The sequence below is a fragment of the Plecotus auritus genome (assembly GCF_963455305.1).
Source record: "Plecotus auritus genome assembly, chromosome: X".
NCBI lineage: Eukaryota > Metazoa > Chordata > Mammalia > Chiroptera > Vespertilionidae > Plecotus > Plecotus auritus.
Genome location: NC_137784.1, coordinates 135,801,510 through 135,945,688, shown reverse-complemented (window position 1 = coordinate 135,945,688; position 144,179 = coordinate 135,801,510). Strand labels below are relative to the sequence as shown.

General features: G+C 43.2%; 1 protein-coding gene and 2 pseudogenes across 10 annotated transcripts; 2 read left to right on the top strand and 1 right to left on the bottom strand.

Annotated features, from left to right (window-relative positions):
- Positions 1–17,030: 17,030 nt before the first annotated feature.
- LOC308240333 (large ribosomal subunit protein uL6-like) lies at positions 17,031–19,752 on the top strand (annotated as a pseudogene). Its single transcript has 2 exons — positions 17,031–17,047; positions 19,137–19,752. The product of its transcript is annotated as a large ribosomal subunit protein uL6-like (transcript).
- Positions 19,753–35,728: 15,976 nt separating this feature from the next.
- LOC308239989 (nascent polypeptide-associated complex subunit alpha-like) lies at positions 35,729–36,629 on the top strand (annotated as a pseudogene). The gene is made up of 2 exons: positions 35,729–36,240; positions 36,507–36,629. The product of its transcript is annotated as a nascent polypeptide-associated complex subunit alpha-like (transcript).
- A 19,968-nt stretch (positions 36,630–56,597) lies between these two features.
- On the bottom strand, positions 56,598–121,594 carry HUWE1 (HECT, UBA and WWE domain containing E3 ubiquitin protein ligase 1). Of its 8 annotated transcripts, none has more exons than XM_080653383.1 (59): positions 121,350–121,594; positions 119,367–119,500; positions 118,527–118,621; positions 115,907–116,098; positions 112,973–113,189; positions 112,506–112,628; positions 111,678–111,915; positions 111,077–111,307; positions 108,667–108,789; positions 108,074–108,169; positions 107,208–107,477; positions 105,803–105,955; positions 104,156–104,283; positions 103,900–103,981; positions 103,073–103,249; positions 102,433–102,592; positions 101,234–101,592; positions 98,666–98,861; positions 97,309–97,476; positions 95,698–95,843; positions 95,219–95,282; positions 93,841–94,055; positions 88,906–89,117; positions 88,327–88,509; positions 84,681–84,853; positions 84,185–84,333; positions 83,368–83,443; positions 82,438–82,536; positions 81,735–81,868; positions 81,380–81,548; positions 79,740–79,968; positions 78,914–79,092; positions 78,384–78,473; positions 78,064–78,218; positions 76,250–76,295; positions 74,516–74,803; positions 73,348–73,639; positions 73,054–73,184; positions 72,344–72,558; positions 71,968–72,256; positions 71,728–71,830; positions 70,537–71,080; positions 69,494–70,097; positions 68,639–68,754; positions 68,371–68,527; positions 67,102–67,234; positions 66,650–66,852; positions 65,934–66,061; positions 64,365–64,461; positions 63,145–63,294; positions 62,481–62,726; positions 62,116–62,233; positions 61,496–61,636; positions 60,278–60,565; positions 60,066–60,171; positions 59,359–59,476; positions 58,868–59,049; positions 58,390–58,580; positions 56,598–57,816 (listed from the first exon to the last, which is right to left on the bottom strand). In XM_080653383.1, the coding sequence occupies exons 1-59, from the start codon at positions 121,380–121,382 to the stop codon at positions 57,714–57,716; spliced, it is 10,437 nt and encodes a 3,478-aa protein (XP_080509509.1). In that variant the 5' UTR covers positions 121,383–121,594; the 3' UTR covers positions 56,598–57,713. The 8 variants fall into 8 exon arrangements, with proteins under 8 accessions (XP_080509509.1, XP_080509512.1, XP_080509511.1 ...); XM_080653386.1 differs by having other exon boundaries at positions 65,979–66,061; XM_080653385.1 differs by having other exon boundaries at positions 73,348–73,603.
- Positions 121,595–144,179: the final 22,585 nt, after the last annotated feature.

Sequence of the window (144,179 nt, the reverse complement as noted above, 5' to 3'; positions counted from 1 at the left end):
CATGCTAGTTGAGTGTCTACCATTTGAATTAATAGGGCTGACATCTGAATGAGCCTGAGTGAGCCAGCCTAAGGTTATGATGACTTTAGCATGGCCCAAATCAATGGCATTGTTCAGCCTCTGTGTAATCAGAACTTTCTAGTTGCGCTTGACATGGTCGATTACTTCCTCCTCCTAGAAACCCCCTTGTCTTCCATGATACCTCACTTTCCCGGTTCCTCCTACTTCTCTGACTCTTCTTTCTAGGTCTCCTCCCTGGGTTCCTTTTCTTCTGCCCCCTCACTGAGGAGCTCAGTAATCTCCTGGCTTCAATACTGCCTCTCTGCTGAAGATTTCTCCATCTCTACCTCCAGCTCACCTCTCCATTAACTTCAGGATGAGACAGCCAATCATTTGCTAGCCCCTCACACCAGCTGGCTCTTCGGCACCTCCAACACACATCTTAAGTTAAATTCAATCATTTCGCCATAAACTTGCTCTATCTCGGTAGTAATACTACCTTAACAGACACCAAAGCCAGACCCTGGGGCTAAAGCCTTTTTCACTCCATCTAATCAACTGTCAAATCCTGTTCATTTAAGTCCTACATACTCCTTGAATCTGGCACTTCTTCTTTCCTATCTTTGTATTATCAACACCCCAAATCTCTTGTATTAGTGCACCTGGTCAAATCCCACTGCTGTCCCTCTTAAAAGGATCTCCCAAGAAGTCAGTAGAAGTCTCTTCCTAAAACTCAAATGTTATTATGTTACCCTCCTTGCTATAAACCCTTTCAGTGGTCTCCCCTCACTTTAATCCACAGCTGCTGACTTCCTGACTTCAGCCTGTATAACACTCTACTCTCCAGCGACAATGCACGGTAGTGCTGCCTGATGATTTTTAAATTAAATTTTAATTTCAGATAAACAACAAATAATTGTGAGTATCAGTATCTCCCATGCAATATTTGGGACACACTATTATGAAAATTGTTATTAATTAAAATTCTTGGTTGTTTATTTAAATTCATATCTAAGTGGTCATCCTGTGTTTTTTAAAATATATTTTTATTGATTTTAAGAGAGAGAGAAAGAGGGAGAAGAGGGGGAGAGAGAAACATCAATTGGCTGCTTCCTGCTCTCCCCCTGGGGATGGAGCCAGAAACCCAGGCATGTGCCCTGACAGGTAATCCAACAGACAACCTCTCTGTGCATGGGACAATGCTCAGCCAACTGAGCCACCCGGCCAGGTGGCAACCCCACCCCACAGACTTTCCTTAGGACTATGAGATGCCCCCCCACACACACAACACACACACACACACACACACTCCCACAGCTCTATATGTCCACCTTTGAACCAATACTTACCTCTGAGAGATCAGGGGTCTGTTCTGATCTCTGTATCCACGGTAGGCATACAGGGCCCTGGGCAGAACAGATGGCAGTGTCTGCTGAGTGAATGAATGCATATGTGTGACATCGCACTAATCCTGAATCATTCGGTGGAATCAGTCAGTATTGTGATTAGTGTAGTGTCAGCCTTCACAGCCTTGGGAGAATTACCTCAAGGTTTACACATTCACCCAGCAGGAAAGCTAGAAAGCTGGGAGCAGTCTGCAGGCTTAGTGAAGCCATTATAGGGCCAGTTGGGGGTGTTTGTTTGTTTTTGGAGGGAGGGGGAGGATGGTATCCTGACAATATGGAGGTGGAGGAAGGGAAAGAGGCCCGGAGCCAGGGAGGCTGTGGGGGAGGAAGAGATGGGGATGTGGGCAGCCCAAGGAAGGCAGCAAGCAGGTAGGAATGAAGGCGAGGGACCAGAGCTGGCACAGAGCGAGGAGTGACAGCAGCCGCAGGGAGGGGACGGGAGCGGGAGGAGGGAGGCTCAGGCACTACGGACAGAACCATTCTTCTCCCTCGGGGACACGGGTCCTTAGCCCTTCTGAGGCTCCCTGCTCTCCAGCCCTGGGATTAGACTAGTTTCTCTAACCACTCCCTCGGCCCCCAGATCCGGAGGACTAGGGAGAGATTCTGAGAATCCTTCACCTCCCCGCCCACCCGGGTCGAATTAGGAAAGACTTGGAACAGAATAAATTGGGGGGGGGGGAGGGTATGAGTCAGCCTCCGTGGGGCGGCAGCTGCTAGTGAACCCCCTGCGAGTGCGATCGGGCAGCACCTAGAAGTGGGGGCCAGCGGAGTGGGGGTGGGGGGCCCCTTCCGGGTGCTAGACTTTAGAGGCAGTGTCTGGAATAAATCTTGAGCACGCACCCTCTGAAGGAGAGGCTGTGGGACCTGGCTCACGTCGTATCGGTCCCCCAGCCTCCGTTTTCTCCGCCTCCAAATGGGAATGCTACTTGCTTTGTGGGAGTGTGTTCTGGGCGCCATGAAAGGCGGTGCGTCGTAGTGCTGTGCCCTCCACCCTAGGCCACTTGCGCCATGTGAGACTGTCCCAATGGCGGGGGTGGGAGGCCCTGATCTGTCATCGCTAGGAGCTCAAAGGTGGCTCTGCTCCTCAAAGGGCTTGATGGGACACAAAGCGTCTGGCGAAAGGTCTGGGGCAGGAGACAGGTTTCTCTTTTATTTCTGCCACTCCCAGGTGGGGAAGAAAAGGCACCCAGTCTGAAACCAAGGACGGGATGGCAAACCGTGTACAGGCTGCGCCCCCTCTAAGCAAAGGCACCTGAGGTTCACTCTGCTTGTCATTCACTCGTTCATTGTATTAGAGGAACTGCCAGCGGAAACGGAAGGACTCACGCTAAGACTCTGGTATGGGGCTGTCCTGTAGACCTGAGTGTGGGAAGACCAGACCCAGGGACAGAAAAGGGGTGACGGGGGGGTGGGGGAGGGGCGGGTTCTGCCCGCATTGCCGGGATGCATAGACTCAGCTTGGCGCCACCACCCACTCACTGCATTTTCCCAGCTGGAAACAGTGAATGGCATCTGCGCATGCGCCCTCCGCCCCCACCGGGCCTTGGGGCTGGGTTGGCCTGTCCTTGGTGAAAATGCTGTCTGCGCATGCGTGACCGGCTCACTTCTTGTTCCCAGGGAGGTTGGAAAGTCCCGGGGAGAGCTGGCGGTGCCATCCGGTCTGACCCTTAGGGGATGACTATAAGGGGATGTCGACAAAGCCGTGTGTGACAGCGATTGGTCACAGTGACAGCGACTGGTCGCAGAAGGAGGAGGAGGAGAAGTGCCGCTGCCAGGGGAGGTTTAGGTGGGTGGGCGCAGAGTCCTCAGAAGTAGACGGGAGCTGTGGTTGCTCCTTTCAACTGGATCACAGTGTGCGGTCCTTTGGGGAAACTGAAAACCGGAAGACAGAAGGGAGTGGGTGTGTTAGACCCAGAGGAAACCCCTCTCAATCCCGTCCTCACATCTCCATGTCCTAGAAGGGACTCAGTATGAGGTCCAGTCACCCTGGCCCGGTAGCTCAGTTGGTCAGAGCGTCGTCCCTATACCCCAAGGTTGTGGGTTTGATCTCTGGTCAGGGCACATATAAGAATCAACCAATGAAGGCATAAATAAATGAAACAACAAATTGATCTCTCTCTCTAAAAAAAAAAAAAAAAAAAAAGTCAATAAAAAAAGAATAATTTTTAAAAATATGAGGTCCAGCCCTGACCGGTTTGGCTCAGTGGATAGAGCGTCGGCCTGCGGACTGAAGGGTCCCAGGTTCGATTCCGGTCAGGGGCATGTTCCTGGGTTGCGGGCACTTCCCCAGTAGGAGGTGTGCAGGAGGCAACTGATCCATGTTTCTCTCTCATCGATGTTTCTAACTCTATCCCTCTCCCTTCCTCTCTGTAAAAAATCAATAAAATATATTTTTAAAAAAATAAAAATATGAGGTCCAGTCGCCCCCCAGATCATCCCCCCAAAGGGAGGCTAGGCTTGGACAGTAACCACCCCACACCCCACCCCAAGTCTTCCAGCCAGTTAGTTCTAGGAGCCCACCCCACACTCTGGGGGACTCTGAGTCAAAAAGGGGGTCCTGTGGGGTGGGGCTGGGTGGGGGTGAAATACCTGCTGTGGAGCTGCCCCTGTAGCCTGGAAGAACCTCTGCTTCCCTCACGGTGTGGAAGGAAGACCCCACGTGGGCCTGGCAAGTGCTGTGAAGAGTGACTTCAGACCACCTATCAGGGAAGCGAAGCCTGAAGGAGATTGGAAGCCGCCTAGAGTGAGATGGGGTTAAAACTCTGACCGCAAACAGCAATAAAAATGGCAACATGGATGGGCCTAGAGCAGGGCTGGGCAAACTTTTTGACTCGAGGGCCACAATGGGTTCTTAAACTGGACCAGAGGGCCGGAACAAAGCATGGATGGAGTGTTTGTGTGAACTAATATAAATTCAAAGTAAAGGAGCAGAGGGGAGAGCAAGAGAACCAGATAGAACAGCCGGATCCGGCCCGCAGGCCGTAGTTTGCCCATGGCTGGCCTAGAGGGTATTATACTAAGTGAAATAAGTTAGACAGAGATAGACATGCTATCACCTACATGTGGAACCTAAAAAACGAAACAAACAAAAGAATAGACTTACAGAAACAAAGAACAACCTGGTTGCCCTATGGGTGGGTGTGGGAGGATGGGTGAAAAAGGTGAAGGGAAATAAGAGGTATAGATTTTCAGCTATAAAATAAGTCACAGCCCTAACTGGTTTGGCTCAGTGGATAGAGCGTCGGCCTGCGGATTGAAGGGTCCCAGGTTCGATTCCAGTCAAGGGCATGTACCTTGGTTGCGGGCACATCCCCAGTAGGAGGTGTGCAGGAGGCAGCTGATCGATGTTTCTCTCTCATCGATGTTTCTAACTCTCTATTCCTCTCCCTTCCTCTCTGTAAAAAATCAATAAAATATATTATAAAATAAGTCACAGAATGCGATGCACAGACAATATACTCATTAATACTGTAATTACTTTGCATGGTGACAGATGGTTACTAGACTTAGTGTGGGGATTACATAGTAAGGTATATAAATGCTGAATCACTGTGTTGTACACCTTAAACCAGCCGTGGGCAAACTACGGCCCACGGGCCAGATCCGGCTGTTCTATCTGGTTCTCTTGCTCTCCCCTCCGCTCCTTTACTTTGAATTTATATTAGTTCACACAAACACTCCATCCATGCTTTTGTTCCGGCCCTCCGGTCTAGTTTAAGAACCCATTGTGGCCCTCGAGTCAAAAAGTTTGCCCACCCCTGCCTTAAACTAATATATTATTGTATGCCAGCTGCAGGGGTGATGTTATAGAGACTTCAGGGATCTTAAAGCCTAATGCTTCTGAGGAATGAGGATCCTGAGGCCCAATCATGCTATTTACACTGATGTCAGGCTCTGTTGTGAGGATATTTACTGTATTAATCCTCATCACAACCCTATGATTACAATCATCCTTGGTTTACAAATGAAAAAATTGAGCACTGAAAAGTTATTTTTAACTCTTTTTTAAAATTGATTGCTTTTAGAGAGAGAGGAAGGGAGGTGGGAAGAAGAGAGAGAGAAAAACATTGATTTGGTTTTTAAAAAATACATTTTATTGATTTTTTTACAGAGAGGAAGGGAGAGGGATAGAGTTAGAAACATCGATGAGAGAGAAACATCAATCAGTTGCCTCCTGCACACCCCCTACTGGGGATGTGCCTGCAACCAAGGCACATGCCCTTGACCGGAATCGAACCCGGGACCTTTCAGTCCGCAGGCCGACGCTCTATCCACTGAGCCAAACTGGTCAGGGCGAAAAACATTGATTTGTTGTTCTACTTATTTATGCATTCATTGGTTGATTCTTATATGTGCCATGACTGGATGGAGATCGAACTTTCGACCTTGGCACATCTGAACGGCGCTCTAACCAACTGAGCTATCCAGCCAGGGTGAGTACTGAAAAGTTAAGCCACTTTCCAAAGTTAAGGAGCAAAGCGAAACTTCAAACTCAGAGATTCTGGCTCCAGAGGCCACACTCTTATGAGCACAAACTCTGCTGCTCTGGGCTAGAGACCAGATAAGAGAGACCCAGTAAAAGGTCAAGATTGGAATTCATTTCCTGAGCACCTATTGTGTTTCTCTCACACTGTTTTCATCTTCCCCCAACAACCCTGAGGGGAAGGAATTTCTGGATGAAGGAACTGAGACAGAAAGGTTCCATACCTTGCCCAAGCTCACACAGACAGTAAAGTAGTTGGACTATGTTGATGAAACAACTTGACTCAGGTAACTAACTAGTTAACCAAGACAAATCATGAGACTAAAATCTAGGTCTCCTATCTCCCAATCTTGGGGCCTTTTTTTTTTTTTTTTTTTTTTTTTTTTTTAGTATGTGCATTTAAAAAATATATATCTTTTTATTGATTTCAGAGAGGAAGAAGGAGGAGAGATGAAACGTCAATGATGAGAGAGAATCATTGATTGGCTGCCTCCTGCATATTTCCTACTAGGGATCAAGCCCAAAACCCATGTGCCTTGGCTACGGAACCGAACCCTGACATCCTGGTTCATAGGTCAATGCTCAACCACTGAGCCTTACCAACCAGGCAAGACAGATTTTATTCAGTCACTACTGACAGTAGGGGAAAAGCAGAACCCCATTCCCATTTGTGCAGGGGGGACTGGGCATTTGAAGGAGGGAGAGGAGCAAGCAGGGGCTCCGTGGTGTCAGGGAAGTGAAAAACTACAACGGGTTGCTCAGTGTAGGTGCAGTTAGGCCGGCTGTGTCTGCTAGCTGTCCATTATGGAAGTTAGGAGTCTATCCTCCCACCGAGACTGGGAGACAGAGGCTCTAGGCTTCCTGATGATTGCAGTTCAAGGGAATGGCCCTTGAGAGAGATGCCCTGGAGCTGTGGGAGGTACATCTACAACTCAAAGGGATAGGGCAGTGGTCGGCAAACTCATTAGTCAACAGAGCCAAATATCAACAGTACAACGATTGAAATTTATTTTGAGAGCCGAAAACCGACTTCTGCGCATGGGCCATGAAGTTTCAATCGCACTGTACGTGCGCGCCCGCACGTGGTATTTTGTGGAAGAGCCACACTCAAGGGGCCAAAGAGCAGCCTCAGTTTGCAGACCACTGGGATAGGGGAAGAATTTACAGTTATAGGTCCCTTTTAGTAAACACTAAGCAAGGGAGGTCAGGGAACTATGTCAGGTGTCAGCTAGAACAAAAGGTAAATTCTTTTTTTTAAGATATGTTTTTATTGATTTCAGAGAGGAAGGGAGAGGGAGAGAGAGTTAGAAACATCAATGATGAGAGAGAATCATTGATCGGCTGCCTCCTGCACGCCCCCTACTGGGGATTGAGCCCACAACCTGGGCATGTGCCCTTGACCAGAATCAAACCTGGGACCCTTCAGTCCACAGGCCAATGCTCTGTCCACTGAGTAAAACTGGCTAGGGCCAAAAGGTAAATTCTTTTGACAGCCCTGAGCTTTTCCAGGTGGGAACTGGGTCATCCCATAGACTGTGATGATATTGAAGACCTGGAGATCTGGACAAGGAATTGACTCTATTGGTGAACTGAGAACTTGAACATACAAAGGTCTAGGAAGGAAAGGAGTACAGAGGGAAGAGCAAGGAGGAGATCCGAGGCAGGACTGGGTTTGTCTTCTGCTAGGGCAGGAGTGAAGGCCAGTGTTGTGGAAAACAGCTAACAGGGAAAACAGTGAATGAGAGCGGGGCTAGGATAATAGAAGTCTGAGGTCTTGGAGACAGACAGGGGCCAAATCACAAATCCCAGCAGGACCTCCCCATACACAAGGTTGTGCAAGTGTTCATTGTATAGGACACGTTGTGCTGATGCAGTGAGAACGGGGATCTAAAAGTCAGCCTCAAGCAGCCGTGCTGTGCATCCGGCTGCGGGCTCTGTGAGCCAGGAGAAGGGGGTGCCTTTTTCTATCAAACATAGCTAGCTGCACTGTGAGCCAGAGGGGCTGCCTCTGCCCAGAAGAGCACCTTTGTTTAAATAGAATGAAGGTGCTAGACGGGCAAGCTGTGGCTTATGTGCCAGGTGCTGAGGTAGTGGTTGCCAGGGTAGCAGATCAGTTGAGATTATTGAAAAACCTGAGCAGCTGTCTTTAAAAAGAGCACCATGAACAATGAATGTATGTCCTTCTTACAGGGACCAGAGCGGTGATATGGTGGGCGTATTCAACCCCTTCATGGAGAAACTGCAGCTGAAAACTGAACAAGCTATGATATGTCTGCTACTCACTGGTAGTTCAGTGATTTCATCCAGATGAATGAACCCCTCTTCCTCCTCCTGCATCCCCTTTCCTTGCCCCCTTCAGGCTCTTCCTGGGCCTCTCACCTGTGACTTTTGTTTCCTTGAACAGAACTCTAAATACACACACACACACACACACACACACACTGAGTGGCCAGATTATTATGATCTCTGAACGCATAATAATCTGGCCACTCAGTGTGTATGTGTGTGTGTGTGTGTGTGTGTGTGTGTGTGTGTGTGTATCCTATATAATAAAAGCCTAATATGCTAAATGTCTGACCATTCATTCGACTGTTTGACCAGTCACTATGACACGCACTGACCACCAGGGGGCAGACGCTCCCACTGGTAGGTTAGCTTGCTGCTGGGGTTCATCCGATGGGAACTGGGTGAGACGGGCCAGACACGCCCTGGAGCCCTCCCGCGGTCCCTCCTCAGCTGGCCAACCTCCTGTGGTCCCTCCCCAGCCAGCTGGCCCCCGATTGGGACTGGGTGAGACGGGTCGGACACGCCCTGGACGAATCTGTGCACCAGGTGGTTTCAGCCCGATTCCCGCAGGCCAGGCTGAGGGACTCCACCAGTGCACAAATCTGTGCACCAGGCCTCTAGTGTGTATATATATATATATATATATATATATATATATATATATATATATATATATATATATTTGTTGTTGATTTCAGGGAGGAAGGGAAAGGGAGAGAGAAACATCAATGATGAGAGAGAATCATTGATCTCCTGCCTCCTGCACACCTCCTACTGGGGATCAAGCCTGCAACCCACACATTTGCCCTGACTGGGAATCAAACCCTGAGCCCATGGTTCATAGATCGAGGCTCAACCACTGAGGCATGGTGGCCGGGCTTGAACTGAACTCTTAATGAGCATTCATAACTCGGAGCAGTGCATACAAAAATGTCCTCAGTGACCCCTAGCTGGTTTCGCTCAGTGGATAGGGCATAGGCCTGCAGACTGAAGGGTCCCGGGTTTGATTCTGGTCAAGTTGCAGGCTTGATCCCCAGTGGGGGCGTGCATACAGCAGCCAATTGATGATTCTCTCTCATCATTGATGTTTCTATCTCTCCCTCTCCCTTCCTCACTGAAATCAATTATATATATATATATATATATATATATATATATATATATATATATATACTAGAGGCCTGGTGCATGAAATTCGTGCATGCGGGGGGGGGGTGTCCCTCAGCCCGGCCTGCACCCTCTCCAATCTGGGACCTCTCGATGGATGTCCTACTGCTGGTTTATAGGAATTGGGCCTAAACCGGCAGTCAGATATCCCTCTCGCAATCCGGGACTGCTGGCTCCAGCCGCTCACCTGCTTGCCTACCTGATTGCCCCTAACCACTCTGTCTGCCGGCCTGCTGCCTCCAACTGCCCCCCGCCACCCGCCTGCTCGCCCCCAAATGCCCCCCCACCAGCCTGCTCACCCCCAACTGCCCCACCTGCTGGCCTGCTCATCCCTACCTTCCCTCCCCACTGGCCTGCTCGCTCCCACCTTCCCTCCCCACTGGCCTGCTTGCCCCCAACTGCCCCCCTGCTGTCCTGATCACCTCCAGCTGACCCCCACTGACAGGGTGAGGGGCTGATGGCTGTTTGCAGGCTGGCCAAGCCCCCCAGTGGAGACCCTCACCCCATGGGAGTGTGGCCAGCCTGGGTGAGGAGCTGAGGGCTGTTTTCAGGCTGGCCACGCCCCCCGGTGATCCAGGCTCCCAGCCCCTCCTTTTTTTCTTTTCTTTCTTTTTTTTCCCAGCACCTCCTTGAGCGGAGGCCAGGGCCGGCTGGAAGCAGGAATCTGGGATTTATTTATCTTCTATAATTGAAACTTTGTAGCCTTGAGCGGAGGCCAGGGCCGGCCAGGGCGGGTGGGAAGCTTGGTTTTCTCCATTGCCGGGGGCAACCCAAGCCTCCTGCTCGCTCCAGCTCTGTAGCCATTGCCATCTTTGTTGGGCTAATTTGCATACTCACTCCTGATTGGCTGTGGGTGTAGCAGGAGTGATGCTCAATTTGCATGTTTCTCTTTTATTAGTGTAGGTATTTTAAAATGCCCTCAGTAATGTCTCCAAGTTTTTAAAATATGTTTTTATTGATTTCAGAGAGGAAAGGAGAGGGATAGAGAGATAGAAACACCGATGAGAGAGGTACATTGACTGGCTGCCTCCTACTACTGCCTCCTGCATGCCCCACATTGGGGATGGAGCCTGCAACCTGGGCATGTGCCCTGACCAGGAATTGAACTGTGACCTCCTGGTTCAATCCACTGAGCACACCAGCTGGCCAGACAATTTTTTTTTAACTTATCGAGTTATTGACTTATGCATCTCTATCTTATGAAATGGATTTGAAGCAACTGTCAATTGCAAGATCTATCATTTCCTGCCACTATACCAGCATGGACAATAGAACTAAGCTAGGGCAAGATGATAAGAATCCCTTTTATACATTTTGCTTTAAATTTTTTAATATTGTAGCTTTATGCTGTATATAGTTATGTTATTATCTTCTTTTCAAGTGTGCAGAAAAGTAGAGGATACTGTAAAACACACCCAGTTTAATAAAATCTTCACATTTTTTTGTCAGATTTGAGTTTTTAAAAGAAAGCAGAGCCCTGGCTAGATAGCTCAGTTGGTTATAGTGCTGTCCTAATACACCAAGATTGCAGATTGGATCCCCGGTCAGGGCACATACAAGAATCAATCAATGAATGCATAAATAAGTGGAACAACAAATCAATATTTCTCTCTCTCTCTCTCTCAAAATCAGTAAGTAAAAAATTATTTAAAAAGAAAACAAAGCAGAAACTATACAGTTGAATACCCCTTGGCACCAATCCCCTTTCCTCCCGCCGTTACCACTGTCCTGAACTTGGAGTTTACCATGTCCATGCATGTTTTGTTCTTCAACTTTATATGCATGTATCCATCAATTTCATAGTATTTTGTCAACATGATATAGTCTCGTTTTGCACAACTGGCCTGGGTTGCAGTCTCACCCCTAGTAGGGGGCGTGCAGGAGGCAGCCAATGAATGTTTCTTTCTTATCGATGTTTCTCTCTCTCTCCCCCTTTCCCTTCCCCCTCTCCCTTCTTCTCTCTTTAAATATCAATAAAAATACAATTTTAAAAATGCAGTTTAAAAAAGAAAGAAAAAAAGACAACTGTGAGCAACTGGAGAGCAGGCAAGTGGGAGGGAGTGGAGTTGAGGGTAGGAAGGAATGATAGACAAGTGAGGACAAAATAAAAGTGCGGAGTCTGAGGAGGGAGCTGTATGGCTTTAAATCTACTAGTGACTCTCAACCGGAACTTCACAAAACATTGATGCCTGGGACCCACCTCCAGAGACTCTAATGTATTGTCCTGCTGGGCAGCCTGGGCAGCAGGATGTTGAAAAGCTTTCCAGCGGATTTTGGATGCAAACCATTGAGTAAGCAAAGCAATTTGTCAGGCAGTGAATTGGTTGAGGGGGTGGTACTCAAAGGCTGTTTTGTTAACATTAATAAGATCTTAGACCTCAAAGCCTGGCTTGATAATGCAATGTAAATAAGGTACTGAGATCTTAGCCTCAGATTCTATGGACAGAAATGGGCTAAAATGAGAGGTGATAATCTGCTTTCCTCAGTGCTGTTCATACTAATCTTAAACTATGTGTTCACTTATGGGGCTTTTACTTGAAGGGGAGAGCAGCAATTTTCACCAGGGCTACCAGTAACCACCACAGGGTAATAGAATTCAGCACTAAGTACTTCCTTTATGCAAGGTCTGTGCTGCATAAAGTAAGAGAAAATGGCAAAATCACAATCCTTGCCCTGAAGCTTACACAAAGGGCAACCCAGACACATTATACAACAATAAACACATTGTTCTGAGTGCTAGAGATAAGTCCAAAGCACAGGGAACAGAGGGCAGACAACACCTAACTCTGCCCCAGGAGTCTCTGCCCAGGGCCTCAGAGTGGGCTTCATAGGAGTAAAAGGACAAGTAGGGGTTGCCTAAGGACATCCTTGAGGCTGGGGGTTAGGACAAGCATGCACAAAGGCTCAGGTGTAAATGCACCTGCAGAAGGGCAAATAGTTTGGCACAGGAAATAAATATGTGGTGGGGGAGAAGCAGGTGATGAGGCTGGGGGCTGGGCTTCCCCTGCAGTAAGCTCAAGCAATCATCAAAGGGAGGAGTGTGCAGAGGACAGAGAGGTCCTAATGGAGGAGAGGGCATCTAACTTAGGGCTTGGACGATAAGTAGAAATTTATCAGGCCGGGATGTGGGATGGATGGGGGTGGGGAGAGGAGGGGGAACAGTGTGAGTAAAGGAGTGGAGGCAGGATGAGCCTGACGTGTCAGGTACAATGAAGGAACCAGCAATCTGGTAGAAATGATCAAAACCATCTGGGGCGCTTTTTGAAAATATCACTGCCTGGGCCCCACTTTCCCTCCTCCAGTAAGGATTCTGATTGATATGGTCTGGGGGTGGGCCCCAGGCCTTAGTATTTTATTTTTTCAGTATTTTTAATACATTTTTATTGATTTTTAGAGAGAGGAAGGGAGAGGGATAGAGAGAAACATTGATGAGAGAGGAACATCATCAATTGGCTGCCTCTTGCACACCCCCGCCCCCCCCCCCCCCGCTGAGGATCGAGCCAGCAACCTGGGCATGTGCCCTGACTGGGAATCGAGCCTGCGACCTCTTGGTTCCTGGGTCAACTCTCAACCGCTGAGCCACACCTGCCAGGCTATTTTTCAGTATTTTTTAAAACTCTCCCAGATGACCCTAATATACACCTGGGCTTGAGAGCCATAGCTATAGGGGAGCTGGTTAGGACACTGGTGGAAAGGTAGACTAGAGCCAGATAACAGTGATGATAAATTGGCTAACATATACTGAATTTTAACTATGTGCCAGACATTTTTATTAATCTATTTAATCCTCACCACCCTGTGAGGATAGATACTATTATCCTTATGTGGCAGAGGAGTAAACAGTAATTTGACCAAAGTCCTATATCAAAGTAAGTGGCAGGCAGTCTGGCTTCCAAGCATATCCTAGAAAGACTTGTATTCCAAGCCAAAGAGCTTGGGTTTGCTTCTGTGCCCATCTTAATTAATTTAGTGTGTATCTGTCCAGAATTTCTTTATGTATATATAAGCAAATATGAATATGTATTCCCCTGTTTCTTACATAAAAGGTAGCATACTCGATACACTGTTCTGTATCTTGCTTTATTTTTAGTTAATCCTCACTGGAGAAGATTTTTTTCAATTAATTTTTAGAGAGAGTGGAAAGGAGAGAGGGAGAGGGACAGGGAGAGAGAGAGAGAGAGAGAGAGAGAGAGAGAAACATCAATATGAGACACATGGATTGGTTGCCTCCCACACGTGCCCCACCCAGGGCTGGGAATCAAACCTGCAATCCAGATATGTGACCTTGACTGGAAATCAAACCCACCAACTATTCGGTGCATGGGCTGATGTTCTAACCACTGAGTGCACTGGCCAGGGCTGTGTCTGGCTTTATTAACAAAACTAGAGGCCCGATGCACAAAATATGTGCAAGAGTAGGCCTTCCTTCCCCCGGCTGCCAGCACCAGCTTCCTTCTCCCTGGCACCTGGGACCTGGGCTTCCCTCACAGCTCCGGCTTCGTCCGGAAGGAAGGACGTCCAATCTAATTAGCATATTACACTTTTGTTATTATAGATATTCTGGAAATCTTTGCAAATCAGTACATAGAACCCAGCCAGTATGGCTCATGGTTGAGAGTCGATCTATGAACGAGGAGGTCATGGTTCAGTTTTGGTCAGGGCACATACCAGGGTTGTGGGCTCGATCCCCATTAAGGGGCGTGCAAGAAGCAGCCAATCAATAATTCTCTTTCATCACTGATGTTTCTATCTCTCCCTCTCCCTCTCTGAAATCAATAAAAATTTATTTTAAAAAAATCAGTACATAGAGAACTTCCTCTTCTGTTATTTAGTGATATACTACTTAATTTTCCAGCATTTCTAGATCTTCCAGTTTTTATATTGTTACTTATGATATCATGTATTTCCACTGTGATCAGAGGATGAATTTATTTTTTCTTTATTTTATGTTTTTTCTTTTATTATATTTTTATTGATTTCAAAGAGGAAGGGAGAGGGAGAGAGAGATAGAAACATCAATGAGAGAGAATCATTGATTGGCTGCCTCCTGCACACCCCCTACTGGGGATCAAACCCGCAACCCAGGTATGTGCCCTTGATCGGAATTGAGCCTGGGACCCTTCAGTCCACAAGCTGATGCTCTATCTACTGAGCCAAACTGGCTAGGGCTCTTTCTTTTTGGGGGGGGGCGGGGGGGAGGATGAATTTCAATCCTTTGAAGTTCATTAAGCTTACTCTATAGGTATCGATATCGTTAATTTTTGGTAAATGTTCTATATGCATTTCAAAAAAGTTTATTCTGTTGTCATTGGCTGTGGTGTCCTGTATATGTCAATCATTGATTGTTCATATGTTTTATATCCTTCCAGACTCATGGAGTGGGAAGAAAATGCTTGGGTCTAAGTTCTTAAATAAACTGTTAACCAATCCATCTTTGTTTTTGGATGCACACTTCCTTCCAGAGGTACCTGGTATTGTTAATTTTGAAGTATTTTGGGGATTCCACTTTCAATATGTTTTGTACTGGTCTCAGCCTATCAGTAACCAGTGTTGTGTCTGGACTGGCCCTTGTGTTTCTTACTGTGATTGGAAGACACCCTTCAGCAATAACCATCAGGAAAGTTTGACAAGGTATGGGTTTATTACTTACTAGCCCGGAAATTACACAGCACCAACTGGGGCCGCAGAGGGAGAGGAGGAGGGGGAGAGGGAGAACGGGTCTGTGGTTCTGTTTTGTTTTTTATTTTTTAATATATTGATTTTTTAAGGAAGGGAGAGGGATAGAGAGTTAGAAACATCGATCAGCTGCCTCCTGCACATTCCTTACTGGGTATGTGCCCGCAACCAAGGTACATGCCCTTGACCGGAATTGAACCCAGGACGCTTGAGTCAGCAGGCCAACGCTCTATCCACTGAGCCAAACCAGTTAGGGCATGGGGTTCTGTTTTTATTGGGATCAAGGATAGGGGCCTAGGGTTTGGCTGGCTCATTCTTTGTTAGTGAATTTAAAACTAAGAGTGGGAATCTAAAATGCAGTAAGAGAAAACAAACACGTAGCCCAAATGGTCAGTTGAATTCATTCCAGTCAATCAGAAAAATATTTGCCCTAACCAGTTTGGCTCAGTGGATAGAGAATCGGCCTGTGGACTGAAGGGTCCCAGGTTCGATTCCGGTCAAGGGCACATGCCTGGGTTGCGGGCTTGGTGCCCAGTAGGGGACATGCAGGAGGCAGCCAATCAGTGATTCCCTGTCATTATTGATGCTTCTATCTCTCTCTTCCTCTCCTTTCCTCTCTGAAATCAACAAAAATATATTAAAAAAAGAAAAATATTTTTTTATTGAATCTATTGGGATTACATTGGTTAATAAAAATATACACATTTGCCCTAGCCGGTTTGGCTCAGTGGATAGAGCATCAGCCTGTGGACTGAAGGGTCCCAGGTTCAATTCTAGTCAAGGGCACATGCCCAGGTTGAGGGCTTGATCCCATTGTAGGGCATGCAGGAGGCAGCCGATCAATGATTCTCTCTCATCATTGATGTTTCTACTGATATCTCTTTCTCCCTCTCCCTTCCTCTCTGAAATCAATAAAAACATATTAAAAATATACACATTTCAGGTATACAATTCTACAACACATCATCTGTATACTGTATTGTGTGTTTACCACACCAAGTCAGGTCTCCTTCCATCACCATTTATCCCCCCCCCTTTACCTTCTTTTATTATCCCCCATGGAATTTTAAAACTTCTATATGGTTGGGATTTTAAAAAAAAATATTAGTTTCTTGTAGCTGCTGTAGTAAATTACCATAAACATGGTGGCTTAAAACAATGAAAATTTATGCTCTCTCTCCAAAAAAGAGAGAAATCAACTAAGATCTCTAAAACAAAGGAGCCTAAGTAGGGGGAAGCACCTGGCTTTTATCTAGTCTAATGGCTGGGAATGTGTTTATTGGAAGTGGGTGCCTCTTTGAATTGGATGTCTCAGGCAATCAAAGCTTAAGTCGGCACTTGCATTACAAAAAGAGAACAAAAAACAAATGTTAGGGCTTACACTGTGCAATAGTTTGCTTACTTTCATCCTCCCAACTGCTAGTATGTTATTTAGTTTTCTATGGTCTGCTTTATCCATTACTACTCATCCACATTTCAGAATTTTCCTCTCCAATTCTTTTTGTCCTTATGGATTGATGTCTTTTTGTAGGCATACTTTAAAGAATTACTTAATTTTTGAGTGGGTAATATGCATATACTTCAAAAATGAAAAGGTGTGCAGTGGAAAACTTCCTGCTATCACTGACTGTCTACCCAGTGTCCACCATCCCCACACATTAACCATTTATTATTCATTTATCACATAATACAGAGTTTTCATATACTCTCTCATTGATAATGATTTTTAAAGATATATTTTTTATTGATTTTAGAAAGAGGAAGGGAGAGGGAGAGATAGAAACATCTAAGGGAGAGTAGGGGTCATGTAGGAGGCAGCCGATCAATGATTCTCTGTCATCGTTGATATTTCTATCTCTCTCTCCCTTCCTCTCTCTGACATCAGTAAAAAACATATTTAATAGATCAATCAATCAATCAATCAATCAATAGTAGGAGTTGAGACCTGTCAGCATGCCTTTATTCAGTTGGACAAACTAATAACTGGATCGTTTGGATTTGCATCTTCCATAATGGTGCTGAGAGAAAGGTGAAGTGGTGGGTTTTCCCTTGGTGTCTTCTGGAGGACTTAAAATATGGAACCTAAGGCCATGGATCTAAAACAGGTCAGTAGTTGATAAAGAATGACAGGACTTGATTTAACATTTGAGTCCTAGTAGACACTGAAGGTACAAATATGTATGGTGTCTGAGGTTCAGACAGAGTTTGAAATTTACTAGATCCAAACCTAACAGCTGTGTGACTTAGGCTTAGTCTAATTTTCTTATCTTTAAAATTTAGGTAAAGGCACTTACTTGAAGATCATGTGGATTTAGTAGAATGGAAAGCATTTATTAAACAACAAAAGAAAATTGCTGTGGGAGTAGAGCTTTAATATTCTCACCACCACAACAACAAAATGGAGCTTATGTGAGGTGGATGATATGCTAACTAAACTTACTGTGGTAAACATTTCTCAATATCTATGTGTATTTTAAAAAATCACCACATTCTACACCTTACACTTACGCAATGTCATATATCAATTATATCTCATAAAACTGAAAAGAATGTCTCAAGGAAAACCTACTTACCCACGCCCCACTGGAGAATTAGATTTTCTTCTTCCATTCCCTTCGCCTTCTCCTTTCCTTCTCCTCCCCCCCCCTTTTTTTTTCATTGAGGTGAAATTCACAAAACATAAAATCAACTATTATAAAGTGAGCAATTCAGTGGCAATGAGTATATTTACAATGTTGTGCAACCACCACCTCTGTCTAGTTTCAAAATGTTTTCATCACCCCAAAAGGAAACCCTGTACCCATTAAGCACTTGTCCACACTCTCCATCCCTCAACCCCTGGCAACCACTGATCTGTGTTCTGTCTCTATGCGTTTACCTATTGTGAAATCAAACAGTGTGTGAGCTTTTTTTTGTCTGGCTTCTTTCACATAGCATAATGTTTTCAAGATTCATCTGCATTGCAGTATGCATTATGTACTTCCTACTTTTTAAAAAATATATTTTATTGCTTTTTTACAGACAGGAAGGGAGAGGGATAGAGAGTTAGAAACATCGATGAGAGAGAAACATCGATCAGCTGTCTCCTGCACACTCCCTACTGGGGATGTGCCCGCAACCAAGGTACATGCCCTTCATCGGAATCGAACCTGGGACCCTTGAGTCTGCAGGCCGACGCTCTATCCACTGAGCCAAACCGGTTAGGGCAGCTTCCTACTTTTTTATGACTGAATGATAAATATTCTATTGTATGTATATACCATGTTTTGTTTATCCATTCATCTGGTGATGGACGTATGGGCTATTTCCACCTTTTGGCTGTTGTAAATAGTGATGCGTGTACAGGAATTTGTTGAGTACCAGTTTTCAGTTGTTTGGGGGAATCTACCTAGGAATGGAATTGCTGGGCCAGTTGATAATTCTATGTTTACCTTTTTGAGGAACCGCCAAACTTTCCACAGCAGCTGAAATCATTTTACATTTCCATCAGCAGTATGAGGGTTTCGATTTCTCCATATTCTTGCCAACATTTATTATTTTTTAAAAATTTTATTATAGCCATCCTAGTGAGGATGGCATCTCATTGTGGTTTTCATTTGCATTTCTCTAATGACAAATGATGTTGTGTATCTTTTCATGTGCTTCCAAGACATTTGTATGTCTTCTTTGGAGAAATGTCGAAGTCCTCTGCCCATTAAAAAAATTTAATTGTTTTTTAATATCTTTTAAAAATATATATTTTTATTAATTTCAGAGAGGAAAGGAGAAGGAGAGAGAAAGAGAGAGTAACATCAATGACGAGAGAGAATCATTGATCTGCTGTCTCCTGCACGTCCTCCACATGTGCCCTGACCGGGAATCGAACCGTGACCTCTTGGTTCGTAGGTAGATGCTCAGTCATGGAGCCACACCAGCCGGGCTGTTTTTCATTTTGTTGTTGAAGCATGAGTTCTATTATATTCTGGATACTAGATCCTTATCAGATATAAGATTTGCAATTCTTTCTCCTATTCTGTAAGTTGTCTTTTCACTTTGATGCACAAAAGTTTTACATTTTGATGAAATCCAATTTATCTGTTTTTTTCTTTTGTTGACTGTACTTTTGGTGTCATACTTAGGAATTCACTGTCACTCTTTGCCACACTTACTGTGAGGATAAAGACCCTTCTCAGCAATCAAACTGTCAACATCCCAGAAAATGTCGACATCTCTCTGAAGGGACGCACAGTTATTGTGAAGGGCCCCAGAGGCACCCTATGGAGGGGCTTCAATCACATCATTATGGAACTCAGTCTCCTTGGAAAGAAAAAGAAGAGGCTCTGAGTTGACAGACGGTGGGGATATAGAAAGGAACTGGCCACCGTTTTCACTATCTGCAGTCATGTACCGAACATGATTAAGGGTTTTGCACTGAGCTTCCGTTACAAGATGAGGTCTGTGTACACTCACTTCCCCATAAATGTTGTTATTCAGGAGAATGGTTCTCTTGTTGGAAACAGAAATTTTGTGGGTGAAAAATACATCCACAGGGTTCAGATGAGGTCAGGCGTTGTTTGTTCAGTATCTCAAGCCCAGAAAGATTAGTTGATTCTTGAAGGAAACAACATTGAACTTGTATCAAATTCAGCTGCTTTGATTCAGTGAGCCACCACAGTTAAAAACAAGGATATCAGAAAAATTTTGGTTGGTATCTATGTTTCTGAAAAAGGCACAGTTCAGCAGGCTGATGAATAAGATCTAAGCTGTCCAGCTATAGAAACTGCAAGATGCCAAATGATTCCTCAGACTTATTTGCAATATTATATTTATTGAATTCATTGGGGTGACACTGGTTAACAGGTTCCAGGTGCACAATTGTACAATCCATCATTTGTACAATGTACTGTGTGTTCACTACTCTAAGTCAAGTTTCTGTCCATCACCATTTATCTCCCCTATACCCTCTCCCACCTCCCTCTACTCCCTTCCCCTGGCAATCACCACACTACTGTCCCTGTCCATAAGTTTTTTCTCTTTATTTTCTTTTTTTTGTTTTTGGTGATATTTTAAAGATGCACCCTAGCTGGTTTGGCTCAGTGGATAGAGCGTCAGCCTGTGGACTGAAAGGTCCCAGGTTTGATTCCAGTCAGGGCACATGCCCAGGTTGCGGGCTCGATCCCCAGTATGGGGATGGGCAGGAGACAGCCAATCCATGATTCTCTCTCATCATTGATGTTTCTCTCTCTCCCTCTCCCTTCCTCTCTGAAATCAATAAAAATATATTAAAAAATAAAGATGCAAAAAAAGCCATGTATTGATTTGGAGGGGGGAAAAAAGAATCCATTGTCAAGGTCACAAAGATTTACTGGAGCCTCTTCTTGGGGTGGCCTCAGCTCATGGCTCTTGGTATCTTGGAAAAGCTCCACTTTGAGATGAACATTGTTACCGCTCATCTTCACTTTTTGGCCCCATCTTCATCCCAGCCCCAAGTCCTAATGGAAAGAAGGCCACACCACTGTCCAGGATCCTTCCCTGTGGGCCCAATTGCCAAGTGACCAAGTCAACCCATGCCTATGAATTCTCCCCTCCTCCCAGCCAACATTTTGTATTGCCACCAATCATGTTGCTACCCCTGGCTATAGAAGAGCAGCAGTGAATTAACTTGGTTGAAGGTGTTTGGTACCTATCACTCAGTACTAGAGTGAAATTAAAATTATCTCCAAATCTTCAAGAATTCAAAACATTGATCTTTCAGCAAATTAGGTTTCATCAGTTGGGTTATAGTTGAGAGGATGGTTTGGTGAATTGGCCATTTAGTCTACTGGATTTTTTTCAAGAAAGTGCTATCTTTTGATAATAAAGAAGAAATAAGAATATAGATGCAGATCTGGTTATTTTTGCCAAAAGAAAGACAGGAAGGATAAACCATAGATGAATGCAATTGTTCACCCCAGGGAGAGGTTGGACATCTGAGAACTCTGAAAGCAGCTAGAATTCACAGGAAAGGGCAGAGTACTACAGAGGATAGAGCTGCACAGAGAAAGTATTCCCTTCAAGTCTTCAAGCAGTAGGGATCAGCACATATATGTAAGAAAACTGCCTGAGGCCAGGAAAGACCACTGAAAAGGATCAGAAGGAACAATACACAGAGGCAGGAAAAGTTCATCCCCAACACCTGCCTGAGTGGAAAAATCTATTAACACATGAGGCACTGAATAAGGATCACAGAAGGGTATTGCTTCAGTACCAAATTAGCTCTAGACCAGTGGTTCTCAACCTTTCTAATGCCGCGACCCTTTAATACAGTTCCTCATGCGGTGGTGACCCCCAACCATAAAATTATTTTCGTTGCTACTTCATAACTGTAATTTTGCTACTGTTAATGAATTGTAATGTAAATAAATATCTGTGTTTTCCGATGGTCTTAGGCTCTACAGCAGCAGTTCTCAACCTGTGGACCACTAGCAGGGTCGCCTAAGACCATCAGAAAACACAGATATTTACATTACGATTCACAACAGTAGCAAAATTACAGTTATGAGGTAGCAACGAAAATGATTTTATGGTTGGGGGGTCACCACCACATGAGGAACTGTATTAAAGGGTCGCGGCATTAGAAAGGTTGAGAACCACTGCTCTAGACTATCAGTCAAATTAGCCCTGGACTAAAGGTTATTCAGGCCTGCCCTAAAAAAATTAACTGTGTCCCAGAACAAAGCCTCCCACCCCAATTTTTTTAAAAAAATATTTTTATTGATTTCAGAGAGAGGAAGGGAGAGATAGAAACATCAATGATGAGAGAAAATCATCAATCTCCCACACCCCCTAACGGGGATCGAGCCCATAACCCAGGCAGGTGCCCTGACCAGGAATTGAACCAGCTACCTCCTGGTGCATGGGACGATGCTCAACCAACTGATCCACACTGGCCAAGCACCCCAATTTTTTAAGTACAAAAATATTCAGCTCTCAACGAGGTAAAATTTACAATGTCTGGCATGCAATAAAATATTATCAGGTATGAAAAGAAGCAGGAGACTATGACCCACATGGAGAAAAATAATCCATAGAAAATGACTCAGATGATCAATCCAATAGACAAAGAACTTCAAAACAGCTTTATAGATCTAACCCTTATGTTCAAGAAGGTGGAGGAAAGCATGAGCATGACTGAAATATGGCACCCAAGGAAGACTCTACTCTGCCCCCACCCCACCCTCTGCTCCTGAACTCAGAGCTGAGATCCAGTCCTTGTTCAAGAAATTATGGTCGTGACTCACTGAATGGTGGAACTGGCTGGAAATCTGCTTCCTGGAACCTGCCAGAAATCCACCATCTAGGGTGCCAAAGAAAGTTGTTTATGGGAAGGTGAGTCATCAGAGGCACTCTGCTACAAAACTATATGTGAGGGAGGGTGTCAGGGGGAAGTTGCTGGCCACTGCGTGCTGCTGGCTGCCTTGCACAACAAAAACTGGAAAATGGAGAAGCTGTGAGTGCTTCACTGTCTGATGGGAGATTCCAGGGAGAAGCTGCTGGCCACTGGGTGCTGGTAGTCACCTTGCACTGCAGAAGCCAGGCACTGGAGAACCTATGGTGCTTCAGGACGCTGGTGCTGGAGAAAGCTGTATATGCGGCAGCAACCTGCTGAGTGGGCCCACCAGAAGCAGGAAGCAAAACCATTTTCCTCCTTGCAATGTCTTTCCAGTGCCCTCTACTGGCAAACCTTCAGTACCAGCTGGTAAAGGAAAAACATTTAACCGGACCAGAGCCATTTTCACAGAACAGGCATAAAGGATGAATTTGAAGCCAAGAGACAAAAATCAATAAGTGGCACAGTCCACCCCTTTGATTACTCAGCTTCCGTATGCACCCTTCCACACGTATTTGAATTCTTCTACAACAAAAAAAATCCTACAAGATATATCTAACAAGACATAACTATCCTTCTCACAAGAGAGGAAGTTTTACTCTTTCCCCCAAATTATATCTCAAGAGTCATTATATTCATTGCTGTTTATATTAATTATTCCTCAAATTTAGTCACAGTCCCACTAATATTCTAGCATCTAAAGATGAAATTATAAAATTAATTTCCAACAAGTATTCATATATAAAATTAAAATGGGAAAGAGACAGAAAAGAAAATGACTAGCATATACAAATAAATATAGAAATATAACAAGCAAGAAGAAAATAAGCAAAGCTACAATAGTAATAATTGATCACAAGGCTGTAATTGCCATCACTGGCTTCCTTCTTCCACTATCCATTCTGTATTTTCCCTGCCTTCCTTCAGAACCTCAGATGCTCTCTTTACCTGAGGGAGTCACCCAAACCTTAATTCCTGAAGAGTTTGAGTCCTCAATCATCCTGCCTGTTTTCAGTTGCTATAGTTCTCCATTAACTTTTACTGTTGGGCATGGAAGTACTAAGAGGCATCTAAGATACTCCTCTGGGTTGCAGACATAACCCTCCTTGCCTCCACAGTGTAGTAGCAACTGATTTCCCCTTAGTAATGAAGATCAATTGCTCTAGCTAGTAAATTAACTCTCCTCTCTCTTCCTTCCCCCCTCTCTCTCTCTCTCTCTCTCTCTCTCTCTCTCTCTCTCTCTCTCTCTCTCTCTCTCTCTCTCTCTCCCTGTATTTTCTCTGGAAGGAGCCCAAAATATCCAAAATTTCTCCCTTTCCAATTCAATGGAACCATTGTTGTGCTCCCTGGTTGAGGCCTCACCCACTGGCTAAGAGGACTTATTAGAATTTAAGGCACAGTGTCCCTAGCTTCATTAGGATCTCCCCCCCCCACCCACACACACACACTCCAATGTTCAGGATCCTATTCCTTCCCCATAAATGCAAGGCTCGAAGCGTAACTTGCTTTGTAATTAAGGCAGTAGTGCTGAGATTTTGGGTTTGATTTTTCAGTAATCTCAGGCCTTCAGCTACAGGAGATAAGGCTCTCCTTCAGGACACACCTAGAAGCTTTTGAGTCATTTATGGTGCTTGAGCTGGGGATGCCAATCCCTGAGCTCATCTTTCGTTGTACCACTTTGTCCAGAGACATTAGGAGCAACCAGCCAATCTCATTATTCCTGTTTTCAAAAAATATTTGAAAGTATCATACACACAGTCACCCAGCTCCTTGCTTCTTATAAGTTGATTATGTATCCAATATATATTTTGAGTGTTTCCATGTTCTATGTCATTAGCATCTTTAAATTTAATCAGATTAGAGAGCCAATTCCAGAAACTTCAGAACCAGTTCAGAAAATTCATTATTTTTAAAAACTTTAATATATGTTGATTTCAGAGAAAAAGGGAGAGAGACAGAAAGACAGAAACATCAATGATGAGAGAGAATCATGGATTGGCTGCCTCCTGCATGCCCCACACTGGGGATTGAGCCTACAACCTGGGCATGTGCCCTGAATGGGAATCAAACCAGTGACCTCCTGGTTCATAGGTTGATGCTCAACCACTGAGCCACATTGGCCAGGCAGAAAACTCATTCTTAACATTCTATTCCTCCACTGCCAGTACCAAAATCTGTATTAGAGTTTTCCAGAGAAACAGAACCTAAAGGGCATCCTATCTAATAAAAGAGTAATATGCAAATTAATCCTCACTCCGCTACACCCACAAGCCACGCCCACCAGCCAATCAGGAGCGAATATGCAAATAAACCCAACCAAGATGGCTACGGCCACAGAGAGCAGGAGGGAGGCTTGGGTTTCCCCGGCGATGGAGGAAGCCAAGCTTTCTGCCTGCCCTTGCTGGCCTAGGCCTCCACTCAAGGCTACAAAGTTTCAATGATAGAAGATACATAAATCCAAACAGAAATGGCGGCAGCCACGGAGCTGGAAAGAGCAGGAGGCTAGGGTTGCCCCCGGTGATGGAGGAAGCCAAGCTTTCTGCACACCCTGGCCGGCCCAGGCCTCCGCTTAAGGCTACAAAGTTTCAATTATAGAAGATACATAAATCCCCCCCAAAATGGCTGCAGCCACGGAGCAAGCAGAAGGCTTGGCTCCGTTCCAGGCTACAAAGTTTCAATTGTAGAAGATAAATAAACCCCAGATACCAGGGCCTCCGCTTGGGTCGCCAGGGGGCGTGGCCGGCCTGCAAACCACTACAGGCCCCTTGCCCAGGCCGCCCCACACCCCAAGGGAACCCCCACCCTGATCCGGGACACCCTTCAGGGCAAACCAGCTGGCCCCCACCCATGCACCAGACCTCTATCCTATCTAATAAAAGAGTAATATGCAGATTGACCATCACTCCAACACACAAGATGGCTGCCCCCATGTGGACAAAGATCCTGCCCCCATGTGGACACAAGATGGCCACCACAAGATGGCCAGCAGGGGAGGGTAGTTGGGAGGGACCAGGCCTTAAAGGGAGGGCAGTTGTGGGCGATCAGGCCAGCAGGGGAGGGCAGTTGGGAGGGACCAGGCCTGCAAGGGAAGGCAGTTGGGGGCGATCAAGCCTGCAGGGGAGGGCAGTTAGGGGTGACCAAGCCGGCAGGGGAGAGCAGTTGGGGGCGACCAGGCCTGCAGGGAAAGGCAGTTAGGAGGGACCCAGGCCTGCAGGGGAGGGAAGTTAGGGGTGACCAGGCCTGCAAGGGAGGGCAGTTAGGAGGGACCCAGGCCTGCAGGGGAGGGCAGTTAGGGGTGACCAGGCCTGCAGAGGAGGGCAGTTAGGGGTGACCAGGCTGGCAGGGGAGCAGTTAGGCATCAATCAGGCTGGCAGGGGAGTGGTTAGGGGGTGATCAGGCTGGCAGGCAGAAGCGGTTAGGGGCAATCAGGAAGGTATGCAGGCGAGCAGTTGGAAGCCAGCAGTCCTGGATTGTGAGAGGGATGTCCGACTGTCTGTTTAGGCTGATCCCACTGGGATCGGGCCTAAACAGGCAGTCGGACATCCCTCGAGGGGTCCCAGATTGGAGAGGGTGAAGGCTTTGCTGAGGGACACACACACCCCCGTGCACGAATTTCGTGCACCGGGCCTCTAGTATTTATATATTAAGAGATTTATTACAAGGAACCGGTTCATGTAATTTGGAGGGTGAGAAGTCCTAAGATCTGCAGTCAGTAAGCTGGATACTCAGGAGACCTGATGGTGTAACTCCGATCCAAGTCTGAGTCCAAGTACAAAGGCTGGAGAAGACTGATGTCCCAGATCAAGGACAGTCAGGCAGAGAGAGACTGAAGTCTCTGTTGCTTAGTCTTTTTGTTTTATTCAGACCTTCAATGGATTGGATTAGTCCCTCACTTTGGGAGATACCTACTTTCCTCAGTCTACCAATTCAAATGTTAATCTCATCCAGAAACACTTTCACAGGCACGCTCTAAATAGTGTTGAACCAAATATCTGGGCTCTCCATGGCTGAGTCAAGTTGACAAAAACAAAAATTAACCATCATGCCTGGCCAGCATGGCTCAGTGGTTGAGCACTGACCTATGAACCAGGAGGTCACAGTTCAATTCCCGGTCAGGGCACATGCCCGGGTTGCAGGCTCTATCCCCAGTGTGAAGTGTGCAGGAGGCACCCGATCGATGATTCTCTGGCATCATTGATGTTTCTATCTCTCTCTTCCTCTCCCTTCCTCTCTGGAACCAATAAAAAATCCCATATAATAAAAGGCTAATATGCAAATTGATCGAACGGCAGAATGACAGGTCACTATGACACACACTGATCACCAGGGGGCAGACGCTCAATGCAGGAGCTGCCCCCTGGTGGTCAGTGCACTCTCACAGGGGGAGTGCTGCTAGAAGCCCTGAGTAGGCTCATGGCTGGCAAGCATGGCCGCAGTGGTGGGAGCCTCTCCCGCCTCCGTGGCAGCACTAAGGATGTCCAACTGCCATCAGTTAGACATCCCCTGAGGGCTCACGGACTGCAAGAGGGCGCAGGACAGGCTGAGGCACACCACCCCCCGCCACCGAGTGCATAAATTTTGTGCACCAGGATATATATATATATATATATATATATATATATATATATATGTGTATATGTGTGTGTGTGTATATATATACATATATATGTGTGTGTATATGTGTATGTGTGTGTATATATATATATATATTTTTTTTTTAAATTAACCATCACAGGCACTTAGATTCAAAAAAAGCAGAGCTCAACGTTGTCAAGATGGGGAACAAACATTCCACGAGTGGGTTATTAGGTGTAATAGTGAGAAGAGCCACTCCTACTTCTACCCCTTAATTTCAGGACCCATTTATACTGGCTATGGGGGAGACAGAACCATATATTGGTCTCTGATTCAAAGTGTATACTACATCCTATAAAACAAAACCCCATTCTTTCAGGGTGCTGTTTCACAACTAGCATCATAACAGAGTCTAAAAAGCCATTCCACCTTTCAATTAGGCCAGCTGCTCCCAGATGATGTGGCCTGTGGTAAGACCAGTTAATTCCATAGGCATGGACCTATCACTACACTTCCTTTGCTGTGAAATCAGTTTCCGGATCAGATGCAATGCTGTGTAGAAGAGTCCACAGATGGTGGTGCTGGCAGAAACACTATAGGCAGGGAAGGGAAAACCATATCCAGAAAATGTGTCTGTTCCTGTGAAGATGAATCTCTGTTCCCCTCCATGATGAAAGAAGTCGATATAAGCAAACTGTCACTAGTGGCTGACTGGCTGGCCCCCAGAGCAAATGGTGCCATGTTGAGGACTCAGTTTGGTCTCTGCTGATGGCAGATTGGGTAGTCTGCATTAGCATGAACCATGCCATCCTCAGTAAGGGGAAGTTCAAGTTGTTGAGCCCAGGCACTATATGCCTTCCAGTAGGCATTCACACGGGGCACAAATATCTTCACTGTCTGTGTCCATTCAGAGGTCCATCCACTTCTCTCTTCCCCAGACTTCCTTGTCACTAATATTCCAGTCCTGTTACTTCCAAGTCCCCCTAACCACACACACACACACACACACACACACACACACACACACACACACATATATATATATAATCTCCATATTTCTGTCCATCTCTCAGTCTAGACACAGTGGACAACAAAATATGCTGTTCTTGCCCTAACTGGTTTGGCTCAGTGGATAGAGCATCAGCCTACGGACTCAAGGGTCCCAGGTTTGATTCCAGTCAAGGCCATGTACCTTGGTTGTGGGCACATACCCAGTGGGGAGTGTGCAGGAATCAGCTGATCGATGTTTCTCTCTCATCGATGTTTCTAACTCTCTGTCCCTCTCCCTTCCTCTCTGTAAAAAATCAATAAAATATATTTAAAAACAATATGCTGTTCCATGTTTTGCTCACTGGACGGGATTTTCCTTCACCATTATCACTCAGGGTCACCCCTGAGTAGAGCTGTAATGTGCATCTGTCCACTTTGGGATGGTACCAGCATATCATTCAGACCCATATATAAGACAAGCTTGACTTTTTTCCTCCTTGGTCAACTTCTTGTAAGGAATACCCCAGTACACCATAGACTTGGATTGAAGGAGAGGAGGCAATAGAATAGGAGTTGGTGTCAAAAGAGTCTGAGTCACCTGCTCATCCAACTTGCTGTATATTCTGGAATTGCCTAACTTGGTCCCTTCTATACCACTTTTATTTGATAATAGATTGCTGCTATGCATGTCTAATTTTATGGCTATGTGGGTCAGACATGACACCCATTCATGATGGAAATTAAGGCTGTATGGTTATTATGTATCTCACTAGAGGCCCATCATGAATTTCATGCACTGGAGGGGGGGGGGTCCCTCAGCCCGGCCTGTGCCCTTTTACAGCCTGGGACCCCTCACTCCTTACCGCCTGCCTGCTCACTGCTCCTTACTGCTCAGCTCACTGCTCCTTAGCACTGCCACGGAGGCAGGAGAGGCTCCCGCCACTGTCGCTGTGCTTGCCAGCTGTGAGCCCGGCTTCTGGCTGAGCGGCGCTCCCCCTGTGGGAGCGCACTGACCTCCAGGGGGCAGCTCCTGCGTTGAGCGTACTGACCTCCAGGGGGCAGCTCCTGATGGTCAGTGCGCATCATAGCGACTGGTTGTTCTGCCATTTGATTGATTTGCATATTAGGGTTTTATTATGTATCTCATGGTTAGATGTTTGGTCTCTGCTAAGGCCCAGTATTAAGCCAGAAGCTGTTTCTCAAAAGAAAAACAGTATTGGTATTTGCCGGAGGCAGGAGGTGTGGGTGGACGACAGGGGTGAAGGTACAAACTTTCAGTTATAAAATAAAGAAGTTATGGGGATATAATGTACAGCACGGTGACTGTAGTTAACAATACTGTATTGTATGAAAGTTAAGAGAGTAAGTCTTAAAACATTCTTGTCACAAGAAAAATATTTGGTAACTATGTATGGTGATTAACTATACTTATTGTGGTGATCATTTTGAAGCATGTACAAGTATGGAATCATTGTGTTGTTGTTTTTTAAATATATATTTTTATTGATTTCAGAGAGGAAGAGATAGGGAAAGAGCTAGAAACATCCATGATGAGAGAGAATCATTGATTGGCTGCCTCCTGCATGCCCCCTACAGGGGATCGAGCCCACAACCCGGGTATGTGCCCTTGACCAGAATCAAACCCAGAACCTTTCAGTCCGCAGGCCAATGATCTATCCACTGAGCCAAACCAGCTAGGGCTTGTACATGTGTTTTGTTCTGTTCTCAGCCTAGCAATAACCAATGTTGTGGCTGGATTGGCCTTTGTGGTTCTTATTAAGATTGCAAGATGACCTTCAACAATAACCATCAGGGATCCAGGTTCATTACTTACTAGACCTGGAAATGACTCAGCATGTCTGGGGCCACACAGAGATGTCGAAGAGAGAGAGAGGTGAGGAGGGAAGGAGGAAGGAGGAAGGAGGAAGGGGGAAGGGGGGGGGAGAGAGAGAGAGAGAGAGAGAGAGAGAGAGAGAGAGAGAGAGAGAGAGAGAGAGAGAGAGAGAGAGAGAATGAGAATGGTTCTAGGGTACTCCTTATATTGGGAGCCAGGGTTTCACGGGCTCACTCTTTTATTTTGGTGTTAATCCTCACCCCAGGATATTTTCCCACTTACTTTTAGAGAGAGTGGAAGGGAGGCAGAGAGACACACAGAGAGAAAAAATGATGTGAGAGAGACACATCAATTGGTTGCCTCCCACCCGCATGCACCCAAGGTCCATGCCCTTGACTGGGAATCAAACCAGGGACTCTTCAGTTTATGGAGCTGATGCTCTATTCACTGAGCAAAACCAGCCAGGCCACGGGCTCATTCTTTTATTGGTGAATTTAAAACAAACAAACAAACAAACAAACAAACAAAACAGTAAGAGAAAACAAGCAAGTAGCCTAAATGTTCAGTTATTGAAATCAACCAGGATCTCTAAAACGGAGGAGCCTGTGGGGAGGGGGAAGGCACCTGGCTCTTTAGTCCTGAGGCTGGCTCTGTGTTTATTTGAGACAGCTGCCTTTGAAATGAATGCACCTTTGAAATGGATGCCTCAGCAGTCAAAGCTTAAGTCAGGCACTTGCATTACAAAGGAGAAAAAAACCCAACTGTCAGGGCCCACACTACAATCTGCTACTAATATAATATTGTATGTCAGTTATACCTCAAAACATTTTTTAAAAAATGAGAGTAGTTATCTGCAAAAGAGCATACAGATTTGCTCTAAAATCCCAGAGGCTGACAATGTGATTGCCTCATTTGCGCTTGCCAGAATCTTCTTACAGCATTCTTATATGCCACAGATACTTGGTGTATCGTTGGATCTTCTGGGATGTAAGGTCCAAGTTCAAGAGCAGTTTGTACTGCAGGCTGAACTGCAAAGCATGTGGGCAACTAAATGGAAACCTTTTGGGCAACTCTGTAGATGGGTTCAGAGTTTTGGGGCTTGAATGTTACTTCCAAAATCCAAAGAAGCCTACCAAGGTGTCTTAGTCTGTTTGGGCTGCTATAACAAAATACCACAGCCTGGCCGGCACGTCCCAGTGATTGAGCATTGACCTATGAACCAGGAGGTCACGGTTCAATTCCGGGTTGCAGGCTGCTCAATCCCCAATAGTGGACATGCAGGAGGCAGCTGATCAATGATTCTCTCTCATTGATATTCTCTCTCTCTCTCTCTCTCTCTCTCTCTCTCTCTCTCTCTCTCATTTCTAAAATCAATTTCACATATATATATATATATATATATATATATATATATATATATATATTACAAACTGGGCGGCTTATAAACAACATTTCTCACAGTTCTGGAAGCTGGAAGTCCAAGATCACACCGCTGGCAGATTTAGCATCTAGTGAGGGCCCACTTCCTAATTTGTTCCATCATATGTGGAAGGATTTAGGGAGGTCTGTGGGTCTTTTTCATAAAAGCACCAATCCCATTTATGAGAGTTCATGACCAAAGCACATTCTAAACCGCCTTCTTATACCTTTACATTGGGTGGGGCACACTCAGTCTATAGCTTTCCACCCCTGCCCCACCCCATTCATGTCCTTCCAAAATACAAAATATATTCATTCCATCCCAACAGCCCCAAGTCAACTCAAGTCTAAAGTTCAAAATCTCATCTAAATCAGGTATGGGTGAGACTCAGGTACCATTCATCCTGAGGCAAATTGTTCTTTAGCTATGAACCTGTGAAACCCAGAGAGTTATGTGCTTTCAAGGTACAATGTTGGGAAGACATAGGGTAGGCATTCCAATTCCAAACGGAAGAAATAGGAGAGGAGGAAGGAGTGACAGGTCCTGAGGAAGTCCAAAACCCAAGGGGCAAATTCCATTAGAATTTAAGGCTTCAGAATAAACCTCTTTGCTGGGTGCTCTGCCCATCAGACCCATTGGGGCAGAGGTCCTGCCTTTTGGACACTAGGACAATGCACACTGGGGTGATGGGCCTGCCCTGCAGCTTTGCTGGACAAAGGTTGAGCCCCAAAACTTTAAGTGGCTCTGTGGTTGAGGTTCTGAGCCTGCTGGCAGGCCTTTCCTTTGAAATGTAAGTGGAGGCACTATCCCCTCGGCTCTGCAGGGCCCTTGGGAACTGCACCAGGGGAGCTGAGGAGCAGGATGCTGGAGTGTGGGAGTGAAACCCACCATGTGAGGTGTGCCGGCAGCCCCTCCTTTGAAACCGCTCTGACCCAGGGCTCTTGCACTTGGCCCGTGATTAGAGAGGCAGCCCTGATGATCTCTGAATTGCGTTCAGGGTCCTTCCCCTAACTCCATGGTCGGCAAACTGCGGCTCGCGAGCCACATGCGGCTCTTTGGCCCCTTGAGTGTGGCTCTTCCACAAAATACCACAGCCTGGGCGAGTCTATTTTGAAGAAGTGGCGTTAGAAGAAGTTTAAGTTTAAAAAATTTGGCTCTCAAAAGAAATTTCAATCGTTGTACTGTTGATATTTGGCTCAGTTTGCCGACCACTGCCCTAACTCATACCTGGCCTACAAAGAAGAGCAACCACAGAGGATGCAGGTACTCTTCACTAAAGGATTTATCAGTGTTTTGGTGAAGGAAATATATATATATATATATATATATATATATATATATATATATATATATATACACACTGAGTGGCCAGATTATTATGATATCTGGCTACTCAGTGTGTGTGTGTGTGTGTGTGTGTGTGTGTCTGTGTGTGTGTATTAGAGGCCTGGTGCACATAATAATCTGGCCACTCAGTGTGTGTGTGTGTGTGTGTGTGTGTGTGTGTGTGTGTGTATTAGAGGCCCGGTGCATGAATTCGTGCATGGGTGGGGTCCAGCCAGCCTGGTCAGGGGGAGGGGACATGGGCGGTTGGCCGGCCTGCCTGCTGGTTGAACTCCTGGTCGAGGGGACAATTTGTATATTAGCCTTTTAATATATAGGATATACACGGAGTGGCCAGATTATTATACATTCAGAGATCATCATAATCTGGCCACTCAGTGTGTGTGTGTGTGTGTATATATATATATATATATATATATATATATATATATATATATTGATTTCAGAGAGGAAGGGAGAGAGAGAGATAGAGCTAGAAACATCAATGATGAGAGAGAATCATTGATCAGCTGCCTACTGCACACCCCCTACTGGGGATTGGGCCCACAATCCAGGCATGTGCCCGGACTGGGAATCAAACCATGATCTCCTAGTTCATAGGTCAACACTCAACCACTGAGCACACCAGCTGGGTAAAGGGATTGCCTTTTGAGCCTTTTTGTGGCACTTTATTGAGGGCTGTGTGCAGGTCATATATGATAAATCCTGTCAATGCTACTATCACCCTAAGCCTTTGGCTTCCCTCCTCCATAACATGCCAGGCACCTCTAGCATCTCACCCTCATTAACTGTAGGTCACAGTTGAGCCCCACTTTCAGCCAGCCAACCTGGTAAGCCCTTAGAGCCACCATCAGCTGCATGTACTGACACATTAAATCCAGAATCTCTAGTAAGTGAACCCATATCAATGAATTCTGCCCAGTCTAGTGTTACATTCTGCCCTCCTTATCTAACATCCTTAGAATCTGCTTCTGTTCCCTGGGTTTCTGCCAATATATACCAGCAAGGTCTTACAATTCTTTTAAAAAATGATTCCAGCCCTGGCTGGTGTTTCTCAGTGGTTAGAGCGTTGGCTTGCACACCAATAGATCACGGGTTCAATTCCTTATCAAGGGTATATAGCTAGGTTTCAGGTTCAATGCCCTGTCCTGGTAGGGGGTGCATGTGGGAGGCAATCAATGGGTGTGTCTCTCACATTGATTTTTTTCTCTCTCTCCCTCCCTCCCTTTCTCCCTTCCACTTTCTCTAAAAACCAATGGGAGAAATATCCTCAAAAGAGAGAGAGAGAGAGAGAGATAGATAAAGAGAGAGAGAGAGAAAGAGAGAGAGAGAGAAAGAGAGAGAGAGAGATTAATGTGAGAGTGGAACATCAATAGGCTGCCTCCTGCATGCCCCCTACAAGGGATTGAACAAGCAACCCCTCAGTGCACAGGATGACAACCAACCAACTGAGCCACACTGGCCGGAGCTTACAATTCTTTCGGAATATAAGCTATTTCCTCCTTGGTTATTGTGTGCCTTTGCATGCTGAGCTTGGACCTCAGTTGTTGCTCTATCGGCAATAGGGGGTGGTTGTGGTGGGTCTTGAGGAGAAGAGGCATCCCCTTTCAAGGCATCTGGACCATGTGAGTTTATCACAGGGTTTTCACGGAGAAAAAGGCTAGTCTCAGATACTAAAGGGCTAGCTACTTAGTAAGGAAGGCTCAGAGAGACTTGGTAGTTGAAGATTGTCCGTTTCATCTGGAACCAAACAGTTGTCCCCATTCCAAGTGTTGGGATCCCATTCTTTATCAGTCAGTGTCAAGACTGTGACTTCAACTGTCATTGCAATTCAACAACCTACTTAATTAAATGTTGTGTTTGATTTTCAGCAATATTAGCCCTGCAGCTACAACAAAGAACAGCCTCTCTTATGCACCACGAAAGCTCTCTGGTTCTTAGACTGTGACTGAACTGCTCAAATGCATTAAAAGATATCAATCCCACATCCCAGTCCTTATAGTCACGATTACTGCCATAATGGTCAAGTGCAGCAGCCATTTAAGGCATCTAAGGCATATGTTTCAGTTAGCACTTCATCACAATCAATGGTAAGTTGATTAATTGCGATGCCACTGCTCGCCATCGATTATTAGCCATCCATTTTCCATTGGCAAGCACTGTGCTGAAGCCTGAAGGAGGTGTGAATGAACCAATCCCACAGTTGCATCTCTGCAGGTCTATTTCCTGGGATCACTCCTGATAACAATGCTGTCAGTCTGTGTCCTGTCTGAAGAGAGGAATGACACAGTAATTTGAACAGGAAACGTTAATACAAGGAATTACCTATAACTGGGGATTAGAATGATGAGGAATTGGCTAGTAAGATGTAAAGAGAACTCTAAAGAACATAGGAATAACAGAATTAAGATGTAGTCACTATCCCTAGGCTCAGATACAATGCCCCTGGAGCTGAGATCCAGATTTTGTTGGAGAGGCATGACTGTAGCTCACTGGATGACAGAGTATTATGGTGTGGTACTGATGCAACCTGTTGGAAATCTATCTTCTGGAACTTGCCAGAAATCTGCCTGCTGGGGTGGGGGGAGCTGTTCACAGAGAGCTGCTGGCTTCCATGCTCTGCAGGAGCCAGGCTCTGGGGAAGCTGCAAGTGCTGCAGTATCCAGAGGCCCTGTGCTTGCTGCCAAGCTGCCTAGGGGTGAGTACTGGTGCGAGGGGAGAGCTGCTCGTCACTGGGTGCTGCTGGCTGCTGTGTCCTGCAAGAACCCAGGAATGGAAGAGTCTGATGCCAGAAAAAGTCATGCAGAAGGAGACTGCCAAGCAAACACAGGAATCAGGAAGGAAACCTCTTTTCCTCTTGCAATATCTCTTCAGCACTCTCTCCTGAGAAAGCTTCAATGCCAGCTGGCAAAGGAAAAAATACCTCAAATATGTTCCATGATCACAGAACAGGCAGAAAGGATGAACTTTAAGTTGAGAGGCAATAAATTGATAACCAGCACACCAAAGGTCAAAAGGGAAATCATAAGGAAAATTTGAAAGTATTTTGAATGGAATTCAAATGAAAACAAATGTATCAAAATGTATGGAATGCAGCAAAAGCAGTGCTTCCAAAGACATTTATAACATTAAATGCTTATATTAGGCTCCCAATTACTCTCTTTCTGCTGCCATCTTGGTTCTGCGTTGCCCACACAGAATGCTGGGTGAAGCCACAGAAACCGTCTCTGTCACAGAATGAGCTGCCACAGCCCCAGGCTGAGACAGGATCTGAAACAGAACCTGACAGTGATGGATCAGCACCAGAGCTCAAAGAACAAGATTCCACCCAGGCAAGCATACAAGCTCAGCTAGCAGCAGCAGCTGAAATCAATGAAGAACCAGCCGGTAAACCAAAACAGAACTGAAGTGAAAAGAAGGCACAGAAGGCTATGTCCAAACTGAGTCTTTGATAGGTTATAGAGGTTACTAGGGTCACTATGACATCTAAGAATGTCCTCTTCGTCATCACAAAGCCAAATATCTACAGGACTCCAGCTTCAGCTACCTATAGAGGTTTGGGGGAAGCCAAGATTGAGGATTTATCTCAGCAAGCACAGCTAGCAGCTTCTGAGAAATTCAAAGTTCAAGGTGAAGCTGTCTCAAACATTTAAGAAAACACACACACTCCAACTGTACAAGAGGAGAGTGAAGAAGAGGCTGATGAAACAGGCGTAGCCCTGGCTAGTTTGGCTCAGTGGATAGAGCGTCAGCCTGCGGACTGGGGGGTCCCGGGTTTGATTCTGGTCAGGGGCACATGCCCAGGTTTTGGGCTTGATCCCCAGTGTGGGGTGTGCAGGAGGCAGCTGCTTGAGCCCCAGTATGGGGCTTGCAGGAGGCAGCCGTTCAATGGTTCTCTCTTATCATTGATGTTTCCGTCTCTCTCTTCCTCTCCCTTCCTCTTTGAAATCAATAAAAAAAGAAAAGAAAAGAAATAGGCGTGGAAGTTAAGAACACAGAACTGATCATGCCAAGCAAATGTGTGGAGAGCAAAGGCAGTCTCAGCCCTGAAGAGCAACAGGAATGATATTATACATGCTATTATGGAATTAACAATGTAACCATTCAAAAAAGAGGACTTTTTTTTTTTTTTTTTTTTTTTTTTTTGGTATTTCAAAAGAGTAACTGCAGCTTGGCTTGAAATTTGGACTGTTTCTATCATTAATAAAGCTATGGCTTCCGAAAAGAAGAATTGTCTCAGATCAATGACCTCATATTCCACCTTAAGAAACTATGATAAAAAGTGGAAATTAAACCCAAAGTAAGCAGAAGAAAGGAAATAATAAAGATAAAAGTAGAAATTACCAAAATACAAAGGAAAAACTATAGAGAAAAATTTTTAAAAACCGATAGTGGGCTCTTTGGGAAGATCAATAAAGTTAATGAAACGCTAGCCAAATTGATAAGGGAAAAAAGAGAGATGACCCAAATGACTGATGTCAAGAATGAGATATAGGACAACACTACAGATCCTACAGAAATTAATATAATAATAAGGGGATGTTATAAAGAGCTTTATGGTAATAAATTTGACAATTTAGGTAAAATAGACACATTCCTTAAAAGATACAAGCTAACAAGTTCACTCCAGAAAAAAACACACGCCACCAACCTGAATAGTCATGTCTTTAAAGAAATTTATTTCATAGTTAAAAACTTTCCCACAAAGAAAACCTTATGTCCAGATGGCTTTACTAGTGAATTTGATCAAACAGTTGTGGAAGAAATAATAGCAATTGTATGCAAACTCTTCCAAGAGAAAGAGAGGAATGTATTAAATTTGTATTGCTGCATAGCAAACTACAAACAATATCCTAAATCAATATTCATTTATTATATCAGTTTCTATAGGTCAAAAGTTCAGCACAAAATGACTGGGTTCTCTGCTCAGGTTATAACAAGGCTGAAATCTAGGTGTTGTCTAGAGGCTTTGGGGAAAATATGCTTCTAAGTTCATTCTTGTTATTGGCAAAATTCAGTTCCTTGCCGTTAGAGGAGGAGTTTCCACTTACTTGCTGGTTATCAGCTGGGGCTGATCTCATCTCCTAGAAGCCAACCACATTCTTTGCCACGTGGCCTCCCTCTGTCTACAAGCCAACAACAGTGTGTCACACATTTCCTATCCTTCTGATTTTGGACCTTAATTACATCTGCAAAATCCCTTTACAGCAGCAAGTCGATTCATGTTTCATTAAATAACTACAAGAAGGTATGTGAACACCAGGAGCTTTGAACCTTGGGAGCCATCTCAGAATTCTGCCTGACAAGGAGGGAACACATCCCATTATATTCTATGCATTCAGCATTATCCAGATCCTGATATCAAAACCAGACAAAGAACTCCCAACAAGTTACTTTGTGGCTACCAGCAAACTGATTGTGAAACGTATAATGGAGAGGCAGAAGATCCAGAATAGCCAACACAGTGTTGAAGGAGAGGAACAGAGTTGGAGGACTGATGCTACCCAACTTCAAGACTTACTATAAAGCTACAGTAATTATGACAGTGTGGTGTTGGCAAAAGAATAGTCAACTAGATTAATGGAACAGAAAAGAGAGAGCCCCAAAGTAGACCCATCCTATATAATAAAAGAGTAATATGCAAATTAACCATCACTTCGCTATACCCACAAGCCACACCCACAAACCAATCAGGAGCGAATATGCAAATAAACCCAACCAAGATGGCTACGGCCACAGAGAGCAGGAGGGAGGCTTGGGTTTCCCTGGCGATGGAGGAAGCCAAGCTTTCCGCCTGCCCTTGCCGGCCTAGGCCTCCACTCAAGGCTACAAAGTTTCAATGACAGAAGATACATAAACCCAAATAGAAATGGCGGCAGCCATGGAGCTGGAGAGAGCAGGAGGCTAGGGTTGCCCCCGGCGATGGAGGAAGCCAAGCTTTCCACACACCCTGGCCGGCCCAGGCCTCCGCTTAAGGCTACAAAGTTTCAATTATAGAAGATACATAAATCCCAACAGAAATGGCTGCCACCACAGAGCAAGCAGAAGACTTGGCTCCACTCCAGGCTACAAAGTTTCAATTGTTGAAGATAAATAAACCCCAGATACCAGGGCCTCCACTTGGGTCGCCAGGGGGTGTGGCCAGCCTGCAAACCACCACATGCCCCTCGCCCAGGCCGCCTCACACCCCATTGGAACCCCCACCCTGATCTGGGACACCCTTCAGGGCAAACCAGCTGGCCCCCACCCATGCACCAGGCCTCTATCCTATCTAATAAAAGAGTAATATGCAGATTGACCATCACTCCAACACACAAGATGGCTTCCCCCATGTGGTCAAAGATCCTGCCCCCATGTGGACACAAGATGGCCACCACAAGATGGCCAGCAAGGGAGGGCAGTTGGGAGGGACCAGGCCTGCAAGGGAGGGCAGTTGGGAGGGACCAGGCCTGCAAGGGAGGGCAGTTGTGGGCGATCAGACCAGCAGGGGAGGGCAGTTAGGGGTGACCCAGGCCTGCAGGGGAGAGCAGTTGGGGGAAACCAGGCCTGCAGGGGAGGGCATTTAGGGGTGACCAGGCCTGCAGGGGAGGGCAGTTAGGGGCAAACAGGCTGGCAGCGGAGCAGTTAGGCATCAATCAGGCTGGCAGGGGAGTGGTTAGGGGGTGATCAGGCTGGCAGGCAGAAGCGGTTAGGGGCAATTAGGAAGGCAGGCAGGCGAGCAGTTGGGAGCCAGCGGTCCTGGATTGTGAGAGGGATGTCCGACTGCCCATTTAGGCCCAATCCCACTGGGATCGGGCCTAAACGGGCAGTCGGACATCCCTCGAGGGGTCCCAGATTGGAGAGGGTGCAGGCTGGGCTGAGGGACACCCCCCTCCCCCTGTGCACAAATTTCGTGCACCGGGCCTCTAGTATAAATATATTCAACTTATTTTGAAAAAGGTACAAAAGTAATAAAGTGGAACAAAGTCTTTTTGGCAGGTGCTGACACCTATCAGTTGTCTGTTATCAAAACAACAAAAGAAAATTGTTGCAAGGATGTGGAGAAATTAGAACTCTTGCACACAGCTGATGGGAATGCAAACTGGTGCTACCACTATTAAAAACCATAAGGAGGTTCCTAAAATAATTTAAACTGGAACTGTCTCTTGACCTAACAATCCCACTTCTGGGTATATATCCTAAGAATCCCAAAACACCAATCAGAAAGAATGTATGCACCCCTATGTTCATAGCAGCACCATTTACAATAGCTAAGATCTGGAAACAGCCTAAGTGCCCATCAGCAGATGAGTGGATAACATAGCTGTGGTACATCTATACCATGGAATGCTATGCAGCTATAAAAAAGGAGCTCTTACCCTTTGCGACAGCAAGGAGGGACCTGGAGATTATTATGCTAAGTGAAATAAGCTAGTCAGACAAAGACAACTATCACATGATCTCGATCAACCAAAGGACTTGTATGCATGCATATAAGCATATCCAATAGACACAGACACTGGGGGGGTGAGGGCAGGAGCGGGGTGTGGGGGGGTCAATGGGGAGATAAGGACATGTATGCAATACCTTAATCAATAAAGAAAAATAAAGATTTTCAACTTGCACTTAGTAAAAAAAATATCACATGATCTCACTCATATGTGGAATCTAATGAACAAAATAAAGTGATGAACAAAATAGAACCAGAGGCATGGATACATGGAATAGGTTGACAGCTATAAAGTGGAGAGGGTTTGGGGGGCTGAATGAAAGAAGATAAATAGATTAAGCAAACACACACACACATATATTTGTAACACAGACAACAGTGTGGTGATAGGCAGAGTGGAAGGGAGGTGGGGGCTGGGTGAAGGTGGGCAAAAGGGGGAAATGGGGACAGAAATAGACTCGGCTTTGGGCGATGGGCACATGATGCAGTGTGTAGATGTTTTGTCTAGTTGTACACTTGAAACCTGTATGGTTTTGTGAACCAATGTTACCCCCAATAAATTCAATAAAAAATTAACTCAGAATGGATTATAGGCCCAAATGTGAAATGAAAAACTATAAAACTTAAAAGATACCAAAGGAGAAAATCTAGGTGACCTTGTGTTTGGCAATGACTCTTTTAGTATATACATTTAAAATATGCTTTTTTTTCTTTTTTAAAAAAATATATTTTATTGATTTTTTTACAGAGAGGAAGGCAGAAGGATAGAGAGTTAGAAGCATCGATGAGAGAGAAACATCGATCAGCTGCCTCCTGCACACCTCCCACTGGGGATGTGCCCGCAACCAAGGTACATGCCCTTGACCGGAATCGAACCTGGGACCCTTCAGTCCGCAGGTCGATGCTCTATCCACTGAGCCAAACCGGTCAGGGCTAAAATATGCTTTTTAAAATTGATTTTAGGGAGAGAGGAAGGGATCAATGAAAGAGAGACATCACATTGATTGGCTGCCTCCTGCACGCTCCCTACTGGGGTCAAGTCCACAACCCGGGCATGTGCCCTGACCAGGAACGAAACCAGCGACCTCTTGGTGTATGGGATGACACTCAATCCACTGAGCCACACCGGCTGGCTGGCAATGACTTTTTATATGCAACACCAAAGGCACAATCCGTGAAAGAAAGAATTGATAAACTGGACTTCATTAAAATAAAAAAATTCTGGTCTGTGAAAGACACTGCTAGGAGAATGAAAAGACCAGCCATAAACTGGGAGAAAATATTTGCAAAAGACATATCTGAAAAGGACTGATATCCAAAATATACTAAGAATACTTAAAACTTAATAGTAGAAAAAAAAACAAACCCCAATTAAAAATGAGCCAAAAATCTTAGGCACCTCACCAAAGAAGATAAACAGATGGCAAATAAGCATATGAAAGGATGCTCCACATCCTGTGTCCTAGTGAATTGCAAATGAAAATAAGATACCTTACACAGCCATCAGAACAGCCCCAGTCTAGAACACTGACACTGCTCCCTAAGATGTGTGACAAAGGAAGTCTCATTCATTGCTGGTGGGAATGCAAAATGGTGCAACCACTTTGGAAGACTGGCAGCTTCTTAGAAAATGACACATACTCTTAACATACCATCCAGCAATTGTGCTCCTTGGTATTTACCCAAAGAAATTTGAAAACTATGCCCACACAAAAATCTGCTCATGGATGTTTGTAGCAGCTTTATTCATAATTGTGCAAACTTGGAAGCAACCAAGATGTCCTTCAGTGGCAAATGGATAAATAAACTGTAGTACATCCAATCTAATATCAATCAGTGCTTAATAGAAATGAGCCATCAAGCCATGAAAATACACGGAGGAACTTAAAATGCATACTACTAAGTAAAAGAAGCTGACCTGGACAGGTTATATATTGTATTGTTCCAACTCTATGACATTCTCAAAAAGGCAAATTGATAGAGACAGTAAAAAGATCAGTGGTTTCTAGGGATTAGGGGGAGGGGGATATAGGCAGAGCACAGAGGATTTTTAGGGCAGTGAAACTATACTGTGTAATACTGTAGTAGATGCATGTCATTATACATTTGTCCAAACCTATAGAATTTACTACTCATAGAGTGAACTCTAATGTAAATTATGCACTTGGGTGATCATAATGTCTCAATGTAGGTTCATCAACTGTAACAAATGTACCACTCTGGTACAGGATGTTGAAGATGGAGGAGGCTATGCATGTGGAGGCAGGAGGCATAAGGGAAATTGCTGTACCTTCTGCTCAATTTTGTTATGAACCTAAAACTGCCTTAACAAAAAAGTCTATTTTAAAAACAAAGATATTACAAGAAAACTACAGATCAACTATCCCTCATAAACATATACTAGTGACCTGGTGCACAGATTCGTGCACATTGAAAGGAAATTAATTAGAAGGTGGCCGGTGGGGCAAGACTGGTCAAGATGGATCAGACATGCGCTGGAGCCAACCTCCCGTGGTCCCTCCCTGGCGTCTGTGGAGTGAGTGGGGTCCCTCTGGCAGGTGGGGTCCCTTGGCCTGGCCTGTGGGGATCAGGCCAAAACCAGCTCTCCAACATCCCCCGAGGGGTCCTGGAGTGTGAGAGGGCACTCTGCAAAGTTGCTGTCATACAGGGTGTGGAACGCAAACACAAGTGTGCAGTAAGCCAGATTCGGGGTGACAGTGCCCCAGCAACAATATAACCCATGGCTGAAGGTGGAATCACACGGCCCTGCGAGGAATCAGGCTCCCTCCTCTCTGGGTTCAGGGTGCATCACCTGAGAACCAGAGAACCACTGCTGCCAAGTCACTGCAGCTTGGCAGCTCCTGCATTGAGTGTCTGCCCCCTGGTGGTCAGTGCATGTCATAGCGACCAGTTGGATGGTGGGATACTTAGCATATTAGCCTTTTATATATATACTACAGGCCCGGTGCACAAAATTCGTGCATGGGGGAGGTGGGTGTCCCTCAGCCCAGCCAGCACCCTCTCACAATCCAGGACTGCTGGCTCCCAACTGCTCGCCTGGCTGCCTTCCTGATTGCCCTTAACTGCTTCTGCCTGCCAGCCTGATCACCCCCTAACCCAGGGGTGGGCAAACTTTTTGACTCGAGGGCCACAATGGGTTCTTAAACTGGACCGGAGGGCCGGAACAAAAGCATGGATGGAGTGTTTGTGTGAACTAATATAAATTCAAAGTAAAGGAGCGGAGGGGAGAGCAAGAGAACCCTCCGCTCTTTCGGCTCCGCGGGCCGGATAGAACAGCCGAACGGGCCGGATCCGGCCCACGGGCCATAGTTTGCCCACGGCTGCCCTAACCACTCCCCTGCCAGCCTGATTGATGCCTAACTGCTACCCTGCCAGCCTGTTTTTTCCTAACTGCCCTCCCCTGCAGGCCTGGTCCCCCCCAACTGCTCTCCCCTGCTGGCCTGATCGCCCACAACTGCCCTCCCTTAGAGACCTGGTCCCTCCCAACTGCCCTCCCCTGCTGGCCATCTTGTGGTGGCCATCTTGTGTCCACATGGGGGCAGGATCTTTGACCACATGGGGGCAGCCATCTTGTGTGTTGGAGTGATGGTCAATCTGCATATTACTCTTTTATTAGATAGGATAGAGGCCTGGTGCATGGGTGGGGGCCAGCTGGTTTGCCCTGAAGGGTGTCCTGGATCAGGGTGGGGGTTCCCTTGGGGCGTGGGGCAGCCTGGGTGAGGGGCCTGTGGTGGTTTGCAGGCCGGCCACGCCCCCCAGTGACCCAAGTGGAGGCCCTGGTATCTGGGGTTTATTTATCTTCTACAATTGAAACTTTGTAGCCTGGAGTGGAGCCAAACCTTCTGCTTGCTCCGTGGCGGCAGCCATTTTTGGGGGGGATTTATGTATCTTCTATAATTGAAACTTTGTAGCCTTAAGCGGAGGCCTGGGCTGGCCAGGGCTGCAGAAGCTTGGCTTCCTCCATCGCTGCCGGCAACCCTAGCCTCCTGCTCTTTCCAGCTCTGTGGCTGCTGCCATTTCTGTTTGGGTTTATGTATCTTCTATCATTGAAACTTTGTAGCCTTGAGTGGAGGCCTAGGCCGGCAAGGGCAGGCAGAAAGCTTGGCTTCCTCCATTGCCGGGAAAACCCAAGCCTCCCTCCTGCTCTCTGTGGCCGTAGCCATCTTGGTTGGGTTTATTTGCATATTCACTCCCGATTGGCTGGTGGGCGTGGCTGGTGGGCGTGGCTTGTGGGTGTAGCAGAGTGATGGTTAATTTGCATATTACTCTTTTATTAGATAGGATTAGAGGCCTGGTGCACGAAATTCGTGCATGGGGGGAGGGGTGTCCCTCAGCCCAGCCTGCACCCTCTCCAATATGGGACCCCTTGAGGGATGTCCGATCGCCCATTTAGGCCCGATCCTACTGGGATCGGGCCTAAACGGGCGATCGGACATCCCTCTCACAATTTAGGACTGCTGGCTCCCAACTGCCCTCCCCTGCAGACTTGGTCTCCCCCAACTGCCCTCCTCTGCTGGCCCGGTCACCCCCAACTGCCCTCCTCTGCTGGCCTGGTCACCGCTAACTTCCCACAACTGCCCTCCCCTGCAGGCCATCTTGTGGCAGCCATCTTGTGTCCACATGGGGGCAGCCATCTTTGACCACTGGGGGTGGCCATCTTGTGTCTTGGAGTGATGGTCAATCTGCATATTACTCTTTTGTTAGATAGGACTAGAGGCCTGGTGCACAACATTCATTCACTGGAGGGGGAGGGGTCCCTCAGCCTTGCCTGCACCCTCTCGCAGTCCGGGACCCCTCAGGGGATGTCCACCTGCTGGCTTAGGCCCGCTCCCCATCTGCTCGCTCTTTACCACCTGCCTGCTCACTCCTTACTGCCTGTCTGCTCCCTCCTTACCGCTTGGCTTGCCACTCCTTAGTGCTGCCACAGAGGTGGGAGAGGCTCCTGCTACCACTGCACTCACCAGCCGTGAGCCCAGCTTCTGGCTGAGTGGCGCTCCTGCTGTGGGAGTGCACTGACCACCAGGGGGCAGCTCCTGTGTTGAGCGTCTGGTCGTTCTGGTTGTTCTGGCCATTCCACCATAATGGTCACTGGGCTTTTATATATAGAGATAGATGAGGGTTTTTAAAAAATATATCTTATTGATTCTTTTTTTTAAATATATATTTTATTGATATTTTACAGAGAGGAAGGGAGAGGGATAGAGAGCTAGAAACATGGATGAGAGAGAAACATCGATCAGCTGCCTCCTGCACACCTCCCACTGGGGATGTGCCAGCAACCAAGGTACATGCCCTTGACCGGAATCGAACCCGGGACCCTTCAGTCCGCAGGCTGACGCTCTATCCACTGAGCCAAACTGGTCAGGGCTATAGATGAGTTTTTAACAAAATTTGAGCAAATCAAATCCAATACAATATATAAAAAGGGTAATACATTATGACCAAATGGGGTTTAATCCCAGGAATATGTGGTTGGTTTAACATTTGAAAACCAATCATTGTAATTCACCATCTTATCAAACTAAGAAAGTAAAACCATATGATCATCTAAATTGATGCCAGTAAAGCATTTGAAAAAATCCAACATCCATTTCTGATTAAAGAAAAGGAAACAAAAAATAATCTCTTAGAAAATTAAAAAATTTGGGGCTTCCTCAACCTGATAAAGGGAACCTACATAAAACTATAGTTTATTTCATTCTTTTTTTTAAATAAATCTTTATTGTTCAGATTATTACAGGTGTTCCTCTTTTTTTCCCCCATAGCTCCCCTCCACCTGATTCCCCACCCCACCCCATGCCCTTAGCCCCCGCCACTGTCTTCATCCATAGGTGTAAGCTTTTTGTCCAATCTCTTCCCGCACCCCTCAGAGAATTGTCAGTCCACTCCCTTTCTATGTCCCTGATTCTATTATATTCACCAGTCCATTCTGTTCATCAGATTTTTTATTCACTTGATTTTTAGATTCACTTGTTGGTAGGTATGTATTTGATGTCATTTTGTTGTTCATAATTTTTATCTTTACCTTTTTCTTCTTCTTTCTCTTCTTAAAGAACACCCTTCAGCATTTCATGTAATCCTGGTTTGGTGGTGATGAACTCCTTTAGCTTTTTCTTGTCTGTGAAGCTCTTTATCTGACCTTCAACTCTGAATGATAGCTTTGCTGGGTAGAGTAATCTTGGTTGTAGGTTCTTGCTATTCATCACTTTGAATATTTCTTGCCACTCCCTTCTGGCCTGCATAGTTTCTGCCGAGAAATCAGCTGACAGTCGTATGGGTGCTCCCTTGTAGGTAACTAACCGTTTTTCTCTTGCTGCTTTCAAGATTCTCTCTTTGTCTTTTGCCCTTGGCATTTTAATTATGATGTGTCTTGGTGTGGTCCTCTTTGGATTCCTCTTGTATGGGGTTCTGTGTGCTTCCTGAACTTGTAAGTCTATTTCTTTCACCAGGTGGGGGAAGTTTTCTGTCATTATTTCTTCTAATAGGTTTTCAATATTTTGCTCTCTCTCTTCTTCTGGCACCCCCAAAATTCGGATGTTGGTACGCTTAAATTTGTCCCAGAGGCTCCTTACACTATCTTCATATTTTTGGATTCTTTTTTCTTTTTGTTTTTCTGGTTGGGTGTTTTTTGTTTCCTCGTGTTTCAAATCTTTGGTTTGATTCTTGGGGTCCTTTGATCTACAGTTGAGTTTCTGTATATTCTTTATTTTAGACAGTGTATGCTTAATTTCTGACTGGTCCTTTTCCATTTTTTTGGCATTCTCATTAAGATCCTTAAAGGTCTCACTAAGTTCCTCAGAGGTTTTTAGAAGATTCTTGAGTAACCTTATAAATGTGGTTCTGAACTCTATGTCGTCCATTAGTTTGCTTTCCTCCATTTCTGTCATTCGTGACATGTTTCTTTGTCTCCGCATTTTGCTGCTTCCCTGTGTTGATGGAGTGGCTTTGTGTGGTAGGTGACCTATAGGGGCCAGTAGCTCAGCCTCCCCAATCACCTGAGGTGGACGCCTTTGGTACACCCCTTTGTGGGCTGAGTGCAAAGTCTTGGTGTAGTTAAGCCTTGATTGCTGTTGGTACACTGGGAGGAATTGACCTCCAGGCCAATTGGCTGTGAGGACCCGCTGTGTCTATAATGGAAGAGCTGCTGCACTGGAGACACGCTTATGGTGTAGGACTTGTTTCAGTGGGGCTTTGGTGCTCACTGAGTCTGCCTCTTGAATGTGTCACTTATGGATGTGAGGAGTTGAAATCTGGTGTCTCACACTGACCACTAGGTACACTAGCTTCTGGATCTCCAATGGGGTGCAGGTCAGCTACTGTCTGAGACCACCCAGCAGGAGCTACAGCGAGAACTACAGTTTTCTCCTCTTTGCTTGGGGTTTGGAGGTTTTGGAGCTGTCTGACCCGGGCTGCAAGTTTGCTAGGTTAAGCTGCGATAGGGCAGGCCATTCATATGCTAAAGCCGCTGCTTGGAGCTTGGGTGGGTTCATAGATTGTGCAGGGCGGAGTCTCAGGGCGTGACCAGGCTAGGGTGTGGCAAACAGCGATGGCTGCCAGTAAGCTGGCTCTGCGTCTCCGACCGTGTCCCCGCGTCCTCAGCTTTTCAGCGCTTGTGCACCCCTCAATGCTGTTTGCTCTTTCCTTCTAGTTGTAGAACTTCCACTCAGCCAGCATTCCCGTGGTTCAGGGTGATAGACGTTTTGTCTTTTAGTTGTAGTTTTGAAATTGTTGTGCGAGGCAGCAGTTTAGGTGTTTACCTACGCCGCCATCTTGGCTATTTCATTCTTAAAGGTAAAATTGTGTTTTTACCCTAAGATCAGGAAAAAGTCAAGGGTATTTACTCCCACCATTTCTGTTTAACATTTTACTGGAGGTTCAGCCAGGGCAATAGAGCAAGAAAAAGAAATAAAAGGCAGACTGACTGGAAAAGAAGAAGTAATACTGTCTTTACTTGCATAAAATATGCTTGTCTATGTAGAAAATCCTATGGAATCTATAAAAATCTAAAATATCCTGAGGTTAGCTAGATTGCAGGATTTATGTTTAATCAAAAAAATCAATTGTATTTATTTTTTTCAATGTTTTTTTCAATTGCAGTTTACATTCAATATTATTCTGTATTAATTTCAGATGCAAAGTGGTTAGACAATCAGGTACTTTACAGAGTGGCACCCCTGATATTTCAATTACCCACCTAGCACCATACATAGTTATTACAATATAATTGACTATACTAGGGGCCCAGTGCATGAATTCATGCACCTTGAAAGGAACTATGGGCTGCGAGGCTGTGATAGGCACAGGGGCGGGTCTCAGCCCATCCTCTGCGCCCCCGCCTGGCCCCTCCCACCATGGGCCCCAGTCCTCTGTCTGCCGGCAGCCCTGCTCCCGCTGCCACTGCTCCCACACACTGATGGCGCGGAGCAACTGGGGCCAACACCAGCAGTGGGTGCGAGCAGGGCTGGCGCGCCTTCAGTGGGTGTGAGTGGCGGCTGCTGACCCGATCACCCCTCAGGAGCAGGGGGAGGTGGAGAAGCCCTCAGGGGCTATCAGGGCTGGCAGCCACCACTCGCACCTGCTGATGGCGCTGAGCAATTGGGACCAGTGCTGGGCACTGGCAGTGGGTGCGAGCAGGGCTGGCGCTGGCAGTGGGTGCAAGTGGCAGCTCCAGCACCAGCAGCAGGTGAGAGCGCCAGGCGGGACTGCAGTGCGCGGGAGCAAAGAATTTTCAGTAACCACCAGAGGCTCACCCTGATGACAGTGACCGGCACCCGCCTTGGTCTGGCGCCCCCACTCACCTGCTCCACCATCCCACCAGTTCCAGTTGCTCTGCTGTTCTATTTGCATATTAGCCTTTTATTATATAGGATTATTGACTATATTCCCTATGCTGTAATTTACATCTCTGTGACTATTCTGTAACTATCAATTTGTACTTCTTAATCCCTCTACCTTTTTCACCCAGCTACCTCTCCCCCTCCCTTCTGTCAACTGTCAGTCTGCTCTCTGCATTTATGAGTCTGCGTCTATGTTGTTCTTTATTTTTTTATTTTTATGTTTTTATTGATTTCAGAGAGGAAAGGGGAGAGGGAGTGATAGAAATATCAAGGATGAGACAGAATCATTGATCGGCTGCCTCCTGCACAACCCCTGCTGGGGATTGAGCCCGCAACCCAGGCATGTGCCCTTGATCAGAATCGAACCCGGGACCCTTCAGTCTGCAGGCCGATGCTTTATCCACTGAGCCAAACCGGCGAGGGCCATTTTGTTCTTTAGATACCACATATAAGTGAAACATACGGTATTTGTATTTGTCTGACTTATTTCACTAAGCATAAATAATACCCTCTAGGTCCATCCATGCTATCTGTTGCAAAAGGTAATATTTCATTATTTTTTATGGCAGAGTAGTATTCCATTGTGTACATGGACCACAGCTTTTCTACCCACTCATCTATTTTTTTAAAATATATTTTTACTGGTTTCAGAGAGGAAGGGAGAGAGAGCTAGAGAGAGAGAGCTAGAAACATCATTGATGAAAGAGAATCATTGATCGGCTGCCTCCTGCACGCCCCACGCTGGGAATTGAGCCCTCAACCTGGGGATGTGCCCTGACCAGGAATCAAACCACAACCTCCTGGTTCATAGGTTGACACTCAACCACTGAGCCACGCTGGCTGGGCTATCCACTCATCTGCTGATGGGCACTTGGGCTGCTTCCATATCTTGGCTATTGTAAACAGCGCTGCAATGAACATGGGGGTGCATATATTCTTTTCAATTAGTGTTTCAGATTTCTTTGGATATATTTCCAGAAGTGAAATCGCTTGGTCATAAGGCAATTCCATTTTGAATTTTTTGAGGAACCTCACACTGCTTTTCACAGTGGCTGCACTAATCTACATTCCCACCAACAGTGCATGAGGGTTCCCTTTTCTCCACATCCTTGCCAATATTTGTTTGCTGATTTATTAATGACAGCCATTCTGACTGGTATGAGGTGATAGCTCATTGTGGTTATAATTAAAAAATATTTTATTGATTTCAGAGGGAAGGGAGAGGGAGAGAGGTACAGAAACATCAATGATGAGAGAGAATCATTGATCAGCTGCCTCCTGCACGCCCCCCACTGAGAATCGAGCCCGCAACCCAGGCATGTGCCCTTGATCAGAATTGAACCTGGGGCACTTCAGTCTGCAGGCCAACGCTCTATCCACTGAGGCAAACCAGCTAGGGAGCTCATTGTGGTTTTAATTTGCATTTCTCTGATGATTTCCTATGTCTATTGGTCATTGGTATGTCTTCTTTGGAGAAGTCTATTCAGGTCTTCTGCCCACTTTTTAATTGGGTTATTTAAAAAAAAAATTGGGTTATTTTCTTGTGTTGAGTTATACATGTTCTTCATAAATTTTGGATATTAACTCCATATCAGATGTCTTATTGGGGAACATTTTCTTCCATTCAGTAGGTTGTCTTTTCATTTTATTGATGGTTTTTCTTGCTGTGCAAAACCTTTTTAGTTTTATATAGTCCCATTTGTTTATTTTTTCTTTTGTTTCCCTTCCTGAGAAGATATGTCAGAAAAAAATATTGCTACAAGAACTTTCTGAGATTTTACTGCCTATGTTTTCTTGTTTATGATTTGAGGTCAGGTCTTACATTTAAGTTTTTAACCCATTGAGTTTATTCTTGTATTGGTATAAGAAGTTGGCCTAGTTTCATTTTTTTGCATGTATCTGCCAATTTTCCCAACATAATTTATCAAATAGACTGTCTTTACCCCATTGTATGTGCTTGCTTCCTTTGTGAAATATTAATTGATCATATAAGCATGAGTTTATTTCTGGGCCCTCTATTCTGTTCCATTGGTCTATGTGTCTGTTTTTATGCCAGCACCATGCTGTTTTGATTACTATAGCCTTGCAGTATAGTTTATCAGGTAGTGTGATACCTCCAGCTTTGTTCTTCTTTTTCAAGAGTATTTCTATATATTATCAATTCATATCCAGAAGTTGAAATGAAATTAAAAACATACCATAAAAATATGAGCTACCTAGGGAAAACATTTAGCAAAAGACTTTGTTGTGTATACCCTGACAGTTTCTTTTTAAGCTTTGATTGCTGAGGCATCCATTTCGAAGATGCATCCATTTGAAGGCAGCTGTCTCCAATAAACACAGTGCCAGCCTCCGGACTAAAGAGCCAGGTGCCTCATCATTTTAAGTTCCCACTCTTATGTTTTAAATTCACCAATAAAGAGTGAGCCTGCAAAACCCTAGGCCTCCACCTTCAACCCCATAAAAGTAAAACCCCAGAACTGTGCTCTCGCTCTTGCTCTCTCATCTCTGTGTGGCCCCAGATGTGCTGTGTCATTTCCAGTTCTTGTAAGTAATAAACTTGTATCTTTTTAAAGTTTTCTCATGGTTATTGCTGAAGGGCATCTTGTAATCATAATAAGAACCATAAGGGCTGGCCCAGCCACATTGGTTATTGATAGGCTGAGACCAGAACACGAGAGACCTCTTTTATTGATTTTTTTTGAGAGAGGAATGGTTGCTGGACAGACCTGGCCTGGGCGTCTTGTCCTGATCTGCCATTGGCTGGAGGCTGGGGAAGCCCCGCCTCCTACTCTCCCAGCCCAAGGAGCAATTTGGCTCACAGAGGGGGATGGATCTCCTGGGACATGGGCCTTTCACTACTAAAACCGAGGAGGTCCCGGGCAAAGCAAGACAAGTTGGGTGTCATGGAGGACTGGACGGGATGCCTCTAGTTCCTACAGATTGCATCTAGGAGGGGAAAGAGGCAAAGCGTGCCCTCTAAAACCAGGCTATTTATTTTTAATTGCAGAAATACATGCTTACGGTGAAAAACAGACAACAAAATCCTCACCACCACCACCATCACCATTATCATCATCGAAACAAAACCCTCAAACTTCAAGTGTTCGACTCTGGCTCACCTCAGGCCTCCAGGCCCCTATCCCTTTAACAGTGCCTTGTATGGCCCGCGCATATATAATCCTATTAAGCACTATTTTTGAAGTCCTGGTAGGTAAACGTGTCCTACCTGGAAGACAGCAGCAGCCACCTCCTCAGGCTCTCGGGCCTCCACGCTGGCCCCTCCCACCTACTCTCTGAGCAGCTGTAGATGTTTCAGATCAAGGCTGGTAAGCTTTGGTGGTTTCCCACCTTAGAGTAAAAGCCCTGGGATCTGGCCCCTGTTCCTCTGACCTCAATTTCTATGGTACTTCTCATCACTCACTCCCCGGAGCTCCACTTCTCTTCCTTCTAGGTGTCATGTGCTTGGGACCCTTTACACTGGCTGTTCCCTCTGCCTGGAACACTCTTCCTTGAGATCCCCCAGTGGCTTATACCTTCACTTCTTCCAAGCATGTCTTCAACGTCAACTGTCACCTCCTCGACCACCCCAGCTAAAATAGGCTCCCTCCTCAACTCTCTGTCCTTTTACTTCGCTTTATTTTTCTTCAGAGAAGAAAATAAGTCATTTACTCTCTGATGTATTTATTTTCTGCCTTCCCCATTAGAATGTCAGCTTCATGATGGTAGGAATTTATGCCTGGCACATAGTAAGCGCTCAATAAATGTTTGTTGAATGACTGAGTGAACAAAGCAGAAGGACATAAGCAATAAAAAGGAGTGGTGTTGCCCTGCCTGGTGTTGGTAAGTGGCTAGAGCACCAGCCCACACACCAAAGGGTCTCAGGTTCGATTCCTGGTCAAGGGCACATACCTGGGTTGCAGGTTCTCTCTTTTTTTTTCTCTCTCTCTCCCCCTCCCTCCTTCCCTCCCTTCCACTCTCTCTAAAAATCAATGGAGCCCTAGCTGGTTTGGCTCAGTGGATAGAGCGTCGGCCTGCGGACTGAAGGGCCCCGGGTTTGATTCCAGTCAAGGGCACATGCCTGGGTTGTGGGCTCAATCCTCAGTGTGGGGCGTGCAGCAGGCAGCTGATCAATGATTCTCTCTCATCATTGATGTTTCTATCTCTCTCCCTTCTCTCTAAAATCAATAAAAATATATATTAAAAAATAAAATAAAAAATAAAAATCAATGGAAAAATATTCTCAGATGAAGATTAACAACAACAAAAAGGAGTGCTGGTGCCCTGACCTGTGTGGCTCTCAAAAAAATCAGTAAAAGAGGAAGGTCAAGACATGTCCACCTCAAACGTTCACATTAGTGTGCGCATGCACACACACGCAATGTTGTGTCTGCAAGACAAGTTTGGGCTGCCCGACTCCATCTCAATTTGTGAATATTAGAAAGCGTTATCAGAAGTAGAGGATGCATACCATTTAGCATCTTACTATGTATGTTTCAAGGTTCTTCCTAGTGTCTGCCCATGCTGACAACAGCCAGGATCATGAACCTGCTCTGAGCTCAGCATGGGGAACTGCCAGCGGATCTGGGCTTGTGCTACATGATTTGGGGACAGTTTAAGGAAGTGTGGTTTTGCTCTAGATTGAATACTATCCAGAAGTAGGGGTAATTTTATGATTATGTTTGTGTATCTTCTCTATAGAGAGGGCAGGCTAGAGAGATGCTTAAGCAAAAAACAGCAGTCCCTTATACTAATCAGGATAGGGAATGTTTGGTTCATTTTTGTGGTTTGGACAATGCTTATGTTCTGTGTTCAGACATTATTATGGAGTTGTTTTAATTTTCTTAATCTGCCACAGAATGACCTTGTCTGAAATATTTATGGTGAACAGAACACCAAGGTCTAACTGTGCATGCCGGGCCAGCTCCCAGGAGTCAGGGGCTGCTTTGCTCTTGTCTGTAGACACTACAAAATTACATGAGAAAAGTGGTGCCAATTTCTCACATTCTCTCCCACCTGTGTTAACACATACATGTATACATTTCAGTTTGGTAAGTGGTTTTCATTGAGATTTAACGAAATGGATCTTTGATTATTACATAGGTAATAGTCATTATCACAGAGGTTAAGATGTTTATGCTTATTGCTCGTTTATATTTCTTCTTTTGTGAAATGCCTTTATATGTCCTTGTATTTTTTTCTATTGGGGAATAGGTCTGTGATCTGTAAGATTATATATATATAAATAATTAAGGATTACCTGTTAGAGATGTATCTTTTCCTAGATTGTCATTTTTTTAAATCCTCACCCAAGGATATATTTTTAAAATTGATTTTAGGGAGGAAGGGAAGGGAGAGAAACATTGATGTGAAAAATATTGATCGGTTGCTTCCTGCACACCTCCTACTGGGGATCAAGCTTGAAACCTGGCATGTGTCCTGACCGGAATCCAACTGTGACTTTTTGGTTCCTAGGTCAATGCTCAACCACTGAGCAACACCAGCCGGGCTGTCATCACTTTTAAATTCTGTTCATGGTGTTGCCAACATTTTAGTAGTCAAATATATCAGTCTTTTCCATTATGCTGTCTTTTGTAGTTTAAAAAATATCTTTTATTGACTTCAGAGAGGGAGAGGTGGAGAGATAGAAACATCAATGATGAGACAGAGTCACCAATCAACTGCCTCCTGCAGGCCCCACAATGGGGATCGAGCCCACAACCTGGGCACGTGCCCTGATCGGGAATTAAACCGTGACCTTCTGGTTCATGGGTCGATGTTCAACCAATAAGGCACACCATTAAGTGTCTTTGTGTACCCATTTCCTCCTACACTTTCCTATCATCTGCCTCTTTCCCTTCAGTGAATTTCTGGAAAGCAGAGACTTCTCAGTGTTTTCAGTACATGTTAAGTGCTCAATAAAATTCTTTATGATGGGTAATAATTGTTTCCCCAGCCAAGACAGATATGCATCCTAAATATAAGAGCCATAAATCACAGTTTATCTCGTTTGTTTTCATCTGTGGCTCAGCATAATTAATAGCATCATTTATTATTCTTAAATCTGTCCAACTTTGGATGATAAATTATATGGTCACCCTAATTATAAGAGACGGAGACTAATTTAATAAGGAGATAACCTGTGGTAATCAATGCACAGATCAGTGGAAGGAATTATTAGGGGACAAAGAGAGACATTTAATCTTATAATGCAAGCAGTTATTAGCCTTCATGCAGAATTAGGCCGGCCTGTCATTGACTTCCTGCTACCTACCCCCAAATGCATTGTGAAATTTAACAAGTTGTTTATAAAACTTATTATGAACTATTTCAGACGTATAAAAGTTATAAAGTATTATACAGTATAGTATTATAAGGAACAGCCATATACCCAGTACAGCTTAATAAAACATCACCAATGTAGAAGCCTTCTTCCCAGCCATGTCCCCTTATGGCTCCCCTAGCTCATCCTGAACGTCATGCACTAGTTATACTCATGCATGGGTTTTTATACCCTTCATACTAAGGATGTGGTTTTCATGTTCTTGGTTCATAAATATGTAGTATTGTTTGTAACTTTAAAATTTTTTACTCATCAGAAATAGAAACATCAGTTATTGACTGCCTCCTGCACGCCCCCTACTGGGGAATCGAACTGTGACATCCTGGTTCATAGGTTGATGCTCAACCAGAGCACACCAGCTGGGGTGTTGGTAAATTTTAAATATGCCTCAGACTTTTTGCTTACCATTGGGATTATGCATGTTGATACACGCAATACATTTTAATGTTGTTTAGGATTCCACTGTATGATTTTATCCAGAGCAGACACAGAGCATCCACTGTATGATTTTATTACAATTTATTTATACTTGTCGGACAATAAATGTTTACGAGTATTTTGTTCATTATAAACAAGCCTCTTGCTGGACTGTTTTAAGTTCTAACTTCTCTTGGTTTAGCATAGTCAAATTATACTTGTTTCCTGCTTTACTTCATGGTCAGAACTAGCAGAACAGTGCTAATGCTGATAATTGGCAACCTATGCTACTGGTGTGATGTTGGCTCTTGGTCTGAGATTACCTTATTAAGGTGGTGTGTTTACCTTTAAGTTGTTAGGAATAGTTATTGAGTGTTAGCAAGTGTTTTGTATCTTTTTGATAGGATTTTTCTCATTTCACATTGAGGGGATTAATATTACACCATACACACATCCCAAAGGCAAATCATACTTGGTCAAGTTAGGTTTTTTGTAGTATGCCATTGAGTTATTAACTTTGATTTCCTTCAGGGTTATTTCACCTGTATGCCCAGCTTCTACACCCAACTCCCAACCCTTTTCAAATTTAAATGTGAGAGCTTTATTCTACTTTGATTTTCCAAAGAACCAGTTCTTAAGTTGATGGATCAATTCAGCTGTACCATTCAACCCAAGTGCCACTGACAATGGAGTCTTCACTGACCTTCCAGTTGAGGAACCAAGGACCCCCTTCCTACGTCAGTCACGGAACTGACCAGTCTCTTCCCCTTGACTGGAAAGCTCAGCAGCAGGGACAGGGTTGAGTCATCTATCTTCTCTGTCATCAGCAGGGCCAGACAGACAAGTTTGAATTTTTAAAAAAGGGAGAGAATGTCCAGTAGCCATTTGCATCGGGACCAAAGGTATAGGTTAAGAACACACAACTGCTTTCCTAGATCCACACTTTGGGACATGGTCAAGGGGAAAACCTTTATGCAGAGCCTCAGAGAATGAGAAAAACCACACAAAGCAAGCACCACTTGGGGTTATTTTTCTAACTAAACTTTTATTTATTTTTTCTTTGGAGGCTGGAACCAAAGTCCTTAGATTGGCTTTAAGGGTTGGATGGAGTAAAAACCACAAGAGACTACTGGGTGATCTGTGAACAGACTGGCAGACAGACAGGCAGACAACAAAACCAAAACAAAAGGATGGTAAGACTGTTTTCCTAGAGAGCTTGTCAACTATTTGAAATTTGTTAAAAATAAACTAAAACATTAACAGATGAAATAAAAATTCTAAATTGAGCCGGACTTAAGACTGTTGTAAAGGCTCACCAAAGACGACGGTGAGTTCTACTGGTTTGTTCCTCTCGAGCATGATGCTTTGTCCTTGGCTGCAACACCATCACCACTCCCAAGTGCAGGTCCCATTCTTAAAACACAGACTCGCCCAGTTCCCGGTGGCTGCGTCTTTCTCCTGACTACAGGAAAACCAACTTTGGAGGAGGAGGATACACCGTGGTGACGGCAGAGATGGTTTTCTGGAGCGTCCATCTGGATCTTTTCTCCAGATGTCTAGCACGTGCTCGAGGGTTGTTTTTTTCTTTTAAGTTTGAAAAAAACTCCATTGTGAAAAGTGAGTTATGAAGAGTGCTCTTTATTTGAAACCTCCACAACACAGACGCCAATCTTGTCTCGCATTGAATCATTAGCTGTGCACATCAACACATTCCAAGCACAAATTAAGAAATGCAAACAGAACAAAAAAATATATATATATATAATTTTTCCCCTATCCAAAGGTTTCAAGTCTCAATGCAGCAAATCCTTCTGAACACAGACTCTGAGGAGCACACTGTTCAAACAGTTGGGACAAAGAGGTCCCTGCAAAGGCTACTGCCTTTAAACACATGGGCCGGGGATCATGGACGGCATGGAATGGGGAGAGGAGGTGAGAAAAAGGGGGAGGGAAGAAAGAATGAGCAGGAGAAAGGGAACAGGTATGCACTGGAGAAGGTTGGGGCAGCTGGGACACACACATGGTGAGTTGGTGGATTTCATTTATTGGTATCATTTCCTTTCCCGTTCATTTTGTTTTCATCCCCCCCTTCCCAGGTCCAACAATGGTAGAAAAACCCCACAGTTACGGGGGCTAACTAGGCCAGCCCAAAGCCTTCAGAGCACTCCTGGATGGCCAATAGTAGCATGTGGCGGAGCTTCTCAAAGCTCTCATAGGCAGGCAGGTCCAGCTGATTGAAACTAGGGAAAGAAGAAAGATTAGTTCCTAATGAAAGATGACAACCAAATCCCCATGTTCCCATGATGCCCACTTGACCCCTCCCTGAGGGAACCTATTCCTCGCCTCTTGTGGACTCCCAATTTTGTCCTAGCCTGGTCTGCCCTCCTCTAACCTGGCCCCATTACTGGCCAGCAGGCACCTAAAACGTAAACCTGATCCTGTTGCTTAAACACCATGGTCTCGTCTATGGGCTAACATGCAAGCTCCAAGGAGGCATTCGGGTCACTGGTGATCTGACCCCTGCTGAGTTCTTTTGCTTTGTGCTCCCTGCAACTCTAACTCAGTGCTCCAGCCACACTGAGCCCTGGAATACACTGTGCTCTCATGTGGTGGTGTTTATATGCACTGTCTTCCCCAGCCCCACTGTGAGTCTGGGACAACTTCTCATCTCAGACACCAGCCTCTCCAAAAACCCACCAAATGGGAGCTGACCCAGGGGCAGGGTAGCCAGAGGCAGACCAAAGTTCCTGACCTTGAGTAGGGGCCTAAAGTTGGCATATATGCAAGCTTCATCTGAATGCTTCCCTTCTTACCATGTGTGAGCTGAAGGCAGGCGATCTGTGGACCTGTCATCTCGATGAATCTGAAACTTCTGAATTCCATTCATGCCTTCGAGGGCAGCAAAGCCTTGCAGGGGTACCTTGGAAGTACCCGTGACAAACTGGAGGAACTTGGCACGGTCAGCTTGGTCAAAAGAACGCAATGCTCTCCAGAACCACTGAATCTGTAGGAAGGGACACAAGAAGCCAGTGTTAGACAAAGAGCTCCTGGAAAAAGGGGGGGTGGGGTGGGACTTGGAATCTAGGCAAGTCTCTTCTGTAAGATGGGTTTCAGTTCATTCATAGGATGAGCAAAAACATCACCTAAAAATGTGATCCAGAGAATGAAGAGTTACACATATGTAAGTGGTCATCCATAGCGCCCTTCCCTTAAGAGTACTGCTTTATCTGGTGTCATACAAACGAGCACTGCTTAGGGGTGAAAGTGTGGGGAATGCCCGCAGCAGCTCACCTGAATAGAGTTGGATTGGTATTTGTGGTATTCAGTGTTGGATTTCAAATCATCAATGTCGATTGTAGGCAGTCCTGATATGAGCAGCTCTAATTCCTGCTCAGTGAAGATGGAAATGAGACGCTTTGGAATGATCTCATAGAAGCCTTCTAAGAAAGCCGCCAGTTGTTTGCGGATGGCTCCTGGAGAGAGAACCAACAAGCCACGTGGCATCTGAACCCAAACAAGTGTTAGAGGTCAGAAATCCCCCCAATCTAGCCCATGCTGCTACTAGGATGCTGACTGGACTGCCTGCCTTGCCTGCCACTGTATTTCTGGGCCCCCATGAAGGTAGAGGAAAGGAAATATTTTTGGTTAAGTTTTGGATTCCTTTTGTGCAAGGCAATTGTGGCTGCCATAGGGGAAAAGAGGAAAGGATGTGTGTGAAATGAAGTGAGACCTGACCACTTCCCATATTGAGCAACAATGGGTCTAAGGGACATTTCCCCTACCTGTCATTCTCATCTGGCACACCAGGTGTACATACTCCTTCTTATTCTCCTCTGTTACCAAGATGTTGGCCCCATTGGGTTTGAGGTCACGAACTTCACAGACTCCAAACTCTTGGACCTAGAACACCCAAAACATCAATCATAGGTATCAGGCTTGGTCTAGGATGGGGTTTATATAGATACCTGGGAACACACCCTAAATTCTTTGCCATGTCCTGGGCAGAGAGACGAAGCAAGGTCATAAAAAACAGTGACTTTTCTCATGAGGTCATAACTTCCCAACAGGAAAAGGCCAAGGTAAAAGGGGAAAGAGGGTATGGCTAATATATGTAACATAACATAACACAATCTTTACAAAAACAATTTGGTGGACGAGTAACCTTAAAAATTTGTTTTCATTTGTATAATTTTTCTACAATGAACTACTTTTGGGAATGGAGAGTAACACACTGGAGTAACACATTGTTTTCTATAAGGGGGAAACCAGGAAACAGTCTGGATTGTTTTACAAATTCTCGTTTTTCTGTTAGTGATGTCTCATACAAATAACCATTGCTCTCTGCCAGATGGGAAATGGGGCATGGGACTTTAAGAAGTCAAGATACTTCCTTAAAACCATGAGGTTATCCAATGCCCAGTCAACGGTGATCCGAAATAGGTTTCCTAGACGAGCTGGGATGTGCTGCAGTCAGGATTTCCTGACCTACCTCAGTGCTGAAGGTAAGGTCATAGCCTAGAGTGGAGACATCATTTTCCAGCAGATAGACCAGGCCTTGGTAGAAGTGGTAATCTTCGCTTTCCATATCCGTATACCTAGAAAAACACAATTAGACAGGGTCATGGGATGGGGTGGAAGAGAGGCAGCATAGGGGCAGGACACAAATAAATGACCCGATTCCTAGGACTGCCACATCCTCACCTGACAGACTTGCCCAAGATGTGTTTGTAGAAGGAGCGAGTGAAGTAGCACTCCAGGAGGCGGTTGTCATATACAGCTTTGGCCACAATACGTCCAACAAACTTAAAGTAGCTGAGGTGGTTGGGGTTGCAGTGGGAAGATGGATTGATGGTGTAGGTGACCCGGTCTCCAGGTGAGGTACGGAACAAGGCATACATAGGGTTAAACATCTCCCGAGAGATTATCATATACCACTCCCGCAGGAGCCCTCCAGCATCCTGCCCTTCTTCTCCTTCAAACACTATATACCTGTGAAAGAGAGGAAAACCAGGTGTGCAGAAAGCCCAGGACAGAGCCACTCACTTATACAGCATGACCCAAGTGAACGAGTGACTGCAGCAGTGGCTGGGGAGTGTAAGGTCACAGGACAGGGAGCCAGGAGAGCCCAGAGGAGGGCTCTGGGACAAAAAAGGGCGTTATTGATAAGATGTCCTGAAGTACCAGTAAAGGCTGACCAATATTCCAGAAAACACCAATGGGAATGGTAGACAGGCCTAAATGAGGGCTCACTGAGGGGAAGCAGGGAGTGTTCAGGTGGTGTCAGAGAAGAGAGTGCTGCACCAAGTCCAATGTCAATAAGGATTTGGCAGTGGAAGAGCAGGGCCCAGTCTGTCTTAGAAGCCTCTCTGACTTCCTGTGTGATGACAGGGATAGCAAGCCCATGCCACAAGGGAGAGGAGGCATCAAGTTCCTCAGTTTAGGAGCATCTGAACTGCTCCAATAGGTCTGTCATCTCATTGCTCCCGTGACATCTGGCATTACAAACTGCCAATCTCCTCTCGGTGGCTGCACAATCACCAGTGAGCAGTATCTCCCCCGGCCCAAGGTACCATTTGCTCAGTAGGCATCCTGTTCCCAGTAGTATAACAATGGGAAAACTCTCTCTGCAAAGCCATCAGGTCTATTTTTATAAATGCCAAAGACTCTTCTGACTGGGAATTGTTGGGTAGCACAGCCCAAGGGACAGCAGCAGATCAGTCTTATGAGACCAGGCCAAGAAGATGGGGGAGGCAGCTCACTGTGCTGATATCAGCTGGATTCCAAATGGAAATTCCTAGTGTGTGGGGGCAGCACCTCCCTATGTTCCCCTGCACATCTGGGGCCTGAGTAAGCCTTCACTACGGCGGAGGACTGGCCCCCGCCCTCCCATCTTGTCTCTTCTCTGCTCTGGGCTCTTACAATCGATTCTTCATTTCTTCAGGGGATTTCCGATGCAGCTCACGATAAGAGTCTTCAAACACATGGTCACGGCGGACATGCACAGCCATGTCCTCTTTCCGGAGCCCTTCGTCCAAACGCTCCAGCTCTTGGCGGAAATATCTGGGGAGGTAGAAAAAGAAGGAAAACAGGATTGGGGGTGGCAGAGCAAACTTCTGTTTGCCTCATTAGAATGAAGACTCACAATGATGCTTTCCCTATCATCCAATTACTCTGATTCCTGCTCCCCACCTGTTCCCTGGGGAAATGCCCAATAGTTGGGAGAGACAGGTCATTTACTACCAACTCTCATTTCCCCCATCTCCACCAAATAAGGGCCCACAGAGACTGTAGCAAGTAAGCATGTGTAGGTGCACAGGAAGAGCAGGGGATACAGGAGTGTTCAGGAGGCCTCCTTCACTCCCTGTGCACTATGGCTACTTGCACCTCCTGTATTACCCTGAAGAATGGAATGGGACTTTAGGAAAACTGCTTTCTCAGGAAACACTGCCCCAGGAGGAACTCTGGCTCCTTTCCTCTTTTCTGAGAGGGGAGAAACTACTTGGAGAGTTCCCACCCTCACCAATATCCAGGGCACATACTTGCGCTTGACATCGAAGTCGAGGACACGAATGTAGTCTACCAGGACAGCAAAGGGCCCGTCAGCAAGGTGGGTAGTGGACTGCCGTAGGATCTGGTTTAACACAGTGCGGTGAGTCTCTGAGGGGAGAAAGGACAGCAGGAATCATCACATCATGGGTCCCAGAAGACTGGATGACAGCCACCCAGCCAGTAGGTCTTTCTTGTTTCAGGGAAAAAAGGTAGTGTGACACACAAGTGCTACCAGACAGGCCCTCCCTCACTAGCCTCACTTTCCAACACACACACACACACACACACACACCCAGCTAAGGATAACATGTACAGCAGAGCCCTCCACATTTGGGGGCCCAAGAGTTCCCTGTACCTGCAAAGCGAAGAAACTTCTGCGTGTCGGGGGGCAGGCTTGAGGAGATGTGCATAGATGAGGGCTCCCGGGAGAAGAACGGGTCAAGGGAGGAAGGAGTGGCCGGGGTCAAGGGGGCCGGGGAGAGGGGAGGAGGCTCATCCTTGATGTGCGCCAGCTGGCTCTCGCGGGTGTCTCGAACAGGAGGCTTGCTTTCCCGCTCTGTGGCATGGACCAGAAAGAAGGCCTCCACAGCAGGCTGTAACACTATGGGTAGCAAGGACAGGGAGGTGACATTTTCACAAATGCCAACATACAAACCTCTTTATATATAATCTAGTTATAAAAATACAATACAGAAGAAATAATGGAAACTTGCAGGAGAAATATAATGGTAGAATAAAAAAGTGAAGCCGAAGAGCACATCAGAGCTTCCTTGATGCCAAAGAAAAATGGCCAACCAGTTGTATAGAGCCCTTGGTCAAAAAGTAAAAGATACCAGCCATAGAAAGAGAGGAAAACATTTTTTTTCTGACACTTAAGTCAGAGAAAAACAAAACAAAACACTTTCCTTTGATTTCTCATTACAGAGACACTGAGAAAGAGGGGTGACCTGGAAGGAAGAAAATTAAGCAGGCTAAAGGGGCCCCAGAGCAGGTTAGTGGGCCATCAGGCCACCACTCACCTAGCACCGCATGCTGGTCATGAGATTCCTCCAGTTCCTTTAGACACTCGCCCAGCATGTCCCATAGCTCGTCCAAGCTCAACTGTTCACTGAGCAGGGGTAAGTCAGGTGGCCTCTCCTCCTTCTCCCCCTGGGAGTTTCCATCTGAGCCTATAAGGCACACACAGGAGAGTCAGAAGTCCTTTGAGGTTGTCCCTTCATTTCGGTTTCCCCAGACCAAACACGCAGATCAAGTAGACTGGCCCACTGGCCATAGAGTAATACGAAGCAACGTCTGAAAGCAAGCTCTAGTCCTACACTGAATGACATTTGAATTTAAATTAAGTAAGGTTAATACAATAAAAAAAATTGGTTCCTCAGTTGCAATAGCCACATTTCAAATGCAGGCTACTGACATAGTAGCCACTGTAGGTAAGTTCTACCAGACAATGCTGGTTTACTTACTGCCTCATTAATTCTCAGAGTACCTGTAGACTATTAAATGATCTAATATAGCTAAAAAAATGGATGTCCCTATGACACTATCCCAAAGGAATGTGTTAAAAAAGGTCCCAAAAAAGTATTCATGTGCAATTAGTTTTGAGAAATGCTGTAATAACAGCATCCACTGTGTGCCAGGTCTGCTCTAACAATATACACACATATTAGCTCATTTAATCCTAACTATGAACATCCCTATTTTAAAGAATAGAATGGAAATAAAGAGAAGTTTGCCTCAGGTCCCAGAGCTAGTAAATACGGGAGCCAAAATTCAAATACATGCTATCTCCATCATGCATATCATGCCAGTTTCTTTAAAAAAATTTTTTTTATTGTTCAGAGGAAGGGAGAGGGAGAAATAGAAGTATCAATGATGGGAGAATCATTGATTGGCTGCCTCCTGCACACCCCCCTACTGGGGATCGAGCCCACAATTCAGGCATATGCAATTCTGGTTCATGGATCGACGACACTCAACCATTGAGCCAAACCAGCCGGGCTATCATAGTTTCTTTACTACAGGAAGTGCAACATGTATTGTGAATCTGAGACGACAGAGAGGTGATTACGGTTAGTGACCCTGGCTGGTAATTGCCTATTAACATGTACAGAAAACAGTGTTTGCTTGAACGAATTGGAAACACTGAGCATATATTTTGTCGAGAGCAGGACCTCCAGCAGACATTCCACGAAGACTGACTCTTCTTTTTCCTGGGCTGGAAACGAGAAGCAGTACTGACCAGTGGACTGAGTATCCTGTGTACTGGGAGATGGCTGGTCCACATCCATGGGTGATTCCTCCCTCCGGACAGAACCTTCTGACTGGCTTGACTCCGACTGGATAAAAGGGAGACAAAGTCACTTAAAGGGTGCAACTATGCATTCTTCAGGGACAGGCGAGGGTTGGTCCTACCACTTCTCATATGTCATAGGCTTAGAAAGAAGCTTCCTATATCTGGTCAGGAAACTAGCTCTCTAGGACAAAATAATGGCCTTCCCACCTCCTTTGCTGTCCTCCACCCTGAGCTAGCAAGCTCCCTCCCTGGATGCCTGCCTGCGTTGCCTCAATTCCATTCTGGACCTATGTCTAGTCATATAGCCTCTTGGATACAGACTTTTAAGATTTCTTCTTGGGACAGTTTACATGTGTAAATATAAAGCTCGGATGGGCAGAAGGGAAGTTTGCTCTTTGTTCACAAAAGGTAAAAAAAGCCCGGCCGGAGTGGCTCAGTGGTTGAGCATTGACCTATGAACCAGGAGGTCACGGTTCAATTCCCGGTCAGGGCACATGCCTGGGTTGTGGGCTTAATCCCCAGTGTGGAGCGTGCAGGAGGCAGCCAATCAATGATTCTCTCTATCATGGATGTTTCTCTCTCCCTCTCCCTTCCTCTCTGAAATCAATTAAAACAACATTTTTTAAAAAGGTAAAATAATAGGGGAATTAGTGCAACCTTTGATGGGTGGGATTATTTAAAAAGACAACATTGGCGTTATCACGTGTGGGAAAAGGGTTTGGCAGAAAAAATACTCCAGAATAATAGCTATTATTTTCCCTTTCTACCCTGCTTGAGTCAAGGCCCTCAAGTTCTAGGCTGTTTCCAGCATGTTCAATGAACTCATACTGTATAATAGTATTTATAGAAAGGAAAACCAGGCCCCAGGATACCTTTTATCCTGGATCTTGGGAAGGTGACTTGCATGTTGCAAGGACAGGAAAACAATGAGTGCCACAGCATACATACGATGCCAGGCCTTTCCTGTTGCCACTCTATGCTGGGATCCCAACAATGAGCTGGCTACCTAGGAACCTGAAGGTTTTCTCCTAAAAGGGCCTGAGTGCCTAAGTGCCAGGGGAATATGGAGAGCAGAGGCAGAGGTCAGGGTGGAGGGAACAGCTGTAGCCAGAAGAGGCTACATAGGATGTGTACCAAGCTTGGGGGACTTCCAGGGGCAGGATTCCTGAGATGTCTCTGATGTACCTGAATTGTTCCACGAGACTGAAAAATCTTCATCCCACATCCCCTCAGAACCCAGACATTTAGCATTATGCAGTTTGCAAAAGCGCCACTGTTGACGGGATAGCTGGGAGTGGGGTATGATGGCCAAGCTTTAAAATCAAACCAAACCAAACCAAACCAAACCAACAAACCAATGAACAAACAGTAAAGAAAACAACAAAAAAGTAACTCTGTTATCCAGAGCATTTATATAGCAAACTTAATGCAAAAGCATACAAGGTAAGGGCAGTGAAACCCCATTGATGATGGGGGAGAGACAAATGAATGAGGGGCCACAGGCATCATGCTAACCGTTGCTGCTTGTTGCTGTCTCCGCGCCCTCTGACCCTCACGTACCATTTGTATAATGGCATCAGCCTCAGCCTCCAGCTGCCGAACAGCTGCCTGGATGCTGCTAGCTGAGCCTAACCCGGAGGAACCTGGGAGAAAGAAAGAAGGCAAGCTATAAAACGTAAAAAGAGGGATGCCCAATACTCTCCCATCTCCTGGGCTGCCACAGGGCATCTTGCTGAAGTCTGAGCTTTAGCTCAGGCAGCTTCAGAGTGCTCATCATTAGGCACTAAGGGCTACTGTTACAGACAAGGGCAGTGTACACGGTGCTAGGCAGATGGATGGTAGCAGGTGAGAGGGTTCTGTGGGACAGGAGGAAAGAGATAGGATTTGGCAAGCCATGGCTGAGGCAACATGGCTGCAATGTATTAGTTAGGAGTGATCAAGGAAACAGAAAGGCACACTCAGTGAGTTAAATCTTGTTCGGCAAAAGATCCGCCCTCAATTTCTTTGCCAGATTTCCACTCCCCCTTAATTCCTACTTGCACTAATGCATTTCCTATGCAGGCAGCTTGAGGGAGATACAGAATGCAGCCATCAACATGTTAAGAAAGAATCATCACTTCCCTTTGGAAAGGTGAAACAGGAAGGAGACATGACATTAAGTCCTGCCCTCCAGGGACTCTGGGTTCTCCACCACCAACCCTGCCCCTCAACTGGACACTCCAATTCCATACCTAGCCTGCCTGTCTGCTTGGCTTTCTTGTTAGCTCGGCGCGTGTCGTCCCGCAGCTGGATGATGACCTGCAGTACTCTCAAGAAGAACTTCTGGGTAGATGTCTTGGATGTCAACATGGACATAGAAGGCAGCTGGAGCTCCCGGCCACCCAGAGGTCGCTTCTGAGATGCCACAATTACCACATTCTCAGCCATGTCAAACCTGGATAGTGTAGAGTTGGCTTGCGTATACTGACAGCAACAAAGCATACACACTCAGAGCAAGCAGGGCTTCCTGGCGTCAACCAAAGGAGTAAGAAATCTCACGAAGAAAAAATAGGGCCAAATGTGTATAGGACAGATAAGGAAATCTGCCCCCGGGGGCAGGGGGATCACCAGGAAATCAGCAAGAGCCACCTTTCAGCATGTCCCAGATTCCAGTCCCACAGCTGAACGGGCGGCTAGCACCCACCTGCTCTGCATTTTGCCTTTAAGCTTTGTGGTCTGTGGCTGTTCCTCAGGAAGGCCATCAGGGGAGAGGGTCTCACACTGGGCTCGCCGCTGCTGTTCTAGGTTGTATTCCCGGAGCTCAGCCAGAAGGGTACCTGGGTAGGTGGGAGGAGTCAGAAAGTGTTCACACTTTCCCAGTGAAGCAGCTGAAAGCCAAACTTTTCCAAGAAACCTGCCCAGGGCATTCTTTTTGCTCAACTACAGAGAACCTGGGGTGAGCAGGAATTTTGCTTTATGCATCTTGTTATGCGAGCTCTGGCTCAATCAATCACCCAGGGCCCACCAATTTACCTGGTCTAAAGAATCTGCTGAATCTGCACGAAGCACAGCTCAGTGTAAAGAGGAAAATTATCTGTTTTGCAGCCTGTATACCTCTTGAATGTCTGAGGTTTTTGTGGTGACCTCAGGCAAGTTGCTTACCTATCTTAATACAACTAATACTGCCTAACCTCACAAGGCTGCTTTGAGAAGTAGAGGGCCAAGGTATTTCCTGGCCCATGGGCGTTGAATAAATGGTAGCAGTTAAGACAGGTCAGGGGCCTCTTCCAGATGAACCTTGTAAATTCTTAGTAGCAAAGAATGCCCTGGGTCATATAGTCCAATCAACTCTCTTATCACCTTAGCTCCAGGGACATTTATGAAAAGGAGATAACTAAGCAGGCAGCTGATATCTAGGGAGGCCCATGATTGGGATGGAGGTGGGAGAGAGCAAAGAGACTCTATTCTGCAAGAAAAACCTGGCTCTATTCTTTGATTCAATCACTTCACCACCCTGGATTTTAGTTTCCTTCCTGGCAAAATTCAAAGGAAAACAACTAAAACTAGGTAATGTACAAGTGGTCTTAGAATTTTTGTACCTTCAAAACTGCACAAAGGCAGAGGGTATTATTTTGACTTTCGATTCATGAGCCTGATCACAGTGCAGGCACATCTCTGAGCTGACAAAGCTGCCTCAGCAGGCTCGCCAGAGGGCTCTTAATGGAGAAACAAAAGGGCATTGCCAGTCCTACACATGCTCCTTTGCCCTAAGCATGGATTACCTATCACGTGCCAGGTACTGGGGATGTAGAGAGAAGCCCAGCCTTGCTCTTTTAGAACTGAGCAGAAGAAAGTAGATGACAACCCAGTACTATCAGAGATATGACAGAAGAGAGCATGGGGGCTGTGCTATAGAAACATAGGACTTTGATTTAGCTTAGAGGTTTAGGGAAGGCTTTAATGCCATTATTACCTATCTGTTTACAAAGGGTATAACCCAGGTGGCGGGCTCCATTCAGTAGCAGCTTGAGAACAGTGTCCCGAGTCCCAGGGTCCCCTCGAGAGAGCTGCAGTAACACATTAGCTGCATCCTCTAGGCCTTCTTCAGAACAAGAGTGGGATGTTAACACCTGGGAAAAGAAAGGAGAAAGAGTGAGCCCCAATTTGAGAACTAAAACCTTATCCACCCCTATCTATCCTTTCTCCCCAAACCTTGGGAGACAGGAAGAGTTTGGACTCACCTCCACAGAGAGCTGTAGTTGGTTTTCAGTGAGGCCCGAAGATACCATCTTAAAGTCTGCAGTGCCAGTGCCCGCATCACCCACCTTTGCTGGGGATTTGCTGGACTTAGTAGTAGCTTTGAGGAAATAGACGGAACACTGTTGTAAGCCTCTGAGACTCACATGCCAAAGACTTAAAAGCGGCAGAAACAAGGAATCACACCGAACTGTCCAGGACTTCAAAATGGAAACAGTGAAAATGAAGATCCACCCACCAAAGCCAAATGACTTGAGATGCCAAGTACTCTTATGACTGTACCTTTTAAAGTGACAAAGAATCCCAGATGTTTCTCTCAACTGCTGCCCTACTAACAAAATCCCCTCTTCAAAACCTACTTCACATCATTCTTACTAGTCTGCTGTAGTATTCACTCCCTTTACTTCCTGGAACAGCCTGGCTATTCTATTCTACTCTGGTTCACATTGTGTTCTGCTTGCTCTTGAACTCTTTCCTCTAAGAACTAACTCCCTCAACCATGCTGGAAAGGCTGGGAGGAGTTCTTTGAAGACAGGAACCTTCTCTCTCCCCTCCTTTTGTTGCTTACCTAGGAGAAGCCACATTCAGTGAATACCTGCTGGTCCTCACAGGAGCGCGCGTGTGTGTATTTGTGTGTGTGTGAGAGAGAGAGAGTGGGGGTTGTGGAGAAGAGGAGGGGAGAAGCAGAGAGAGAGAACTGGGACTGATGAAGGTGAGAATGAACACATTTGGGTCTCACAAACCAAGCTGATCACTCTCACTTAGGGAGGAATAACTGGATGGGGAGTGGGAGGCAAGGTGGTATACACACCCCATTCCCAGCCTATATCCATACTCACCTGAAACAGTAGTGGTAGCAGTCGTGGGGGTAGTCACTGTGGTTGAAGCAGCTATGGTAATGGTAGAAATAGCCGTGGCAGTAACCAGGCCTGGAGCAGAAGTGACAGGGGTGGTTGCAGCAGGGGGAGTGGGCGTGTTGGAGGCGACAGTGGTAGTGGTGGTAGATGTGGTTGAGGTGGCTGCAGTGGTGGAGGAAGTACCGCTGCCAGAATTAGCCTGTGTTTCTGACACTTTGTTTTCTGGGAGAGCAATTGAGATGAGAGAAAGGAGTCTGAGGAGTTTCTCTGTTAAGAGAGAGCTCCGACGGATAACTGGGTGTGACAACATGTTCATGAGCTGCCCTAGTGGAGAGGCCTCCAGGCTGTATGGAGAGGTTTCCCCCTCATTCCCAGTGCTCACTGGCACTGACTTCACGGAGTTCTTGCCTTTTCGGCTAACATTCATGTTGTCCAGTTTCACCAGTAAGTCCCAGAAGTCTGTGCAAATGCCACTGCCGGAGGACTGTGAAGAGCATGGGCTGCAGGCCTGCTTACCGCCCCTTTCCCGATCGCTCTCACAGTTTGTTTCTTTGGTCCGCTGCTGTGTGAAGTGGCTGGGAAACACCTGCAGGGAATAGAAAAACAAGCTTGGTCTAGGATTCTACATAGGAAACATGTCTTCCTGACAAGGAATGACACCTGGTCTCTAGGCTTGCCACTCCTTTGGACAGCTTTGGTAACACAGGATAGATGTCACACAGTTTTATCCAACTGATGGCAAAGCAGCCTAGAAAGAAACAAGGGCTTTGTAGGGAGAGAAGATTAGTAAACTTTTAGAGCATCAATCTCTGTACTTATAAAATGGGAGGACACTTACACTGCCTTGTGAAATTAAAAGACATTATATATTAGTTATTTACTGGACAATTGCCCAGAAACAATACAGACTTCAGCAATAATAGCCAAGAAAGACCTGCCAGCTCCCTCAGAGTTCAGATTTCACCAAGGCTGTGGCTACCATCCCTCTTCCAACCCCAGGAGTAGGGTTCCTTCAAGCTCCTCACCTTGGCCAATTGAATGAGTGTGTCCAGAACATGTCTGCAGACAACAGGAGCAGCCTGGGGGTGGATGTGGACAGTAGAGCCACTGCTTGCGTGCTTCTCAGTATGTTTGCGCCCACCTGAACGCTGGATCTGGAATATGTTAGTCCTGCAGCCTAGGGCTGCATCCATGGATACTGAGAGCCAGGAAAGCTGGTTGGAGCTCTTAGACTCCATCTTGTGCAGCAGGTCCAGGGGTCGGTTTTCATGGCTGCCGGACCCACAGCTTTTGCTTGACTTTTTGCCCTTTTCCTCACTTGAGAGCTTGGGTGTTTCAATGCATAGCTCACTCTCGCTACTGCGCTGCAAGATGGACAGCAGGCTGCGTATGACCCAGTGACGGGTCTGGGCATGGTAGCAGAGATTTCTCAGTACTCGATGTAGACGGCTAGTATTTAGCTTTGGTTCATCCACAAAGAGTAGGACCAGGAGACAAGACAGAGCTTCGTGGTCCAGAAGGAGCCGTCCTCTGAGGCGGAGCAGAGTGTCCACGTTACTGCCAGAAGGCCTGGAACAGAGCATGGTTTCTGGGTTAACACTTCAACAATTTCCTCAAGGGGCTGCCTGCAAAGACTAAAGAATCACCCATTTTTGAGATAAACAACAAGAGGCTCAAACAGGCTAGTGACTTGTCCTGTATCCCACAACGACTGAGAAGAGAACAGAGATTCTGTATTATCAATTGGTAAAATCAGACTGCACCTAAAGTCTTAGGATATGATGCTTATTTCCACCTTCTCTAGACTACCAGAGGGTTGCCTGCTATATATGTGGGAACTGATCTCTCCCTTCCCATTGGAATCCACTCTACTTTAGTCTGGTTAATAATGAACTCCCTTCTACTGCCACAGCCTACAATTTCAAAGGCAAGTGGCTCATCGTTTTACTATCTGCATGGGAGGCAGGTGACTTTTCCTTGTTACCATCACAGCTAGTGCCAGCCCGCCTTACTTTGTGATTATGGTCTATACTAGCTACACTCAACTAAAAGTGTGGCTTTATGAAGGGGGAGTCCAAAGCTCTGGCTCCCCCACTCATTTAAGGAAATACCCTAGGGAGATCAGATCATCCAGCCTCTCCATGTACATATTAAAGGAATTGGACCAGTTATAGATGTGAGAGGTGGTATGGCAAAGTGAAAAAAGACGAAAGTACCTGTTATGGCTGCCGCTACCCCCCATCTGGAAGGTACCACCTCTCTGCACTGCAAGACGAGTGTACTGGACCCCACGGTTGCCACTCAGGCGACTGGTGAAAGCTGGCAGGAAAGAAAAGGAAATTGAAATTGGGAAGAGGGGTGGTGAGCTAGGTCCAGGTAACGCAAAGGCAAAGAACAGAACCTCATGTGGCCAAAGTTCGACATTCCAGAGCCCTCCCACTGCCTCCTCTCCATACCCGGGCTTCGGAGAATAGCAGAGAGAGCAGAGGTGCTGCTATGACCAAAGAGCCGCTCGTGCATGAGCTGCCGCTGTCGGGCTTCCTGCTCTCGCCTCAGAGCTTGAGCCTCAGCTGCAATATCCGGTGGCATCACGGCCAATACGCTGTCCTCCATGTCTTCCAAGACACTACGGCGCAGGTCTGAGGGCAAAGTCTGTATGAAGGTCACAGGGTCCATGGGGGTGTCTGAGCTGGCATTCTGTGCTAGTTCCCGTCGCTGTTGCTCAGCCCTCTGCTGTGCTAGCACCTATTTGAGTAGAAATAGTCAATGGAGTTGGGGGTGGGGATAGCTATGGCCAGACAGCCTGGCTCCACCAGTTTCCCGCTCACATACTTCCTCCTGGATGGCTGGAGGCAGGGCGGCCAGGAACTCAGGGCTCACTTCGGTCACGCCAGGATTTGCGACCACTGCAGGAGTTGAGCTATTTGTGGAGGGGGCAGGCCGGGTGGGTGGACGGATGCCTAGCTGGTTTTGTAGCACCTCCCGGCGGATGTCATCAGGCAGAGCAGCCAGAAAAGAGGGGTCCACACCTTCGGGAAGACTGATACCTGAAGGGAGATGCAAGATGTAAAGGAACTCACAACACCTCTACTGATGCCTAAGATATAGCTGAAGGAAAGAAACCTATGGCCTTGTTTGAAGAAACCAGCCTTTTGTCCTCACTGCATGCAAAGGCCCACCCACCTTCCTCGGGCCCAAAATAGCTCTTGTTCTGTGCCAGGTTCTGTATGCACATTGTCACATAACCTTCATAAAGAACCTATCATGTAGTTATCAACCCCTCAGTGTCAAGAAGATCAGAGAAGTTACATAATGGCCCAGGTCCTAAAGGCAGACGGGGATTTGAGCAAAAATCACTTTGACTCCAAAGCCTGGGCTCAATCCACTACGCAGTTTCAGCAGACCCTTACTGCTGGTTCTCCTCCAATACATATGCCTGCCAACCATCTGAATAGAACCATTTGGTTGGTTGGCATTTCCATGCCAATGGCTACAAGAAGCTGAAACAAGCCCAGGATAGCCTGAGCTCACATGTGGCTCACCTGCAAGGGGATCTTCCTCTTCACTGCTTGTTGAAGGCAGTGGCTCTTCTAAGATTCCCTGGGAATCTCCTCCAGAAATGCCCACGGCAGACTCTCTGGTGGAAGAACTCTCAGAGGATGCAGGGGTAGAGCTAAAGGAAATCATTTTCACATTGTTCTCTGTATCATGTTCTCCGTTTATAAAATATGCCTACAATACCCCTTTCTCAGCATATGCATTAGTTAACAAGTAGGAATGTGGCTTGAAATACCCACCAACACATCCTGCCCTCCTCTTGCTCACATAATGCTTACCTGTTATCAGTGGCCTGGGCAGGTTCCCCTGACCTATCACCCCTGCCTTGCACTTCTGCCACAACTGGTGGGGCATCCCCAGGAGTAGAGCTGCCTGCTGTGGGCTGCTCAGAACTGCCAGCTGCTGAGGTTTCACCCACAGCCTCCTCTAGGGTACAGGAAGCCAGGCTGCTGGTGTCCATGGGAGAGCCTTCCAGTTGACTGCTGACAGCTGTCAGTGCATCAGAATCTTCAGCTCTCTCTGGGGAAAGAGAGGCTAGGAGGAAGTCACATGGAGAGGTTAGATCTCTGCCTGGAATTAAGAAGCAGCCAGATCAGACCTCTCACTTCTTTATCTTCACGCCATGGTAGCCTGTGTTCCCCCTCAACTTCATCTATTTTAATAGACTCAGCTCAAGTCCCTTCTGTCATCCATTGAACATTTATGGGGTTCCAGGCATGCCTGTGAAACAGCTTTTCTAGGCACCCCAGGTAAGGGATCCTGTCACTTGCAGATTTCCCACAGGCACTATTTGTATATGCATATTGGTTCTATTTATCTCAACAAACAAGGTTTTTTGAAGGAAAAAAAACCTATATCTTAAGGCTTTTCCAGAGCACATCACAGACAGCACAACATAGAGCAGCAATGGCAAACAGGTTTCAATTTACCCTGTTGGAACACTGCTGAGAATTTTGAAGCCCCATTTCAGACCAATAGGAAACAGTGCCATGAGATAAATTATGTCTGCCAGGATGGGAGAGCTGTATGTGTGGGGTTATGTGCTTACCATCCCTAGAACTATGGAAGGAGAGCAAGCTTTACTCACACAGATCTGAGTTTTAATCTCAGCTCAACTACTTACTGACCTTGGGCTAATTATTTCACTTCTAAGTTTCAGTTTATTCACGGAGATAACACCATCTACTTTGGAGGGTCATTTTAAAAGAAGTTAAATACTGTTGGCATCATCACCAGTATCATTAGACACTTAGATGTATAATCACTTGACAACACAGACAAGAAATCTTAACTTTAGCTAAGGAAGCAGATGTGCAAGCTAAGATTCTACTATTTGAGGACTTACTTGAGTCTCTAAAGTAAGAGAGGAAAGAGAAACTACAAAGATATCTATTTTCTCCTCCTGAACTAACGCCCCCCACCCCAAAACCTTGAAACTGTACTCACTTATAGTGGGAGCTGGAGATAACTCCATCTGAGTCGTTTCTCCTTCTCCACTTGGCCTTGTGGTTCCCAACTCCACTGGTTCTACAGGCATCAATAGCTGTGCAGAGTTTGCACCTTCTCCAGCTGGGGATTGCAGCTCTTGAGCAATCTCTCCCAAGGCTGGTGGAGCTGGGAGTGTTGGTTGCTGTTGTGAAGGCTGTAGAGTGACACTGGCCTCCTTGGACTCAGATGTAGCTGCATCAGTCGAAGATGGGGTTGTTGGGTAGCTGTCAGGCATAGGAGTCCCATCTTTCTCGGAAAGAATGACAATAGATGTGTTAAAGGGCAATCAGCCAAGAACCCGAGGAGCCACTCAATCAACACACATGGCTTGACAACTATCCCACCCAGCCAGTGATGCAGGATTCCCCCCTAGCAATAGCAATAGCAATAGCATGTGGCTGATCTAGCATACCCAGGATAAGGGCTAAGGCACAGCGCTATCTTAGTCCCAATAATTGGTGATCCCTTTGTAGAACCTAAAAATTAAATTCTTTCTGTGCCCCAGAAGGGGGAAAAGTTCAAGTTACTTTATATTTGCTCCACTCTAAATATCACCTGCCCCCTTCCACCATGCCTTTCTTCCAGTCCTGATTATCCAAGAAACATCTATAATTCTGTCTGATGGAAGCAACTGTGCCAAGACTAAGTGTGAATATGCCACACACCAGGGAAAGTAGTAAGTTGTATAGTTATCTTCTATTGGGGCCTTAAATACCTACCCCACACAACAATACAACTTACTACCTCACCCCGGCATGAGCAGAATCTTCTAGCAAGGGCAGTAGGCAAGAGATCATATTATTGGATGACAGACCCTTTCAAAGATCTTTTGCTAAATTAAGGGCACCAGGACACCTACCCTCTTTCACTGCTTTTAAAAAGACTGTGTAGACTTTGGTACAATCATTTCCCAACTCAAGTGCCAAAGGAGACAGAAGGTATAGGGAAGCAGTTCTGAGGAAATAGGGGTGGGGGAGACATATAATACCACATGGACCTATCAGACTCACAAAATAGCTACTGACATTAAGAAGATTAGGAGGAACAGAAAGCATATAATAGTAATGCCATTTAGCCCACAAAGCTACCTTCTCCAATAGCAGGTTACTCAAGATAATGTTCCTAGAATTTTGGACTCCACAGACTGATAAAATTTACGTAGAAAGCAAAAAGTAAAAAGAGACTAACATAGGGTTACCGACTTTTAGTTTAGCTAAGAAAAAAAATCCCATAATATCATTTCATAAAAGTATTTCAATACCAAAGAACTAAGAAGGACGTAATCGCTATTAAAAAAATACTCATTTAAAAGTTGGATAAATTCAGCTTCCTGAAAAACTCATTAAACCTCCCTTATTTTTTCATTTCCACTGAAGACTGGCATTTGGGAGTCATAGGGGTCACCAAAGGGGACAAGACACATTGCCTCACTACACATGCCAGAAGGCTACACAGCATAATCAGAACGAGAAGCTGAACAGAGCACGTTGAAGGGGAAATGTACCACCGTGAGAAAGACAGTAGACTGTATAGTTATCTCCAAGATGGGGTATGACCCTAAAACTATACAATCTACTACCTCATCCCACAGAGCACCAGTGTTCATCTTCAGCCCCCTGGGCCAGCTACTTGGAAGGGTCAGGAGAAAGAACCAACCAATTAGAAAGAAGAGGAAAAGGAAGGGAGAGTTACCTGAGAGATTCTGTTCAGTAGAGTCATTTGTCTTAGATGCAGCACACTGCAAAGAGAAGGGACAGACCAATGTGGTACTCTGCAAACACACTAAAGCTCAACTGTAATAGCCACCCCTTCCCCATACACACACATATGCCATCTATGAGTTCAATGGCCCGAATGGAAGATGAATACTTAAGTGTGCAAATATATCTCCAATTTCTCTAATATGTACTCATGTTCAGAGATGGTTTGGGGATAAGTGGGAACTGCCAGGTGGCTGACTAAAGAATGAGAAGGATAATAACCACTTTAGAGCTGGGCTGGACGTAGGACATGACCTGAACCATCATGAGACTAGCAAGAATTTCTCAAAGTTTTATCTATATGTATTTTCCTTCCCTGGGCTCATTTTGTCCACTTCAGCTTTTTCAATTACATGCCAGGCTTGCTAATTTTCTATACCTTTTTATGTGTTTAAAACAATATTACTGTTTATTAGGTAAAAGTCCTATACAAATATATTTCTTAATAACTGAACATTACAATATCCTTCTTTTTAATCCATCAGATACCCTAACTGCTGAGTAGGGTATAATAAAGTGTTTCACTGAATTTTTAAAATTTCTTTATAATTCTACTAGAGGCCCAATGCATGAAATTTGTGCGGGGGGACAGGGGGATGCTCAGCCCTGCCTGCACACTCTTGCAATCTGGGTCCCCTCAGGGGATGTCCGACTGCTGGTTTAGGCTCGATACTAACCACCCATCTGCTTGCTCCTTACCGCTTGGCTCGCTGCTCCTTAGCACTGCTGCAGAGGTGGGAGAGGCTCCCGCCACCATCCCTGCGCTTGCCAGCCTTGAGCCCGGCTTCTAGCTGATCAGTGCTCCGGCTGCGGGAGCACACTGACCACCAGGGGGCAGTTCCTGCGTTGAGCGTCTGCCCCATGGTGGTCAGTGCACGTCATAGTGACGGGTCATTCTGGTCGTTCCACTGTAATGGTCACTAGGCTTTTAGTATACAGATTAGCTTTTAATTCATGTATTTTAAAGCTACACTGTTGGAGGTTCCAGAAATTTCAAAAAAAGTTAGGTAGCTAGCTTTTTTCTAAACCAAAATCATGGTAGAGATTTTGAGCCCTAGAACAGTGGTCGGCAAACTCATTAGTCAACAGAGCCAAATATCAACAGTGCAACGATTGAAATTTCTTTTGAGAGCCAACTTTTTTAAACTTAAACTTCTTCTAACGCCACTTCTTCAAAATAGACTCGCCCAGGCCATGGTATTTTGTGGAAGAGCCACACTCAAGGGGCCAAAGAGCCGCATGTGGCTCGCGAGCCGCAGTTTGCCGACCACAGCCCTAGAAAATGCTATGTGGTGATGGGGTTCAGGGTAAAAACATTTTCTCTGCTCTGAAGCCTAAGCAGATGAAGGAATGGGGTTATCTGGTAAGCCCCCCGCCCCAACACTTGGTAAGGCAATCTACTAAGACAAAGGGAACTGAATCACCAAGAGCATGGTTGTAGTAAAGGTCATTCTTTTTGCCCAGTTGCAGTCACTGAAGGTAGAGACTACATAGTGTGACTGCTGAGTCAGGAGCTGCTCTGGTTCTGACTCGTTTTCCCCAGTAAGACACTGGAGAAATTATTTCCCCTCTGGGTTTGAATTCTCCCCCCCCAAAACCATGTCAATGTACAGCAAATTCTCAGTTTCAATGTGAACATCCAAGGATTCTACAATGACTCTTGGTGCCATGTGTATGTCAAAATCATAGAAAGTTAGGGCACACAGACACAGCCAAATATGAATCTTCCCAGCCCTTAGGAATCACCTGTGCATTCTGATCCCTGTTCTCCTTATCTTCTTTGCCTTTGTCAGTTATTTTTGTTTCTTCCTCAGCCAGTTGTTTCCTCCGTTTCTCTCGCCTTTCTTCCAGCTCCTCATCCCTCAGGAATTCCAGGTGATTAACAATGGGCACTTTAACAACTGGATCAAAGAAGCAAAGATCAGAGGCTACACAGGGGAGGTGGAGCGAGGAACCAAAGAGGCAGAGCTTGTGGCCTCAGAGAACCAGGGAAACCACTTTCCATGTACTTGTTTCAGCACTGTAGGGCTCACTACTGCCCTGATAACTAAGCTATCACCACACACCTGAAACACAGTCGTGCATACTTTCAGCATCGAGGACTTTACATTCCTCTGTCCAGCGGGTCAGGGCTGTGGGGATGCTGGACAGGGTCCCTGTAGAGGAACAAAGGAGAGTGAGACTCTTGGTCTTGTCATGTGTCGACTAAAAAAAAATCACAGTATTTTTCTAATAGGACCCAGTGTCTGTCACAAAGATTGGCACATCATAAGTACCAGATATAATAAAGTTTTTGTAGCCCAGCCAGCACGGCTCAGGGGTTGAGGGCTCAATCCCCAGTATGAGGTGTGCAGGAGACAGCCGATCAATGATTCTCATCATTGATGATTCTATCTCTCTCTCTCCCTCTCCCTTCCTCCCTGAAATCAATAATAATATATTTAGAAAAATAAAATTTTTGTTACCTTGGCTAAGTCATTGAGTGGTTCTGGCTTCTATTATAAAATGAGGCTTTTCGAGACAGGGCAGATACTGTGCTGCTTTCCCTCAGCAGAGAAAAAGTAGAATCTGACAAAAATGCATCATACAAACTTGCCTGCTTGGCTGGTAGCTGTGCTCTGGTCATGGAAAAAGTCATCCAGCAGTTCGTCGTCAGACCTGGCAATAATGTGGACGTCATCATTGCCCACCAGGAGGCGGGCCCGGCCCCGGCTTTGTAAGGGAAGGCTGCTGCTCAGCTGAAGGATGTCAGCGGCAGCAGAGGGACCAAGTAACCTGTAGGGTGATGGTGGAATGCCATGGTCACTGTACATCGGGGCCCTTCAACTTATTACTGTGCGACCCTTTCTGCATCCTCTCGAAATGCGTTAACACTATTATGGATGGATCACACAACAAATAAGTCGAAGTTACTCTTGTGTAACTACTCCACCAGTTTGTGAACTTTATTCAGGCTGAGGTTGCACATTAGTCCACAGTTCCTGGCACAGGGTGAGTGTCACTGGTAATGTCAGGAACTGTGTTAGGGTATAATGCCTCCCTTGCATACTTGCTGTAGTTTGTACAATGACCATTAAGACACCTATAACCCTTTCTTTCATTTCTAAAACTACTTAAAAGTAACTTCAGAAGTGAAAGAAACACTAAACACTAAACCCTAGGGCATGAATCATGTTCTGTCTATTGCTAAAGTGTTAAGTGCTTGGTATATGAGATGCTTAATGATTGCTTAGTGAATACACCAAAAGCAAAAGAACATGTTATACAAGTTGGCATTCCCCAAAAGGCTACACAAATAGTTTACAAAGAAATGGGACAAATATGTTATTGGTGTGTGTGATGAGAGCATTAAGTGATGAACTGCTCCCTCCAGGTTAAGACAATGCTGAAGCCCAGCGAGCCCAACAACCTTTGTAACTCACCTCTGAAGTATGAGAGGCGGGTTGGGCTGGCGATTCCCAGGGTAGTGAACATGAATGGTGTGGCCTGTATTGGCTGTCAGCTGCCTTAGGGTCCTCTGACTGCGCCCGATGCCCTGGGTGAGACGTGTTGTAGAGGAGCCACTTCCCAATGTCAGGGAACTGTGGTCTGCATGGCGTACCATCAGTGGGTGGGTGGTAGGGATATTTCCTGGGGATGGGGGGATGTCTGCTGCAAGGACAATATGCAAGGGGTCAGTGCCAAAAAAAATTTCCTTCCATGATTGTTCAAGCAGAACCATGTCTCCTGGGCCTTACTTCCTCACACGGAAACCTGAGCTTTGTCCTTTCTCCCTCATTCCCACAACTCATCTATGATCACTGACACTACCATACCTTATGTCACCATTTCTCACCTAAATACTACAACAGCCTCCTAAGTAGTACCTTCTCCCAATCCATTCTCCACACTATAGCCACAGTGATACTTCCAGGCCCCTCAGCAACATGCTGCATCCTCCACTTCGAGGAGTCCTCTCCCTCTTCTTCACCTGCACTCTTGTTCTTGGCTTATATATCACTTCCTCTGACTCTACAGATAGGCTTACTAACCATTTACTCTGTGCTTTCTTACCATATTACAATATAGTTCCTGCTTATTTATAATTCCTAATAAACCATAAGCTCCTATGAGGGAAAAGGGCTGTTTTCTTTGCATTCCTCAAGTATTTAATCAATTTACTGAATGAACAAAGGTTCAACATAAGGAAGATTGATGCAAATCACAAAAATGCAAAAGAAAATCACAGAATAAAAGGTATCTTGAAAATCATGTAATCCAACCCATTTCCCCCCCTTTTCAAACTTTTCATTTATAGGCAACAAACAGGCTCAAAGAGGTAAGAGCAAATCACAAAAATGCAAAGAAAATCACAGAATAAAAGGTATCTTGAAAATCATGTAATCCAACCCATTTTTTTTCCTTTTCAAACTTTTCATTTACAGGCGACAAACTGAGGCTCAAAGAGGTAAGAGACTACTTGGCCAAGACAACCCACCAGAACAGTCTTTTCTGCTATATCATGCTTGTGATTTGGTATTAAGAGCTGCCTTCTCAAGACAGGTTGATTTTAAGAACTCGATGCTAAAAGGGAACTGTGATGTTGATGGGGGAGGAGGGAAGAGATTCATTCTCTCCTCCGAAAAGATGCATCCGTGATGAACAAAGTGAATGTGCTCAAATCTACTCCCCAATGCCAAGCTCAAAGGCGTCCACCCAAACTCTCAAGATCCAGTGTTAGAAATAAAGATTATTGAATGCCTTGTTACCGTAGGGTGCCTGACACAGTCAGCCTTGGTATCCCATTTTTTATAAAATTCAAGCAAATCAAGTTGTCCAGGCTCTAAAATAGCTGCCTGTTTACTGAGGTGGAGAGAACAAGAGCCTCTCACTATTCTTTCTGCTAAGCATACACTTATTGAGAGAGATGGATTCAGATATCCCTTGCCCCAGGAAGTTGGCATAGGAAAAGAAGTGCTATCTATCAGATTGATAGCTGCTCTGCTTCATTCACTGTTTGGCTTACCCTAAAGAAGGGTATAAGAATCAAGAGATAAAACCCAGCTGAGCCCCTGTATCTTACTAGCACTGGAGAACATGTTGTCAAACTCAATGATGAGATCATCCTCCCGGTCAAAGCGCTCAAATCGGACCAAGGGAGAAGCGTTCATATCAGGGTAATCCTCATCCAATTCCATTTCAGAGCCATCGTCGTCATCGTCTTCATCTCCCTCTTCACCTTCATCATCCTCCTTAAGGGGAAAATAGGAGATGGAGAATTGCTGGGGGTAAGGATTTTCTGAAGCCTGGTGTCATGGCCACATTTGCACATGAGGGAGGGAGGCGCTGAGGCTAGCCACCCAGGCTGTTGGTTTTCTCCAGCTCTGTGTTCCCATGGAAGAGGTTGTCTGAACCAACCCAACACAGTCCCCCCTCACCTGATCATCTTCCTCATCTTCCTCCTCCTCCTCCTCTTCATCCTGACTATCATCCTCATCCTCGTTACTGCCACTGCTGTCCTCTTCCTGAGTGTGCTCCTCCTCATCCTCAGGGTCCAGGATATTCATGGAATCTAAAACAAAGGGAGCACATTGGAGGACTATACTGAGTAGCTAGAAAACAGGCTACTGTGCAGGCCAGCAGATTGAGTGGGAAGGCGATGTGGTATCTGACTCTAGGAGAGGAAGAACCAGATCTGGGGTGATATACAGACTAAGTGAGCCAGCCCTGATTTCCTGAAAGTGCTACTCAATGCATCAAACGCTGAGCAGGGTGGCTGAATGTGGATGTTTGAAGAGCCATGGTTTAGGACTTGGCCAAGTCTGCTGGTGCCCCCTTGCCTTTCCAGCCCTACTTTGCTACTGACTGCATCCTATTGGTAAGAGGGAATCAGGAGCGATGATAGCAGGTAGGTGAGAAGAAAGCGAACCAAGTAAGAAGTGACAAACTTTTGGGCAAGCAGTAGTAACATGTTATTTGAAAAACTGGCTGAGGATAAAGTGGATGGTGTATGTCAGCGCATGCAGACAGATGCTTCCTTATTCTGCACATTTGGGCAGCTGCCTCCAGGAAAACCCTAGTGTAGTATCTGTCAGACGTGCAGGGCAAGAAGGGAGGCCTTTCCGGCCTCGGCACTCTCACCTTCTCGGTTGGCCTGCAAGGTGGAAGCTTGGCTGAGGTTGGAAGGAGCTTCATCCATCAGCACGTCCTCTTGTGATTCATCCTCTCCACTTCTGCTCACTGAAGGTTACAGAGCAGAGCCTTCACTGAACAACAGAGGACTCCCCTTTCCAGATTGGGTGTGCCTAAAGTAGCTATGTACACCCAGCAGACATCTTTTTTTTTTTTTTTAGATGAGGGAGAAGACCTAGGTTCTCTTGCTTTTGACTATCTACTTGAGCTTGGCCAGTCACTTTACCAGTCTGAGTCTCAGTTTCCTCATCTGTAAAATGGAATGATCACATCTGCCTTGCCAATTCCACTAATTGTAAAACCACAGAGGATAACGGGTGTGAAAAAGCCTTGTCAAATTTAAAAATACTTGTCTACTTCCACTACTCATTTGATTTCTTTCATCAATAAAATAAAAAAAGTAACACATATACCCTTGGAGCCAGATGACAGTAGGGTACTTAGCCGTTTTCCCTCTCAGTGGTAAAAAGGGCTACCCTTAGGGAATGATCATTTTTTTTTACACTACTGAGACTCAGAGGCAGAAAGCCCCTGAATTTTGCTGAAGAACTGAAAGGAAAGCACTTTCTCACCCTACAGCATTTATAGCCTACTCTAGACCTCCATGAATAATAAACACTCTTAATGTGCCTGATGTATCATCTATACTGATGGCCACCCCCCCACCTCCCCCACATAGGCAACACTTCAGACCCACCACAGGTCTGTAGATGGATTGTGAATTTTTCATCTGTAAGACAGTCAACATCAAGACAAGCAGCAATCTAGGCTGGCTATGAGCCCTTAGGCAGAGCTGAGCAAGCAGATGATGAGAAAAAGGGTCCTCCCAAGAGAGACTGAGGCAAAGGAAGAGGCTTTACTCAGTTCTGGGGCTCTCACCTATAATTGTACTGTTCCCAGATCCGCCATCCCTCTCAAGCAACTCATCTATCAGGTCCTCCAGCTCATTCTCAACCTGGAGAGAAATAGAACATATATAGATGCACACAAGTCTATCATTGTGCTAGCACTGAAACCGTAAAAAAAAAAAAGCCAGCAAGGGAGCATGTATTTCTAAGATAATGTGCGACAGAAGTTGTTATATAAATACCACACACTTGGTGGTGCTAAGAGCACAGAAACTACCACGTGCTGCCAATCCACACTCAGAATGTCCTTCAACTGGATCCATCCCAGCGATCTGAGACCAGGTTAGTCTTTATACTGTCCAGGAATACATGCATATCTCCTTAGAACAAGCAGCTTAGGACTGTAGGCCCGATTTCTTACCACTGCTACCAGCTCCAGAAATTACAATGCTTTCTTTAGGGTTGTTACAAGACTACTATTTGAATACCTCAGTGAGAGCTGGTGCTATAGGAATGGCAGTAATGTAAAGGAGCTTCCATTAATACCAGAGCCAAGTAAATCAAAGACCCTGGGCCCAAAAGCCAGCTCTCTACATCAACATTTCACCTGTGCCAAAGTTTTCTTGTTGGGATCGATTCCATATCATAGTACATAGCATCCTGCCCCCCACCCATCATTTAATACAATCCAAATACATTTACTGAGCATCTACTAAGTACATCATCTGTGCTCCTTTACAAAGCAGACAGCATTGCGGCAAGGATCTAAAGTACTCACCCACCCACATCACTTGGGGGTTTTGGTTCAGCGCCGCAAAAGGGGTATGCTGGGTGATCTGCCTCCCTACCTGCATCTCTTGTGAACTGAGCACCTCAGGCTGCCCAGCAATCACCACTGAGTCGGTTTCAGCCTCCCCATCCATGATATCCCCATCTGCCACCTCTGTCTGAGTGACATCATGATCCTCCTCCTGCACTTCTGCTTCCCCAGGCTCGCCTGAAACAATCAACCAACCAGCAAAATAATCAAAGGGTGCCTATGTGCTAGGCACCATGAGGCAAGCGTGAAGACAGTAAGGTCCCTTCCCTGGGCAAGTTTACAAGTTCTCAGAGAATAAATGAATGGGTGACAAAGGAAAAGACAAGGCTACGTGTGAGGACAGCCAAATAAGGCTGCAATTTTAAGCAATTCTTTGTGGGGCAGATTCCCACGCCACTATGACAGATCTCTGGAAGGCCAGCAAGTTCCCAGGGAAACAATACCAAGCCAGAACAGTTGTGATGCCCATAAAACAACTATGCCCACCCTGTCAGCACTCCAGTCCATTTGCTCCGATTCCCTACCTGGGTCCTGCTGGTTGCTATTGGAGTCCTGAGTAGCTCCTTGGGCATCCTGCTCTGCCTTGGTCTTGTTAGAAGCACTCTTGCTGCCAAAAAGGCTACTGGGCTGGTTCACAATCCGGGAAAGTGTTTCCAAAGGCTTCAGAGCAGCATTAACTGTGTTGGCCATGTTGGGGCTAGGATAAAGGAAGACGCAGAGATGGAGTGAACACAGAAATCCACACTAAAAGGCAACAATGCTCACCATAGTACAATTATCCCAAAAATGGGGCATGGAAGGTACAAGGCGAGCTTGGGACATACTGTTGTCCTAGAAGACACTTAAAAAAAATTAATGAGGTCCTTACTACAGGCCAAATTTGAGATAATCTGAGCATCAAAAAGAATTATTGTACTTATAACACATTAATCATAAAAAGAACCTATAAGAATGCCATCTAATACAAAGAAATAAGAAAGTCACAAAATCATCATTTTGCAACCAGCAATGTAAATGATCTAGGCAAGGCTCACCAATGAATGCTAAAACTATTGAGTTAAAAAATCTTTAGGGGAAAAAAGGGGTCATCTGTAATACTTTCAACAATAAAGATTAAAAAACACACCAAAGAAATGAGCTACAGCAAGTGACAATGATGTAAACCTTTAAAAATCTTTAGGGCACATGATATTCACGAGCTCAAAAGCATCACCTCACAGATAACTTATTTATACAATGTTACAAAGGGGAAATGTAACCTTTAACTATGTGATCAAACTTAGCATCACCAATAATAGGACAAATTGACATTACATGTCTCCTGATGTGATACAATGAGAAGAACAAATATCACCTACATACTACTCTTGCCAAAAAAGAAAAAAGGTTAGCCCAAATCTAACCATAAAGATGCAATTAGACAAATTCAGATTATGGGATATTACTATAAAACATTTGGCTCTCTGGACTCTTCTAAATAGTCAGGTTACCATAAAAATAGAAATAAAAAACACAACAAAAACAAACAACAAAAACAAGGAGCCTATGACAACCAAATATCAATTGAGTGATGCTCACTGGATCAAAATGCTCTTCTTTGGGCTATAAAGACATAATTGAAATAACTGGGGATAAATGAATATGAAACATACTAGAGGCCCAGTGCACTGATTCGTGCACTGGTGGGGTCCCTCGGCCTGGCATGCGTGCATCAGGCCGAAACCGGCTCTCCAACATCCCGAGGGGTCCCGGATTGCGAGGGTGCAGACCAGGCAGAGGGACTGCACCAGTGCACGAATCCATGCACTGGGGCCTCTAGTATGCATATAAGATCTTTGGTTAATCTCTTACCGCCCTCCTTCCTCCTTCTCTTCCCTGTGAGATTCATCAGTCTGTCCTATGTTTCCATGCCTGTGGTTTCAGCTCCTGTGTTGAGCGTCTGCCCCCTGGTGGTCAGTGCGCATTATAGCTACTGGTCAGCCGGTCGCTTAGGCTTTTATATATATAGACTAGTGGAAGTTGGACATCCCTCTTGCAATCTGGGAATGCTGGCTCCTAAACACTCACCTGCCTGCCTGCCTGCCTGATTGCCCCTAACCCCTCTGCTTGCCTGCCTGATTGCCCCCAACTGCCCTCCCCTGCCAGCCTGATCTCACCCCCAACTGCCTCTGCCTGCCTGATCTTGTCTCCAACTGCTCTCCCCTGCCGGCCAATTTGGTTCTCATTGGTCTGTTTCTATGCCAGTCAGCGTCAAAAGCTCTGCCTCCTAGCCAGCCATTGGCTCCTCACAGTTCACCCAGATTTGGTTCTGATAGGTCAGTTTCTATGCCAGTCAGCATCTCTGGGCCTGATCAGCAGCCCCGGTGGAGGCCCGGAGAGAAACAGAGGCGCGGCTGCTGGCGAAGCCTGGAGAGAAAGAGAGGCAACGGCTGATCAACAGCTGCCACGGAGGCTGCAGATCAGAACCTGCCTCTCTCTCCGGGCCTGATCCACAGCCCCCTTGACAGTCAGTGCTGGGTTGCCGTGGGGACCCAGCACTGACTGCAGGACTGACTTCTGGTGTTCGGTCGAGCCTTCAGTTGGCTGTTACAGACCCTGGGTTTTTATATATTAGGATAGATACTGAGTACTATCATATAAGGGAATGTTTGTTCTTAGGAGAACATGCTAAAGTATTCAGAGGTTAAGGAACAAGTTGTTTGCATGAATTTCAAATGATTCACCTCCCATTCATCTCTTGAAAAGGGGATGGGAGGGGGTGATTAAAGCAAACAGGACAGAATGTTAACAACTGGTCAGTCTAGGTCAGGATAACCAGACTTTCCCTCTTTAACTGGGGCTAAATCATAGAAAAATGCCTGCTAATAATATAGAAGAAATGATATAAATCAGAAAGCTGTCATTGATAGCCCCCAGAGAAATTAACTGGTGCATGCAAAGATTATCAACTGGTGTTAAGAACATTAATTAAGTATATGGTTGATAGGGAACTAGATATTTGTACAGTGCCAAAGTAACAACACAGATTATACAATAAGATGTATACCATCTATGATATATCCTAGCCAATAATGTTTACATTGCTCCATTAAGTCTCTAGCTCTAACAAGAGGTTTATAGAAAAAGGGAGTAAAGGACCAAGTTAAACTATGCCGCAAGGTATCAAATGGACCAAATCCAGAAAGTGAGACACTGCAGGACAGCTGGCCTGGTCACTTCAACAAATTAGTGTCACGAACAACAGCAATAAAATAAAGATTTAAAAAATGAATTAAGGACCTTTGTTAGAATAGAGTTACAAGGGATACAACCAGATGTAATGCAAGGTCCATAATTGAATTCTGGTTTGGACAAAAATTTTGAATATAGATTTGGGCTTTAGATAGGATGAAACTTTATTTACACAGAAAGGTAGATACTAAAAAAACCAGCAACAAATAAATAAAAACAGAAACAAAAAACAAACCCACCCCACCTAAGGTTTCACAATAGCATTTATAGTTTTATTTATGTATGTGAAGAAAACCACTGAAAGATATATAACAACAGTGGTATCTGGGTGGCAGGAATATGGTGTCTATTTTCAATCTGTATTCTTATGATACACATATAATCTTAAAATAAAAGGTTATTTTTATTTAAAAAAATATTGAGACATGTTTTTTTTTTAAAAAAAATATATATATATTTCAGTGATTTTTACAGAGAGGAAAGGGGAGGGATAGAGAGTTAGAAACATTGACCAGCTTCCTCCTGCACGCCCCCTACTGGGGATCAAGCCCGCAACCAAGGTACATGCCCTTGACTATAATTGAACCCGGGACTCTTCAGTCTTTAGGCGGACACTGTATCCACTGAGCCAAACCAGTTAGGGCAAAGGTTATTTTTAATTAAAGGGGGGAAAAGTTTGGGGAAAAAAATTAGTGATACAGTCCAACTCTTGAGTTTCCAGTAAATGAGAAAACTAAGGCCTAAAAACAGAAAGTGCCTTGCTTAAAAGCCACAATACTAAGAACTCAGGTTCCCACATACACCAAAACTTTTCCTATCACACTGGCTGTTCACTACTCAGCTGGCAAGAAAACATGAAATATTAGGCAAATGGAGAAGTAAGCAGCATGATTAAAGAGAGGGCAACAGCCTGGGACTGGGGCTTGGAAATAATTTTACCTGGACAGGTCCAGGCTGTGAGGCACTCTGGCCAAATCATTAACCAGTCCCTTCTTCAGGAAGAGTCGAATGATGTTGTTCATGCCATTGTGCTGGGTCTTGGCTGTGGCACTGCTGTAGAAACTGGACGTGGAGGGGCAGGACTCCATGATAGTACTGATGATACACATCACTGCCTGAAGCCTGGGAGAGAAGTTTGACATCTCTATCACGTGAATATAGCGTGTTCTTAGACCACATCTTCACTAACTTGCCCCAGATAACCCTCCTGTTACTTCCTAAAAGTAACAACTAAATAGATGAAAACTTACTCCTTGGGTGGTAGCATTCTTCACTCTTTAAACATAATTTAAAAAATAAGATTGAATAACCTGCTCTTGCTTAAAGAATTAAAACAGTCCTTTGTTTTCTCTAAGTTGTTTACCCACCTACTCCAAATGTAATCATTTTGAGAGAACTGGAGAATATACAGTGCTGGTATAAACAGAACTCTTGTTCAAATGCAAGAAATGCAGTGGGCCAAGAATGAAGTAAGGGGATGCTACTGGTTACCAGCACTAGGTCAGGCATGAATTTTACCTGGCATGTTTCTCGGTACTCTCAGCCATAGCCAGTGCCCGTCCCAGGGCTGCTTTTACTTCATTCACAAGGGCCACCTGGGCATCTGTGCCACTCCCTGCAGCAGCCAGGCTTGCGAGGAATAGGCGGGCCAGAGCAGGCGTGTCCTTGTCTTCTGCATTCTGGGTATGTGGGAGGAGGTGGTCCAGGACAAAAGCTAGCACACTGCAGTCCTGAAAAGTCATTAATCATGACATTTACTCACAAGCACGTATCATTTGTACATGAACAAGGTATACTCACACAGAGTTGATTCTTGAAGTCACCCAGCCAGATGTAAAAACCAAGGCTTAAAGGTACAAGCTAAGTGAGTAGCAAATCCAGATTTTATGCTCCCAAGTCCCATTCACATCTTCATTTAGATGTTACTTGGCATTTCTTAAAACATTTTTATGTGTGATATTTAAATAGAACTATTCATAGCAAACCTATAAGAGTTAATGCAGTCCAATATTTTCCCCATCTAACAGATGGGCAATATGAAGCCCAAAGAAATGTGACTTGCACAAAGGACTTAGTCAATGGCAAGGATTCAAATCTTGATTCCTAATTGAGTGCTATAATCCTTTCAGTATTCAATCCTATATAATAAAGAGGTAATATGCAAATTGACCATCACTCAACACACAAGATGGCCACCCCATGTGGTCAAAGATGGTCGCCACAAGATGGCCAGCAGGGGAGGGCAGTTGAGAGGGATCAGGTATGAAAGGGAGGGCAGTTGGAGGTGATCAGGCCTGCAGGGGAGGGCAGTTCGGGGGTACCAGGCCTTCATGGGAGGGCAGTTGGGGGGGGGGGTACCAGGCCAGCAGGGGAGGACAGTTAGGGGCAATCAGGCTGGCAGGGGAGTCATTAGGGGGTGATCAGGCTGGCAGGCAGAAGCGGTTAGGGACAATCAGGCAGGCAGGCAGGTGAGCGGTTGGGAGCTAGCAGTCCTGGATTGTGAGAGGGATGTTGGTGGGATCAGGCCTAAATGGGCAGTCAGACATCCCTCAAGGGGTCCCAGATTGGAGAGGGTGCAGGCTGGGCTGAGGGACACCCCCTTGCCCCATGCACGAATTTTGTGCACCGGGCCTCTAGTTATATTATAATATTACCGACATCTACAATGTGCCCAGGACCCTGGGCCAGAAATTGGCAGGAGTTGAATGAGAAATGGCACAATCATAGATATGGATATGCAAAAACATTTAATGCAGGATTACTTAAAATAGCAAAAAAGGCTCAACAACAGGAAAGAAAACAGAGTCAGACTTTTCCCTCTAACAATGATGTATCCCCCAATATTTTCTTATCTTAAAAAGAAACCTTAGTTCTGCTATCATTCAAGCAGATTTTGGATCAAAATGCACTGATGATTTTGGGACCAGATCAGATGATGGCTGCACAACTGAATATACTAAACTAGAGGCCTGGTGCATGGGATTTGTGCACTGGAGGGGGGTATGGCCTGCAGGGATCGGTCCGCTGTGGGAGAGTTGCTCATCCCAGTCAGCTGAGTGGCACTCCCACTGTGGGAGCGCACTGACCACTGGGGGCAGCTCCTGCATTAAGTATCTGCCCCTGGTGGTCAGTGCGAGTCATAGTGACTGGTCGATCGGTTGTTCTGGTCATCCTGCCATTTGGTCGCTGGGCTTTTATTATATAGGATGCTACTAAATTGTACACTTTAAAATGCTTTATTTCATGTGAATTTTACCTCAATAAAAAATGCAGCGAAGAATTCTAGAGTCTGGAAAATTAGATAAGGAGGCCTTGTTGATACAACTATTAGAATTAAAAAAATTTCTCAGTAGTGACTAAAATGAAAGTTAAACAGTATTCTGAATAAAAGCATAAATAATTTTGTGACCTTATTAGTAAAAACTGGAAAAAAAACTTCATAATTTGGGAAAGCAATGTAATTGAGTAAAAGGAATTTGGAATCAGACCTAGGTTTCAATTCTAGTACTGCTACTCTGAAGTGTGGCCTTAGGCAAGTTAATGAACTCTCTGAGCCTTCTCTCTTCTCTATTAAGGGGAGCACTACCAACAACCTTTCAGTGCTGAGATGAGGATTATCAGTAAAGCACCTATGAGTACCCAGTACCAGTGGGTTTACTTGACATATATTAAGCAGATACTTAATAAATTTGCAATAGTCTTATTCCACAAGTAATGCTATTATAAATTATAACTACAACTTGCATAAATGAGTGAAAACTTTGAAATAAATGCATAATGTATATTTAACACATATATTCCACAAAGAACTCATATACAAAATATATAAAGAACTCAACAGAAAACAAGAAGACTTAAACACTTCATCTTCATATCCAAATGGCCAGTAAAGACAAGGAAATTTTAATGATAATGCAATACCGTCACAAACACACTAGAACGGTTAAAATAAAAAATAAAAAAAGGAAAAATACCGAGTAATGGCAATCTGAACTCCCACATGTACTGTGCCGGCAATAATATAATTATACAATCACTCTGGAAAATTCTTGGCACCATTTGGTAAATCTGAACAGACCAGCAATTCTACTCCTAGGCATATACCATCCAACAGAAATGCTTATATATGTTTACCAAAACATGTGTAAGAACGATTGTAGCAGACTCTATTTTTAATACTTCCAAATAGAAAACTACCCAATTGTCTACTAACATTAATTAATGGATAAAAAGATTGTTATATTTGACCCTCAAAACAAGGTCCCCTTTATGAAAAAACCTCCTTAGGCACCCCTTTACATATATGAAAACATGGTACAGTATCTTTTCTTTTCCCCCCTAAACATTTGCTTTTCTTTCTTATTTTAAAAAAATATTTTTATTGATTTCAGAGAGGAAGGGGGAAGGAGAGAAGTAGGGAAAGAGGGAGAGAGACATAAATAATGAGAATCATTGATTGGCTGCCTCCTGCTTGCCCCCTACTGGAGATCGAGCCCACAACCCAGGCATGTGCCCTGAATGGGAATCAAACAGTGACCTCCGGGTTCATAGGTTGATGCTCAACCACTGAGCCACACCAGATGGACCATGATATAGTTTCTTAAAGTGCTCTCTCACTTGAAAAATGTAACCTGAAGATAATTCTCTATCAGGATATATAAAATATGACTTGTATTACTATTATGACCACATCTGGTATCTTTGCATAGATGTGAGTATATCCGAAAGCTAAACACCAATATTCTTATATGTTTGGTTTATTCTACTGTCCCCTAGACACCTTTACTTAAGTGACCCACAGGATACCTCTCAAATTCCACATTTTCTCTTCAAACCGTTTCTTCTAACATCCATACTAATAAAAGAGAAACATGCAAATTGACCGTACCTCTGCTATGCCCACCAGCCACACACACCAGCCAATCAGGAGCGAGTATGCAAATTAACCTAACAAAGATGGTGGTAGCCACGGAGCTGGAGCAAGCAGGAGGCTTGGGTTGCCCTCGGCAATGGAGGAAGCCAAGCTTCCCACCCGCCCTGGCCTCCGCTCAAGGCTACAAAGTTTCAATTATAGAAGATAAATAAGTCCCAGATACCTGCTTCCAGCAGGCCCTGGCCTCCGCTCAAGGAGGCGCTGAAAAAAAAAAAAAAGAAAAAAGAAAAAAAGGAGGGGCTGGGAGCCTGGATCACTGGGGGGCGTGGCCAGCCTGAAAACAGCCCTCAGCTCCTCACCCAGGCTGGACACACTCCCATGGAGTGAGGGTCCCCGCTGGGGGGCTTGGCCAGCCTGCAAACAGCCATCAGCCCTCACCCAGGCTGGCCAGGCACCCCAGCGGGGACCCCCACCCTGAAGGGGGTGTGGGTCCCCACTGGGGGGCTTGACCAGCCTGAAAACGGCACTCAGCCCCTCACCCAGGCCGCCCCATGCCCCAAGGGAACCCCCACCCTGATCCCGGACACCCTTCAGGGCAAACCAGCCGGCCCCCACCCATGCACCAGGCCTCTATCTATACTAATAAAAGGGTAATATGCTAATTAGACTGGGAGACCTTCCAGGAGACCTTCCGGACATTCTTCTGGACAAAGCCATGGTGGCGGGGCCGAGGTAGAGGTGCTTATAGGCCGAGAGGGGAGGGCAGTTGTGGGTGATCAGGCCAGGATGGGACGGCAGTTGTGAGTGATCAGGCTGGTGGGGGGGCGGGATCGTTGGGGGTAAGCAGACCAGCAGGGGGGCCAGTTGGGGGGGAGCATGACTGTGGGGAGGGAAAGTGGGGGCGAGCATGCCAGCAGGCAGAGAGTGGTTAGGGGCAATCAGGCAGGCGAGCGATTAGCAGCCAGCAGTCCCGGATTGCTAGAGGGATATCTGACTGCCAGTTTAGGCTCGATCCCTGTAAACCGGCAGTAGGACATCCTTCGAGGGATCCCAGATTGGAGAGGGTACAGGCTAGGCTGAGGGACACCCCCGCCCCATGCACGAATTTTGTGCACCGGTCCACTAGTAAGAGGAATAAAAAGCCATGAGATATCTGAGTCCTTGATTTCATCTTCATCCTCCAAATCCCATTCTTGTCCATTTCTACCTTTAACACATCTCTTCAACTACCTCCCCGACCCCGATCAACTTCACCAAGATCCCGTATTACCTAGATTATATAATGAGTCAGATTCCTAACTGCTCTCTCTGATTCCAATCTGGCCTTTTACAGTCTCTACAATGCAGACCAAGCGATATTCCACAAGACAAATTAACAAATTGCAGCAATTCACTCCGTGCAGTGAGCCTGATGGCTCCACATTATGGAAAAAAAGGCCTCGCACTTTAATGTGTCTTGAGAGGCCTCTGCCTCTCTTATCATTGGACTAACACGCATAGCTTCCTAGTAAAGCATCTAACACATAGCAGGTATCCAATGACAACAGTATAAAGTCTTAAGCAGAAGTTGAAAGCACTACCTCTTTGATCAGCTCAGACTGGCCCACAGTGTAGCTGTAGTTGGCAATCAGGGTAGCAATACCAACATAGGACCTCACCAACTCTGCCAGAAGACGAAGAATAGTGGAGGTGGGCATTAAAGGTTTGCTGCCCTTGACTTTCTGTTTGGCTTCTTCAGAGGCTCGGTCCCCTTCTTTATCTTTTTTCCCATCTCGAGACTCCTCTGGAGTTGAAGCTGTTGAGAAAGAGCCAAACACCAGTTCAATTCCACACTGGAATATTGGTAAGAACAAGCCCTCAGTGGAAAGAAAACCACTTCTCCACTTTAGGTCACTGGTACAACTTGAATGCCCTTCTCACACTGCAGTGGAAGGACAGAAAGGTCAGACGACCCAGGTCTTAGACATGGTCTGTGGATATAGTACACCAGGGAGGCTTTGCCCAACTGTTCACACATTGTCCACCACCTTCCCTCCTCTTATATATAACCTTAAGCTCCAGAAATACTGTACTAATAGCTCTCCAAACACGCCTTGTGTATTCACTCTTTTACCTCTTCCTTCCCACGTCTGCTTAGCACACATTTACTTATCTATCTCAGCTAAAATGCTGATTTCCTCTATCTCATCCATGTAAGTTGCTATTACATCATGTGCCCACTATACCTTATGCTATCATGCCTCTATTCTAACAGTTAATTACTTTACATCATAATGGTTGCAGGTTTCCCTCACCAGACAAAATTCTTTAAGTGCAGGGGATGAATCAAATTCATTCTGATGTCTACTATAGTCTGCTACATAAAGGACCTAATGCCTCCATTGAATAATATTACTATCACCCATACTATAGATGGGCAGTAAATCCACCAAAATGAGCTAACCAATACTTTACCAGTTAATAGCCTCTTAAAATTTTTTCACTATTAGATATTAAGTTTAATGTCTCCTAACTTACACCTCAAAGATCTTTCCTATCCAAGGAGAAACAGTTCTTGAAAGGTCTCATTAGAATTGCTTCCACATGACATTTCTCTAATTCTTGGCAAGCAGCCAATGGACTCTGCTGACACTGCTGGGGGCAAGAATCCAGCATATAGCTAGAATACTGCCATTGGCACCAAAGCTCTATAAGCCAACATGGAAGCCATCAAAAATATATGGGATGGTTTAGAGTACAACAAAAGAATATTACCATAGCAACCGTTACTGGGTTAGTTAAGTCACAGTTCCACTAACTTTAGCATGTAGAAACTCTTTATTTACAGAACACTGAACTCAACCTTGAGAAAGCTCACTTAAACAAGTAAACTTTACAATTATGCTTGTATTCTCTGACTCCCTGTCCAGGACACCCTCAAGAAATTCATACAAAAGAGGGGAAAAAACAAACCATTACCTTCTTGGGATGCCCCAGGTGTGTTTGTCTCAGTGGAAGAACCATCTGCAGCAAAGACCTGACTCTATGGAAGAAGAAAACTCCTGAGCCATTATTAATTTCAAAGACAGCCATCCCCAAATGGTAGGACTCCTTCCCAGGGTACTGGCTCTAAATGCCACATACTCTCTTTGGCTGATCTTTTAACCACTTATTCTCTCCCGCACATGCTATTATGATCTGTGGGAAGTCATCATTATAAACAGTGAGTGACTGGGAGATTGGGGGAAAAGAGGAGAATGAAAAATGCATTAAGAAAACATTTCCAACCCAAGGAATGAAAAGAAAATCCCAAAGACACCCTAATTTTATCTTCATTTTTAGGCAACATATAATTTACAGATAGATCAAAATTAATACCTTTGACATTTCCCTGGCATAACTCTAAATACTGAGAACACATATTGGAAAAGGAAGGTAGGAAGTTGGAACTGACTTACATTAATGGAAAAACCCGACTGTGTATCAAAATCACTGCCCTGCCGAGTAAGTGACCGGTACTGTTGGTATACATCATCGCCCATATCTTGCAGGAGCTGGCCAACCTCTTGGGTCATACCCCCAGGTTTAGGATCAGATTTGTCTGCTAGAAAAACAAAACAAAACAAAACTCTTTTGTAATTGTGCAATGGTAATGCCTATTTGGTAGCTTGGACAATTTCGCTCCAAGTTGCCACAACTGTTTACATAGCCATATTGCTAGATGTAGTACAATAAGTCCTCACTTAAGGTTGTTGATAGGTTTTGGGACTTTATACAAAAATGATGTTAATAAAATCAATTTTACCACAGGCTACTTGACATAAACAAGAGTAAAGTTCCTAAGGCATCTTATCAATCTTATAACGAAATGATTTTAATTTAATTGAGGAACTGCTGTGTAACCAAGACAGCATGGTTGAAAGCCTCATTCTATCACTAACTATTTTTGTGACCAGAGACAATTTATTTAGTCTACTCACTTTCCTCAGCTGTCACTACACTATGCTTAAATTAACATACCTAGTATTATGTCTAGTGCAGTGGAAAGGTCAATAAGTGGTTAATATAGCTAAATAGTTATTTTTTTTGGGGGGGGGGGATATATAAGATTGGTTAAAGATTCTGTGTGTGTCAAAGCTAGGAGCTCTGCATCAGAATGCTGTATGTATGAAAAGCACCAAAGACTCACATTTTTTTGACTTATTAAAGGCAGTGTTCATCACTTTTTGGCAATCCGTGGGACATATCAAATAAGTATGTCCTGAATAAAACCCAGAAAAATCTCACTGTAATGAAACCTTGGGTTCAAACAATCTATTCATGAGTTTCCCAGTAATTATATGCATTTTAACTAGGAATAAAGATGGATTGAGGAGGTGGTCTCAAAGGCCAGGAATCCTAGCTATATCTTCTAATATTGTTCCCAACTTCTTGGGTAATAAAGATGTTTTGTTTTTGAGAATGAATGCATTAAGAGACTACCTGGTGTTTTATTTTTAAATGTGTTTTAATTGATTTTTTTAGAGAGAAAGGGAGAGATAGAAACATCGATGCAAAAGAGAAACATCGATCGAGTCCGAAACCTGAGCATGTGCCCTAATTGGGAATTGAACTGGTGACCTCTTGGTACATGGGACGACACTCAATCCACCAAGCCACCTGGCCGGGCAAGACTTCTTGGTATTTTATTTTTAACCTGCTAAGAAGATGCTCTTATTTTAATCCCTGTTCATTTTCCCCACTGGATGGGATGTACTTTCTTTCATATGATGGAACTCTGGCAATCTCCTTATTTTTATCATTTAAGACTTCTTCCAGAAAACACTTATTTTAAGAAACTTCCCTATAGGCCCCACCTCCACCAGGTCAGGTGCCTTGCTCTAGGACTCACCACTACTTCGGCATCTGTCATACTATATTACTATCAGCTTCTTTACAGAAGGGCACTGTGTGGCTCATTCTCCATGATTCACAGAGGATGGGCATACAGTGAGTGTTCACTAAGACATGAATTTGTTGAAATGACCCAGGCAAAGTGCTCAGCCTCCTGTGGTGGGCTAGCTACATACCTTCCTCTGGAGCATGGTATGCAGCCAGGGCATTCAGCATGTCGTAGATCACTTCCTTGATAGTATCAGGAATGACAGGCAGTGGTGAAGGTTTCAAAGGGGTTGTTTTCACCAATTGGACAGCATTAGGACCTTTAATTCTAAGATTCTCAAATTCATCATCTGAAGCTAAGCCAAAGTGAGACAGAAAAATCAGTCAATAGTGAACTGGTATCTACATTTGGTTACTGATAAAAACTTAGAAGGGGGGGCTTACATAATGTGTAAGCTTGGGACAGGAGGTCATTTCCAATGTTCAAGCAGCCTATCAGAGTATCTGCCTTTACCTTCCCCAATTACCACAGGATTTAATACAGCTGTAGCAAATGGTAAAAGAGCACAGGCTTTGGAGTTGGGGAGACTTGGTTTTAAAATCCAATTCTATTACAAGATCATGGCCAAATTACTTCCAAGAAACCTAAAATTTCTCATTTTTGAAACATGAGGATTAAATGAGACCATACATGCCCAGCACAGGGTTAGGCACACTGAGGTACCCAAAATAATCCACCCCCCACCCAACTTTTTATTAAAAAAAAACACACCACAACCCACAACCCTACAGAAACATTGAAAGGTTAGTAAATAAATATCCATATACTTTTCATATAGAATCATCATTTGTCTACCTCTAAATATATCTACCCGTACACGTAACATCAAGGATATTTTCCGACATAACCATAGTAACACCCGGGAAATTTAACACAGACACAACTATATTATCTAAAAGCAGTCAGTATTCAAATTTCTCCAAATCTTTTTTATTTGGTCCACAATCCCATCAAGGTTGTCGGTGGTTATCTCTCTAGTCTTTTACCTAGGAGATCCTTGCATTTTCCTCCTTTCAATACATTTATATTTTTGGAAAAGAATCTAGGCCAGTTTTCTTATAGAATGTCTCACAATTTATGTCTAATTGTTTCCTCATAATTAAATATAGGCCAAACACTTTTGGCAAGAATATACTGAGGATATTGTATACTTCATTCTGTATCATGAGTCAGTTGTCTCTTTGTTCCTCAACTATCATTCAATCTATAAGCCATTCACTGTATGAAAGCCCTGATGCCACACTAATATGAGTTCTTGGAAAGCAAGGATAATCCTTGGTATTTCTCGCAGAGATTAACACAGGGCAAGGACTATAGAAGCTATTGAAGTACCTCTGAACTGACTCACGTGATCAATCAGCCAATGTCCGAAAGCTTGCCTAAGGAAGCTTTCTAAGTTACAGATCTCTCTGCAGAAAATTTCTGGAGTTATACTAGGCCACAGACCTCAATGTCTCAAAAGGTCAGGAGAAGGGGAAACTTACCAGTTCCTGAGCCCCGAGGGGCTGGAAGGGCAATGCGGATACAGCAGTTGGCCACTTCTGTGAAAATGTCTGGATTGCGGCATGCAGCCGGCCCAAGGACACGAAGGATATAGTTGATCTCCCGAGAACCGAGGCTGCCAGATACAACACCTGAGGTAGTGCTACCAGCTCCACTTGTAGCTGCTGAACGAACAACCTAGTAAAGAGAGGGAGAAACACTGCTGATTAAAGACCACTTTCCAAAAATACAATTGCATTCAAGGAAGAGTTTCCAAGGATTAAAATACTAACCAAGCTCTGCCTCAAGACAGTGAATGACAAGATTTAGATTTTTGGGAGAAAGATAAACTTGGTCTTTTAAGTCCCTTACCAATTCAAAAATGTGGCTTACAAAAAAATACATCATTCAGAATATCCCCAAAATTATAAATTATTAGACCAGATGGTATATGATCTTTTAGATAAACTGGGAAATATATCTAGACCACTGATCATTCATCCAAATTACAGCACCCACATTTAAGTGCCAGCTCATAGCCTTCCCAAAGGCTATCCTAATTTTAAACTGAATGGTTCAAACTCTAAAAATATATAATATTGATATCCACTCAGTGTATAAGAATAAAATTCAAGATTTTCTTTATGCTTCAAAGCCAATCATTCATTTCAGATAATGATAGCCACAGGAGATATCAAACTATATTTATGGATTGTTTGTTTTGATATCACAGGGCTTAGATATCTATTATGGTTTTGCTCTTCTAAAAAAAAGACTCGTCAATCATGGAAAACAGAGGAAAGTATAAAGAAAACAATTCCATTGTATTTTCCATTATCTATTCCTTCATGAACAATGTTCACAAAGATAAACATCTTTTGGAATCTTAATGGTTTTCTTACCAAACTGACCATGCTCTTTAGTTTGGCATATTAATCCCTATATCTTGTCCATCAGGCTGCAATTATAAAACAATTCTTATTTTTAAATAAAGAAAAGTATAACTTCACTATAAAAATGTGCCACAATTTATTTATCCAGTCCTCTGCTGGACATTAGATCTCTAGTTTCGTGATATTACAAGCAATTCTACAGTGAAAATTCTTGTATATGTACCTTGGCATACGTGACTTTAGTTATAAGTTCTTAGCCATAGAATTTCTAGGTCAAAGGATATCTTAAACTGACAGTACCAAATTGCCCTCCAATGTGGCTGCACCAATTTCCACTCCTACCAAAAGTAAGAGTATGCCTGGTTCTCCACACCCGTACCTGCAATGGATATTATTAAGCATTTACATTTTGCCAACTCGGTATGTTAAAATCGTCACTGACCTTCTTTTGCTCCCAACACCCCCAAATACAATGTCCTTTAAGCTCCGAGTTTTCTCTCATCCAACAAGAACCTATATTTTTTCCTAGCATTTTTAAAGTTATATAAACTTTAAACATTGTAATTATTTTGTTTTTATGTTAGAATCCTGTCTATATATAGTTGTTCCTTCCTTGTTGGGCTGTCCCCTGAGCTTGGATCAGTACATATTCTGCCTTTAACAGCTCTCCTGCCTTTTTTTGCTTATGTCAGGTAAAATCAAACAGTCTGGGTGAAAAAAAACCACACACCTATCTGAAGAATGTCAGACGTATGCATGCGTGCACACACACGCACACACGCACGCACGCACGCACGCACACACGCGCGCGCGCACACACGTACCAGATTTCTGGCAAATGAGTTAAAAAACATTTATACCTTCTGATTCAATTTCTAGGAATCTCTAGGAAAAATATTCTTAAACGTGACAAAGTTATGCACAAAAATGCATATTGCAACATTATTTATACATGTGGGAAACAATGTTCCAAGAGGGGAAAATAGAAGTGAAGTCTAGTAACATTCACATGATGACTGTTGACAACGAAATAGCAGGAGGAAAGAAAACTTTGTAAAAGTACCAATAAGAAAAAGCCTTATTAGTAAGATATTTTCCCTCTACCCCTCCAATTATGTATTAATGTTGATGTTATGTTTCTATTTTTTCTAATTTGTAATTTCTTCCATTGTTCTGTATGTTCCTAAAAAACACATGTAAGCCTGTTTTTAGGTCTGCACAATGGGTAGTTGTAAAGAGCTTACCACAGTGTCTGACAATCATAAACATTCCAAAAACTTTACTACTTTTATAACCTGTGAACACATGAGAAGTTCTCTACAAGGGGATGATCTTTAAGATATGAACTCGGTGGAAGGTATTCCAATTCCTTATGAAGTTTTTGGTTCAAGAAACCTACATTGCCAGAGAGAACTTACTAGGTAAGAGCTATTACTATAGCAAATTTAAGAATAGAAAAAGCTTTATTTTCTAGTTTTTCATGTCATTCACTGGGATCATCTATCATATTCAAACAAGCACCTAAGCATACAGCTGGGAAATTTTACTGGGCAACGTATATAGTCTACATATCTAGCTATAGACCCTAAGAAGAACCAGAAGTCTATCTGTTCTCAGACCAAGGAGAATAAAAGTATGATGCAAAGCTAAACCATCACCTGACACCAAAAGACTCACCTTTTCCATAGTATGACGGAGGGTGCAGGGGTCCTCAATAATGTGTCTTAAGAGAAGGGTGACCAGGGGAGTAAACCCATTGAAGCCTGAGCTCTGGGTCAAATTCAAGATCATGCGGGTACTCTTCAGCTCTGCAAACATCATGGCATATTTGTGGTCTCGGGTGAGCCTCAGGCAGAGGCGAAGGGTGGCATGCAAAGTGTCTGGGTCCACAGGGACTCCTAGCATGCTCACGCAGGCCCGGATTAAAACAGTCACCATATCCTCTGTCAGGCCCTGGATCAGGATCTCCCCGATTTTTGTTTCTTCCAGGCTTGTCTCCTTTTCATTATTTGTATTCTCTAGGGCCAATGGAGTATCTAAAATGGGAAAGTAAGAGTTCAGACAGTTTAACTTGACATTTTCTCCCATACCTATCCTTCCTAAGGAACCAGTCAAGTACTTGAACCTTATGAAGAGAAATATACCAAACACCAATTCTAAGACTAGAGAAAAAGGCATATAAAAAGGAGTGTGAATCAAGTCACTAAGCAATATCATCCTATATAATAAAGAGGTAATATGCAAATTGACCCTCATGCCATCACACAAGATGGCCGCCCCCATGTGGTCAAAGATGGCTGCTACAAGATGGCCAGCAGGAGAGGGCAGTTGGGGGCGACCAGGCCAGCAGGGGAGCAGTTAGGCATCAATCAGGCTGGCAGGGGAGCGGTTAGGGCAGGGGTGGGCAAACTTTTTGACTCGAGGGCCACAATGGGTTCTTAAACTGGACCGGAGGGCCGGAACAAAAGCATGGATGGAGTGTTTGTGTGAACTAATATAAATTCAAAGTAAAGGAGCGGAGGGGAGAGCAAGAGAATGCTCCGCTCTTTCGGCTCTGCGGGCCGGATAGAACAGCCGAACGGGCCGGATTCGGCCCGTGGGCTGTAGTTTGCCCACTGCTGGGTTAGGGGGTGATCAGGCTGGCAGGCAGGTGAGTGGTTGGGAGCCAGCAGTCCTGGATTGTGAGAGGGATCCTAGATTGGAGAGGGTGTAGGCTGGGCTGAGGGACACCCCCCTCCCCCAGTGCATGAATTTCATGCACCGGGCCTCTAGTATATAAGAAATGACAATGAAATCGGCTAGAACTTAAAAGCAATAAAGGCACACAAGTTTCATGTAAAACACTCCTTGAAAAATTCAAAACTAAGAGTCCATACCATTGGTTTTACTGTCTTTACGCTTGATATCAATTTCTTTGCTTTCTTCCAGTGTCTTCTCTAGTTCCTGCCCATTGCCGTTTTTAGAGTTTTTATTCAGCCGTGGTACCCTCAGGAGAGTCAGCATCACTGGGCGGCGATTCCCTGTTTCTTCATTAACCTAGTAATTCAAGCAGACAAAAATATCTCTACCAAAAAAGGAACTCTGGAAAGGGGCGTATTAAAACTCCCAGGCAAGATGCTACAAGAGAAAGGAACCCTGGCAATTTAAACCTGCCTATTATTTACAGAGAGAAAAGATCAAGGTTCCCAGAGGGAAAGTGGCATATACAAGGCCCTATAATGAATTGTAAACTTTCCAATAGAGCAGATACCATCCTTAACCCTCCCTAATCCTTGACTAAACAATTAAAATGATTTCCAAGTGGGACAGTATCAAATTGCCACAAATTCATGGTCTACCTGAAGACTTTAGGAAGATGCACTTCTCTAAAAACTAGACCCAATTTGGTAGTGGTATGGTAACATTGCTCCTTATAACATGTCAGGACTGCTGATTGAGAAAGAAGGGAACCAAAAGGCATACCCTAGCACCTTCTCCTCTTCTCAATAAAGTTTACAGCATTGAATGAGCATGTACCTGAACCATTGTAGTGAATTGGACAGTGTATCTTCTTCGGCCTGCAGTGAAGCGAACACTTGTCTCCCCAGACTTCCAGGCAGAATCAATAGTGCTATTGTTGCTTGCACTATAACTACACCAACGTCCAGAGCGGTCATCAAACCAGCGCCAGTTGTTGTTGTTGGACTGTAAGTACTAAATACAAGAGCACAAAGTTTCTTCGTATTTTCTACAAGGTTGGTTGTTAGAAAAAAATATTAACTTTATCAGTGTTCATTGCTAAAGCTAATCCGGGAAAAACAAATATACTGAACACTTAGTACATTTTGAGAACTAAGATAGAATTTTTTTATACATTAACCCTCATATTCCTGAGCCTCTCCATAGGCACAAAACCCTCTATATCCTTGTCCTACAATCCTCTGCTTTCCTTTTGTTTCCAACTGTTTTCCATAAAAGGGGAAGTGATTTTAGATTTAGTGGACAAAACTTCTGTCTCTGAGAAGGTACTGAGATGATGTGACATATGTAATCTCCGTTAAGGAGTACTTGCTTTGGGAGAAATTGCGCACACTCAGTCCTTTACACAACAGAAGAGCCACTCCTCCTCTGCATACTTCTTAAACATTTATTTCCAGAGTAAGTTCTTGGGCCCTTTAGCTCCATAAAAAAGAATTCTAACAACCCATTCGGGAGAGAAATCTAGCTATCAATATCCCCCAAGAGATTTATTCCTTGATCAGAGAGCTTTACATTCTTTACCACTCTCCTGTATTCTCTGCTGGCTTATTCTTTGCTTCAAGAAGTTAAGCAGTTCTGCCAACGATATACACTATATTACGTACCTTAGTCATTTGGGCTCTCCTTTTTGAGGAGATGGCTGTCTTTTCATAGAAATCAATCAGGAGCAACACTGGGGTGATCCACCTACAAAAGGAGAAATTGTTTATTCTGAGCAAACCAGAAACCTAGACACAAGGGAAAACTTACCTTGACTTCATCAGGGACATCACAATTTTCAATCCACAAAAGGTACCCAAGATTTGCCCCATACATGCCCCAGAAAAATAGAAGTGAAACCAGGATATAGGGTAAACTCACTTTGGGGTCTGGACCTCCTTTTGCTCCTTGGCAGCCTGTAGGCAGGGCTGAACCACTTCCAAGAGTTTGATTAGGACATTAAGGATGCCACTAGATTCGACCACCCAAGCACAAGGTAGCTTCAACTCCTGATTAATTAATCAAAGGGAGAAAGAAAACATAACCAACTTCTAGTCAGTAATCACAGGGGTGAACACTATTAGAATTAGCTGAATTCAAATTCCACTTCTACATGATGTACCTACTAGGTATGTAATCTGAGATAAGTTACTTAAATTCTCTAGGCCAGTGGTCGGCAAACTGCGGCTCATGAGCCGCGGTTTGCCGCTCTGTTGACTAATGAGTTTGCCGACGACTACTCTAGGCCTTTGTTTCCTCATGGATCAAAGGAAATAATAATCTCTACCTCCAAGGTAATTGTGATGATTAAATGAGGCTATATATTCAAAGTGCCCAACACAGTGCTTAGCACATTAGTATGTGCTTAATATGGAAACTGTTATTAATACCATTAAGGATTGTCATCTAAGTTATATGTAGTGTTAACTATGTTGAAGTTGAAAAGCTTCCAATTTACAGAGAACCTTTACAACCTTTCAAGGAAGATGGAATAATTAAACACAGCAACCCAGATAATGGTTTGCTCTACAGGGGCTATACTAAAGTATTACTTATAACAGGAAATCACTGGAAGTTATTTAAATGTCCAACAATAGGCAATTACTTAAAGAATGGGATGTCCAGAGATGGAAAAATATATACAGGACATGGGGAAATATTCGTAATATAATACACAGAGAAAATACAACTTTTAAAATAATCTGATCTCAATTTTTTAAATATACAGAAAAAGGACTAGAAGAAAATATAAGACTGTTACTTGTGATTTTCTCTTTGTATTATAATGTTATGAGGGATCCCCAGCATTCTGTATTTTCCAACCTACTTATAAATGCTATAATAAGAACCACCACTTCCACCACCAGGGAAAGCCCCAAGACTATAGTTTGACACATACAATGAACTTTTCTCCCAAGTTGCTTGAAAGTATTTACTCCATTAAGTTCAGGGTTTACTATTAAACATGATGACAAATGAAGAGTCATTTGTTCAAAATCAATTGCCTACTAATTCCTATGTTGGTTGGAATAAGAACATGTCCTGGCCAAAATACTCTTTTCTCTCAAAGAATCCGCTGACTGACCAGGTACAAAAGAGTCAAATTCTACCTGATGCCTATTATCCAATTTTCACCACCTACTCTGCTGTGGCTGCCACTCGGAAGTTTCCTCAGAGAGACCAAAAGTATTCCACAACAGAACTACGATAGTAATTCTAAATACCTCTTTTAATGACTACCCCCAAATCCTCTAAGACTCAATTCAATTAATGAACACTTGTTCTGAGAAGCCCATCTCTCATTATCCAGAAGTGGTATATGCCCTCCCTGAACTCACTGCCATTCATGTACCGAATGCTGTATTTTGTATTTAATTATGTGCATTCTAGCCCATAAGAAACTGCAGGCTCATGAAAGGCAGAGATCATACCTTACATTTCTCTCTACCTTCTTCAATGTCTCAAATAATAGTGTTCAATAAATTCTCTGATGAATGAATCAGAGGGACCAACAGATCTAAATCTTACCTCAAAAAGCAGGGTTAAAAGCAAAATTCTAGTAGCCAAATTGGATGCCTGGGGCAGGGTAGCCATCTGACTGATCCATTCTGACACAGTTTTTGTGTCGCTTGTCGTCAGGGGAAGAGCAGCTTTGATCAATACATCAGCAGCTTCCCACACCTAGAAAAGCGCAGTGGCCAAGTCAGATAACTGTAGATAAGAGTTTGATAAGGTTTGTCAAAAGATTCTCAACCCTGTACTCATACTCTACTCTCAACACATTTGGCAAAAGAGGGTGGGTAAATAATTATGTATATACTATTGAGATATCTGTATTAAAAGAAGATGTGTGCTACTACAGGATAATCTCTAAAGATTATTTTCTTGCTAATCCTTACCTAAGGATATTTTTTTCCACTGTTTTGAGATAGAAAGGGAGACAGAGAGAGATAAAAACACCAATGATGAGAGAGAATTATTGATTGGCTGTCTCCTGCATGCCCCCTACTGGGGATCAAGACTGCAACACGGGCTTATGCTCTGACCGGAAATCCAACCATGACCTCCTGGTTCAAGGGTCGAGGCTCAACCATTGAGCGAAACCTGCCAGGCTGCATGTTAAATTTCTTGTAATAAATTTATAAAATTGTCCTTTCATATTAAGGGTTCTTTTCTTAAAATCATTTCTATATGCTCTTGATATAGATTAAAGGTAACTAAACCCTGGTCACATCTTGTAAAAAAATGGTTTATTCAGTTTGTCTTTTACTTTTGTGATGATTCCATACATCCAAGTTCTGAGTACATACATCACTTTTTGATTTCTTCCTTTACTTCTTGACTTAAAAAATATAAAACAAAATTGCAATGATTTAAATACAAAAATAGTAAAGAAAATACAAGCAAAATGTAAACTGGTTATCTATTTGTGTGGGGACTTAGAGAATTTATTTCGTATCCTACTTCTAACAATTAGCATATATTAATTGCATAATGAGGAAAAACACTGCTCAAAAAAGACAAATACCAGGTCACAACTGTTCATCAGGATGGGGACTCATTTGTCAAGTGTTTGTTGCATAGGAGGGGAGAGAAAAAACACATTTATTCACTGTTAGTTCAGGAGGCCTAACTTGGCTCAGGAATGTGACACATTTTGGACAGTTAAGATAAATCTAAAAAGAAATGCCTAGAAACAGAAAGCTTTGTTTTTTCCTTTCAAAGACATTTTTTGTGAAGTAGTTAAATTTACTTTTTGTAGGAACACTCTCAAGAAAGAGCTAATTACTAGATCTAGAGAATTCAAAGAGAGAAGACAACATCCACATTGGGTAAATTGCAAAAATATTAATCTTTTAAAGAAATCAGGTTTAGAGAGATGGCAGGAAAACCACCTTATAAATTCCTGTCTTTTGGCCCCTTGAGAGCTTACCTGATTGACTACTTGCTTTAGAATCATGTCCCGATAGTCTGCTCCATTACGTTTTATTGCTGTCATAATGAGATCACACACCCGGTACACTGTGTCTGGCAGCTCATCAAGAAGGTGGAAGCAACCAGGCAACATGGTGTCTGTGAAAGTGTGGAGCTCATCTTGCTCCAATGGATCAGCATCTTGGAACTTTTCTAGACATTTAGCCTCTTCCTCTTCCTGCTTTTCCCGAGCTTTCCTTTCCTCCTCCTCTTTCCGGCAAGCAACTTCCTGGAGGCAGGGAAGGAAGAGTGATGGCATATGGAAGAATTGAAGGAACAAAGACGAGGAAGACTTTAAGAATGTATTTGCCTTATCATATGAATACCCTCTACCTTCTCCTCAAGCAAGTGAAATGTTCATTAATATGGGGCAACAAGTATGAGGGCAGTCACAAAGGTTAAGGCAAGACAAGGAAAACATAAAAGAAGGACACTTCCAACCACTAAAACATTGCCAATTTATTCACAGAAACCTACATTACGTCCTACAAAATCATTTATATACATTGTCCTGCATTCTCTGTCAGTATAGCAAACAGAAGCAACCAACTTTTACCTAAAAATAGACACCCAAGTTTGACCTAATGGATACTACCAAGTACATTTGGGGTCTCTTATTTGATTTGATAGTAAAGAAAAATGCTTCATCTGTCCCACTTAAAGCTTTAGGTCAATACAATGTAGATCAGTAAAGACAAGGTTGGGATAAACGAATACTTCCATGTCTTTCTTTAGACATTAATTCTACCAATTACTTTGTACTAGTAGCAGAATGTTCATAGAAATACTAAGATTAATGTGTCAGACCCCTTATATTCTAGTTACCTCAGGTGACTCTGCCCTTTGATCCATTGGGATATCCTGTCCCAGAGACATGGCAATAGCTCTCATCATCTGATCCTCTTCGGACATGCTCAGATCCTACAGAGCAATAACAGAATATGCAGCAACTATACATACCCCATTTCATAAGGAACCAGACATCTGTGCTCAAGCTTTAGAGAAGGGGCTCCGAATGCCGCTTTCTAGAGTTAAAACGAACTAGACTTACCTGGTAGCTGTAAGAACAGAGAGGGAAAATCACAATGAAATTAAGTACAGGAAGGGAGCTTTAATGTGCCACCTATTCTGCATCTCAGAAAAGAGAGCCTCTTCCATGGCTTTATGACTGTGGAGGATTAAAGAGTTCTTCTGCAAACGAAGTCCAGTAATTTGCATGCCTGGGAGATAGGGAACTTCTGCTTATTACATTCTAGAGCTAGAAGAGTTATTAGGAAAAGAAAATATTGGCACGAAGAAGTCTGCAAATGAGAAGTAGTTTATATAAGGGAAGACCAGTGACGAAAGCAGGAGAGGAGAAAAGCACATCAGCAGCCAAACCAATGTCCTACAAGATTAGAGCCCCTGAGCCAACTCACCCGAACAACTCCTCCCATGATTGGGGGAGGGTGGGTTAGAAGGTACTCTGTGGCCTGCTCCATGGTGCTGGTGTTCAACAAGGCCTCCATGGCATGTTCCCTTGTGAAGCCCATGTCCATGAGCTACAAAAAGAATGTAGGACCTCAGAACCACAGTAAAAGAGAAAACCAAACGCATTTTAAAAAGAAAGAAACCCTTTCAAGAAGTAAACAAGTTTTTCTAAGTTCACGGGAACTGAGAACATTTATAAGCTAAGATAGGTAACACAGATGGACCTGTCTATTTGGTGCTTTCGAGCATTAGAGCTGCACAATGGGGCAGATGATTCTGAATTCCATCCCCTAAGAAAATGGGGTTAGAAGGTTATTATCATTAATAGGATTATTCTAATTCAAAAATGACAACAGCAGAAGCAAAAATTGGTCCTACTTTCTGGAAAACAAACTAGCAACAGAACAAGAGCCCGAAAAAATGACCCACGTTTTCTATCACGGGAAATAACAATGAGATGTACAGAAAGAAACCATATACCACAGCTTTACAACATCAAATAAGGAAATTAACATCCAGCAATAAAAGAATGGCTAAGACATTAAAAAAACACACACACACACACCATTTTCTTAATGAAAGCAACACAATTCTAGATAATATATGATGACAACTATGTAAAATCAGGCAGAGAACAGAAACATCCTCAAAATGCAAAGGAAACCCACTGTATGAGAGAACATATTTGCCAATGATACATCAGATAAGGGGTTAATTTCCAAAATATATAAAGAACTCATACAACTCAACAAAAGGAAGACAATCCAATTAAAAAAATGGGCAAAGGACCTAAATAAACACTTCTCCAAAGAGGACATACAGATGGCCAAGAGACATATGGAAAAAGTGCTCAAAGTCACTAATTATCAGAGAGATGCAAATTAAAACGACAATGAGGTGTCACCTCACACCTGCCAGACTGGCTACCACCAATAAATCAACAAACAACAAGTGCTGGTGAGGATGTGGAGAAAAGGGAACCCTAGTACACTGCTGGTGGAAAACAGTATGAAGTTTCCTCAAAAAATTAAACATGGAACTGCCATTTGACCCAGTGATCCCACTTCTAGGAATATATCCTAAGAATCCCGAAACACCAGTGAGAAAGAATACATGCACCCCTATGTTCATAGCAGTGCGATTTACAATAGCTAAGACATGGAAACAGCCCAAAAGCCCATGAGTAGATGAGTGGATAAAAAAGCTTTGGTACATTTACACAATGGAACACTATGCAGCTGAAAAAAAAAAAAAAAAAAGGATCCCTTACCCTTTGAGACAGCATGGAGGGACCTGGAGAGTATTACACTAAGTGAAATAAGCCAGTCAGAGAAAGACAAGTATCACACGATCTCACTCACATGTGGAATGTAATGAACAAAATAAACCGACTGACAAAGTAAGTCGAGGCATGGAAGCATGGCACAGATTGATGAATCTCAGAGGTAAGGGGGTAGGGGCAGAGATTAACTGAAGAACTTATATGCATAATCCATGGACACAGACAACAGTGTGGTGAAGGCCTGGGGTGGGGTGGGAACTGAGTGGAAGGGGGCAATGTGGGAAAAATGGGGGGGACATTTGTAAAAATTTCAACAATAAAGATAAATAAAGAAAATTTAGGCATAGAACCAAATGATAACAAAGAATACAATAATTATCTTCTGTGGTGACATTATGACTACCCTTTTAAAATATTTTGCTGTATTCCTAAATTTTCTTAAAGTGAGCATTTGTTAGTTATTATAAAAATTATGGCATGTACAGAGAAACATCAATCAGACCATCAAACCTCAGAGGGAAGGTAGGGGAGGATGGGGGCAAGGGGGAGAGATCAACCAAAGGACTTGTATGCATGCACATAAGCCTAACCAATGGACACAGACAACAGCGGGGTGAGGGCATGAGTAGGCGGGATGGGGGGGGTAATGGGGGAATAAAGACACATATGAAACACCTTAATCAATAAAGAAATAAAAAAAATAAAAAAATTATGGCATGTATACATAGAAGTCATATTGCAAAGGTCTCTGGACATAAAGAGAACACATATATACAAATGCTCAGAGGACTATGCTAAATATTCTTTTGAGATTTAAATGTCAAGTTCATAAGTGCCTCCCCCCAACCTCCACCCCACTACTGCTTCTAGCTTACAATTTTCAAAATGTGGTTTATATGTTTATTTAAAGATGAAAAAGAAAAAAAAAAAACAGTAAGGTAAAGAGCAAATTTAAATCTATATCCTGGCTAACAGGACAAGGCACTTAGTGGCATGTAAACTTAGAAAACCCATAAGCACTGCATTCTATCAGGTGCAAAGTCTGGGCCCTAGAGTATAAGGTCAGTGTTTTATACCTGTTGTAGTTGCTGTTGGTTGACTTGAGGATCTCGGCGGGAGCCACCTTCCTCTTGTCCTGTATCCTCTTCTCCTCGAGACCCCTCCTTCTCTTTGCTCAGTCTCTCTCTAATTACAGGCTCTCCTCGGAGGATGTGACATAGGATGGCTAGCATGGACTCCGCCATTCGCCCACCATACACCTTCAGGGGTTTCCGGTTCCACAGGTTCTTGATGCAAGTAAACGCTGCCTAGAAATAATTTGAAAAGCTGTGTGAAAATCTTTTTTTTTTTTAATTCAAAAAGCCCTGTTGAGGAATAAGCCAAAGTCCTTCCACAATCCGTCCATGCCAACAACAAAATCCTAGGTCAGTACTGAAGGGACCTAAGCAAGCACAGAGAAGGGGCATTTAATGCAACCTAGAAATACCAATCTGAAGTTTAAGGTTCAAATGTGTACACCACGGAAAATTCTCAAATGATCCCTATTCCCTTCTGTAATGCAGCCCTATCTGGGAATAGACTCTAATGGTTCTATTTAATCAAGGAGGACAAAACAGAGTAGGAGTGACCTCGTCAGCATGAGAAATTCCTCTTGGTTTTAGAATGCTGAATACTCACTTTCTGAGTTACCACAAGGAAACGGAGGGCACTGAATTGTGGAAAGTTCTGGACACTTCCAGGCAATTTGGCAGGCAGTGAATGTGGAGATTCAAGCACTGTGGTAGGATTCACCATCTTCTCCACCAACATAAGCCAAGCATCTAGGAATTCTCCTGTGCCATCAGGTAAGTCTGAATGCTCCAATCCTTCAGCAACGGGAACTTTGCCACCCATGGACAGAGCCCAATTGAAAGTTCTAAATTCAAATAAGAGAAAATAAGGAGAGAACATTAGTATTTTAAATGGGGTAATGGTAAAAAGGACATTTGATAGGTTCCCAGTCTTTATATTGGCACTACATGTCCCTCCCCCCCTTGGAGCCACTGCTTCTAATCTGTCCAACATTTATTAGATTTAACTTTTTTGGTCTTTGTTCTAGCTTTGAGATATTATTAACATATAACATGCAAATTTAAGGCGTACAATGTCATGATTTGATACACATATATATTGCAAAATGATTACCATTTCTAGCATTAGTTTTTAAAGCCAAAATAAACAAACAAAAAGTGAAGCTTAGATTAAAATTTTGACTGAGCAGAAAAATCATATTGAGAAACAATAGAAAAGGATAAGCCTATTAAAAAATATGTACCAGACACTGGAAACCAAATGAGGAAAAGCAGAGACCCTTACAAACACTTCCAGAAAGGCTGAATCCCACACCATCCAAGAAAGATGGAGATAAATAATGGCTAGTGCCTAAAATGTGAAAGGGTACAACCAATGGGTGTCTCTATGTATCCCACCGTCACAAGATAGGTGGCTTAGAAAGTTGATCCTTACTCAAAAAGAGCATTGTGGCCTCCAGAGCAGAGAAATTTCTGCAGCATGAGATGGTAGGGATACTTCCTCTCATCAAACAGCATTGGGGATGTAAAACCAACTGAACAGATGAAGAATGTTAGCCTGAAAGAGGGAAAAAACATATTTAACAATCTCTGAGGCAGACACTAACGCAATGCGAAATTCATGTAGAAGCCAAGAGTAAAATTTAACATTGCACTGATCTGACTGAAATGCAGGGGGGTGATTAGTCTGCTTATTAAAATTTCTTAAGTTTCTAAGTAGGCTCCCACCTACTAATCAGACAAGGTTATTAAAATGCAGTTTGATTATAAATGCTTTAAAAATCTCTGTATTCTAGACTAAGTAGAACCAAAACAGGTTCCCTAAACTGTATTTGCATAACATAGCTAGAGTAAGAGACCACCAAAAGTCAATTGGATTTTGTATCTTAAGCAGAACATTACCTGAAGCGGGGAGTCGGTGTATATGGTGGAGGCTGCCAAGATAAGCCTTTTGTGAGGAGCTTAGTGAGGGCTGAGGCTGTTGATCGAGCAGCGGGTGTCGGTGCTGTGGTGGTGCTGGCAGCATGATGGCTCCTTCTCTGGCGGACAGGAGACCCCACACAAAGTTTAACAAGGAGTCCAAACAGCTCAGCAAGTGCTCGGCCTAATCTGGAAGAGGCTGGAATCCAAAAGTTAGAATAAGGCTGACAGTATTCTCAGAATTAGTTTAGACACATTACCATTAATACATTTTTATGATTGACCACTTCCTCCCACCCAACACTTAGGAAACACCTGGATTTGTCTCTACACATCATAATTCAAAAGGGAAGTTCCATAGGGGATAAATGCCTCTTTTAAAGGCAGGAGACAGAGACGTGTCCTGGCACTGGATATATAACAAATGTGAAAGTCAAATAAGACAAATATTCAGACTGCTAGAGGAAGTATAAATTGAAACCACCTTTGCAGAGAGTAACATAGCAGTAAGAACTACTTAAGTAAATAATACATTTACTGGGTTATGAAGTCACTTATAATGCCTACAGAGAACTTTAAAAGTGACAAAAATGTTAATGACAGACCAGAAAAGAAAATCATACATACTATACATTGTCCTTTCACAACATTACAGATATGGTCCCCAAAGGAAAAAAGACAGCTAGGAAAAGCATAAACAATTTTAAGTGGCTTTCTTAAGGTGTTAGGTAGATTATAAGTATTTCAAATTTTCATTTTTGGGAAATGTTTTTCGTATATGTCAGTGATTTTCAACCAGCATGCCATGTGTCACAAGAATTTTTAAAACATAAAATTCCTGACTATTTAGTCAGGGGCACTGACCTCGTTTCCCTTAGATTGTCAAATAAAAAAGTGACAACAGCCAAATAATAATAGCCATCAGTGTGAATGAATCAAAATTATACCATTTTTTTTAGTCAGATTGGCAAAAAATATATTTTTGGGCGTGCTGCAGAATTTTAGTAATTAGTTTATGTGTGCCACGAGATGAAAAAGGTTGAGAATTTCAAGTATATATGGTTGAACCAAAAAAGTACAATCCAAATAAACATGTAAAAGGAAGTGCATAGAAAAAGAAGATATGCCTAAGCATATTATATTTTTGTGTTAACTTGCTTTTCTTAAAATATTTCTCTGTACTTGAATACTTGCATTGCCTGGCTAGAGGTTGAATATGCCCAGATTCTGAAAATCTAATGCATCCTCAATAGCATAAAACAGGGCTGCTAAAATATTATACCATTAATCTTTAGAATAGACTAGAGGCGGGGTGACTGGGCCGGCAGGGGAGGGCAGTGGGGGGGGACCAGGCCTGCAGGGGAGGACAGTTGGGGGTGACCAGGCCGGCAGGGGAGGGCAGTTAGGGGCAACCAGGCTGGCAAGGGAAGGCAGTTAGGGGTTACCGGGCCAGCAAGGGAGGGCAGTTGGGGGTGACCAGGCCTGCAGGGGAGGACAATTAGGGGTGACCAGGCTGACACTTAATAATTCAATTAAACATTTCATTTAATTAAGACAAAGTAATAAAAATAAATTTTGTGCTTTTTTCACCACTGCCTTCAGTTGAACAGAAGTCACCAAAGTGGCTCAAAGGTAGTCAGCAAGGTCAGCAACCACAAAAAAAATAGACATCAAAATCATGAGGTGGACCCACACAGAAACCTCAGAATGTTCCAAGGTCATACATAGCATACATAATCCAAGACATCTAACAAAGAAAGGGGAGGTCAACATGAGCCATCTTCTAGGTCGATTTTCCTTCAATTTGGGTTAGTAGTGGTAGGTTTTCAAATTAAAACAAAAGGAGTAGAATTAAGCAAATTAGAACAGAATGTTCAAGGGGTTTTAGGATAACAAATGGAAACGCCAAAAGCTGTTTTCTGCTTGCTTTGGGGCAGAGCTCGATTCCCAGATTTGCCCTTAAGAGTCTAAAGGTTAACACCTTCAATTTCCTCTACATTAAGGTGGCAGAAACTGGCAAATACTGAGGAACAGAAAAAACAGATCCTCCAAACATTGATATTACATTAAAGGGCAAAAAATGGCAGAGACAGATTAGTGTACATCTTTAATGTGGTCTCATATCATGTTAATGTGATCTCCAGAGTTGTCAAAGTGACTTTACTAAAATACAAATAAATTAACCATGTCACTTGCTATGTTTAAGGGACAAAGAGAAGACTGGGTGGAATAGCAAGACAGGTAACTGGAAAGCAGAGTTTTATACCACAAAAGTCGAGAAAAGAGCATTTCAAGAAGGAGGTGGTAGGTCAACTATCATGCTATAGAGAAATGACAAGGAGACTGAAACATATACAAGAAACTTAGCATTAAGGAGGTTGTAGGTATCTTGGTAAGACATTTCAGTGGAATTGGTGGAAGCAGAAGCCATTTGCAGTTGAAGAATGAATAGCAGGAAAGGAACTATAGATAGGGAACGGGTAGAGGGTTTTTAGGAAGTGATTTTCTTATCTTTGTATCCCTAGCAATAAATACAGAGCCTATCACATAGTAGACACTCAATAAAGTATACCTAAAAATGAGCCACCAAAGTTTTTTCCTTTGTAATCCTCACCCAAGGTTATTTTTTCCATTGATTTTTACAGAGAGGGAGAGAGAAACACTGATGTGAGAGAGACACATGGATTGGTTGCCTCCCACATGGACCCTGACCAGGGCAGACCAGGGACAGGGATTGAACCAGCGACCCTTTGATGCTTGGGCCAATGCACTGAGGAACATCAGCCAAGGCAAGCCACCAAAGTTTTAAATTTTCTTAATGGGAATGGGCAAATACAGCCATACCAACTCAATTTGTTTGAGAACTGGTTAAGGCTCAGAAAGCCAGAAAAGGGAGTGGAAAAAAGAATCACTCACCTGACAATAAAGGCTTGATTTGCTTAATTCTGGCAGCCATGGCAGGTGTGATTTTAGATTTGCCCTTAGAGTCTGAAGCAGTAGGTTCGTCTGTCTCCATAGGAGCCAATGTGTCACCATCAAGCCCAATGCCTTCCAACAGGCCTTGTGTAGAAGCATCCATACTACCAGCAGCGGCATCCTGCTCCCCATCTATAGACATAAGAGAAGATCAATAAGACCATGTTAAACCAGCATTTACCTGGTTCCTTGTTCTGAAGAGTCCCAAATCTGAAAAGAATCTTCCTAAATCTGGAAAGAAAAAAGAAAAAACAAAAAAATCCCAAACTGTACTGATATGATTCTCTCCTTGGAGCTCTTTTTAGCTAATACTGACATCTTCCAATGAAAGCTTATGAATAGCGTTAATCCAGGGCTACTTTGGAAAACTGCAGGTACTCCATGATCCAGGGGTACCACTTAGGCAGACTACAATGTGCATGGTGCCCCTACACTGTCAAGGAGCATGCCCTGCTAGGATTCTATAGCTTATTAGTAAACTCAAAGCACACATCATAGATTACACCACTGTAGAAATATAAACCCTAGTACTTAAGATTTTTGTACATAAATGTGAGATATGCCTCTTTTTTTTGGTGTGTGTGTGTGTGTGCTTTTAGATGTAAGAATTGGCTTTAGGCAAATGTTATAAAACACCCCACCAAGTTTTCTGGAAAAACTATGTGCAAACTGAGTCATCTTTGTTTAATGTGTGAAAGACACTGCTGGGAAAAATATATCTGGATTAGAGAAAGTAATTCTTTGACATTGAATTTAATTTTGTTCTCAGTTCTTTTTCTTGAGTTAAATTTGGTGTATTTTGATACTCTAATTGTTGGTTTGGTTCATTTTCTCCAAAATTAACCTTGTCAGAGGCATGTATATATTTTATTAATTCTGTAACCTCTCCCATACTGTCATATCAGTCCTTATTTGTTTCATAAGTTATGTCTACTATCTTTATTAATTTACACTTTTAGTAATTTCAATAAATTTTAAAGCATATCTGGTATGTTTTTATACATAAAATTATCTTTAGAATAGTTTATCAAAGGGATTTCCTACATGATGCAGAATATAGGCGAAAAAAAACTTTCTAAAAAAGCTGCTTTTATTAATTTTAGGTTTGTTACATTAGGGTCAGAAAATTATGTATCATTTCTGCTTATTGAAATTTGGAACTTGTATTGGTCTATAACATAAAAGCTATTTTCTAAACTAGCACTGTTTAGTAGAAATATAATGTGAATTATATATATCTTAAATTTTCTACTATCCATATTAAAATGTAAAAAGAAACAAGTATAATTTTTAATATATTTTTAATCCAAGATAATAAATTGTTCTTTCAACATGTAATCAAATGTAAATTCTCAAGATTCTACATTCTATACTAAATATTAAAATGGTATCTATTTTATACTGCATAATAATTGATCTGTGTTTATATTTAATACAATTTAGTTGAAACAAAAAAAGATTTACATACCCAAGTTGTTCCAAACATACTTAAAAATCTTCCAACTAGTGAACAGGGTAACAACTGTTACATTTAAATAAAAATTAAAAATTCAGTTTTCTCCACCCAACCTAAGACCTCAAATTAACTATATCTGAAACAACCTTATTTCCAAATAAGGTCATATTCTGAGGAGCTTGTGTGTGGGGGGTGGTGGTGGTGGAAGGGGGAACACATTTCAACCCATAACACCTTCCCTGTAATAAGAGAAAAGAAAAAAAAAAGAGAGGGAGAGACAGGAAGGAGGGTGGGGGAGAATGAAGAAGTAAGAAAAATATTTAGTTTTTTAGTTGTACTAGCTACATTAAAGTATTCAACAGTCATACATGGTTAGAGGCTACCATATTGGACATTGTGGTTTTAGTGTTCCACAGCCAATTAAAAATTATTTAGCTGAAAAACAAGCATATACAAAAATTAAAGTCCCATCATACCCTTTGATAGGGTAATTTCTAGGAATCAATCTTAGAGTTGCATAACACTACATACAAAGATGTTCATTTTTCAAATCGTACGTTAGAAATTTAACAGGGAATGATTCTTTGTACCTTTACATGGCACTTAATGTTAAGTGAAAAGAGATCTGTAAAATGTTGTATCTAAAACAACTGTAACTATGTTAATAAAATATATCCTCAGGGGAAAAGATTAGAAAGACACTTTCATACAAAAAATGGATAAAAAGCTAAATTTTAAAATAATTAAAAATCAATGAAAGGGCCCTGACCAGTGTGGCTCAGTTGGTTGAGCATTGTCCCTTGCACAAAAGGTCACAGGCTGGATTCCCGGTCAGGTCACATGCCTGGATTGTGCGCTCAGTCCCTACCTAGTAGGGGGCATGTAGGTGGCAGCTGACAGATATTTCTCTCTCCCTCTCCCTTCCCCTTTCTCTCTCTCTAAAAAAAAAAAAAAAATCAATAAAAACATTATTTTAAAAAATAAATGAAAGGAAAAAAATTGAGGATTAGAGATGTTAGAAGGTTAAACTAAACTTTCACAACCGACCTGTAAAGACAGACAGAACTTAAAAGAATGTCTGAGATTTTAGTTTCTTGGAGTTACCTGCTCTTTTTCCGCCCTGGGTCGTACCTGCCTTCTCATCCTTTGGAACCAGCTTCTGCATGTCCGCTTGGCCAAATTCACACCCAGATGGTAGGCTGCAACAAGAGAAATAGTGAGCCAAAAAACTTAGATAGTTCATCTCTTATGTTGTGCTTGGTCTCTAACCTGCTTAGCTGACACTATCCCTTCCTACAGCAGGTAAGTTGACCTAATAGAACATCTCAATGATAGAATTCCTGAAGTAGCACTCAACAAGGTTTCCAACTCAACTTTTTCAATCTGGTTAACAACAGGCCAAATTTTAAACACCCACTATGTTGACTCATCATAAAACAGATACATAAAATGATTTTTAGGCAAGTCCCCAGGCTGGTAAGTGAGAAGGACAATGTTACAAATTGAATGTTTGTGCCCCTCCCCAAACTTGATATATTGAAATCCTAATGCCTGATGTGATGGTATTAGTAGGAAAGGCCTTTGGGAGGTGCTTAAGCCATGAGGGTGGAACCTTCACAAATGGGACTAGAGTCCTTAGTCCCTTCTGCCATGTGAGGTTGCAACAAGAAGTCTGTGTCCTGGAAGGGGGCCCTCACCCAATCATGCTGGCAACCATGATCTCAGACTTCCAGCCTCCAGAAGCCTGAGCAATACATTTCTGCTGTTTATAAGGACCCAGTCTGTGGTATTTTGTTATAGCAGCCAGAATGGACTAAGACAGACAAGGAAGCCTCTGAACTCTTTCCTATACACTTCTATCCTTGACTAAAGACCAATACTCCAGGCTCACTGAGCTTAGTTTTTCTGTTAGGAAAGAAATAAAAGAGTTGACCAATCCCTTACCTGTTTGGGGTACACAGGGAGAGGAGGACAGTGCTTTCCCACACCAGGGAACAGTATAGCTGGCTCAGCTTGCTCAGAACACTCAGACCCAACTGAGAACCCCACTGGTTTACGGAGATGGAACGAATTTCACTCTGCAACCAAAGTAAAAAGAAGATGATCTTTGGAATGCTCTCTGAATAATTATATTCAAAATCAACTTTCAGCTGTTTAACAAGGATGAAGGATTCTATTTTCCCTTCTGTATTATTTTCACAGTTGTCTTTTCCAAGAGTTTCCACATTTAAGATCACAGTTCTATATGGTATTCTTTGACAATATTTATAATCTGACTCTAACATCCCTTCTAATTGCTTTTTGTAAAGTGAAAGACAGAAGTCATTGGCAACCTTATTTTTCTAAATCAAAGAAACAGTTTTGTAGATTCATTGACAGCTTTCTAATTTCTTCAGTGGTGGGGGCATGCTATTTCCATCATTTATTTCAATAAATATTTAGATTTATTTGACTCATTCAATTAAACATTTCATTTAGTTAAGAAAAAGTAATAAAAATAAATCCCTAAGGCTTTGGTATGTAGTCTAATTATTTCTAAAGAGTTTACAACTGCTTTTCATTTTACTTGTTTCAGTGAATATACTTCTGCTCAATAGCATAAAACAGGACTGCTAAAATATTATACCATTAATCTTTAGATTAGACTAGAGGCCCGGTGCACGAAATTCGTGCACGGGTGTGTGTGTGTGTGTGTGTGTCCCTCAGCCCAGCCTGCACCCTCTCTAATCTGGGACCCCTCGAGAGATTTCCAACTGCCTTCTCACAATCCAGGATTGCTGGCTCCCAACCGCTCACCTGCCTGGCTGCATGATTGCCCCTAACCGCTTCTGCCTGCCAGCCTGATCACCCCCTAACCACTCCCCTGCCAGCCTGATCGACGCCTAATTGCTCTGCTGCCAGCCTGATTGCCCCTAACTGCCCTCCCCTGCCAGCCTGGTCACCCCTAATTGTCCTCCCCTGCAGGCCTGGTTGCCCCCAACTGCCCTCCCTTGCTGGCCCAGTAACCCCTAACTGCCCTCCCTTGCCAGCCTGGTTGCCCCTAACTGCTCTCCCCTGCTGGCCTGGTCCCCTCCAACTGCCCTCCCCTGCAGGCCTGGTCCCTCCCAACTGCCCTCCCCTGCCAGCCTAGTCACCCCTAACTGCCCCCCCACTGCAGGTCTGGTCTCCGCAACTGCCCTCCCCTGCAGTCCTGGTGCCCCCCCAACTGTCCTCCCCTGCTGGCCTGATCGCCCACAAATGCCCTCCCCTGCAGGCCATCTTGTGGTGGCCATCTTGTGTTCACCTGTGGGCAGCCATCTTATGTGTTGGTGTGACAGTCAATTTGCATATTACTCTTTTATTAGATAGGATTACTCGAGAAGTAAAGATAGTAAAACTGTGAGCACACAAATAAACCCACATTTCTGCAATCACAAGAGGAACCTCACATGGATTATAGGCATAGGGTTTGTATTTAGGAAATCTTTAGTAATCTGTTAATTTACATTGACTTAAATGTTCTACCGTCAAACTTCCTTCTTGGCATCCCATTATCAAGCCTCATGCATTTGTAGAAAGATTAGGAAGTAATAGGCCAGATGAGGCTTGCCTGATTCAAAGATTAACTATACATTCCGATCGGCCTGTATGAATGCTACATATCTGTTATTTATACCAACCCCTTTTACGCTTAAAAAGGTCCAGTTCACAAAACAAATATGTGGTCACTCAACTTCTAATGAAAAAAATACTTAGGGAAAGTGAAACTAGACAGAAACTTGAAGCATAAACCTAAGTGAACCATAGGAAAGAATAAATTTTACCCTAAAGCTGTTCTTTCATTAGCTAGCCCAGGTAGAACTGCTAAGCACAGTAAGATGCCACACGGACACCCTAGGTATTTCACTGGCTTTAAACCAACATGTTCACCCCTAAGATAATTCTTACCTGTCCAACTCTGCAAGTATGAACAAACATCATGATGTAGGCGTGGGCAGCAGTGAGTGCATGCAGTAGAGGTGTGGCCTGAGCTGAGAGGGTAGCATCAGCGACATTGCCAGCACAAGCCAGTTCTCGCAGCAGCACTGAACCCCAGGAGATTCAATTGGGCGGTGTAAGGGCTCCAAAGAAGAGAGGATGGAGTCCAACTGAAGTAGACCCTCCTGAAGGACCTTGGGTTCATGTGACAGTGTCTGAAACAAGAAGAAAGATTAAAACATGTATAGTGAACTTCATATGCGTGTCTTTCATAGTCACAATAGAAGAAATGGAAGATAAGTCTCACAGTTTCAGACTTGGCCATGGTCTCTTAATAAATGGTGGAGCCAAAACATGAATGTAGCTGTATAACACACCTCAACACCTCCCTCTAGAGCAGTGGTTCTCAACCTTTCTAATGCCGCGACCCTTAAATACAGTTCCTCATGTTGTGGTGACCCCCAACCATAAAATTATTTTTGTTGCTACTTCATAACTGTAATTTTGCTACTGTTATGAATCGTAATGTAAATATCTGTGTTTTCCGATGGTCTTAGGCGACCCTGCTAGCAGTTCTCAACCTGTGGGTCGCGACCCACAGGTTGAGAACCGCTGCTGTAGAGCCTAAGACCATCGGAAAACACAGATATTTACATTACGATTCATTAACAGTTAAATATACACAAAGACTAAAGCAAAATAAAACATTAAATGCAGACATGTCATAATTACGGATCTTTCCAAGTTCATAAGCAACTGGATTTCTGATTTGTAGCAGAAATTAGTTATTATGGTCCACCCAGCTAATAAAAGAACTTCATAGATTTAATGAAATCCCTATAAAAATATCAATGGTGGTTTTTTTTAGATTTTTTTTACAAAAATATAAAAATATCTCTTTAAATTCATATAACAATTTTAAGGGACCGAATGAGATATAAATATCTTGGAAAAAAAAAAACACAACAAAGTTGGAGGTCTCACACTACCTGATTTCCAAAATTAACACCACAAAGCTATAGAAATAAAAAGTGTGGTACTGCCCTAGCCAGTTTGACTCTGGATAGAACGTTGGCCCGTGGACTGAAGGGTTCTGGGTTTGATTCTGGTCAAGGGCATGTACCTTGGTTGCAGGGTTGATCCCCAGCCCTGGTTGGGGCTCATGTGGGAGGCAACCAATCTATGTTTCTCTGTTTCTGCCCCTCCCTCCAAAAATTACTGGATAAATATCCTCGGGTGAGGATCAACAATAAAGTGTGGTACTGACATAAAGAAAGGCATCAAGGCTAATGAAATAGAACAAAAAGCACCCAAATAAAAACTCACATATATGGTCAAATGACTTTTGACAAGGGTGCAATAGGGAAAGGACAGTCTTTTCAACAAACAGTGTTAGCTAAAGAATGAATTTGGACCTTACCTGACACCATATAAAAAAAACGAACTCAAAATAGATCAAAGATCTAAATATAAGAGCTAAAACTATAAAACACAAGAAGCTGTAGCGTAGCGGCACAACATTGGATTTGGCAATGATTTCTTAGATATGACACGAAAAGCACAAGTAACAAAAGTAAAAAACAAACACAATAACCTGGACTTATTCAAAATTAAAACTAAACCAAACTATCAACAATGTGAAAAGGTAACCAACCCATGGAATGGGAAAAAATTATTTGCATATCATTTATCTGATAAGGGACTAATATCCAAAATATATTGAGAACTACAACTCAATAACAAAAAACAAACCATAGAAAAATGTACCAAGGGCCTGAACAGAGAGTTCTCCGAATACAGTCAAATACCAATAAGCACATGAAAAGATGCTAAGCATCATTAATCAGGGAGAAGCAAATCAAAACCACAAGATCTCATTTCACACCCACTGGGTTGGCTACTATAAAAAAAAAAACACACCAGAAAATATTAAGTGTTGGTGAGGATGTGGAGAAATCAGAATCCTTGTGCACTGCTGGTTGAAATGTGAAATGTGGAGGTGCTGTGGAAAATAGTATGGTAGTCCCCCTGCCCCAAATTAAAACCAGTACTACCATATGATTCAGCACTACTATTTGTGGTAATACGTCCAAAAGAACTGAAAGCAGGTGGAATTTAAAGAAGTCAGATTCATAGAACCAGAGAACAGAATGATGGTTGTCAGGGGCTGGAGAGAAATGTAGAGATATTGGTCAAAGGATACAAACGTTCAATTATAAGATGAATAACTGCTGGGGATTTAATGTATACTATGGTGACCATAGTTAATAATGTATTCTATTCAACAAATTTGCTAAGAGTAGACCTCAAGTGTTCTCACCACACACAAAAGCAGAGGCTTGAAATATTCACACACCCATGTTCATAGCAGCACTAATTCATAATAATAGCCAAGACATGGAAGCACCCCAAAGGTTTATCAATGAATGAATATCTATATACAAAACCTGGTTTAAACATAGAATGGAGTAAATTCAGCCTTAATAAAGAAGGAAATTAGGACATATGCAACAACATGGATGAATCTTAAAGACATTATGCTAAGCAAAATAAGCCAGCCACAGAAGGACAAGTACCTTATGAAGTGCATTTTACATGAGGTATCTAGAACAGTCAAAGTTATACAGATAGAAAGTAGAATGGTGTTTAATCAGGGGCTGGGAGGAGAGGGGAATGGGGGAGTTGTTGAATGGGTATAGAATTTCAGTTGTTCAAGATGAAATGAGTTCTGGAGATGGGTTGCACAATAATATTAATGAAGTTAACACTACTGAACTGTGTACACTTAAAAATGGTTAAAGTGATAAATATCATGCTACATGTATTTTACCACTTTTAAAATAGCTTTCTTGGAGATAGTCCCTTCCAATGAACTGAAATGTTAGAACTATATACTGACCGAACTCAGGAACAAAAAATAAACACTTCAACTTTTCAATGAGAAAAAATGTGGCACACTACTTATTAGTCATTTAATTCACCTGTAGTATATGACCACAGATTTCATCATTACTTTTTAGTTGAAGGTAAAGGAAATCCACAGTAGAAACACACAGATAGAAGTATTGGAACAGACGTCTAAAAAAAAAAAAGAAAATATTCGGCCAGATGCTTCTTACCAATATGGATTTGCAGACACCTGCAACAGCCTGACATGCTGCAGATGTGGGAAAGTCAATGGGCAGATTGGGAAGACCCAAAATGGTAACCAAAGGCAAGAGTCCTTTCTGATTCACAAATTCCTGGCAGTGGTCATCTGTTGTATTGTTGCTCAGAATAGATTCCACAAATTTCATCTAAGTAATAAAACATTTAAAAAAGAGTTAGAGGAGCCTGACACTTAAAAGGTCAGCTTGGAGTAAGGACAGGGGTAGCCTTATAGTCACGAAATCAGTATTTTCTAGAATACCAAAACCTTAGGTAAACAGGGATAGATATACATGGACACTAAACATCCATAAAATAAAGAATAATTGAAACTTCTTCCCAAGCCACCTTTTCAGCCACACATAAAGTCATAAAATTTGAGAGCACAGAGAAATTAAATTACTTGCTCAGGGCCATACCATGAACTAGTGGCAGAATCAAGTCTAGTCTCTTAATTTCCTCATTTTGTGCTCCTTGCATTGATAATATGTTGCCTCTCCTCTGTAAGCAAACATCATTAATACTTTTCCTCAAATGTGCTCATAATGCAAATTAAACCTAGAACTCTGATTCAGACCAAATAAAGCATTCCGTAAGGGTAAGAAAGTAAAATATGGGCAACAAACACATAGGCACAAAACAAACCATCTCTGGAAGCCTTGGAAGTGCTTAATGTGCTAGAACAAATATTAAGTAGGCTTCCCCTTATGGGGAAACAATTCTGGGAAAATTAAAACACTTCACTTTTTCCTGTGAGACACAGGAAGTTACAAGAAAAGACCACATTAATTTTTTTTTAAAAAGAGAAGTGAATGGGAAAAATGGCAAGTAACAAGAAAAAATATATGCGGACACATTCAAAGAACATAATACTGAATTGGCTTAACAAATCCCAGTCTTCCTGTTTGGATTCCTACAGGGAATGGTAACAAACAATAGAAAATTGGGAATATATGTAAAAAACAAAAAAAGTGTTGGCCAAATTTTAGAAAACCAGTCTCACAGAACAAGGTTTGCACACCTTTCCCCACTTCTCCGCATTTTAAAGGTCCCCATTAAACCAAAAGCACAGAAATCTCCGGACTATTTGGTAACCCCGCACATTTTCCAGAAAATCACAAACCTTTACTTATTTGCCCCTACCATGAATCTTACCACATTAAGGATGTAATCCATGAGGGGAATAGGAATACGTTCCTCTGTACCAACAACCCTGTTAAGGGAGAAAAGAGTGAGTTACACAGAAATTCATGATACAGTGCAAGAGAACAAAGTGAGGAAAGGGAAACAGCATGAAATTCTAGGCCCTTTTCTAAAGACTGATAGCCTTTAGTGTATAAACAGCATAGGGGGGAAAAAGAGCTGAAATCAACTGCAGCTAGCTTTCCTAGCCTGACTAGATTGAGAAAAACCAAGAAAAGAAAAACCAAGCCTTCACAAACTCAGCATTTTTACATGTCAAAAGAAATTACCCTATCTTAAGCAAGTTCAGTTAAGGGACTATTGAAGCATTTGCTTGAAGAAAGAAGATAGATGAAGAAACAAACTCATAAACATCTTACCATGTCCTTGCATCAGGTTTGAAATTATAGAGAACAGGAAATAGAATTTAATTTTGCTCAAAATTCCACGCTTACATTGACAAACCATTCAGATCAAAGCTGTTAAAGATGAAGCCAACACCCAAGGCTTCCTTCTCTAATAATCTGTGCTTTGGTCACAATAGTTTCTGAACTATCCAAAAACTGTGATCAGTTCTTTTGCTTCAGATGCTTCAATGCTGCACTGCAGATGAAAAGGCTGCACTAATGCCATAGCCACAGAAAATGCTGCCTTTAGCCCAATGTCTACATCTTGGCATTTGTAAGAAATAAACAGAGGGGGAAAACCCACGAAGTATATTAACATGAAACAAAATCTACCTCAAAGATAAACCATAGGCAGGGACAAAACGTGAGTCAAATAAAGAGCACTTTGTCTATAGGCCTCTGGAACAGATTTTTTGGGAAAAGGCAGAGACAGAAGAAGGGAGAGGTAGTGGGAGAGAGAAGGCAAGAAAAGTTGGTAAGGAGCTAATAGTTCTCATCTCTGAGTAAGATAAAATGTGAATAAAGATTTGCCAGGCACAAAGACATTTGGCAGCAAAATCTAAAACTAGGTAAAGAGTGGAAAGGCATCACAAATGGCTCCACTGATGAGATATCCAGAGGTAGGGTTGGGTAGGATGTTATAAACAGGTTCAGTGAAGAATTTGGGAAGGAACTTTGTACAAAAGGAGAATACAAAAGCCAGGAGTGAAATGATTCCATGGAAAATTGTAAACCTTTCTTTAACTATAAAGTTCCTCTTGGGGAAACACTGCAGCATTCCATGGTACTTACACCAAGCTGGGTTGCACCTCCTTGGAAAGAACCCAGATATCTATCTCTACAGGTAAGGGATACAGGTATGGCTCTAGCCTATTGAAGACACCCGACCCTTCGCCAAAGCCAAATATAATGGCAAAGAGCCAAAGCAATACCATGAAATGGGACCCAGGTACTTCCTGCATTTACTAAATGGAAGTTGGAGAGAACAAGAGAGAAAACAAACCAATAGATGTTCTTAATCCAACTTCAGAAACAAACCTATTCAGAAATCACTTTTCTTCCTACCCTCATCTTTTGGCTTCCAGGTTCAGGATGTCATATAGGAATAGTAAAAATGATCAGCTCTCTTCAGTAGAAATTCCCCTACCAACTGGTTTTTAAAAAAGCGATTCTAATCTTAACCTCGTATAAAACATTGACTCCAATAAAAGACCGCATTCCCAAGATGAACATAACCGTTTATCTTAATTATCAAATTAAAAACTTACTGTCTCCCCCCCCCCCCCCAAAAAAAAAAAACACACAAAAAAACAGGCACACATTCCCAAGCTCAATTTTACTCTGGTCAGTTTTACATGTATATTTATGGTGCTGAAGTCCTTAATCAGAAGTAAAGGAGGTTTACAATTGAGTGTCACAGTATAGTGTATAATAATACAACAGAACTCATGGGTTTTTTTGAGGGGTGGGTGGGGGAAACCAGGTCTCTTCCAGCTCTTGAGGAAACACAGCTGCCTCTAGCAAAGAAGCCCTGTCAGTGGGCCATGATTCAGGGAACAACCGCTTCCTTGCATTTGCTGCCTTTAAAGTACAGACAGGTGCTATTCAAGTTCCCAAGACAACATGGATTTATATAACCTATATCTTTTAAGTTGTTCAGGATAGGCTTAGGTTAAGTTAGGCAAAGTAAATGAAATTGACCACCAAAAACCCTCACCATGTTGCCCCAATTAAAACCCCTGGTTACGTACTGGTAACTATATTCACTCCTAGCAATATCAGATAAGAAGGCAGAAGAGGCCAAAAGACAAGTATTTATAACCACTTGTGAAATTCCTCCAAATGTAGAACAGAACTCCATGTATGTGGGGGGAGACTGTAGCGCCTAAGTTTCCTTATCCCAAATCTCTAGCAGAAAACCATGTCTCAAGATCAAATACAAACATTGTTTTCAAATACTAGCTGCAGATTTCGGAAAAAAAAAAAAAAAAAAAAGAACAAGAACACGGTCTTAGCCTGGAAAAAGAAGGAAACTCAGAAGTCAAAAGGAGAATAAATAAATCTTGTAGTATATTCATACAATAGACTACTACTCAACAACGAAAAGGATGCTGGTAGAATCTCAAAAACACATTGAGCAATAGAAAACAGGTACAAGAAAGTACACAGATCAGATGATACACATTAACACTCCATTTATCCTATTTATGATGTTTTAGTATAGGCAAACTTACTCTGTGATGACAGGAATAAGATTAGCTGCCTCATGTTCGGGTGGGGAAATAGAAAACTTAAAATCTGTGTTCACTGTATAGAAATTATACCTTAATAAAAAATACTGGAAAATTTACTCGTTTATTTAAAGCAGTGGTTCTCAACCTTTCTAATGTCGTGACCCTTTAATACAGTTCCTCATGATGTGGTGACCCCAACCATAAAATTATTTTCGTTGCTACTTCATAACTGTAATTTTGCTACTGTTATGAATCATAATGTAAATATCTATGTTTTCCGATGGTCTTAGGCGACCCTGCTAGCGATTCTCAACCTGTGGGTCACGACCATAGGAAAACACAGATATTTACATTATGATTCATAACAGCAGCAAAATTACAGTTATGAAAGTAGCAACGAAAATAATTTTATGGTTGGGGTCACCACAACATGAGGAACTGTATTAAAGGGTCGCGGCATTAGAAAGGTTGAGAACCACTGATTTAAAGGCATTGGAAAACAGACTAGGGCATGGAGACAGAAATCTGTTTGGGAGTCCCACTGAAGAATTTTGTGATTGGGGGCAAATATGAACAAGACTTTCGGGGAGAAGGGTGGCATACACTACAAATTTTTCTAAGCCTCTTCCTATATTGGCAGGAAGTATATAGCAACTCCTACCATAACAGCTGCCTGGGATAATCCTTTGATATATTGCAGCATTCAAAGCAGAGGCTGAGTTTACTAGACAGTATCTTGCTTTTCCTTCCTGCCCTAATAATTCACATAGTGACTCAACAGAAGCTTCTAAAAGTGGCTTAAGTGGAAAAAGTATACATGTATCAACATTTGCGAGACTCTTAGGTATGTTATGTGAATGAGGTCATGACGAACACCCAGACCATACTGAGTATAGAAAAATCTCGCTATCATGGAACAGCAACTACTAGAGTCCTTTGCATCGTATAAGCCAGTGGTCGGCAAACTCATTAGTCAACAGAGCCAAATATCAACAGTACAACGACTGAAATTTCTTTTGAGAGCCCAATTTTTTAAACTTAAACTTCTTCTAACGCCACTTCTTCAAAATAGACTCGCCCAGGCCATGGTATTTTGTGGAAGAGCCACACTCAAGGAACCAAAGAGCCGCATGTGGCTCGCAAGCCGCAGTTTGCCGACCACAGGTATAAGCTATACACAACTAACACTATGGTAGGGTATTAAAGCTGTGGGTCTAGAATTTTTCTATCTCTTCATTCTCATTCATGTTTCATTAGGGCCAGCTCTCTTAGCATTTAAGTCTCAGGAAGATCATTACACTAATGCTCTTGATTCATTTCCTCAACCCACTAATTAAATGTTTATTGACTGATTATCTACTATATACAAAGTGATTGGGATATATTGTTGAGTGAGACATTGTCCCTGCCCTGAAGGAGCATACAGGTTAGTGGGGTGAAACCATTAGAATATATGAATAATTTTAACAAAACTGTTGAAAGAACACACAAGACCGACTTTCTATTTGGAGGTAAAAGGAAAAGCTCCTTTAAGAATGAGACATTTGAGCTGGCCCTGCAGAATTTGGTAGATGCAAAAGGAGATTAAGATAATTTGGGGATTGGGGATAAATATGGATGGAACACAGTGACACATGATATCCCAAGAAAATCATGGAGAGTGAAGACATGGAGGGCTTGAGAAAATGTTAATATACCATAACAATTTAAAATCTGGGTATGTTAGATCTAAGATATTTGTAAAATATCCAGATAGAAAAGAAGTTGTGTGCAGATGAATGTACACAGCTTGACTCAAAACCAGTACGATACCCCTCGCCCCCCAACCATGTTTAACAAATCTTTCCCTTGCTTGTAGCAAGTAAAGGAAACTGTACCCCAGAAAGCTGGCTGACAGTCAAGGGAATGGCAAGGAAGCACTAAGATTCTGACTATTTCACAAATAGTCCTGCTTTCTTTTAGGGTATGCCACCTTTCCAGAAACACTTTAATCAAAACAGAAGATGCTGCTAGAATGATGCCTACTCAGACAAGGTAAGATAGCTACTCAACAAGGCAATGTACTTAGTACTTAATGCCTCTCTTCCAAAAAAAAAAAAAAAAACCCACAAAAAACCTCATACCAATAGGCTCAATCCTTTCTAGAGTTCCAATAGGGCTCACTGGTTTGAGTCTAAACCAGCCGTGGGCAAACTACGGCCCGCGGGCTGGATCTGGCTGTTCTATCCGGTTCTCTTGCTCTCCCCTCCGCTCCTTTACTTTGAATTTATATTAGTTCACACAAACACTCCATCCATGCTTTTGTTCCGGCCCTCCAGTCCAGTTTAAGAACCCATTGTGGCCCTCGAGTCAAAAAGTTTGCCCACCCCTGGTCTAAACCTTTGCTCCTGCTGTCTACTCCACAATAGTCATCTTTTAAGTCCCAAGCTCAAACCCATTCATATCCATGCCTAAAATGCTCATGCTTTTCTCAGGATTACTAATCTATACACCAAAGAGCACTATTAAATGAATGAATGCATGACTGTCCAGAGGGATCACACTCACTTCTAGCAGGAAGGCGATTAAATTATAGCTTTAATAGTCAGGTGGACTATCTACTACAGCCAGCAGTCTTTAAGCCCACCTACATCTCACCATCCAGATAGACAATTTTGACGTTAAACATAGCTCAAATAGAAATAAGAAAGAAAATCTACTGTGCCTGGATAAAGCATATAGTACATTCCAAAGCCTTCTGATTTATCTGGAATAAGTATATAGTAATAAAACAAAAACAAAATCCAACCAGCAACAAATCCCTGTAACTCTTAGGGACTTCTTAGGAGACAAGCTTCAAAAATGCAATGTGTTCCATTTGTGCTCACTTATGGAAACAATCAAACAGTCAATGATATAAAATACCTAATCAACAAGAATAAAATAAGACCTCTGAGGAAAGCCCACCAACTGGATATACTGAATTCTGATTCAACTTTATGAACGGCTTTTAAGAAAGATAGTTTTTTGGCTCTGGCTTGGTGCTCAGCGGTTAGAGTGTTGTCACATACACCAAAAAGTTGCAGGTTCAATTCCCAGTCAGGGCATGTACAGGAGACAACAGATGAATACTTCTCCCTCACAATAATGTTTCAATCTCTCTCTTTCCCTTCCTCTCTCTTTAAAATCAATAAACATATCCTTAGGTGAAGAAAAAAAAAGCTTGCTAAAATAACCAATAAAATTAAATATCAAACCATAAATGACACACAAGAGTCAAAGGGAAAAAAACCCTATAGACTCTCAGGGCCAGAAGAACCTTATAATCATCTAATCAAACTCCCTCACTTTTACAGATGAAAATGACATGCCCAAGATCACACGGCTAGTGAACCTGTCTTGCAAACACTCACTGCTGATTAGGCTCAGTTTCATTCTGCTGGGCAGAATTAAAGCTCTGCATGGCCTGTACTTCCTCTTCTTCCTCATCCTCACTAGAGGCCTCTTCTGCAGCATGATTAGACCTTGGGGGAGGAGCAGTGGCATTGCCATCTGCCTTCTGGATTGATGGCTTCTGACAGATGTATTTAGGGTCTCTCCCAAGGTTACAGATTTCTTCAAGTAACTGAAAGGTACAGGAAATAAGATTATTTATTAGTAATTAAGGAATGGGGGAGGTAACTAGCAATTTTGGGACCATTTTCTATGTGCTATGTGTCATAGAAGTGCCAAAACATTATATGCATGTTATGCACCATTCCTGAAATGTCGCCGTTAAGCCCATTTTATAAACTAGGGAAGTTCTGTGAAGTTAAATAACTTGTTCAGCGTCTGGCTGTTAAGTGACTGACTGATCTGAGTCCATGTCCTAATTTACTAAGCACCAGAACTCATATACTAGTCTCAACAATCCTGATAGGGAATTGGCAGGGCTAATAAATGTGTGTGGGGGGGGGGAAGGAAGAAACAAAGATTACGAAGAGTAATACGCTTTTACAAACAGAACCTAGGCCTTGGCAACTTGTTTATCTCCTATACAGGAGGGAGCAAAAGTAGGTTTACAGTTGTTCATATGGAAAACAATATAATAATAAACAATACAAGAATGTTTTAGGTACTGTAAATCTACTTTTGGCCCACCCTGTATTAGAAAGCAATACTAAGTGACTTTTTTGAAGGGGGGAATGGGCAAACGACCAACCCAAGGACATGAAGAAAATGAGGCAGACACAACCCTCTTTCTTATCGGCACAGTCTAAGAGTCGAAATGATCTCCAGCAGGCCAAGCCTTTTTCTAAAAGCTACCCCCCTCAATGCAATCTCAACACTTCTCACCTTAATGATGGCAGTTGTTGCATCCGTTTTGAGGGTGGGCTGATGTCTCATAAGCTCATCAACAGCACTCCCCAGGTTGGATGCAGTATCCCCTTAAAAGCAAAAAATGAACTGTTAGACTGAAGAAAATAGAGCTTGACCTAATTTTTGTGCCAATATGAGGAGGAAAGAAGAAAATGAGTTTTGCTGTGATTTTCTAATGTCATGCTTTCTCGAATGAATTCACACCAACTTTGGCAACCAAATCACTGGGGAGGAGGAAGGAATCATTATCAGTCTAGAAAACATATTTTAAAGTGCCCATGTATGCCATATTCTATCCTGGCAATCTATGTCAAGGCCTGAACTACCACTGCAGAGTAAAGAGAGAGAAAAGAAAGAAGCATAACCATTAACTCTCTGGCTGCCCCGGTAAAGAATGATAGCAGCTATGCCCTGGCCAGTTTGGGTCAGTGGTTAGAGTGTCAGCCCGTGGACCGAAGGGTCCTGGTCAGGGGCATGTACCTTGGTTGCAGGTTCCCCAGGGAGGTGTGCAGGAGGCAACCTAATCAAAGTGTCTTCCTCAAGCTTCTCTCTTCTCCCCTCCCCCCTCCTTTCCACTCTCTGTAGAAATCAATGGAAAAAATATCCTCGGATGAGGATTAAAAAAGAAGAAGAAGAAGAAGAAGAATGATAGCAGCTAGAATACTACAGTGGTAACTGGAAGCATAAAGCACATTTTTAAAAACTGGATTCTTTCTGGAGCCCTACCTTCTTTCTATTCTTCAATGATCTGGTTTCAAATACACTGAGAAAAAACCCTCTTTGTGACCATCTTAGGGACTTGGATATCAGAACAGAAGATTACCAAGATCAACACCTTGGGACTCCCTATGTCCTCTTGCTACAGACTAGTTGGTGGACCTAGAAATCTACTGCTGCCCTCTAATACCCATTTCTCACTAGCATGATGATGGCACATTTAAGAGTGAACTGTTGAGAAGCAGGGAAATGTTATAAGCAGAGACTAAGGATGAAGTATTCCTTTCTACCTGCAATATCAGGTATGATGATAATTCCCATTAGGATTAGCACACCTAGCCAGAGAAATGATGTAAAGTCAAGGAAGAGTTTCCTTGCCAGTTGGTAACTTTTAATCATCTAAAATCTTGGCACAACAGCAACCAATTATTTTAAGATAAATCCTGGTGACTTACCAAGGGGGTCAGAACTCCTCCTCCTCCGCATGGCTGGGAGGTAATCTGGAGACAGAAGAACTTTGAAGAGACGTTCAAAGGGCTGACACTGTACAAATGACTGAAGACCTCGTGCATTCAAGCAGAGTGCACTGAATACATTTGGGAGGGAACCAAGGACTTCACGAGTAGCAGGAACCTAGAGAGAAGGTAAAGTGAGTCTGAAGACATCTAAAAGAGTTCAGGTGTAGATGCTAAGAAAACACTGATCAGGGGTATCACACAGATCTTAGTTTCAATACCACATACAGAAGACATGAGATAGGATTTTCATGCCATAAGACTACTTATCAATTGTGTCTGTGTGTGTTTTGCGGGGAGGGTGATACATACAATATTCTTTACAGTGCAGCAAAAAGAACTCACATCTTTGATAAGCAGTGCATGCAGCATGACATCTGTTAACCCATTGTCCTGGAGTGAGGAGAGCAGTGATGGTTCTTGAAATACAAACACAGTCACCACTTCAGTAGCTTTAAAAAAAAAAGAAATATGAGATACAGAGATTCTTCACAGTTATTAAAAGGAAAACTCAAAGGCTAAAACAAAACAAACAAACAAAGAAAAAACCACAATACTAAATGCACAACAATTTAAATAATTGTTCCTACCATGAAAATTGCCAATACTACTCATTAGAGATTAATCATTATTAAGAATTTAGTGACTACGCTTCAAGATTTTTATGGGTAATGTACAGGCATGACAACTATAGTTAATACTGAATTACTGAATAATAATGTACTGAATCCTGGAAATATGCTAATAGATTAGATTTCAGGTGTTCTCATCATATAATAAGGTTAACTACATGATATGTTAATTAGCTTGACTGTAGAAATCATTTCACTATATCAGATAATGTTGTACCCCTTAAATACAATTTTACTTAAAAAGATATAAAAACAAAAAATGACTTTATACCACATGAATGAGGTTATATTGAATATAACTTGTTTCTTTCTAATTGTATTATACACCATAATAATCTCCTTTATCTTTCCCTGTCATAACTCATTCAAATTGAATGGCTGCATACTATTCCACTAAATACATGTACCACCATCTATATAAACACACCAATTTTGTCAGCTTAAGCAGAAAAAAGAAATCTAAGATGAAGCAGGGGTGGTTTGCTGGGTAAGTGAACGTAAACTTAACTCATGAAAATGGACAAAATGTATTCTTAAAAAGCCTTTTCAACAACTTAAAAAATATCATCAGCAATGTTAGGAGTCCTTTGGTACTAACAAGACCAATTTTTGACAATAGAATACTTAGAACTGTGCTGTTAAGACTATCAGTGCTTCCAGAATATGGCAAAACTCTACTCAAGAGGAAATAGTACAGCATTAATGCATTCATTAAAAAGTAACCAAAAGGTAAGCTAGAAAAAATTAATATAAAGTATAATTTAGTGAAACTGTAGGTAAAAAGAATGAATAATTAAAACCAATAACTAACCCTATGAAAAGACAGGAAATGAGAGAAGAAAAGGCAGCTAGGATGTTAAAGAGAATATAGTTGGGTATATAAGTGTGGTCGAAGAGTTAAAGGTAGGATTGAGGAGGGGACAGAATCTTTATTTGGTGGGTTTTAGCATGAAATTGTTGTAGGACATCCCAACACCACCAGGTGCTTCCTTACTGACTTGCCCTCATGCTCTTCCCAGCCTCCCCCATAGATTGAGTGAACACTACAATGAGGTAATCTTCCCACTTTGATACTATTTTGCCCTGGCATATACGGCCTATATAATTTAGACCAGCGGTCACCAACTGGTGGTTCATGAGGTCCGAAAGGTTGGCGACAGCTGATTTAGTCAGCAGAAACTCCCACTCTCCAACCCCCTTGGACTATTAGTTCTCCTGTGACACAACTCCTGCTCAGCAAGGTCATATACTCACTTCCACCAACCACACCCTTCTTAACCCCGACACCCTGACCTATTTCCGACGGATATTTAACACCCACAGCGTCCTAGATCCAAACAGAAATTCTTGTTTTTCATCAAGTCTTACCACAAAAGGGAGCACTGGGCTATCTTTTTACTTATTATATTGGGTGCCATCACCATCTCTGGTGTAACAGGCACAAATTTAGGTATTTTTAATTCTGTAAGAGACTCACCTCATAGACGCTACCCAGACAATGGCACAACTCATAAACCAAACGGCTCAGGCCTTAGAAGCCCTTAATGAGGAACAAAACAGTCTAGCTGCTCTGATAGTTGACAACAGATTAGCATTAAAATAGCCACTAATATGTAAAGGTGGAGCTTGTGCCTTAAAGAGGACCTCCTGCTGCATGTGGTTTAATAATACAGGAAAGATATATAGAATAGTTCAACAAATAAAACAACAAACCAAAACAGCCAATTATATTACTAAAATACCCCAAGATATTCTCAGACTCTCCTCCCCCCCCCAGTTAATTTTTCCCCAGGGCCATCTCCTTCTGCCTGGGTTTGAAGGCTCTACTATTACTTATGAACCTAAAATAATAATTGCTGGCCAAATTATTTTGGTTGGCTTTGCAAATTTGGTCTCTCTCAAGTACAAATTTTTTAGTAAGAAACCTGGGAGGTTGCCATGCTAATTCAAATGTCAGGGATGGCCCTAGCTGGTTTGGCTCAGTGGACAGAGCATTAGCTTGTGGACTGAAGGGTCCCAGGTTCAATTCCGGCCAAGAGCACATGCCCGGGTTGCGTGCTTGGTCTCCAGTAGGGGACATGCAGGAGGCAAGCCGATCAATGATTCTCTCTCATCAATGATATTTCTATCTTTCTCTTCATCTCTCTTCCTTTCTGAAATCAATAAAAATATATTAAAAAAACCCACAAATGTCAGGGATGAATTCACACTCTAGAGAAGGAATTCTGACCTCCACTGATGGTTTGTTTTAGTGTGCTCAGTCTCATTTCCTACCTCCTACATTATCCCAAGAGGGCTTACCTGCTCTCCATCCCTAACCCACAAGTACTTATCTTCTCTTACAGCCTCTTTTAAACTTCCCCTTTATATATATATATATAAAAGGCCTGTGAACTTGTTTTTCTCTCTCTGTTTAGGGGCTATCTCCCAGACAAAGTCATCCTTCCTTGCCCCCTGACCTGGGACTTCATCGGTATAACAAATCTTTTTCTTGATCATACCAATGTACTACTGTTGTGAGTGTTGTCCTCTGAACCTAACCTTGGGAGGGAGTCTCTCCATATCAAGGTGGAGCTGCTATAACACAAGGGAATACTTCCTCAACCTAATAAAGTGGAAGAAAACCTTCAACTCAAAATCTTCTGCTAACCTCAAACTTAATGGTGAAATACTGAATGCTTTCCCCTGAATTCAGGAACAAAGATGTCCATTCTCACTTCTATTTAACCCTGTAGCAGAAATCTTTGCCAATTCATTACCACAACAAAACAAACAAAAAGAATAAAGATTATAAAGAGGTAAAACTGTTTGCAGATGACAAGATTATGTAGAATATCTGAAAAAAATCAACAAGAAAAAATTATGAACTACTAAGTAAGTTCAGCGATGTCACAGGATACAAAGTTATTAAATAAAAATCTTAAATTGTTTCAGCAAGGGAGTATCTAAGTTGTGGTAATAAAAACTACTCCTGCCAGATACCCCAAAGTATTAAAAATAACTGCTACTGGTACAAGGAGGTTTTTCTATTTCTATACCTCTCACTAAATTCCTTTACAGTTTTAAGGAGAATTCTAAAAGCCAATGTATTTCATGTATCATCCTGAATATGTATGGCACTGAAAATGGCAGTTAATTAAAATGAAGTTTAAACAGCAGGAATACACAAAGTAGTGCCAATATAAAATTGCAAATAACTACAAAGTACCCACAGCATCTAAAACTGCATTTTCTACAGTGAGAAACAATTTTCTATACTATAGCTTATAGGTCTGACATTCAATTCTGAGGATGGAAACCATTCTGATTGGATTTTTCCAGATCAAGGTTAGGGACTAACCATTGAATGACATGCTTCTTACTACAATTGAAGTGTAAGTACAGCACAAAAAGCCAAATGTACAATACTACTTATTACAAATGATTCACAATACATTGGTTATGGAAGGTATATTTAACATTTCAGAAATGGATATTTGAAACTGAATTCTGATCTTTCTATATTTCACCACTAACTAGGAAGACATATAATCACACAGTAGATAGTAAATCTTTTTAGAATAGAACACACAGAGAACTCTGCTAGTTTTGTACAACCAAACATCAACTCCACTTACCTAGAAGAAAAAGTGATGGGCCATAGTATTCTGCATTGCTGATGATGTGTTTCAGGGAGGTAGGCAGAGAACCATCCATCACTAAGAGAAAGGTGAATATTAAGGAGAATATTATCAGTCCAATAACAGTTTAATGGTTGGGGATGATGAAGCAATACATTACATATAACACACTGTGGTAAACAAAGTTTGTGTTGATTCCAATCTAACGACCTCTACTTGTCTTTCCTCCCCATATCATGTTATTTATTCCTTGTCCATGCAATAACCTTTTCACAGTAAGCAAAGAATAAAAGAAATCAGACAGAAAGTTGGAAGTGAGTACAGAGTCAAAAGCTGGGAAAGGAAAACATAGGTGATTATGAAAACTGCTAAATGATCCTTAGATTTGGATAAAGTGACCCGAAACGACTAAAAGCTATTCAAAATGGCATGGCCTTTCCCTAAGCCTGCCTTATAAAAGAGTAGCTTCAGAAAGTATGAAAAGGACCAATCTTTGAGAAAATCAAACACCCTCCAAGAAGATATCTAGAATCAAATACCATGTCGTATGCCATCTGAGAAAGCTGGGTCTTGAATGGCCTTCTTGAGGAAATTCAACATGGATTTGAGAAGTGCTGCTCGTTGTGGAATACACTGGACTCCTGGAAAGGGGGAAAGAGGATTATACTGGGTTCACCATTAGACCACAGTGAGTAGGCACATAAAACAAATTTTTAAGAGACCCATATACACTATAGCAACACTAACAGACATTTGAAGTGGTATCTCTGGATGGTGGAAAGCATACTTACCTAAGCTTTGAAACATTGGAAAAATAAATCACCATGGACTACATAAAACTGATAGTAAAGTTAAAAGTCGAAAGTAAAAAAGAAAAAGGGACATATGTAATACTTTCAATAATAAACATTAAAGAAGAAAAAAAAGTAAAAGAAAAATTATGAAATAAAAATATTAGCTCTCTGATCCCCACTTCCTGTCTTATATTAACTTTAAAAAATTTTTATTGTTTAAGGTATTACAAATAGTAGTACATATGTCTCCTTTTTCCCCCCACTGACCTCCCCCTGGCCTCCCCTACCCCCCTGGCACTTGCCCTTGATCCCCACTTCCTGTTTTAGATATGTACCCTACAACACAGTTGTGATAAAATAACCTATGTACGATCTTTAGAAAGCTATAAAATGCTATGAAATAAATGTTAATATAAGAAAACAAACACCAGAATGACAAAGTAATATGCATAGTCATAAGAAGCAAGCTTTCAAATATACCACTCAAGCTCCCCCCAAAGCACCCTTCTTCACAAGTAATCCAATCAGTGTGAAAGATTGTGTGTCTATGTGTCTCCGTACCTGGACGGGGACCAGGGCATATAGTAGTACTGCTGTTGGAACCTGATGTCCTTAAATCAACATCCAGACGGTTCTCTATAGAGGTCGATGATCCTGGACTATTTTCCATAGTCACATCTGCAACTAAACAAGAGTTATAAAAAAGAAACTAGTTAGAATAAAAGGTACCACCCAAAAGAAAGATCACCTGAGAAATGTCTTCCATTAAGACGAGATTAATGATATCAAAATAGAGAAGATATTGAAACTTAATATGAAAATGCAAACATTCCACAAATAAACAGAAACGTATTTAACAACATTACTTATTCAAGACATGGAAATTAAAAATAATCATATAAAAGAAGTCCTTCAATATTTCTCAACCACAAAATTTGGGAGAAAAAAGTGGTAAAACATGCAATTTCATATACTACTGCTGGTTAATAGTAGACAGTAGGTAGAGCTTGTTGGGAGGGTAACTTAATGAATATAAAAAGCATTAATACTTATTGCTCAATATACAGTATGCTTATATGAAAGAATGCCTATGATACATTGAATGAACAATGTTGAGTATGTTAATCATCTCATCTTCCCATTTAAAAAACTATACACTTATGTAAACATGTACTTGATTATGCATAAAAAAACCTGGAAAAAACTACACCCAAATAGTAGTTATGGTGAGTAGGGAGTGAGCATTCATTTTTACTTTATAGATTTCAATTAATAGAGTACAAAATACATAATTACTTCTTACAATTTATAATAAAATACAATAAAACTCCATTAGTGATAGACCATTGTTTACATTTTGAAGTACTTCTTTCCAATCTTTTTTATACACATACAAACATACATACATGTGCCTACTTATATAAAGGAAGCACAAACTCATGATTTTATAAACCACTTTTCATTTAATAGAAACTTTTCTCTATGAGAATCACCTAGGTTGGTTGCTAAAAACACAGATTTCCTGCTCTTCACTTGCAAACTTAATGAATTAAATGAGCACTTTAGATAGGGGTCTAAATCTTTATCAATCACTTTAAATTATTCCTATGCTTACTAAAGTTCAATAACCACTGATTTATAACCAACAGTGATTCTGTAAATAGTCTTCTACACCACACCATTTAAATGTGACATTTTAACCAACACTCTGGGATCTCACCCTTTAACTCAAATACCAGCTTGCCCAACAATAGACTAGAGATAGAAATTGGATAAAGGGGCTCCTAGGGACGGAAATGCACATAGGTAATTATGTTCAGAAAAAAAGGAACGACAGCCTATGGACATTTAGTGTCAAGAATGACAGCATTACAAATTCTAATAACTGTACTATAAGCATGATAACAGATACATATACTAACAACCTGGAGCAGTGGTCGGCAAACTGCGGCTCGCGAGCCGCGGTTTGCCGCTCTGTTGACTAATGAGTTTGCAGACCACTGACCTGGGGCATCAAGCTAAGATTAATTTAAATTATAAGAAAGCTAGTTTGGAAAAGTTTTTTTATTTTCGGCACTATGATTATGAACTATGCATGTGGGTGAAGAGAGGTTTTTAAAAAAGGATACACATGATGTAGATTAAGAATGTTTGTTCTTCTAGCTTTCTCATTTAATGATTTAAAAGTTGTTCCCTATCCAAAAACTCTTTCATCACCTCTCCTTTCCCTTCTCAAAATAGCCAGATAGTTTCAGAAAGTCCCATTTTAGAGCCTACATTTCCCTTCTCTTTCCCAAACACACTTACACACCCTCACCATTGTGGCTCATTTGGCTGGAGTGTTGTCCCATGCACCAAAAGGTGGTGGGTTTAATTCCTGGTCAGAGCACATACCCAGGTTGCAAGTTCAATCCCTGATCAGGGCGCATGCGGAAGGCAAACGATATGTTTCTCTCCCTTCCTCTCTCTGGAATCAATAAAAACAAAACAAGACAAAACACACCTACACGACATCAGGCACTGCTAGATATACAGCAGTGAACAAAAAAGTACCCTGATCTTATGGAGCTTACGTTTTAGTGAGAATAGAAGATAATGAACCAATACTTAAGAAAACAGCTATTAAGTTTTGAAATAAACAGATTAACATCATAGAGTGACTATAAGGCTCTATAGCAGCCCTACCATATGCTTCACCTTCCATCTCTGTCCCCAACAACATGTGCCTCCCTTTTCTAATTATCCTCATGAAAACGTGCAAATCATTTCTGTAGAAAAAAATTTGTTGTTGAAAATGTATACTCAAGTCAGTTGTGCACTTTTAAATTTATGATGAAGAATGAAAATTGGGGTTGGATGACAGCTAAATGTCAAACACACAAATATTGACTTAGTAACTGTTAATTACCATCCATATCAGTTTCCATTTCTTCTCCTTCTTGTGCAGTACTGGGTCTCTGGATCTTTGGCTTGATCACAAAGGGACATTCTTTTCGGCACAAATCTACTTCATGCTATGATCAAGGGAGAAGTAGTAAGAAAATCCTACATATATACCAGGGATTAAAAATAATTATTATGAAAGAACGTGGCATGCAGATTACAAAATTGTTTTATAAAAACAGAAGAGGAATAAGATGGCTCTTTAGAGTTATGAGTGTAGTTTCTATGCTCAGGTCTCATTGGGTACAAGTCTATGCAAAGTACTCCTTGTGTAATAATACCTCAAGTCTATATATGAAGATAGAAAGTCCACTATGGGATTGAAAAGCTGCCATATCCAGATTGGTGATGAGGTCAACCACTCTGACAGCTCTGGTGACAAATGTTATCTGGTCCTGCTCATCCCCAAGAAACTTTATGACCTATCAGGGAGAGAGAAAGAGGCAAAACCAATGAAATGAAAAGACACAAAGCCATAAATAATATAATCTTTTGGAACCATGCACTCTAGGGCCTCAGGGAGGCAGCATGCATGGTATAGGAGGAAAAAAAACATGTGCTTGATTTTTGGTGCTTGCCCAATGATAGCTCTATCACTTCTGGGGCTCAAACCCCTGAGGTAATGGGACTTAAATTACGTTTCAGGATTAAATATTCAGAAGAAAAAAAGCTGATGCCCAAGTAAAGCCTATTAATAGAACCGAACTTACAAAGTACCTTTATTTATATATACTAGAGGCCCGGTGCACGACATTCATGCACTGGGTGGAGTCCCTCAGCCTGGCCTGTGCCCTCTAGCAGTATGGGACCCCTCGGCGGATGTCCGCCTGCTGGCTTAGGCGCACTCCCTGCCAGAAGCTGGGCTCACTGCTCCTTAGCGCCACCTCAGAGGTGGGAGAGGCTCCTGCCACCTCCGCTGTGCTCACCAGCCTGAAGCCTGGCTTCTGGCTGAGCAGCGCTCCACGTGGGAACACACTGACCACCAGCACCGGGGGGGGGGGGGGGGGGGGGGGGGGGGGGGGGGGGGAGAAGCTACTGTGTTGAGCATCTGCCCTCTGCTGGTCAGTGCGTATCATAGCGACCGGCTGTTCTGCCCTTCAGTTGATTTGCATATTAGGGTTTTATTATATAGGATTCTTAAGTGTCAAGCCTAAGTTCATAAGATGTATCAATGCCTTAACTAGTCCTGGGGCCTACTATCACACCATCTGGACTATGATAAATTCTTAATAATGGAGATAGGTGCTCTTAAAAGTTAATGAGATAACTAGAAGGCTAAACTATAAAAATTAAGTATAGCATTTTCTGATTAAGCTTTCTTATACTATTTGCTCACACTGTGAACCATTTCAAGCTTGCAACTCTACACACTTTCTTAGCTGACTTCCCCACTATATATACATATATACGTGTATATATACATAAAGTAGAGCACCTTCAATAAGGCTTCCATCATTCCACAGGAGACCAAGGCTTCACCACCAGCATCGTAACTGGCCAGATGATATAAAAAAGAGAAGAGAGCAGTGGCAAACTGGTGAGGGTATGGATCCATGGAAGGATCTACAAGGGAGGTTAGGAGAGGAAGAGAAAAAAATATGCTTAGATTGTTGTTAAGCTAGCAGGATGTTAAACAAAGGCAGACAAGCAAAGAGCAGGATTCCTCTTGTTGTCTAGAATAATAATCAAAATTTACCAATCATGGCCTGGATACAGTTCCGTACAAGTACAGGCAAAAATCCATGATAGGATGCAGTTCCCGTACAGTCAATAATACTGCTGAGTTTGGGCGTTCTCTCCAAGTGGACAATTGATGTTAATGTTCGTAAAGAAGCAGCTTTAATCTCCTATGAAAACAGAAGGTAAGCATGGTATGTTTTATTATTTATTTTTAAGTATGTTTTTATTGATTTCAGAGAGGAAGGGAAAGGGAGAGAGAGACAGAAACATCAATGATGAGAATCATTGATCGGTTGCCTCCTGCAGGTGCCCTGACTGGGAATCGAACTGTGACCTCCTGGTTTATAGGTCAACCCTCAATCACTGAGCCACACCGGCTGGACAGGTATATATTTTAAATAAGTAGATTACTAAAACAAGTTGCTAATACCCAAAATTCTAAAATTTAGGTCATTCTACTGGCAACTGATTTGGGGAGATGGGACTGTTTAGAATAATATTGAAAACCCAGCATTTGTTAATTTTGCTGCTAAATAGCCAGAGAAAGAAGTAAACGGGCCAGGAGTCTCTCTTGGGGTTCATTCTAAATCC

Coding starts and splice junctions, on each gene's coding strand:
- HUWE1 (XM_080653383.1), bottom strand. CDS start 121,382: ATGATGTTTGTTCATACTTGCAGAGTTGGACAG. Junction 104,284..105,802: donor TTTTAACCCTGCTTTTTGAG/GTAAGATTTAGA, acceptor TTAATTAATCAG/GAGTTGAAGCTACCTTGTGC. Junction 68,755..69,493: donor TGCTACCACTACTGTTTCAG/GTGAGTATGGAT, acceptor ATTTCCTCAAAG/CTACTACTAAGTCCAGCAAA.